Genomic DNA, 115132 nt, shown 5'->3' with positions numbered 1-115132 from the left:
AAGCCACATTCTTCTTTGAGTAGTGTCCCTATGGGTGCTCCACTTTAGGTGTCTGTGTGCCCCTGCACCTCTAATCAGAGATTTTTGGTAGCAGTGTCCCCTTGAGCCCCCGCATGTGCTCTCCCTCCTTCATGGACTGCCTGGAGGCTATTTAGCACTGGGGGGGACGGGACCCCTCTCTTTCTTCTTAACCGCCCTTGGCCTCTGACAGAAGGAGCAGTTGTCCCTTCCTTATCTGTTTCAGAGTAACAGCCGTGTTCGTCTGTATTCGCAAAAAGAAAAGGAGTACTTGTGGCACCTTAGAGACTAACAAATTTATCTGAGCATAAGCTTTCGTGAGCTACAGCTCACTTCATTGGATGCATACTGTGGAAAGTGTAGAAAGCATGAAACAATACGTCCTCCCTCCCCACTCTCCTGCTGGTGATATATGCCATCATGTGCCAGCAATGCCCCTCTGCCATGTACATTGGTCAAACTGGACAGTCTCTACGTAAAAGAATAAATGGACACAAATCAGATGTCAAGAATTATAACATTCATAAACCAGTCGGAGAACACTTCAATCTCTCTGGTCACGCTATTACAGACATGAAAGTTGCTATATTACAACAAAAAAAACTTCAAATCCAGACTCCAACGAGAAACTGTTGAATTGGAATTCATTTGCAAATTGATACAATTAACTTAGGCTTGAATAGAGACTAGGAGTGGCTAAGTCATTATGCAAGGTAACCTATTTCCCCTTGTTTTTCCTCCTCCCCCTCCCCCCTCCAGATGTTCTTGTTAAACCCTGGATTTGTGCTGGAAATGGCCCACCTTGATTATCATACATATTGTAAGGAGAGTGGTCACTTTAGATAAGCTATTACCAGCAGGAGAGTGGGGTGGAAGGAGGTATTTTTTTATGCTTTGTGTGTATAAAAAGATCTTCTACACTTTCCACACTATGCATCTGATGAAGTGAGCTGTAGCTCACAAAAGCTTATGCTCAAATAAATTTGTTTAGTCTCTAAAGTGCTACAAGTACTCCTTTTCTTTTAGCATAAGTAGTGTTTGTTTTGTTACCTTTGTTCTCCCTAAAAGTACTCAGGCTAGTGTTTTATTTTTTTATTTTATTCCTTTGGTTTAAAAAGAAAAGAGAAAAAGGGAAAGAACTTCACTTTCCTTCCCTGTCTGGGGGCATTTCCTCCCCACCAAGACATCTAGTAGACTCATAATTATTTTCTTTTTCAGTTTAAAAAAAAAAAAAAAAAAAGTAAAGAGGATGTTGTTCTACATATTCCTCCCTGCTAGAGGATGACACCCCCTGCCCAGGGGCTTGCTTGGCGCTCTCTGCTCCAAGCGGTGCCTCTCCTGCCAGGAGTCAGTTCCTGTAATGGCCAGACACTCACTGTGCCTGGGAGACCCTCACAGAGGTGCTTTACCTGCCACAGCTAAAACGGCTTGGCAGCCTCGCAGGAGCTGGGAGCTGAAGTTAAAACTCCTCCCTATGGAGAAAACACTTCAGTCTGCAGGGGATCATCGGGATCATCCCCGCAGCCTTCACTTCAAAAGGGGTCAAGTGGTGAAGATGAGGAGAGAGTGAGAGAGGGAAAAAAAAGCCACCAGCAGACTCCCCCTGGAAAGGCTCCTCCGAGCAACTGGCCGGCCAGAGGGGTGTTCCCCAGTGCGGCCATCTCAGCTCCGATCCCTGCAAGTAGCTGGCCAGCCAGTGGGACTCCTCAGAGCGGCCACCTGGGTAGGACAAAAGGAGCAGAGGAACCTCCTGCTGTGAGCTCAGCTGCCCGCACAGTTGGGCAGGGAAGCTCTGGAAGCTGAAACCTGAGAAGGGGCTTCCTGCTGTGAGCTCTGCCCTGCTCTGAGCTCTGCCCTCGGCACCGACAAGGGGCTTCTGTGAGCTCTGTGCTGCTCTGAGCTCTACTCTGGGCAACAACTGCACCGAGGAGAGGGCACAGTTACTGTACCATCTCTAAAAGAGCGGCACAGAGAAGCTCTGCTGTCAGCTCTGCTTCAGCACCCAGACACCAGAGGCTTCCACCCTCATGCTCTGAGGCAATGGTACCATCCCCTAAGGAGAGGGGACAATTACCATACCATCTCTAAAAGAAAAGGAGTACTTGTGGCACCTTAGAGACTAACCAATTTATTTGAGCATGAGCTTTCGTGAGCTACAGCTCACTTCATTGGATGCATACCGTGGAAACTGCAGCAGACTTTATATACACACAGAGAATATGAAACAATACCTCCTCCCACCCCACTGTCCTGCTGGTAATAGTTTATCTAAAGTGATCATCAGGTTGGGCCATTTCCAGCTGGAGGTATTGTTTCATATTCTCTGTGTGTATATAAAATCTGCTGCAGTTTCCACGGTATGCATCCGATGAAGTGAGCTGTAGCTCACGAAAGCTCATGCTCAAATAAATTGGTTAGTCTCTAAGGTGCCACAAGTACTCCTTTTCTTTTTGCGAATACAGACTAACACGGCTGTTACTCTGAAACCCATCTCTAAAAGAGCGGCACAGAGAAACCCTTTGGTACCCGGTGCAACAAAACTCCTATCTAGGAAGTGTTCTGCACCTTCCCAACCATTGATGCCGACTACAGACACTCTTTTGGGGTTCTGGATGAGCCCATGGTAACACAGGTGCTCTGACACTTTGGAGACCTGTGGCCTCAGTATCCAGGGAGAGACAATTACCATACCATCTCTAAAAAAAGTGGCACCAACAAATGTTTTGTACTGGGCAAAACTCTCATTTAGGGAGTGCTCTGCGCAACTATCGGTACTGACAACGTACCACGGACACTCCTGTGTGGTACCAAATGAACCCATGGTACTGCATGAGCTCTGGTACCCTGGAGACCTGATGATAGGGGAAGAACCACAATCCCCATTACTTGGTACCAGGACCCCTGTATCGAGCACATTCTGGCACCCAGAATCGCTCTTAGCACTGGGCTGTATGCTGCCAATACCCCAGTCAGCGGCACCCTTACCCACTGACGAATCTGACACAGGCCAGGAGGAGATCATTCCCTGGCCCCTCAAGGTGGCCCACCACCACACTACAAGGCTCATCCCCCAATTCCATCACGCCAACCGCCCGTGCCTGCCTTCCTGCCTCTCCCTCCCAAGGCCCTATTGTAACTCTTCAGGTATAAACACACACATGGCACAACTGTCTCCAGTGTCTCTCCGAGAGAGTCCACCAGATGGTTTGCTACAGCCTGGCACCTGAGCCAGGGCAGGAGAAAGCTTTTTCAGAACAGGAAAGAAGGGGGAAAAGAAAAAAAGAAAAAAAACACCTGAAGAGGAAGCTACCTCTTCAAAAACACTTCTCCTCATCGCTCCCAGATGAGACTGTGCTGCCCCACCCCTCATCACTAGGTGAAGATTTAAGAACTTTCTTCAAAGTAGCAGCCGTGTTAGTCTGTATTATCAAAAAGAAAAGGAGGACTTGTGGCACCTTAGAGACTAACCAATTTATTTGAGCATAAGCTTTCGTGAGCTACAGCTCACTTCATCGGATGCATACTGTGGAAAATACAGATGTTTACATACACACAAACCATGAAAAAATGGGTGTTTACCACTACAAAAGGTTTTCTCTCCCCCTACCCCACTCTCCTGCTGGTAATAGCTTATCTAAAGTGATCACTCTCCTTACAATGTATATGATAATCAAGGTGGGCCATTTCCAGCACAAATCCAGGGTTTAACAAGAACATCTGAGGAAGGGGGGTGGGGGGGTAGGAAAAAACAAGGGGAAATAGGTTACCTTGCAAGGGGCCACAGCAATGGTTCCCTCAACCCACCCAGCAATATTGTTAACCTATCCAACTGTACTCTTAGCCCAGCAGAAGCTGCTGTCCTATCTGGGGGCCTCTCCTTCTGCCCCTCCACCCCCACGAACATGATACAATTCTGTGGTGACCTAGAATCCTATTTTCGACATCTCCGACTCAAGGAATATTTCCAACATACCTCTGAACAATATACTAATCCACAGAGACCTTCCTACCAACACTACAAAAAGAAGGATTCTAGGTGGACTCCTCCTGAAGGTCGAGACAGCAGACTGGACTTTTACATAGAGTGCTTCCGCCAATGTGCACGGGCTGAAATTGTGGAAAAGCAGCATCACTTGCCCCACAACCTCAGCCGTGCAGAACACAATACCATCCACAGCCTCAGAAACAACTCTGACATCATAATCAAAAAGGCTGACAAAGGAGGTGCTATTGTCATCATGAATAGGTCGGAATATGAACAAGAGCTCGGCAGCTCTCCAACCCCACTTTCTACAAGCCATTACCCTCTGATCCCACTGAGAATTACCAAAAGAAACGACAGCATTTGCTCAAGAAACTCCCTGAAAAAGCACAAGATCAAATCCGCACAAACACACCCCTGGAAGCCCGACCTGGGATATTCAATCTACTACCCAAGATCCATAAACCTGGAAATCCTGGGCGCCCCATCATCTCAGGCATTGGCACCCTGACAGCAGGATTGTCTGGCTATGTAGACTCCCTCCTCAGGCCCTATGCTACCAGCACTCCCAGCTACCTTCGAGACACCACTGACTTCCTGAGGAAACTACAATCCATCGGTGACCTTCCTGATAACACCATCCTGGCCACTATGGATGTAGAAGCCCTCTACACCAACATTCCACACAAAGATGGACTACAAGCCATCAAGAACACTATCCCCGATAATGTCACGGCTAACCTGGTGGCTGAACTTTGTGACTTTGTCCTTACCCATAAATATTTTACATTTGGAGACAATGTATACCTTCAAATCAGCGGCACTACTCTGGGTACTCGCATGGCCCCACAGTATGCCAACATTTTTATGGCTGACTTAGAACAACGCTTCCTCAGCTCTTGTCCCCTAACGCCCCTACTCTACTTGCGCTATATTGATGACATCTTCATCATCTGGACCCATGGAAAAGAAGCCTTTGAGGAATTCCACCGTGATTTTAACAATTTCCATCCCACCATCAACCTCAGCCTGGTCCAGTCCACACAAGAGATCCACTTCCTGGACACTACAGTGCTAATAAACGATGGTCACATAAACACCACCCTATACCGGAAACCTACTGACCGCTATTCCTACCTACGTGCCTCCAGCTTTCACCCTGACCACACCATACGACCCATTGTCTACAGCCAAGCTCTGCGATACAACCGTATTTGCTCGAACCCTTCAGACAGAGACAAACACCTACAAGATCTCTATCAAGCATTCTTACAACTACAATACCCACCTGCGGAAGTGAAGAAACAGATTGATAGAGCCAGAAGAGTTCCCAGAAGTCACCTACTACAGGACAGACCTAACAAAGAAAATAACAGAACGCCATGAGCCGTCATCTTCAGCCCCCAACTAAAACCCCTCCAACGCATTATTAAGGATCTACAACCTATCCTGAAGGATGACCCAACACTCTCACAAATCTTGGGAGACAGGCCAGTCCTTGCCTACAGACAGCCCCCCAACCTGAAGCGAATACTCACCAGCAACCACATACCACGCAACAGAACCACTAACCCAGGAACCTATCCTTGCAACAAAGCCCGTTGCCAACTGTGCCCACATATCTATTCAGGAGACACCATCACAGGGCCTAATAACATCAGCCACACTATCAGAGGCTCATTCACCTGCACATCTACCAATGTGATGTATGCCATCATGTGCCAGCAGTGCCCCTCTGCCATGTACATTGATCAAACTGGACAGTCTCTACATAAAAGAATAAATGGACACAAATCAGATGTCAAGAATTATAACATTCATAAACCAGTCGGAGAACACTTCAGTCTCTCTGGTCACGCGATTACAGACATGAAAGTTGCAATATTACAACAGAAAAACTTCAAAACCAGACTCCAGCGAGAGACTGTTGAATTGGAATTCATTTGCAAATTGATACAATTAACTTAGGCTTGAATAGAGACTGGTAGTGGCTAAGTCATTATTCAAGGTAACCTATTTTCCCCTTGTTTTTTCCTCCCCCCCCCCTCCCCCAAGACATTCTTGTTAAACCCTGGATTTGTGCTGGAAATGGCCCACTTGATTATCATACACATTGTAAGGAGAGTGATCACTTTAGATAAGCTATTAACAACAGGAGAGTGGGTTTGTGTGTGTGAAAAAGGGGGGCGGGGAGAACACCTGGATTTGTGCTGGAAATGGCCCACCTTGATTATCATACACATTGTAAGGGAGTGATCACTTTAGATAAGCTATTACCAGCAGGAGAGTGGGGTAGGGGGAGAGAAAACCGTTTGTAGTGGTAAAACACCCATTTTTTCATGGTTTGTATGAATATAAACATCTTCTGTATTTTCCACAGTATGCATCCGATGAAGTGAGCTGTAGCTCACGAAAGCTTATGCTCAAATAAATTGGTTAGTCTCTAAGGTGCCACAAGTACTCCTTTTCTTTTTAAGAACTTTCTAGATCTTACCAAGAGGGTGGCAGACAAACTGCAGATTCCCTTGCAGGAGGTGGCAGATACACATCACAATTTGGTGGAAATTCTGCACACTACCTTCTCATCTAGAACTGCCCTCCCAATTAATGAGCTGATTCTACCAAAGTCATCTGGCAGAGCCAGCCTCCATCACACCAACCAAGTGTAAAGAAAAACAACCCTACATCGCTACTCAAAGAGGCAGACTTTGTTTTCAGCATCCACAACCCAACTCCATCATAGTGGATGTGGTTAATGCATGAAGCAAGCAACATGATGCCTAGTCAGCTCCATATGATCAGGCTTCACAAGATAGCGTATTCATCGACAACAATACTGTTTAGAGTCATAAATGACCAAACTGTCATGGCCAAAACAATTTTGTTAATCTTGGAAAACCCAGGATGTTTCTGAAACATTACTGGAAACACAAAAAGAACAGATTCAGACCATTCTTAGAGAAGGTCAGTTAATAACCAGACTGGTCGTAGAAACACCACTGGATGTAGCTGTTACAGCTGCCCACCCAGTCTCCATGACAGTGGTACTGAGGTGGATTTTTTTTTTTTGTTCACTACACTTCTCTAGATTGCCCAAAGAGCTACAGACTTCCAATTTGAAGGGCCAAACTCTTTGCAGAGAAGACAGATTTTCCTCCACATTCTGAAGGATTCTTGGACCACACTACACTCCTTAGGAATCTACACTGTGGAACAGAAGAGAAGATATACCTCTCAGCCACACCACAGATCACAATCTTCGCAATACTCACGATCTCTGTGCTGTTATGAGCCACAGTGTAAGAGGCCCAGGACTCAAAAGTGAGAACAGTCTGCACCCCAGTCCATGACCTCTTAAACTGCCTCTTATAAGCACTTTGAGCTGATCAGGAGCCTGAACAATGATACCTTACAGCATTGGCTGCCATCTATACACCTGTCACGCCACTCAGAAGTCACCTTACCTTATTTCTCAGCAGTTAGGACCAGCTCTAAAGCAAAGACATTGATTTCTAGCCCTGAACCTACAGGGTGCCTACTTCCATATCTCAATACAACTATCATACAGGAGATTTCCTACTGCTTACCTTTGGGCAGGATCATTATAGGTATAGACTGCTCCACACAGGGTATTCTCCAAGGTTCACTTCATTGTAGTGGCATACTAACCCCTGTACAGTGACTGGACTTTATCAGCACCAACCTGATGCAGTACAAGCGAGAGCGCTCCTCTCACTACCCACATTCACCACCCTGGGACACGTCTCCCTAATATGCTGGGGAGCTCACCTACACAACAAGGTTCAGGACAAATGGCCTTCCACAGAAATGACCTTCCATATCATTCTTTTGGGGCTAAGGGCTGTCAGGAGTGCCTGTGCACAAACTCTCTGCCTTTCATCAAAAACAACACACAAAGGTTATGATGGACTTAATGTGACCTGTATGTTTTGTATAAACTACCAAGGAGCTGCCCAATCTCCCTCCCTCTGCAAGACAGCATTCAAACTTTGGAATTGATGCACCCATCACAATGTGCTCATCTTAGCTGTTTGCCTACAAGGGATACAGAACAGGATATCCAACAGTCTCAGTTGGAATTTTCTCATGACAATGAGTGTATACTGAATTCAGAGGTGCTTCAGGATATAGCCACCCTTTGGGGAACCCGGCCTATGGATCTCTTCGCTACTTATCGGAACAAGAAAGGTCCTTGTTACTGCTCCAGGGCCGGCTTGGGGAAACATTTACTGGCAGTTGCCCTCCACTTCCCAGTGGACAGGGCCCACTTGTATGTCTTTTCCCAGTTTCCTACCCTATCCAAGATTCTGTTGAAAATTCAACAAAACAAAGCGAGAGTTATTGTGATTTCCCCTCTTGACAATGACAAGTCTGGCTCCCTTACCTGACGCAGATGGCAATATGCCCTCCTGTTCCTCTGACATCAGCCTATTCCTCACCATCTCTCTCAGAACAATGAGCTGACCCTTCACCCTAACTCATGGGTCCTCCGCCTTCAGGCTTGGATCTTTCTTTGTTCCAAGGCTTAGAAGCAGAATGCTCTGACAAGCTGAAACACATGTTGCAACACAACCCCAGGTTGACCACTCCACATACCGATCTGCAAAATGGAAACGACTCCAAGTTTGTACCATTCCACATGGACAGACCCAACCTCATCTTTCCTCCCTCTGATTTTGCGCTACATTTTACACACTCGCTTAGCTCCCTTAAGGTACATCTCTTGGTGAAAATGGCTTCCCACTCAGAGCTTGCTCATCCACTAATGCGTAGACTCTTTAAGGGCATTAGGACTCTCTTCCCGCATGTGACACTACCCTGGGACTTTAACCTAGTTCTCAGGGCTTGGACTAGCCCTCCCTCTGAGTCCAGGGCAACTTGTTCTCTCTTACACCTGTCCATGACAACAGCATTTCTAATTGCCATCACCTCAGCTAGGCACATAGGAGAAATAGCGGCCCTGCTGGCACACCCATCATTCATGGCCTTTGTCTTTAAATAAAAAAAAAAAAAAAAACCTATAAGGCCATATCCCAAGTTTCTCCCTACTTTTTCTGCAGTTTCTATATGTTTCCAACAGATGTTTCCAGTTTCCAACAGATCTATCTCACTGTTTTTTCCCAAAACCACATTGTGATAACTGGAAGACAATTGTGCATTGTGACAAAGCGGGACTATTCTTAATATTTCCTCTGAATATTGTGGAGGTGCCTCAGTTTCCCCTATGCAGTTCTTAAGTATCTAGGGGGTGGGATATGGGTGTATGATTGTTGCAGAGCCCTAGAGGGCAGGTGTGTACAGGGGTCTAGACACAGAGAATGGCTGACACCCTGTTTCCTGGCAACTGATGGCCTGGCCCTTCCCCCCTGCAAGGTGAGAGCTAAAGGGTTGGAGAACAAAGGAATCCGGTGTCCTCCTGGCCCGGGAAAAGGACAAAGCCTAGAGGAGGAGGGGCTGGAGAGAGTTTCAGTTTGGGGCTGGTGGGGGACGAGGAGTAGAGTGCAGCCGTGGTTGTCTGGCTCATTGCCCCCCAAAATGGACCCCGCTGAGAGGTCCTATTCTCTGCACCTACAAGCTCTGTGTTAGACCATGTTCCTGTCGTCTAATAAACCTTCTGTTTTACTAGCCGGCTGAGAGTCACGTCTGACTGCAGAGTTGAGGTGCAGGACCCTCTGGCTTCCCCAGGAGCCCGTCTGGGCGGACTTGCTGTGGGAAGCGCACGGAGGGGCAGAGGATGCTGAATGCTCCAAGGTCAGACCCAGGAGGGTGGAAGCCATGTGAGCTGTGTGTCCTGCAGATAGTCTGCTCACACAAAGGAGACTTCCCCAGAGTCCTGCCTGGCTTCGTAGGGAGCAGTTCCAGAGCATTGCCCAGGGACTCCGTGACATGCATATGCTAGATATTAGAAGGACATGAGCATTCTACTTGGACAGGACTAAGGACTTCAGGAAATCCCCTAAACTCTTCCTTTTGTCCACAGAAAGATCCAAAAGCTCTGTGATATCTCCTCAAAGACTATCCAAATGGGTCTCTAGTTGCATTAACCACTTAGCAAGGGTGCAACTTGCTCCCGTCCATACGCACTCCATGAGATCAGTTCCTACCTCAGTCACATTCCATAGGGGTATCCCAACTCCCCAAGCTATAGAGCAGTGGTTGGGGTCTCTGTTCATACTTTCGCAGAACATTATGCGATCACTGAAGATTTGGCCACTGACACCATCTTCGACTCCACAGTATTCTCTGTAGTAAAAGACTCCGCTCCGAAGTCCTAGCCTCGAGTGGTGGGTACTGCTCTGGCGTCACCTAAAGTGGAGCACCCCTAGGGACACTACTCAAAGAAGAAGAGGAAGTTACTCACCTTGTGCAGTAACGATGGTTCTTTAAGATGTGTCCCCCTATGGGTGCTCTACAATCCGCCTTCCTCCCCTCTACTTTGAAGTTCTCTATAGGGCTCTGTGGTAGAGAAGGAAGCGAAGGGAGTTCGCCCATGCAGTGCTAAATAGCCTCGAGGGAGGGAGAGCACATGCGTGGGCTCAAGGGGACACTGCTACCAAAAACTTCCGCTTAGAGGTGCAGGGGTACACAGACACCTAAAGTGGAGCACCCAGAGGGACACACATTTCGAAGAACCAGCGTTACTGCACAAGGTGAATAACTTCCTCTTACCAGGTTTTAACTGCTGTTTTAACCCCAGTGTTTGCAAGGTAGACACAGTTGGAGTGCTGGCTGCATGCTGCACAGCCCAGCAAGGAGGGGCTTTGCAGCCACAGGCTTGTCCAGTAGAGCTGCTCTGTGTGACTCAGCTGCTCTGTATGGGGTGTACCATCCCTAGTCAGAGCAAGAGGAGTGAGAGGTCCTAGAGTGATGCAGGAGTGCGGAGCTCAGCCATGCCTGCAGCAGCTTTGATGCATCTAAGGGGACTTCATTAGTCGAGTTCAGGACAGCACCATAGGGGGTGTTTAGTCAGGAAGCCACTTAGCCATATGGCCCTGGAGCTGGGGTCTGCTTCCAAAGCTGGTAGAGCCCAAGCTGCAGAAGAGCAAAGATGATGTTGGGTAAGCTTCCCCCTAGGGGGGGCAGAGCAAGCACTTACCACCCGCAAATTATTCTCAAGGGGCCCTGAACGCATAGGTGCTGGAGACAAGGGAGGAGGGGCCCTGCCCTCCCACTTTTGAAAACCTGCACTTCACACCCTGATTCCTTAACACGCCTGGGAGGGGGAGTGTACTGTGACCAGGTGCCAGGACCTGCTCTGTGACAGGCCATGTACCATGGCGGTGGTTGTTCCTCAGCACCAGGTACCAGCCGGGGAAGCTGGATAGACCCATCAACTGAGGGCCTTGGCTGGCCAGCAGGGAGCTTAAGGGGAGTGCCTAGGGTGGTGCGAGGGCCCCCAAAATGCCCATCTCCCCCCACTAATAGGACCCACAATGCTCCCTGCTCCACAGCCCAGGAAGCAGTGCAAGCGTAATGAGCCTGCATGCCCGGGAGCTGTGTGCTAGCAGCTCAGGGGAATGAACCAGCCTGGCCTGTGGCTGGAGCAGGGCCTCAGGCTGGGTTTCCCTGGGGCAGTGCTGTGACAAGAAGCGCCGTGTTTCCCCTCTAGGTGGGACACTTTGCTCTGAGTCGGCTCCCCATTGAGAGCCCCCCAGCTGCAGGTTCTGTCGCTGCAGCCCCAGCTCTCTAGCACATCAGCCAGCAGCACAAGAGGAAGCGAGGCCTTAGCCATAGGGGCAAAGCATTCTCTCCTGACGGAAGCTGGCTCTGGAGCCAACCTCCAGAGGGAAGCGGGTGACTCCAGTCTCGGCACCTTGGGGAATACCAAGGTCTCCATCTTCGATAGAGCCTTGGCAGCACTAACCAGAGGTTTCACCCCTCACCCAACACAGGCTGACCCCACCCACTCCAGCTCCAGCTTCCAGTAAGCCCACACAGGCCTTCCCTGTTGTCGCTCTATATTCCAGGAAGGTGCTCAGATCCTGTGGCCGGTGAGGCAGATCCTAAGGTAGATGGGCTTCTGCAGGGACCAGAGGGAGCAGCAGCAGCGGAAACTCTGAAAACAGCACTGGCTCGGCACAGTATTAGGCTCCCATAACCCAGCTCACCTGGGCAGTCCCCTCTTCCAGCCAGCCCACACCAGTAAACCCACTTCCCCTCATTGCAGCAGCTCCATGGGCTTGGACAGCCATGCACAGGGGCTGAGGGCTAAGTAGGAATGTGGACCTGTAAGGAGGGGGTGGAAGGGACAGGTGGGAGCCACACTCCAGAGTGTGGTTTGTTGGACCCTGACACTTCTTTCTGTGGTATGGCCAAGGTCGCATCCCCTCTGCCATGCACCCAAGGCCTGGCCCAGTGCAAACAGCATGGACAGAGCCTGCTGCCTTTCTGCCCTGGCTGGGACTGTCCCCTCTGTGGCCCCACAGAAAGCATCTCTCTGAGATGCCTGCACAGAATCTGTCAGCCACTCACGCCAGTGCCTGCTCCCCATGGGAGCCCAGACTGGATTTGCTCCAGCTCCCTTCTCCCATTAATGCTCTTGGTGACATTCATGCCCTTCTTACGGAGGTTACCTTCTCTGGCCCCCTTGCTGCCCTGGTCTGTTTCTGCTCCCCCCTCGCAATCGCCCCTGCTCCCAGAACACCCTTCCTTTTTCCTCCTTCCCCTATAGCCCCTCGCTCAACTCTCAAATCACCTCTGAGCCCCTGCCTCCCTCAAGGTGCTCTGGCTGCCTGTGTTGCTCACATGCTGCTACCCTTCGCAATAGCCTTTGCTGGACAGTGTGGGTGGGTGCAGGAGGGGGGAAGAGAGGCAAGTGGCTTAATGGCCCTGGCTCCCAGCAGCAAAGAGAGCAGGAGTGGGGCGGGCAGGAGTGGGGCTGACAGGATCCAGTGCTACTGCACTGAACAGAAAAATACTTGATGTGGGCTCTCCTGTGCTGGCAGTCAGGTATGAATGGGCATTCTGCCCCTGCAGCTGGCCAGGCGCTGCTACGGATACATCTCAGAGAGTTGGCAGCTGGGCACTAGGTTGCTTCAGATCCAGCATCCAAACAACCCCTGGAGATCAAGCTGGGCAGTAGCTGTAGAGTTCTCACTGGTAGAGTCCCACAGGGCTCTCTCATCTGCCCCAGCCACATTAGCATCTCCCTGCAACCTCAGTGGGGCCCATGAGATGTCATGGCCCCTACTACAGCAGCATAGACGCCTCCCAGAACTAGTCAGAGTCATCCTGGGATAGGTGGAGATATTAGTGATGGGAAGAGAGGATCTGCCCTCTAATCACACCCTAGGGGCACACCTGGGCACATTCCTGCTTCAAGAGGACAGGGTCCCTGCAGCATGTGCAGGGCGTAGCTCAGAGTTCTGGCCCCTGGCTCTGACTTGTTTCATGTGCTCACCGTACAGTGGCTGGAGCTCTGCTTTAGCCCTGGGTTTTGTGCTGCTGTGTGCAGAGATTCTCTGTGGTGAAGGGGCCTGGTGCATTGTGCACATTCTGCCCTCTCACTCACTGTGCATGCTGAGTCCCCCACCCCTCTGTTTTGCACACTCAGTCCCCCTCACTCAGTTTGCAGCTTAAGGGCACTAGATCTTAGGCATGATGACAGCTGCAGCTGGGTGACTAGAGCTTCTTCCCCATCGCACTCTCCTTCCCTCACTGTGGATCACAGTCATCCGGCTCACCTGGTATTTGCATGTCTGCAGCGCTTGCCATTGGCGAGGGGAGCCGGAGGCGGGCCCCGGGGACACGCCCGGCTCGCTGACTCACTTGCACAAGCCCAAGTTGTACTTCTCCTTTTTGAATGTCACCACTTCCCCATCCTGCTCAAACAGGATTACTCAGGGAAGCCCTCGCTTCCTGCACAGCTTCTGGGGCTCCAGGGACCGTGCACGGGAGCATGGCCGCGCGCCCTCAGGTACATGGCTGGGAGACAGAGCTAGGGGGGGCGGGATTTGCTCTGCTGAGACCTTGCTGGTTGTGAAGCGTGCTTTGGGGGCAGGTGCTGAGGTGGGGATGGGTTGGGAGTATGGGTAGCCAGCAGGGCTTTCTTGGGGCATTTGGCCATGTATAGCAAAGGTGGCTGGGATCCTTTGCTCATGTGCCCTGCCTGGGGCAGAGCCTTCTATTAACCAGGAAGTGACACAACCCGCCCTGCAGCCTCTGGCACTCAGAACATTAGCATGTGGGTCCTCGCCCATCTCCAGCCCTGAGAAAATCCACCTCGGAGCAGGCCACCTCCCCCCAGGACAGCCACACACCTGGGTTCATTGTCCTAGTCTCACTCCCTACACCCAGGGGTATGGGCATGCTCGCTCCTCACCCCCCAGGCACCTGCCAGCCTTGCTCCCCCACCCCTACGCTCACCTGCACTCCCCACCACGCATGCTGCAGCCTCACTCACTGGCCTGTATGTTCACAGGGACACGCCTTGGCTGGAGCACCCAGCCTGCCCCTCCTGTGGGTTAATGTTTGATAATACGTTGAGTCAGTCACTGTAATCAGCACCCCAGATGGGAGGGCCGTTCACCTTGGACTTCGGGGTTGGGGAGTGCCTTCCCCGTGCAGTGAGCCATCTCTGGAGCGGGGCAGAGGATAAACGAGTCTGGCCTCAGCCTGCCTCAGCCTCTCCTTGTGCAGTTTTATGGGAGCCGAGTGCCGTGTTGCTGCCCCTCTGAGCTCAGGAGGGGCTGTGTGCACTCCGTTGTTTGGACCCAGCAGGGCTTGGGCTGGGGCTGCCTGGGCAGGGCCCTGCTGTTGCTGTCTAAGGGAGTGGCTTGTTTGCAGCTGTTCTTGGCATTGCTAGGGTCACTTGTTTGTTCAAGGGGTTGCTGAGCACCTTCCCAGCGAACAGGGTCAGAGCCTTCACTGACCAAGGCACAGCAGCCCAGCTCACTAGCAGCTGTTCCGGTCCAGGGCACTGGACGCAACTGATTTCAGAGCTGAGTCTGGGGCTGCACCAGGCCTAGCTTTGAGCCCAGCCTGGAGCTCGTGAGCAGCTGGGAGGGTAGAAGCCGTCACTCAAGGGCAGAGTGGCTGTGGCTCCCAAGCCTTCTTAGTCTGGACGGGAGTACCAACAGCAGTTCTGCTGCACACCAGCCTTTTCCTCCATCTGTTAGCAAGAGGGGCTCCCTGCAGCCAGCCCCTGGAAAGGCCTGGACATAACAAAGGCAGGTACCTCCTAGTAATGGCCTCCAGGCAGTATCAGCATCCTGTAGCCAGCCCCCTACAGCAGCTAGCATAGAGTGGTCAGTTTGGATGAGCTATTACCAGCAGGAGAGTGAGTTTGTGTGTGTGGTTTTTGGGAGGGGGGTGAGGGGGTGAGAGAACCTGGATTTGTGCAGGAAATGGCCCAACTTTATTATCATGCACATTGTGTAAAGAGTTGTCACTTTGGATGGGCTATCACCAGCAGGAGAGTGAATTTGTGTGGGGGGGGTGGAGGGTGAGAAAACCTGGATTTGTGCTGGAAATGGCCCACCTGATGATCACTTTAGATAAGCTATTACCAGCTGGACAGTGGGGTGGGAGGAGGTATTTTTTCATTTTCTCTGTGTATATATAAAGTCTGCTGCAGTTTCCACAGCATGCATCCGATGAAGTGAGCTGTAGCTCACGAAAGCTCATGCTCAAATAAATTGGTTAGTCTCTAAGGTGCCACAAGTACTCCTTTTCTTTTTGCGAATACAGACTAACACGGCTGTTACTCTGAAAAAAATCACACATTGCTGTGGTTTGAGCAGTAAGCTACCCACCACTCCCGCATCTCCCCAGCCCTCCCTGTTATTTCAGCAGCACTTCCCAGTGCTTGGTCCAGCCTCTCTCGTAGGCCTTGTTCTTCCAATCTCCTCCCTGCTCCCCTAGTGCTGACCTTCTGCTCGCCTGGACTGGGGCAGGGCAAGAGCCTTTGCTGCAGCTCCTGTCATGCAGAGCATCCTTCCTCCCCCTGCTGGCCTCACCCACTCTCTATCCCTGCCCGCAACTTTGTCAGCACAGCCTGCCTCCCTCCTTCCACCTCACAGCTTCATAGAATCATAGAATATCAGGGTTGGAAGGGACCCCAGAAGGTCATCTAGTCCAACCCCCTGCTCGAAGCAGGACCAATTCCCAGTTAAATCATCCCAGCCAGGGCTTTGTCAAGCCTGACCTTAAAAACCTCTAAGGAAGGAGATTCTACCACCTCCCTAGGTAACGCATTCCAGTGTTTCACCACCCTCTTAGTGAAAAAGTTTTTCCTAATATCCAATCTAAACCTCCCCCACTGCAACTTGAGACCATTACTCCTCGTTCTGTCATCTGCTACCATTGAGAACAGTCTAGAGCCATCCTCTTTGGAACCCCCTTTCAGGTAGTTGAAAGCAGCTATCAAATCCCCCCTCATTCTTTTCTTCTGCAGGCTAAACAATCCCAGCTCCCTCAGCCTCTCCTCATAACTCATGTGTTCCAGTCCCCTAATCATTTTTGTTGCCCTTTGCTGGACTCTCTCCAATTTATCCACATCCTTCTTGAAGTGTGGGGCCCAAAACTGGACACAGTACTCCAGATGAGGCCTCACCAATGTCGAATAGAGGGGGACGATCACGTCCCTCGATCTGCTCGCTATGCCCCTACTTATACATCCCAAAATGCCATTGGCCTTCTTGGCAACAAGGGCACACTGCTGACTCATATCCAGCTTCTCGTCCACTGTCACCCCTAGGTCCTTTTCCGCAGAACTGCTGCCTAGCCATTCGGTCCCTAGTCTGTAGCTGTGCATTGGGTTCTTCCATCCTAAGTGCAGGACCCTGCACTTATCCTTATTGAACCTCATCAGATTTCTTTTGGCCCAATCCTCCAATTTGTCTAGGTCCTTCTGTATCCTATCCCTGCCCTCCAGCGTATCTACCACTCCTCCCAGTTTAGTATCATCCGCAAATTTGCTGAGAGTGCAATCCACACCATCCTCCAGATCATTTATGAAGATATTGAACAAAACCGGCCCCAGGACCGACCCTTGGGGCACTCCACTTGATACCGGCTGCCAACTAGACATGGAGCCATTGATCACTACCCGTTGAGCCCGACAATCTAGCCAGCTTTCTACCCACCTTATAGTGCATTCATCCAGCCCATACTTCCTCCTGCTAGCTTTGGGCCTGAGGCTGTTTCTGTGGGACACTTCCCCCACTGGGGTGTTCCCAAAGGCCAGGGACTGCGGGCATGAAAGGCTGGCTGCACCAAGGGGTTCCTGACAGCAGCCTACTGCTGCCAGCACTGATAGCAGCCCTAGCATAGATGGCTCCCCTCCACCGCCGTTAACGCTGTGTCCTGTGCAGCCTCCCATCCCCCCACCACGATTAACACTCTGCCCCGTTCAGCTCCCCACTCCCATGGCATTATATAGTGGCATTATGGTATTTTCTGTCTTATTATCTATCTCTTTCCTAATGATTCCCAACATTCTGTTTGCTTTTTTGAGTGCCGCTGTACAGTGGGCGGATGTTTTCAGAGAACTACTCACAATGACTCCAGGATCTCTTTCTTGAGTGGTAACAGCTAATTGAGACCCCATCATTTTAGATGTATAGTTGGGATTGTGTTTTCCAATGGGCATTACTTTGCATTTATCAACATTGAATTTCACCTGCCATTTGGTTGCCCAGTCACCCGGCTCTGTGAGATCCTTTTGTAGCTCTTCACAGTCTGCTTTAGACTGAACTATCCCAGTGCTGTCCTGCTGGGGGCGGCTGATTCCCAGCACCTGCCTGTTGGGCTCATTTCTAAACAGGGCTGGCTGTTCCCCAGCCCGCTCCTTCACTCTCACTCTGTGACCCTCTCTCCAGGGGCAGGCGCTGTCTGTGCGGTCTCCACATTCCCCGCAGAGCACAATGGGAACACCCTCCCAGCCAGGCCCAGCATGCTCTTCACGCTCCTCATCCTTGGGCGCAGTCTCAGCCACCAATGTCTGCTAACACACAGCAAATGCATGAGGTATCCCCATCACAGTCGCAGGGTCACCACTATCATGCTTCCTCCACTCCCCTAACGCTGGCTGTGGAGGGCAGAACACAGGGCCAGTCCCTGCCCACTCCTCGCCATCCGTCCAGGAGCTGGGCTCCGAACTCCTGGCTCTAGGATGGAGACATCGGCTTGGCTCTGCTGTTTGGAATCACTCCTTTTCCTGGGTGGTTGAGTCCAGCCCATGTGAGGCGGTGCTGAATGCGTGATCAATTCCTCCTTCGTTAGCACTGTCTGTCTGACATCCCACAGCTGTGACATGAGGCTCAAAAGGTCCTGCAGCAGCAAATTCCCAGCTAAACACTGCTCCAAGCCCCGATGCAGCAGCTAAGGGGAGGAGTGGGAGGAGCCCTCGCTTGTTCTGCTCCGCAAAGTAGCTGAGTGCTCATTGCCCTGGGTCTCAGAGCAGCCCCTGAAGGTATAGCAGTATGTTGTGTCCACAGTACCATATCGAGTGCACAGCTACTCCAAATCCTCCGCCAAACGTAGCCACCAGCATCAGTGTCTTGGCTGAGCTTGCTCACTTTGCCTGCATGGGGCAGGGTCTTTCTCACAGCCCAGCTCCGCGGTTTGCTGTGGCCCTTGGCACAGACCACAATATGCCGTTGCTCCCCTCTGTGCACGGAGCTTTGCGGCTGGTATGGCCTAAGCTGTCCATGAGCCACCCACATCAGCTGCCAGTCTAGGCACTCAGCTCTTATGGCAGGGGCCCAGTTCCCAGGTTCACTCCAGCAGCACAAAGCAGCTGGAACACCTGCAGGTCCAGCCCACTCAGGACTTCTCCTGTGTTGTACATGAGGTGGCTGCACCTGTCCACACACACTCACCCACCATCACTATAACTTGGCCTCAAGAGGAGCCAGTCTCTGCTGTTAGGTTGGCCTGCAGCTCCCTGGAGATCTGAGAGTCTGTTACTCTGAGAGCATCTCCATTCTAGGCTGTCTCAGAAGCCACTCTGTTGTGGGAACACAGTATCCCTTAGAATGAGGCTCCCAGGCCTAGCAGCCTTTCCATGGAGAGGGGTCCCAGCTCCTAGCCATGCACCTCTGCCCAAACCCAGCCCTCCTTCCTAGGGGGTCAGAGGTTGTCTTGGGAACAAGCACCGCCCTTAACAATAGCACCACCCTTTTATCTAACCCAGGCCAAGCCAGGAGTAGAGCCAGGCCAGGATCTCTAGAAAGGTTACACAGACTCTCTCGCCCCCTAGCTAGACACACATGGACTCTCTGCCCCTCCCCGCACCAATGCAAACGCCTCCCGTCCTGGGTCAGTCCAAGCTGGGTGCTTCTGGGTGGGCTGAGCTCAGGATGGTGGATCGGTTACCTGCCCTCAGCTCCAGGATGAGAGTTTATGAAAGTCCCCATTTGCCAGCCACTCCCTCCCTGCCCTTGCTCAGGGCGCCAGCCTCTTTCCCTCCTGTTCCTGTGTCTCCTCTTTCAACCCTTCCCCATCCCGCCCAGTCTGCTCCTCAGCGCCACCCCCAACAGGTCAGAGTTAATTCTGCGGGGTTGACTGGCACTGCCCTCACTGCCAATCAGGTTTGTGCAAAGTAGCAGGGAGGGGGGGAAAGAGGGAGGGCAAGGAGCTCCACACAGCGCTGATGTTAAATGCCACCAGGAGGCGCTCTCTCACTCAAATGCACTGGGCAGCTGGAGCAGTGACAGGTCAGAAGCAATGGAAGGCAATGCCTCCTGCACGTCCCTGAAGTGAGCTGGGAATCTCCATGTGCAGCCCCATAGCCAGTCCTTCTTCCAGCTCCTTGGCTGCCCAAGCCACCTTTGGGCTGTCTGTGTTCTTGGGCAGCCAGGGCTTGCTCAGCCTCCGAGCAGCTCTACTTTGTGCTCAGTCTGGCCTGCAGTCCCTGGGGGTAGAAGGGGGGCAGTGTGGAGACCAGCTGCCAGTCACACGCTCACTGAGGAATCCCTTATGCCTGGGCTCTCCTGAGTGGGAGGACGAGACCTGCTACCTTTAAGGCTCTGCTACCTGTTACGGTGCCAGAGCAGGCAGGAGCTTTAGAATAGCGGGATATCAGTCTCACTGAATAGTCTCTTGTGAAACCCACCCCTTGTAATTCTTCTGGAACCCTAACTGAAATTCTGTTAATCAGTGGTGTCTAGGCCCTCTGCCCCCTGGATGTTCTCTGGGGTGTGTAAGAGAGTCACAGAGCACATGCCCAGACTGCTTGCATGCAGTGCATTTACTAACACCTTGACATGCCCCTGCCCCATACAGCCATGCACCAGCCTTCAGACACTCTCACACCTGCCACCGCGGCAGCCGCATGTACCCCTCCATCTGTCTGCTGTGAAACTTGCTGCCTCTGGGGGTACAGCCAGGAAGGCGAAGCCCCCAAGGTGAAGCCTGAGAGCAATAGAAATAGCTGAGCTAATGGTTTTCAGCAACAGCAGTGCACACAGCTCTGTGTTTAAGGGGAAATGCCTCCCTCTGTGGGGCTCACAGCCCAGATGTCGCAGCATTGTGCTAGGCCAGAAAGTCCCAAGGCAGAAGAGCTCAGCACCCGTGGGCAGCCAAGCTGAGCTCTTGTGAAAGTCTGGCTCCAAGTGACCATAAAGAGAAATGAAACTGACCGTGCTCCTCTTCTGCCACAAAATGCAAACCCGAAACCAGCCCCATTGGCGGGGAAGAACATGTAGCTGCCTGCCCTTCTGTAAATAGCATAGCTAGAACTGTGCTTAGAGCAAGGTCCTTCTGACAGCACTCCCCTGTCCCTTAGAGCCGGTCCTCCTCTACCCTTATGCTGTCATTCACATCTGGGCTAAGATAACCACATTTTCCAGATCAAAAACAGGGACACTTTTGTGGCAACCTTAAGAATCCCCACAACCTTCACCTCAGCATCTTTCCTGCCAAAGGTGAGCTGCTCTGCAGGGCCCCGGCATTGGGTAATATAAACACATAGCATGGGCAGGAACATGCAATGGTTTTCTTAAAGTCCCAGCTCCTGGGTTCAGGTGAAACTAAGAATCTCAGCTTGCATTAGAAAGTCAGTTTCTAGTCCTGGTGGTTGCAGAGAAAAGCTGGAAACTGGGACCCAAGAGTAGCCTGAAGGCTCACATACCAGAAGGCAAAGAGAAATACCCAACATTTGTTATTTTAAAGACAGGTTCATGAGTTTTTGGGGCCTGATTCTTGATGTTTGATCACTTGGGATTGGCGACACAGCACAGAGTACACAGGATATATTAACCTCTACCCCCAACTTCTCCTTGAAGAGAACCACACATGGCAGATGCCAGTCATGGGATGCAATGCATTCTTGGCTGGTGCTCAGAGGTATGGAGTGTCTGTACTGAATAGAACAGAGCAGAGCCCCTCAGTTCCCAAGGTTTGTCTACGCTAGCCTTTTCTACCTCTGGTTAAGCAATTGCCAGTTAAGTTGAGGCAGGTAAAGACTAGTTAAAGTTGTTAAAGACTAGTGTGGGCACTCTGCTGATGTCTGTGTGTTTCCCCAGGGCTCAGTCCTGGGACTGGAGACTTGATTCTTCCTTCTGAAATCTAAGAAATCAAGTGCAAAGAATTGTGTTAAGGCAATATATATATATATATATATATATATATATATATATACTTGAAGCTTTAAAAAGAGCCAGTTTTCCATTGCTGGAAGCAAAATTGAGTGTGAGAGGAAAAACATTTTCTATTAACTTTTTTATTCAATTTTTTAAAAATATATTATATATAAAAACAAACATAAACTATACATAAACGTCTCATAATATATTAACCATTCACTAACTAACCTTAACTATATTTGAAACAGTTAATTATATCAATTATTTGTATTGCACACGCACAAAATTTGTTTATAAAAATCCAGCTAATAAAGAAAAATGATTACATTAAGATAAAAAATAGAAGCAACATTCAGAGGCGGGAGATAGAGCTGAGGAAGTGGGCAGGGAGAAAGGTGAAGCAGGAGGGGTGGCAAGCATTTAATAGGGTCATTCAGATACTTCCAGGAAAGCATCCCATGTCTCTGAGAAATTTTCTTGGATATTTCTCTGACGGTATATGATGATTTCCATGGTGGCCCAGTTTAGGCCTATGATCGAGTCCTCAAGTTGGTTGCTTTTTGGATTTATATTTTTGTTGTACAAGTCCTATAGCAATTTTTAGCCAGAGTTTTTCAGATTTATTCAGTTTCCCATTAACATCCATCAGATTTAAAATGACAAGTTTAGCTTATAAAGCAATTTTATTTGATAGGAAAAAATTAACTGCAATTAATTTCTGCCCAAAACATATGGATGCAGGCGCATTCCCAGAACATATGGGTTACGTTAGCACCTGCTGAACCAGTGCCAATATTTGGTGGCTCAGAGGCACCTGTTTTGAACAGTCAGAGATGGATGCAATGCAGCCTCCATATGATTTTCCGCTGGATTAATCTTAAACAGAGATCCAAGAAATAGGTCAGAGCATTGACTAAAATTTGTTTCCATTGATTAGGAAAGAACAATTGGCCTCGTTTCTCCTCCCATTTCTTTTTTAGGGAATCTGTGTTTAATTCAGTTTTGCTGGCCAAGTGTATACATAGTGTTACCATAGGACTTGGCAATATGGACAATATTTGGAGAAATGAAAGCAGTTCAGGTGACTTAGGGGTAGCTTAGGGATGGGGGCCAAACAAATGGGAGATTGCATGGATGTATTGCCATTCCATTTTAGTCTCTAGATTGAACTTTCCATTAATATTGTCGAAGGGAGGGAGGTATCATTTTCTATAAATTGGCTGATGGTCAAAATCCCTTTCCTAATCCAAATTGGCCGAATGATGGGGTTGCCTTTTAGACAGAGTTCTGAGTTACCTCCGATAGAGGCCTTGGTGTGTAGAAGGGGGTGATCTTTAACTTCAGCAGACATTGTACGCCAGGTGTTTCTGGCTGCTGTAATCTGGTTGGTATTAGTTGCTCTTTAGGGAATCGGTCATAATCCTAGTGCAGTGCACTGGAAAGGGGTTAAGGTGTGATCAATTCTACTTCCAGCTGAAGCCAGTCGGGGGCTCCGCAGCATGAGGGAATGAGGTGCTGCGCTGCTTGGATAAGAATTATTGCCTGACGGTGAAGTGTAACATTGGGAAATCTGAACCCACCTGTACTGACAGGGAGCTATAATCTGTGTAAGGAAATTCTGGGCTTGTTGCCAGCACCCACAAAGAAGGGCATGGACCTGGTGTTCATTTTGGTAAATTAAAAGGGAGGAATATGGCTAGGGAGGGAGGTCAGAATCTCAATGATCCTGAGCAGGTTCAGGATGTTGGTTTGTCCCCAAAGGGGGAGAGGCAGTGCCTGCCACCTGCTGAAATCATTTGCTAACTGCATGATTAATGGGGCTAGATTAACCTGGAGTATGTTTTTAATTTCCTTAGGGAACAGATGCCAAGATGCTGTTGCCACCTAAATGTCCCTATAGGAGACCCATTTCCAACTAAATCCAATGAGATCTTCATTGTTTTCAATTTATCTCAAGTGATCTGGTAGCCAGAGAATTTGCCAAAGTTATCTATCGTTTTTAGGATATTTGGAATAGATTGATCCAGATGTCGTCTGCATATAGAAGGATTTTTGTCTCCTGAGACCCTGATTTGATCCCTTGGCATTCCCTAATTAGTACTGCAAGTGATTCTAATGCTAAATTGAAAAGGAGGGGAAGAGGGGGAATCCATATCTGGTTCCCTGAAACAGATCAAAGGGCAGGGGGTGCTATTTGTTTGGGTACAAGAGTTGGGTTTATCCAGGAAAATAAAGAATTTCCCCAACCCAAATTTATCCAGGGTAAGCAACAGGTATTGCCACTTCACCCTGTCAAAGGCTTTCTGTCCATGGAGTGAAATGATTGGGTGGGAATTTCTAGAATGCCAGTGGAAAGCCATTAGGGTGACCAGACAGCAAATGTGAAAAATCGGGAGAGGGGCTGGGGGGTATAGGAGCCTATATAAGAAAAAGACCCAAAAATCAGGACTGTCCCTATAAAATCAGGACATCTGGTCACCCTAAATGCCATACGTTAATCAATTGACGTTTGTTACCTAAACCAGGCCTTTTAAAAATAAACCCCACTTGATTGGGGTGAACCACATCATTCATTACTTGTTCAAGTCTCTTGGCCAATATTTGTGAAAGCATTTTTGTATGGATACTGATTAGAGAGATGGATCTGTAGCTATTACACTTTCCCACATCCTTACTCGGTTTAAGTAGTGCTAATTAGGGCTTCCCGCACAGAAGGCAGCACCATATCTTTCTTTTTAGGCATCTTTGTCCATATATAATAGCTTAGGAGCCAGCATTTCTTTGAGACTTTGATAGAATTCTGTCAGTAGGCCACAAGGGCTGAGGGTCTTGCTCAGACTCATTTCCTCCATGGCCTTAATTATTTCCTCTGATTGCAAGGGAGAGTCTAGTCTGGCCTACTCCTCTTCTGAGGTTTGTGGGAGAATAACAGTTTTAACACAAGTATTCAGTTCTTCTGGGTCAGGTGGTGAATCATTATAGTAAATGGTAGAATTTCAAAAACTGATCACTGAGCTTTTTTTGATTAGTCGTAATCTGCCCTGGTGCTGATTTTGAGTCATACTATTCATGATCTTTGACCTCTCACTTGTAATCTGTATGTGAGAAAGCTCCCTGCTCTCGCCCCGGACTCCCACTAGGTTTGTGTGTGTCTAACAAGAGCAAAATCAGCCCGAAGTCGACCAATTGCCTTGCTGCCGAAGCTGAATTGTTTAAGATTCCCTTGGGTGGGGCAGTTTGCACATTCTAAATCCAGAGCTTGATTTGTTTGGTTAGCCTGGCTAGCCCTCTTCCTATCAGCTGAGTAGGCAGTGGTCCTGCCCCTAATAAAAGCTGTTAGTGGGTGTGACAATCCAAGCTAACGAGTGGGTGTGTCACCCCTGCCCTCTAACCTGGAGTGCCATTTACCATGCCTTGCTGTTGCAACCTCCAGCCTGGACTCCTCACAAACAGTATCCAGCAGTAAGTCACTCCCAGCCATGTCTCTGTGTGTGCGGCAGCCAGACAGCCACACCTTGGCTCTTATCAGCCAGGGTTATGCTGCAGGGTGACTCCAACACATCCCCAGTCCCAGATCTTCTCCCCATAAATGTATGTCCTGTACTGCCCAGTCCTCTCCTGGACAGTACAAATATGATAAGTCCATTATTCCTTTAAGGGAATAATATGCACACAACTTGTTACCCAAATGGAGTTACCCAGACACTTCAGCTTGAACACACTGGATTAGACAAAACAGTAAAACAAATTTATTAACGACAAAGAGAGAGATTTCAAGTGAGTACAAGTGATGAGACGTAAAAGCCAGAAATAAATCTATGATATGCCTATAAATCCACAGTACGCCCACATCTTGACTACTGTGTACAGTTGTGATCACCCCATCTCATAAACGATATATTGGAATTGGAAAAGGTTCAGAAAAAGGCAACAAAAATTATTAGGGGTCTGGAACGGCTTCCTTATGAGGAGAGATTAATAAAACTGGGACTTTTCAGCTTGGAAAAGAGACGACTAAGGGGGGATATGATTGAGGTCTATAAAATCATGACTGGTCTGGAGAAAGTAAATAAGGTCTGGAGAAAGTAAATAAGGAAGTGTTATTTACTCCTTCTCATAACACAAGAACTAGGGGTCACCAAATGAAATTAATAGGCAGCAGGTTTAAAACAAATAAAAGGAAGTATTTCTTCACACAACGCACAGTCAACCTGTGGAACTCTTTGCCAGAGGATGTTGTGAAAGCCAAGACTATAACAGGGTTCAAAAAAGAACTAGATAAATTCATGGAGAATAGGTCCATCAACGGCTATTAGCCAGGATGGGCAGGGATGGTGGAGGGATAAGCTGGGAATGAGCAACAGGGGATGGATCACTTGATGATTACCTGTTCTGTTCATTGCCTCTCGGACACCTGGCATTGGCCACTGTCGGAAGACAGGATACTGGGCTAGATGGACCTTTGGTCTGACCCAGTATGGCTGTCTTATGTACTTAAATGGTTACAAGAAAAATAAAGATAAAACACTTACTGGTGCCTAACTTAACAAACTACATGAGATTCAAAGCAAAGGTTTCTCACCACTTGCTTTCAGCAGTCTTACTGACCAAACTCTGTAGGTCAGGACCCTTCCCCCAGAGTCCAACAGCTGCTTCCTCTGTCTCTTCAGGTGCAGTGAATGCAATAGGTGGGGAGAGAAAGAGGGGTGCCTTGGGGTGTTTGTCCCTCCTTTCTATAGTTTCAGTCCCCCTCTTGAAAAAACATTTCCAGATGAGATCCAGGAGACAAAGTATCTATGTGGAAGGATGTTCCCTGCTGTTTCTCCTTCACCTGTTTGAGCTGCCTTTGTCTTCCCTTCTTGCTCGATGACTCTGCTTACTGCATAAATACAAATTAAGGCAAGCACACCTTCCTTTCTTTAGGGCAGACCTGTTTACCAACTTGTGTTTGGGCAGGGCTGTGGGGTTTGGAACGTGTGTTAATAACATCATGCAGGGGAATCTTATAACTTCGCCCACAATGTTGCCATACACGTTTTACCACGACAATACATCCAGCAAATTATGAGTTTTCAAATGATACCTTATAAAGCATACTTTGTACTAAGATTATTACAGTAGTGTGGAGAATGTGAATACAGGGATGTGTTCCATCACACACAAATGTTTATCTTTCAAAAGAAAGGAGTTCAGTCTCCATCTTTTACAAGGCCAATTTGTCTTGGGAGGGGAAAAATTTAGTATCACTGGTGCATGATCAGAGATTGTGATAGACTTGATTTCATTATTAAGTACTGAGTCCACCAGATTCATAGAAATCAGGAAGAAATCTATTAATGAATATGTAGAATGTAGGAAGGAAAACCAGTAAAAGCCTTTGTTGCAGGGTTCAGCAATTGTTATACATTTTTAAACCCTAATTCTTGCATAATGTATCTTGTATTTTTCTACAATGGGATTGTGTATGCTAGAGTCGGCCTCACTTGTCTAAAAAATGGTCCAACATCTCATTAAAGCTCCTGCTGTGATGAGTGATTCTAGAGGGATATTAATTAATTTGGCAAAAACTTGTTTAAAAAAATTTGGATCCTCTTTATTGGGTCCTTCTATATTAATCAGAGTATACACAGAGTCAGAGATCTTAGCTCTCATCAGCAAAAATCTGCCGCCTTCTTCTTTATTTACATGTAGAATTTGTACAGTGAGTCTTTTGTGAAACAATATTGCCACACCTTTGGCTGCAGAGGAGAAACTGTTACACACTGCTACCCACATCCACCCACTCCTAAATTTCTCTGCCTCCAAGTCATTAAAGTGAGTTTCTTGGAGGATGATAATATCTGCTTTCAGTGTCTTTAGGTGGGTGATAATTCTTTTTCTTTTTATTAGGTGATTCACCCCTTAGTTGGTCCAGGAAACACAATTTATAATATTAGCCATAAGGAGTGTTTAGGCCAAATATTTCTTTCTCAGGTGCCTGAATTGTGTCCTTGCTTGGGCCATTGTTAGCTCCATGTCTAGGCATGGTGCATCTGGGTTCCCTCTCTCCATTCCAGGGACATGAGGGAGAGGGGGAAAGGGTGAGGTAGGGAAGACCAGGAAAGGTAAAAGATTAGGTATGATGTGGGAAACAGATAGGAAAAAAAAACAAAGTGGTCAAAACTGACCAAGGATCACTTTAAAATACATGATTCATATAAAAATGTAAATAGGACCTAAGTCCAAGAGGTTTACCAAGGTTGGCCTTGTCACTCAAATGTGAGGAAAAAAATTAGACAAAACAATGTGAATTATAATTAGGAATTGTATAAAACAATTTTTTAGATGCCCAAAAAATCACAATTCTGCAATCCATATAAAGCCTCTTCCATTCAAAAAAGTGAGAAGAAAATAAGAAAGAAAGTGAAAGCAACAATAACAAAATACAAATAAAATACAACAATTGTATTTTAATTTGGAAAAATGAGGACTCTGATAGCAATGAGTACAAATCAGTAGTTAGGAAATGCAGACAATTGACAAAGAAAGCCAAAGGAATCAGTGAAAAATCTACAACCAGTGGGTTGAAGGACAATAAGAAAGAATCCATCAGGAACAAAAGAATCCTAAGAAATGCTATAGAGCTGTTACTGGACAAGGCCATTACAATTGTCACTAATGGTGCAGAAAAGGCAGAAGAGTTCAATAAATAGTTCTGTCTATAGAAAGAAGCAAGATGATGTACACCTTACAGTGACAATGAAATACTTTCCATTCCAATTGCAACTAGGCAGGATGTTAAACAGCAATTACTGAACTTAAAACAGTTTTAAATCTGCAGGATCCAACTGACGCTCAAGAGTTTTAAAAGAATTGGCAAAGGAGCATCTGGGACATCGATAGTGATATTTAATAATTCTTGGAATATTGGTAAGTGCCAGTGGACTGGAAAAAAGTTAATGTCATGCCTGTATGTAAACAGGGTAAATGGGATGACCTGGGTAACTACAGATGAGTTAGCCTGACATTGATCCTGATCCATAAGTATCTAAATATGGAGGAGATCTCTAAGTGCAGAGGACTCTTTAATGTAGCAGACAAAGGCAGAATAAGATCCAGTGGCGGGAAACTGAAGGTAGTCAGATTCAGACTAGAATGGGGCATTAAATGTTTAACAATAAGGGTAATCAACCACTGGATGTGGTAGATCTTCCATCACTTGAAGTCTTGTCATCAAGCCTGAGTGTCTCTTTCTGAAAGCTCTGCTCTAGTTCAACCCAAAGTGAGGGGCTGGTTGCAGGAATCCCTGGGTGTACTTAGAATCATAGAAGGTTAGGGTTGGAAGGGACCTCAGGAGGTCATCTAGTCCAATCCCCGGCTTGAAGCAGGACCAATCCCCAATTTTTGCCCCAGATCCCTAAATGGCCCCCTCAAGGATTGAACTCACAACCCTGGGTTTAGCAGGCCAATGCTCAAACCACTGAACTATCCCTCCCCCCTACTACTTCTCTAGCCTGTGATAGACAAGTCCAACTAGATGATCGTAATGGGCCCTTCTGGCCTTAAAATCTCTAGGTGAATTCCTGACCTTTTGGAAGTCCATGGGGGGTTTCCATTGACTTCAATGAGGCCAGGATCTCACACTATGAGATTTAAGGCTGTACAACTGGGTGCTCAGAAATCAGGAAATAGCAAAGTTAAGGTTGAACACACAACCTTACTCTGTGTACGCAGTATAGTACAGTCTGTAATTACAGGGGCACAGATTATTTTAGATGCATGCTTTTCCATTGCCTTAGATGCACATCTCATTTGTCTCAGGTATGGACGGCAGCAAAGTTAATTTGGGACTGGGCAATGTATGATCTGAGATGGGAGGTTTATCCCGGGCTGGGGAGGGGCTTTGACCCCCCCCCCCCCCAGGCTGGAAGAGCTGTCCCCAATGCAGGGAGGATTCTTGGGGTGAGAAGGTGCCCCATGCAGAGGTATCACTGCTGTGTTAGCAGCAGCAAACATCCAGGACTCAGTGGATGGAAGAGCCACGTTTCTATGAGAAACAGCCATGTGTTGCCCCCCCGCTGCCCGCCCATCTACCGCTGATAATCTGTAAAGTTACCACAGCCCTGTGCATGCTGCATGTTCTGGGAGTGAGATCTGCTGGGAGTTCTCCTAGCTGAGAGACAGTCTGGCCCCCCCAAATGGAGATTTCATGTGCACAGGCCCTCCTCTCCCACACAAGAAGTGGAGCTCGCATGGCGTATGCTGTGCAGGAGGAAAGGGCTGTGGCTGAGCTTCTTTCTGAGCCTCTTCCTGCCGGGTTTGCACAGCCCTGTCTGAAGGCTCCCTGACAGGAACACAGCGTAAGGAGTTTGCTGTCGCATTTGTGGTCAGCCGGGCAGACGTCCCGCAGCTGAGGCGTAGCTGAGTGCTGTGAGCTGGAGGCCTGGCACAGAATTTCACACATGGTCATGCCCTCCGCAGCCAGAAGCAATGGTTTGGCTTGGTGCCTGGATGCCTTGGGACTGCACTCAAACAGCTGCACAGCCCCTGGGACCCCCTCTGCAGCAGCGATGTAAAGTCCTGTCAGGCACTTTGCATCCTGCCCCCCAAGGACGAGTTCAGTCCCACGGGTGGTCAGGGCAAACCCCCAGAATCACAGAAATTAGAGCTGGAAAAGCCCTTGTCTAGGGAGACATCCAGCACATTCTCCAGTGGCCATGGCAGCATTGCTCTTCACGATACATTTTCTGGTATCTCTTGTGCTCTTTTAAACCCAGCCATGGAGCTTCCAGCCCTTCCCTCCATTAATGCATGTTCCTGACATGAGAAATGGGCTGAGGCACTGATCTTCTGCATATCACAATGGTACATGTGGGGTTGTCTTGAAGGAGCTGCAGAGGACAATAGTCAGAGCATAAGCTTCACAGGATGGGAGAATAGCCCCCTGCACCAGCCTAGGTCCCTGAAGCAGGCCCCTGAATGGCTTACCTCAAGGTGAAAGGCTCTTACCCCATCTCTGAGCTGCCCCTGAGCCAGACTGAATTGAACTGGCCCTGTGGAGGTGAAAGGCCCAGCCCTCATCTCTTGTAGCACCCACTCCGCACAAAATATGTTTTAAATGCTTGATCCTAAACAAATGCAACTTGTTACCATCCACCTGGGAGAAAAGTAACCCGAGACCCAGCTATTCAGCAGGGCAGAAAAGGGGGGAACAGGGGTGGCAGGAGAGATGGACACAAATCCATGGTGTGAGTGTGGGCACCCAGGTAGATCACTGTGGTTCTAGGCTGCATGCTGAACACAGAGACCGCCTACCGTGGAGCAGGGTGGCCAGAGTCCCAGCTGGGGTGTCACTGCTCCTCTCAGAACCAGAACCGATCCAGGCAAATTAGTGGGAGTGCAAGGGTGACAAACTCCTAGTTTCGCTGATCTGTGCAGAGAGACTAACCGAATTCAGCCTGGCTATCCAAAGGCATCAATGCGGAGAAGGAAGCAATACAAGGCAGTAGTGTTTCTAATGGACCCATCACTGCAGTAAGTAGGTGCCAGAGTTAGGAGCAAGGAGTTGAAATCAAGAAAATGAACATGCCGCTGAATCTCAGGAGAGGCTTCCTGCTTGGGAGAGTGGGATGGAGGCCACACTGTTTTGGCTTTTTAAAACTGGAAACTATTCAGAGAGAAATACTGTCAGTTAGGCAGGACAATCTATTTCCCTCAGAAAAAAATGCAACGCAACCCAAAGAGTCTATCTAGGAAACCATTAGCTTGTTGAAGTTAAAGTTCCTATATCAACCTTAACTCTGCCCCTCATCCCAACCATCAAAGAGCTAGGTATTCTGATGACATGATGCTCATTCACACAAAAGAATTGTCATTCCTGTGGTGTGGCTTAGCCACATCTTTGTTACAGCAGTGTCCCAAAGCAGTGCTCACTGAGAATTTTTTCAGTTTGATTCTCTGATGGAAAAGACTCTTTGGAACACTTTGGCTAAAGACATGGCGGGGAACAGCTGCAATTCCCTCTCCTGGTCTCACGCCACTGTTCTGCCACCAAGGCTAGATTCACAAAAGGATTTAGGGGCCTAATTGCTATGTTAGGTACCTAAGTCCAAAATTTAGATCCTCACAACCCCTTCTCAGCTGCTGATTTGCTCTAAAGGTGTGTAAATTCCCATGGCACCTACATTTCTGCTGGTGGCATGCACAAAGCTACCTAAATTCTGCTGCCACTGAGCTGCCCAGTGTCTAAGCCCTGGTGGGATCCTCAAACTAGAGGTTTCTCCGCCTAGTTTGCTTGCAAGGCCCCAGCCAGTAGCATGCATAGAGGCTTCCTTGGAGCACACCCACAGAATCAGCCCCTGCACCAAGCCCCTCTGGTGGCCATGTTGGGATGTGAGAGACCCACATTCAAATTCCCAGTCTGCCTGAGTCAGAGTGGGGACAGGAACTTAGGTCACCTATCTCCCAGGTGAGCCCCCTGCCAATGGGGCATTCGGGGGCAGGTCTCTCCCTGTTGAAGCTGTTCCATGGGGTATAGGACAGAGCAAGTGTCACTCCTGTGTTTCTAACCCCACCCATGAGCTCTGATTAGCACAGCTCCCAAGGAGTGGGTCATGCAGAACTGCTGCCCCCTACTGGCGGCTTTCTAAAGAACATCAGGAAATGGCACTGAGCGGGCTGAGGAATGGCCCTGCTCTAGAAATGAGCTGCAGCCAAGTGCTGCACATGGGTTACGTGAGGTTTGGAAGAGGTGACAGTTTTCACATGGATGGAACCAGTGTCTCCAGAAGTGCTGAGCGAGGCCCCTGCAGGTTCAGTGCAGTTTGTACCCAGCCATTCTGGGTACAGCTGTTCCCAGAAAGAGATGCTGCCATTTTTTAAGCTCTAGAACTCAAAACCCAGTGAATGGCTGCTTTCCCAAGGGACCCCAGTAGCTGCAGGCCCTGAAGGGCCCCAGGAGACCCGGCGAGAGCGGGCTTAGCATGGAAGTGTGGTAGAACCTGACCTGTGCAGTCCCTGCTCCCTGCTCTGGGCCCAGAGAGCTTTGACTTCTATTAAATGGAGCCAAATGCTAAGCTTGGGCCCTACCAGCACTGCTGAGGCCTGGCTGGCTGGCCCTGCCGCTGTCTCTTGAGTCTGCTTGTTGGGTGCCCTGGCAATTTGTGCTGCACGGGGCAGTGCCAGGTTGCCCTAAACACTCCTACAGGACAGACTTGGGGACTGCACTTACATTTCCAAAAGGAGAGGAGCCCTGCAATGCCAACTTCCACTGCACAGTGTCAGCTCTCCTCCCAGGCTCCTCTCAGCCATAGTGGTGGAGCTGTGGGGCACAGATCTCGCAAGGAAAAGTGAGCAGGAAAATCAGAAATTTATTAAAAATAGAGAAGAGTACCAATGGGCAGTGGCATGTGCAGGGGGCTCAGGGCGTGTGCAGGAGGCTCAAAGTGCATGCACTACGAGGGCTGAGCAGGGGGCTCGGGGCACATGCACCATGAGGGCTGAGCAGGGGGCTCGGGTCGCGTGCACCACGAGGGCTCTGCAAGGAGCAGTAGTGGTGTTTTTGTGTAATGCTGATGTATAATGTGCAACAGGTGTGTGTGCAAGAGACTCCTAAGAGAAGCATGCGGGCGCCATAGGGGGTGAGTGCTCCAGACAGCTGGGCCTGGGGCTCTTTAAGCTTTGTGACTTTCCCAAGGGGACAAAGCTCAGCATGTCACAGCTGAAGGCCTCTGGAAGGAGTATGCTGTGAGTGCTGGCTTACCTGCTTTCACAGGTGTGCTTGGTGTCATGTATCAGATGTTTCAGAGTAACAGCCGTGTTAGTCTGTATTCGCAAAAAGAAAAGGAGGACTTGTGGCACCTGAGAGACTAACCAATTTATTTGAGCATAAGCTTTCGTGAGCTACACTTCCAATGAAGTGAGCTGTAGCTCACGAAAGCTTATGCTCAAATAAATTGGTTAGTCTCTCAGGTGCCACAAGTCCTCCTTTTCTTTTTGTATCAGATGTTGACTGATTACAGACATTCCACCCCAGAGAGAGAAATAAAGACGTGTTCTCTTTAAGAAACTTGAATGGACTGTTTACTCTGGCTGTTCTCTGCTCAGATAACGTGTATGACAGACAGCACCACAATTAAGCATTCCATTCCATCTCTCCCTTTAAGTTCTACATCCCCACCAAAATTTACACTCTCTCGCTGGCTTTGAAGTTCAGGAGGTATCAGTCTAAGTGTCTCTGAATTGTACGGGTTTTCTAATGACAAGACCTGAACGAATAACAACTTGGTCCCTTGTCTGTCCATTAGTTGTAATGACTGGCTCTGGTCGATTTGGAATCTTTGAGTCTTCTTTTTCTTGTTCTGTACCCGCCATCGGTAGCTTTCGCTCTGTTGATGGTTCTTTCTGAGGAACAAACTGTAGATGTCAATGGTTTCTGTTGAACTCTTCGCTGTTGGTCTCAATCACACATAATTTGAGTGATTAGTTTTCTTTATAACAGCTGTACTTGTCCATCCTTTTTCTCCTTCTAGTTTGACATGAACATGGTCACCAGGTTCTAGACTTGGCAGGTCTCTGAGTGACGTGTTGTAAAAGTGTTCAGAAACTCTTGTGCCCTTTTAGCTGATGTGGCTACTCTCTTCATGTCTGGGCACTTTGCAGATAGGTCTTTTTCCGAAGTCAGAGCAGTAGTTCTGAGTTGTCTCCTCATTAGGAGTTGTGCTGGACTATATCCAGTAGCTGGTATCAGAAGAGCAAGGAATGGATCATCCTGCAGTAGGATTTTCTTGGCTGTCTGTACAGCTCTCTCAGCCTCTCCATTCACTTGTGGGTAATGTGGGCTGCTAGTAATACAATCAAAATGACATTTCATTTGGAATGACAAATTCTGCTGCAGTGAATTGTACTCCACTGACTGTCACTAGTTGTTCTGGAATACTGAAGTGAGTAAAAGTGCACTTCAGTTTTTTGATACCATTGCAACATGTTTTGTATTTCATGTACATTATTTCTATCTGGAAAAATAGTCACTCTATTGTTCAGGATTGTCTCCTAAAGTTATTTGTACTGGATCTAATTTCAATATCATCTACTATTGAAGCACTCCGTTGAGTTCTTCATCCTGGTTGTCATGCTGTGGCTGAGAAGGTTGCTGGTCTTTGATCCTTTGATCACATGCACTCTGAATATAAAGCTTTTATCTTGTAAGTTGTTTCTGTGGTGAACTGGCCTGTGCAGTTCAGAATATCTCCAGGGCTAGTCAGAGCTGTGTCAGGTGACTTCAGCTTTGGGAGGGGTTGAAGGTGATTGGAAGTCCCTTCTGAGATGACTGTGACGTGCACTCCTGAGTCAATTTTAAAGTCAATAGTCTTGCCATGAATATTTAGTTTCACTCTCCAGGTAGACTGTGTGTCATCACACATGATAGAGCCCAGGAACAATATCTCCTTGATTGGCTGTAATATGAATCAACTCCCTGACTGCCTTAGTATGGGGAACACTGCAAAATGTCCATATTTTATGCATTTATGACATTTTGCACCTTTGGCTGGACATACATCTCTTGGGCTATGAATTTTCCCACACTTTGTATATTTAGTCTGAAAGGCTTTGTAGTTAGCCTGGAATTTCTCTCTCCTTGCCTCAGGGCTTTTATGATGATGACTTCTAGCACTCATGCTGCTCGTGTTTGCTGCTTCTAAGCTAGTTTCTAGTTTGTCTAGTTTGTTAAGTTTGTTTTGCTGCCACAATTTCATAGTTTGCTTTGCTATTTGAATAGCTGTGTGTAGGGTTATGTCTGGTTTTCATTATAGCTGCTGTGACCGACTATAATCTGTAAGGCCAATAACCAATCTATCTTTAATATTTTCATATTTTACAGGCCCCAAATAAGTTTTCAGCCAATGCATGTGAAGCTCTGATAAAAGATTCAACAGATTCCCCAGTTGTGGAATTCTGTGGTGAAAACGTGCCCTTTTATAACCCACATTTCTCTGAGGTGCAAGGTGTGCATCAAACATAGCCAGAACACTTTCCCAGTCATCTTTGTGACTGTCTTCGGTAAAGGTAAATGCTCTGCCATCTCTCCCATAACATACATTGCAGAAAAAAGGAGTACTTGTGGCACCTTAGAGACTAACAAAGTATACCTGGATGTCTCCAGTGTTCTTGTGGAGTTTGGTTGCAATGTGAAATCTTGCAAAATGCTGCTTCCAGTCTGTCCACTGTGAAGGTCTGTCAAAGGTGAAGTTCCCTGAAGTTGAAGTTCTCTGGCATGTTGGTGAGAGCGACCCTGCAACCTTTCTTGCTGCTTTTCTTCTGTTTCTGTTCTCTGGCACTGGCTAGACTGCCTTTACCTTTGTTGCATGTCATGTATCAGATAGTGACTGGTTACAGAGTTTCCACCCCAGAGGGATACTTGAAGATGTACCCTCTTTAAGAAACTTTAATGCACTGCCAGCTAGGGCGGTTCTGTGCTCAGATAAGGTATACGATACACTCTCAGGTGTCCAAGTAGTCTGGGGGACACTGATTTTATTTGGCTAATCAGGACTTCTGCTAATCAAGAGAGCAGGAGCCACGCAGCCATAGGGTGGCCTTTCCTGCAGTCCTGGCTAGGAGTCTCTGCTCTACCCTGCTCATTCACTCCTGTGACAGCAGGACTGCAGAGGACTCCCTCCGTGCAGGGCCAGTGGCACCCGATCCCTGCCAGTACAAGGTGAAAGGGGGAGGTTGTGCTTCTGGTGGGGCAGAGGAAAGACCCCCGGCCAGGACTCTGCTCTGCCCACCAGAACTGCAGCCTTCCCTGCACCTTGTGCTTGCAGTGATCGGGTGTCACCCATCCTGCAGCAGCTCAGGAAATCCCTTCAGCTCTGCTGTCACACAGCTGTGCTCACTCACTCCCATAACAGTGGGGCTGCAGAGGGCTCCTTGTGTTGCTGGAGGAGCCATTCAGCAGCAGGGTGGCCTCCCCCCGGCTGGGGGCTTGTCTTTCTCCTCCTCCTTGCAGTCCTGACTGGGGTCTCTGCTCTGTTACCTGAACCTCTGCATTAGCCAAATCCCTTCCTTGCTCCCTCCCACTCCCCATGAAATGCATGCTGCAGAGGGCATGTATAGTGTGTCTCCCTTCCTTGCCCCCCCATGAGATCCACACTTCAGATAGGGTTGCCAACTTTCTAATTGCACAAAACTGAACACCCTTGCCCTGTCCCCTGCCCTGCCCCTTCCCCAAGGCCCTGCCCCTTCTGAGGCCCTGCCACCACTAAACTCCAGCCCCCCTCCCTTCATCGCTCACTCTCTCCCACCCTTACTCACTTTCACTGGGCTGGGGCAGGGGATTGGAGTGCAGGAGGGGGTGAGGGCTCCAGCTGGGGCTGCGGGCTCTGGGGTGGGGCCAGAAATGAGGGGTTCAGGGTGCAGGAGCGGGTGAGGGCTCTGGGCTGGGGCTGGGTATGAAGGGTTGGGGGTGCAGGAGTGGGCTCTGGGCTGGGACAGGGGGTTGGAGTGCAGGAGGGGGTGTGGGGTGCAGGGTCCAGGAGGGACTTTGGGTGGAGGAGGGGGCTCAAGGATGGGGTAGGGGGTTGGGCTGCAGGGAGCGGTGCAGGGTGTGGGCTCTGGAAGGGAGTTAGGGTGTGGGAGGGGGTTCTGACCTGGGGCAGGGGGTTGGGGTGCGGACGGCGCTTACCTCAGGCAGCTCCCAGTTGGTGGTGCAGTGGGGCTAAGGCAGGATCCCTGCCTGCCCTGGCTCCGCACTGCTCCCAGAAGTGGCCAGCATGTCTTGCCCCTAAGTGGAGGAGCGGCTTCCCATTGGTGTGGGGCAGCACGTAGAGCTTCCCTATTTGCCCCTGCGCCTAGGGGCTGGACATGACAGCCATTTCTGGGAGCCGCACAGAGCCAGGGCATGCAGGGTGCCTGCTTCAGCCCCACTGCACCGTCAACCAGACTTTTAGCAGCTTGGTCAGCAGTGTTGACCGGAGCCGCTAGGGTCTCTTTTCGACCGGGCGTTCCAATTGAAAACCAGACACCTGGCAACCTTAGCTGCAGAGGGTACGCTTTGCATGTCTCCCTTCCTTGCACCTCCCCCTAGAGTTGCCAACTTTCTAATCACACAAAACCAAACACTCCTGCCCCGCCCCTGCCCCAAGGCCCTGACCTTGACCCGCCCCTTCTCTGAGTCCCTGCGCCCTATCACTCCATCCCCCTCCCTCCATCACTCACTCTCCCCCACCCTCGCTCACTTTCACCAGGCTGGGGCAGGGGGTTGGGGTGCGGGAGGGGGGTGAGGGCTCTGGCTAGGGGTGAAGGCTCTGAGGTGGGGCTGGGGATGAGGGAATTGGTGTGCAGGAGGGGGCTGGAGCAGGGGTTGGGGTGCGGGAGAGGATTCGGTGTGTGGGGTCCAAGTGGCACTTACTGCGTCTCCCGTGAAGCAGTCACCAGGTCCCTGCAGCCCCTAGAAGCATGGGTGGCCAGGGAGCCTCCATGCACTGCCCCTGCCCCAAGGCCTGAGTCCACAGCTCCCATTGGCTGGGAACCGGGACCAATGGGAGCTGCGACAGTGGTCAAGGAGGCTCCGTGCGCTGCCCTCGCACCTGCAGGCGCCGCCCCTGCAGCTCCCATTGGCCGACCATGTGTCTAGGGGCTACAGGGAACTAACTGGCAGCCGCCTCCGGGAGCCACGTGGAGCTAGGGCAGGCTTAGCCCCGGCCCCCTGCTGTGCTGCCAACTGGACTTTTAATGACCCAGTCAGCGGTGCCCACTAGAGCCACCAGGGTCCCTTTTTGACCGGGCATTCCAGTTGAAAACCGGACACCTGGCAACCCTCCCCTCGCCATGCTGCAAAGGGTGCGTATCGCTGTCTCGCATGTTGCCGGACAGAAGGGATTCCAGATAATGCAAAGGTCCTAATAAGAGGGGTTCAGATACACGGCACTGTACCATATCATGCACGGCGCTACCTAGTGGCTAACCATTCTAACAGTTCAACTTTCCATTCCACGCGAAGCTCAGTGCCCGGCCCTCAGATGCAGTGGCTGCTTTGTAGCTGGCATGGTTGTGCTGATGTGTGAAGCCTCAGCACTTGGCAGAGTTGCACAAAACTGCTTTTTTCTTCTCTATGGAGTCTGGACGTGTTTTGCCATTTGTCCTGCTGTGTTGCGTTTGTCAGGGATTCGTCCCAGAGCTGCAGCAGGGGGTAGGGTCTGCCCCCAGTCGCCTCCCTTTGCATGAGATGGTTGCTAGATCAGCTGTCCCCTCCAGCTTTGAGCTGTCTCGGCAGGAGGCTGCAGGGTGACATGTTTGCTGGATTTTGGTTTCAGTTTCCTATTGAATCTATTTTGAGGCTGACGTTTCTATTTGTGCCTGGGAGCAGAGAGTGCAAACATGCAAATGCAGAACACAAAGCACTGTGCTCAGCCACTGCAGTCTGGGCAGCCTTTCCTAGCACGACCCCCACTTGCTCACTGCAGGCCTGCCGGCAATGCAACAGCACACAACCTCAACTGCATGGAACTAGGGTGACCAGACAGCAAGTGTGAAAAATTGGGACGGGGGTGGAGGGCAATAGGAACTTATATAAGAAAAAGACCCAAAAATCGTACTGTCCCTATAAAATCAGGACATCTGGTCACCCTACATGGAACAGACATGGGAATAGCTGCACTTAGGAACAAGGCTCCCTGCTCTCATTGCCAAGAGATACTAATACCTTGCTCTGACAGCCCTTTTCAACTGCAGATCTCAAAACGATTTAGAAAGCAGGTCAGCATCCTTATCCCCATTTTACAGATGGGGAAACTGAGGCACAGAGGGGTGCAGGAACATGCCCAAGATCACCTAGCAGGCCAGTGGTAGAGCTGGGACTAGAACTCAGCTGTCCCGTGTACTCGTTCAGTGCCCTATCCACTAGGCCACACTGCCTCCCTTGTGTTATAGCATGGCACCAGCTGGGCTGTTACTAAGGCTGAGCATGGCTTCCTGTTTAAAGGTGGGCTCTACGTGCTCTAAAATCCACATGCTGATTTGGATTGGCTTGAAATTTGTTATGCCTCATGGTGGGGGCAGATTAAGATCCACCTTTGGGTTTATTTGAACAAGAGGTTCCTGTGTTATATTCCCCCCCAAAACCAGCATTTTACAAAATCATCTTGTTCTTCTACCATTTTTTGCGCACCCCCGGGGCTCAAAAAAGGGCTTGGCTCTTCCCCAAATTGAGCTCGGTCACAAGGATTTCTCTCTGCTTGGACATGACACCCACTGCCCGCTTGGGGAAGTGATAGAGAAAGGCAGTCAGTGTAAAGTTTGTACCCTGCATTGCCGAACTACTGCACCTACAAGTGAAAAGCACTTGTGCAGTGAGACGGGCTCTGCTGGAACCAGAACATTGGCAGGTGGTGTGTTGCCACAGTACTGGGTACCTCATGGCGACATGCTGTGGGCATTGAACTGAGCCCTGGCCTTGGCAGCTCTCAGGGAACGTGTGTGGGGCACCTTGCTCTATGCCTACACTCTGCAGGGAGCCTGTGGGGAGCCTGGCCCCGAGATGAAAATGTCTGGTTTAAGAATGCAGAATGCACTGCAATTCCTCTGCTGACTCTGCTTTAACTTCAGCAGAGTGACAAGGAAATTAGCATTGATTAATAGAGGGAAGACGAACGACTCTAGTAAGCAGTTAGGGTAAAGAAATCATGTTTCCTGAATATTGGGATTGGTTTGTGATGCACTGCCCCCTGCATGAGCTGCTCAGAACACGTTCCAATTCTTATCACCCTGTTTGGTGCAGAGCTGGGGAATATCGGGGGTCAGAGCAGTGAGGAGAATGTGGGAGGTTGGGAAAGAGGCCTGGAGACTGCGGGGAGGGGGAGGCCTGGGGAGTGCAGGGGCGGGGAGCATGCGGGGCTGTGGGGCCTGGGCAGTGCGGGGTCAGGGAGTGTGTCGGGGAGGTGGAGGCCTGGGGATGGTGGGGCGGGGGAGGCCTGGGAATTGCAGCGTGGGGGGAGGGAGGCCTGGGGAGGGGTGCCAACCCTCCAGACTTGGCCTGGAGTCTCCCGGAATCGGCCTCCATCTCCTGGTGACTACAGAAAGCAATCCAGGAGATTTTAGTAGGATATTTTAAGAAAATGACATTACATCATGTTCGGGGGAAAAATCTCCTGGAATAGCTTCAGTCAGAGTTGGCAATCCTAGGCGTGGGAATTGCAGGGTTGGGGAGCATGTGGGGCCTCAGGAGTGTGGGGGTACGGGGTGGGGGAGGCCTGGAGAATATAGGGGCAGGGAGCAAGCAGGGGAGTGGGGCCTGGGGACTGTGGCGTGGGGAGCCCTTGGGGGGCCGATGAGCTGCTCCCTCTGGCTGGCTCCCGCACAGTAGAGCAGTAACATCTCTTTCTCTCTCTGGCAGGCCCTGGCCTGTGGAGACATTGCTCAGCATGCAGCGGTAGCCGAGGGGATCCCTCATCCAGATCCCTGGGCTGGGCCAGTTGTGCGGAGCAGCCTTTCCCTGCCATCCCTATGAAGCTGCGGACAGCTGCAGTCCTGTCACACCGGCTCCCGCAGGGCAAAGGCACCACAGCTCCCTCCATCTCTCCTGCCAGTGCCTGTCTCTGATGCTGGGCCATGTCACTAGCTGCCCACCCCACTGATCTGGGATTTGAATTTGCCAGCAGCAGCTTGGAGGAGATACACCAGGTAGGGTCTAGGGACAGATGCACGCACTCCACTCCCATTCCTACCCTGTCTGCAGTGGGGACCAGCCTCACCGGTGTGTCTGTCTGGGGGCAGGAGGATACTATGAAATGTGCAGGGGGGGCAGTCCTAAATCCCTGCCAGGGGAGGTCGTGTGATCAAACCATAACCCCGCTGGTGCTGTTAGCAGGGGAAGGGCTGCAAATGGGGGCAAGGGTTCCCCCTTGAGAGTCCAGTGGGAATCAGCCAGCTGAGTTTGACTCTGAGCTTGATGCTTTGGTGCTCTGGGGCTGAGCCCTATGGCAGGATCTTGCCTTAGTACCAGGGGGCAGTGTTTGGCAGGGAATGGGCATTTGCACAATGACTTGTCCCCGCTGGAGTTCTAAGCATCCCAGAGCCCTTTCTGTTGGCTCAGGGGAGCATTTATTTTTCTCCCGACGAGCCTTGTGTGCAGGAGTGAGAAAATCTAAGACAGAAGAATGGCTCCAACTAAATACAGGGAGGCTTGAGGAAAGAATTAAAGAAGAGTTCAGTGTGAACAAGCTAGCAGTAAAAGAACTGTTCTACAGCAAGACTATGCAGCATGACAAAAACGAGGAAGTTGATAGATCAGCCAGAAGAGACAGGACACTGGATGGCTACCAAAGCGAGAGAAGATGAGGAATTGTATAAGAGAGGGGATTCCTAATACCCGAACAACTGTTCTCACAGTTCTCAAACTGTTGTCGTGTTGTGAAGCCCGAGATGATATGATTTTAACCACAGAGGAAGGACCGAGTGTTTCATGTCCAGGCTGTGCTCAGTCAGCCAGAACCACTAACACACATTGCGAGTTGTGAGGAAACAGTGGACTTACCCATCTCATTAGGAGTAATTGCTTTTGAGAAAACAAGTAAGACCATAAGTCAGCTGAAGAGAGTTAAAACCCCAAGCTGTGGTAAGATGCACAGTGAAATGTTAAGTGCTGGAAAGGAAGTCATGGTGAATTACGTGTGCAGGCTGTGTAGCATGGGCTGGGGAAAGGAGACCTGCCCTAAAGACTGGAGAAGAGGTGTCACCTGTAAAAATCCCTAAAACGGGGACCCAGCCTTTTTGTGTTACGTGGAGTGGGATGACACGTCTCCCTGTACCTGGGAAAGTGTTTTGCACACTCATTTTGAATAGGATGAAAATTGCCGTTTACAAAGTACCCAGGAATGAACAGGCTGGATTTTGATCCGAAAGGTTGTGTTCAGATCAGGTTTTCACCGCCAGGGAAGCTTAGAATACCAGCAGAAGAAGGTTTTTACTTCATTGATTTCACAAATCATTCGACAGTTTCCATAGAAAAGCCCTCTGGAAGATCCCAAGACACTATGGAATTCCAGCAAAAATTGCAAATGGATAAAAGCTTTGTATGACGAGTCTGCATGGTGGAGACAAGGAACAGTTTAAAATTGTTATTGATGTAAGGCAAGGCTGTGTACTTTCCCCACTTCTCTTCTGCATTGTCTTAGACTTTGTAATGAGATGAGTGACGGAGAGATGGGAGATAAACTGTGGGTCCTAGAGTTTGCAGATGACGTAGTCATATGGATACCAACGTGGATGGAATGCAAAGAGTCTTTATGAGCATAAATGTAAAAGCTGCCAATCAGTATTCGTGTCAGTATGCAGGAGACCAAGATTATGGGGATAGCAGAGAATGCTGTCAATATTGACACATGTATGACTGATGGAGAAGAGTATGAAAGAGTTGATGACTTTGGTTAACTTTTAAGTACAATGTCTGCTAATGGCCAGCCCATTAAAGGAGTGAAGGCAAGAACTGGCAAAGCCAGAGAATCATTTTCTCATTTTTTAAACATCTGGAAGAGTAGGAAGACACATTTACACAGTGATGGCAATGCTATTAGGGAGACAAGATGTGAGAGGTCATATCCTTTATTGGACCAACTTCTGTTGGTGAGAGAGCCAAGCTTGTCTCTCTGATATACTGACACAGCTAGGCAGGTGTAAGCCATACGGGCTAAGCAGGCAATCGGGTGTCGCCCTGTTACAGCAAAGACCCAGCTATGGTATATGGAGAGGAGACTGGGGAAGCAGGCCAGGCACTCCTGGGGGCTGACAGCTGCTGCAGGGCTGAAGCCAAGGGGCTGGGAGGTGCAGACCGACTCAGACTGAGCTAGGAGTAGCAGGAGGGAGCAGTGCACTCTCCATCAGTGGTTGGCTGCAACTCAGCAGCCCCTGTTCCAGGAGGCTTCTTTAGGAGACACAGTGCTGCCCTCCAGTGGCATGTACCTGCATCTCCCTTGCTCTGGCCACTTTCTGCTCTCATCTGTGGTGTAGCCAGCCAGCCTGCGAGGCCCTTACTCTGCATTCAGAGCAGCGCTACTGGGTGCCAGAGCGGGCCCTGTGCCTGCATCTCTGCAAAGGGTCAGGACTGCTCTCGCAGTGACCCGACAGCAGCGAGTCATGCAGCAGCCAATCCAACCACTGGCACTCTGGAATTTGTCCCCCTTGGGGCATTGCTAGGAGTGTGTGGGGCGCCTTACTGTGGGGTGGGGCAGCCACAATGGCTACACTGGCCAGCCATGCACGCAGAGGTGGGGGTGGGGGGTTCTGTGCAGCCAGGCAGCAGAGCCGCTGAGGGATGGGAGCTGTGCAGGGGCTTGGGATTCCTTGTCCCTCCTTCCAACCTAGAGAATGACTGTCTGTTGCATGGGGTGCAATGCATTTCAGGGAGAGAGCCTGCCCCTGGAGAGGTGTGTTTGGAATGTATGGGTGTCTACCTCAAAGCAAAACCCTGGAACCCCCATATTCACCACCGTCATGTAACTGTGATCTGTTTTGTACAAAGCATGCCATATAAAATATCCTAGGAAAGGTCATGCTCTGCTGAAACTCGTTGTTCTGTCCAAATATCTGTCATTAGTGTGTATGAAGCTATGAGATTTTGCTGTACGGTTGTTACTGAAATATGTTGTAAGTTTGCTAGTGACATACAAAGGACCCCTTTCCAGGAGGGTGCTCAACTACCATTAATCAGCAGGGGAGTGTAATCAAGGGATTTACAGTTCAAAGAGGGCTGCCTAAACACCACACAATGGGACTGCTCAACTCTATATCTCAGTTGCACAAGACCACACCCTGGGGAATTGCCCAGCCCAGTGACTCAGCAAAGCCCACCAGGACATGTCTGCGCAAGTGTCTTCTAGGCACACGGACTGAGGATATAAAATAGGGAACAGCAGCAGCATGCCTTGACCTTTCTCCTCCCCTACCTACGCTGGAAGCAACAGGAACGCTGAGAAGACAAAATCTTTAACTGAGGGGACTGGTCTAGGCTTAAGGGAGGCCTGTGTATTAAGAACTGTAACATCCAGTGGGATGAGAAAATTGCTTGATCCAAATACTGCCTAGTGTAATAAGGTTTAAGATTTAGATTGTGCACTTATCTTTTATTTTCATTGGTAACTATCTCTGACCCCTTATGCCTACCACTTATAATCACTTAAAATCTATCTTTCTGTAGTTAATAAATCTGGTTTATAGAATCATAGACTCATAGAATCATAGAATATCAGGGTTGGAAGGGACCTCAGGAGGTCATCTAGTCCAACTCCCTGCTCAAAGCAGGACCAATCCCCAACTAAATCATCCCAGCCAGGGCTTTGTCAAGCCTGACCTTAAAAACTTCTAAGGAAGGAGATTCCACCACCTCCCTAGGTAACGCATTCCAGTGTTTCACCACCCTCTTAGTGAAAAAGTTTTTCCTAATATCCAACCTAAACCTCCCCCACTTCAACTTGAGACCATTACTCCTTGTTCTGTCATCTGCTACCACTGAGAACAGTCTAGATTCATCCTCTTTGGAACCCCCTTTCAGGTAGTTGAAAGCAGCTATCAGATCCCCCCTCATTCTTCTCTTCCGCAGACTAAACAATCACAGTTCCCTCAACCTCTCCTCATAAGTCATGTGTTCCAGTCCCCTAATCATTTTTGTTGTCCTCCGCTGGACGCTTTCTAATTTTTTCACATCCTTGTAGTGTGGGGCCCAAAACTGGACACAGTACTCCAGATGAGGCCTCACCAATGTCGAATAGAGTGGAACGATCACATCCCTCGATCTGCTGGCAATGCCCCTACTTATACATCCCAAAATGCCATTGGCCTTCTTGGCAACAGGGGCACACTGTTGGCTCATATCCAGCTTCTCATCCACTGTAACCCCTAGGTCCTTTTCTGCAGAACTGCTGCCTAGCCATTTGGTCCCTAGTCTATAGCGGTGCATGGGATTCTTCCGTCCTAAGTGCAGGACTCTGCACTTGTCCTTGTTGAACCTCATCAGATTTCTTTTGGCCCAATCCTCTAATTTGTCTAGGTCCCTCTGTATCCTATCCCTACCCTCCAACGTATCTACCTCTCCTCCCAGTTTAGTGTCATCTGCAAAGTTTCTGAGGGTGCAATCCACACCATCCTCCACATCATTTATGAAGATATTGAACAAAACCGGCCCAAGGACCGACCCTTGGGGCACTCCACTTGATACTGGCTGCCAACTAGACATGGAGCCATTGATCACTACCCGTTGAGCCTGACAATCTAGCCAACTTTCTGTCCACCTTATAGTCCATTCATCCTTCCCATACTTCTTTAACTTGCTGGCAAGAATACTGTGGGAGACCGTGTCAAAAGTTTTGCTAAAGTCAAGGAACAACACGTCCACTGGTTTCCCCTCATCCACAGAGCCAGTTATGTCGTCATAGAAGGCAATTAGATTAGTCAGGCATGACTTGCCCTTGGTGAATCCATGCTGACTGTTCCTGATCACTTTCCTGTCCTCTAAGTGCTTCAGAATTGATTCCTTGAGGACCTGCTCCATGATTTTTCCAGGGACTGAGGTTAGGCTGACTGGCTTGTAGTTCCCAGGATCCTCCTCCTTCCCTTTTTTAAAGATGGGCACTACATTAGCCTTTTTCCAGTCGTCCGGGACGTCCCCCGATCGCCGAGTTTTCAAAGATAATGGCCAATGGCTCTGCAATCACATCCGCCAACTCCTTTAGCACTCTTGGATGCAGCACATCCGGCCCCATGGACTTGTGCTCATCCAGCTTTTCTAAATAGTCCCGAACCACTTCTTTCCCCACAGAAGGGTAGTCACCTCCTCCCCATGCTGTGCTGCCCAGTGCAGTAGTGTGGGAGCTGACCTTGTTCATGAAGACAAGAGGCAAAAAAAGCATTGAGTACATTAGCTTTTTCCACATCCTCTGTCACTAGATTTGCTCCCCTCATTCAGTAAGGGGCCCACACTTTCCTTGACTTTCTTCTTGTTGCTAACATACCTGAAGAAACCCTTCTTGTTACTCCTAACATCTCTTGCTAGCTGCAACTCTAGGTGTGATTTGGCCTTCCTGATTTCTCTCCTGCATGCCCGAGCAATATATTTATACTCTTCCCTGGTCATTTGTCCAATCTTCCACTTCTTATAAGCTTCTTTTTTGTGTTTAAGATCAGCAAGGATTTCACTGTTAAGCCAAGCTGGTCGCCTGCCATATTTACTATTCTTTCTACACATCGGGATGGTTTGTCCCTGTAACCTCAATAAGGTTCTTTAAAATACAGCCAGCTCTCCTGGACTCCTTTCTTCCCTGTGTCAGGATCCTGAAATTTTATCTAAAACAATTTGGTTTGGTTGAAGTGCTTGGGAAATCTCAGCTCAGGCTACAAAGGCTGGTGCATGACCTTTCCATGCTGAGGGAGGGGTAGACCGGGTAATAAATTTACACTGGTCAAGCTTCTGACCAGGGCAAGAAGGTACAGCTCTGGGGTGCAAGCATGGGAAGCTGGGGGAAATTGGCCAGTGCCTTTCTCTGTGTGATTCGTGAGTGGCTCAGGGAGCATTCATGCAATCCAGCTGGGTGTGGGGCTCCCCCTGCTGTTGTGCTGAGTGATAACAGCGTCTGGAGGGGTTTGCTGCTTGTCACTAGCAAAGCATTTGGAGAGACAGCCCAGGCCAGAGAGTTTAGGGGGCACAGCGGTCCCACAGTTCCAGGTTGCACCTGAGGCATCCCATCACAATGGCTGGGCCTGAGATCTCTGGGGGTGTGTGCTAAGCATGCTGGGGGATAGTCTCAAGCTGCACTGTGTATGATGTATGTCTGTTCCCCTGCAGCTTGATGACCCACTGGCCTTTCCTGCCCCACTGGAGGAGCAGCTTCCCTGCACAGACCTGCTGTGTGTGTATTCGGGGCTGGAACTGGATGAGGTGCCCAGTGGCATCATGGCAGATGGGCTGCTGGACAAGCCCGAGCCGCAGGTTGTTGGGGACAGTGTCACAGTGCCAGGTGGGTCATACGGGGGCAAAGGGGGAAGAGGGTGTTTCATCCATTGCAGATCCCCTAAGACTCCAAAAGCCAGGCCTTTGCTGAGACCCAGCAGAGCTGAGCTCAGGGCTCTCCCCTGGTGTGCAGAGCCAGTCTAGCTCCAGCCCTGCATATGATGATGCAGCTAGCAAGCCGCATGTTTATGCACCACCATCTCCACTGGCAGGGGCAGTGACATGGCTCCAGCCTTGATGGGGTCAAGGAAACCTTGTGCAGCACTGCCTGCCAGAGTCTGCATGGAGCCTGCACCGAGAGGGGGAACGGCCCCATCATCCCTACCGAAACAATAGGTGCTGCTGGGGGCTGGGCTCTTTGAAAAGCCTGGCAGAAGGTGGGTGCCCCAGGTTGGTTCCGTTCCCCCTGAAGTTGGGGGGGCTGGACTGACACAGGCTGTTACTCTGCAGGTGACGCTGAGCAGCCGTTACCCCCCATTGCAGCTGGCGAGGGCCTGCTCTGGGTGGAGTCACCCAACAACATCTTGGATGAGAAGCGCCTGCGTGAGTCGCCTTTCCTGGGCAGTGGCCCTCCCCTCTTAGGTTGTGGGAGGGACAGGGCTGGGAGCCTTCCCCTCTCACAGGGCAGGCAAGAGCCCTTCCCATCTCATGGGGAGGAGGAACTGGCCCCACCCCCTCACAGGCAGTACAAGGGCCCGTGCCCTCTCACAGAGTGGTGGCTGGGGGCCTTCCCCCACTCACGGGGGAGCATCAGGGCAAGGTGGCTCTCCCCTCCTGTGGGCGGGGTAGGAGGGTTGGAGGTGCTCACACCTAGATAGGGTCTATTTGCAGGTTAGAGGCCTTCTTTCAGGGTGGCTGCATCTTGGTGGGCGGGGGAGTCGCTGGCATGGCCCAGTCTAAGTGAGGGTCCTAGGGGCGTGATGCTGATCTGGTGCCCCATGTTTAGCCAGGCTTCCCTCCCATTGTATCCCTTGTAGTTGGTGGCACGGGGGCTTCCCTGGACAGAGGGGCCTGCCCCCTGGGTCTGGGGGAAGCCAGCGGCCTGCTCAGGTCTGAGGATGAGGAGAATCCCCTGCCTGGGTCCACCAGGAAGCAAACAGGGAAGCAGCCCAGGAGGAAAGGTAACCTGGGTCCCCTAAATCCTGTGCACGCTATGCCCTCCTCTCCCGGCAGGGCTCCTGGGGCCTGTGACATGTCCTGTTCTGTTGGCGGGGAGCGCCTGGCGCAGAGCCAGCCTCCTCGTTGGCACGCACATGCCGCATCCCCGTGAGTCCCAGCTACCAGCCCTAACCCTGCCCCAGGGCCCTGCCCAACCTGCCCGGGACATCCCACCTCCATCGCCATTCCCTGCACTGCAGCTCCCCACACACTGGCCAAACCAGCTGTCCTCCTGCCTCTCCGCCACTATGGACCAGAGACATCATTATCTTGTATCCTCCCCGCCCCTGCCCCATGACCAGTGCTGGCCCCGCCCCCAGCTCCTAGCCCACCTCCCCTGCCCAGTACCGTGCACCAGGGTGTGGAGACAACATCACCCCCACTAGCTGCTCTGGTCTGAGCCTGTCTCCATCACCATTGTGTGACTCTTGAGACCCAACCCTACAGTGTTGGCCGGTCACCCCCCTCTCACCCAGCACTGATACACTGGAGGCGAGTGTGGTGCTGTGCAGGACTGTGATGGGAAGACAGCAACCCCGCAGTAGTGATCGCATGCTGTCCTGATCTTGAACAGCGGCAGTCTTACCCCAGCGGACGATGGCTACGTTTCAGTGGGGAGGGCAGTGATTCTGGGCTGTGTACACAGCACCGTCCCAGTGTGTCCATGGAGAGACAGACAGACACTGTGTCCACAGCCTGACCTGTCAGAGGGAAGCTGCTCTCTGAAGTGAATCCAGGGGAGGTGCAGTGCCCAGGCCCCACTCAGAGGATGCTGCAGGAGTAGGAGGTCCAGCGCCTGCTGTGAGAATAGCTGGTGGCCTAGGGGAGGCCCATGGAGAGGCAGGTTGGGTGGTAGGAGGGTTGAGGCTGTGCTCTTCCTTTCTCCTGTCTTCCTCTTGCAGGTCGCAAGCCGAAGTCCCCCCGCTGCCTTTCCCCCATCACCACCCCAGGCTTTCCAATCTGCAGGAAGACCAAGGACGGCAAAGGTAGTGAGCAGCGTGGAGGGGGGACAGGCTGGGAGATGTCAGGTTGGACAGGGCCACAGCAAACGGCTCCTGTAGCTTGGCAGGGAGCAGACGAGTTTGGCTGAGCGCCTGATGGGGCAAATCATCAGCCAGCGGCTGCTGAGCGAATGGGAGACACTTCGTGCCTGGCTGAGCCCCCTGGCCAGTCTGACTCAGGGCAGGGAGCCCTGCCCACATGCCCATCCCACCACTAGCCTGGCAGCTGCAGCAGAGTGCCCTCCCTCATCCCCTAGGGATTCCTGTGGGGCAGCTCTCTGGCCTGTGGAGTGCAGGGGACAGACTAGCTGATCACAATGGGCCCTTCTCACCTTGGGCTCTGAATGTAGCCCAGGCAGCTCCCCCAGCCCCGGCAGAGTCCCCTTTCCCCTGACAGCAGGACAAAGGGATAGCTTTGGGGGGCAGACATAGCTCAGTGGTTTGAGCATTGGCCTGCTAAACCCAGGGTTGTGAGTTCAATCCTTGAGGGGGCCATTTAGGGATCTGGGGCAAAAATTGGGGATTGGCCCTGCTTTGAGCAGGGGGTTGGACTAGATGACCTCCTGAGGTCCCTTCCAACCCTGATATTCTATGATTCTATGACAAACTGCGCGCAGCAGGATGGCAGCCTGGGAAAGCTCTAGCCTCCAGCCCATGTGGGGAGGCCTAGTGGGACAGGAGCAGTCCAGTGTTGCTGTGGATAATGGTGACTCGCTCTCTGCCAGGGGCTGCTGGGTGAACTTTCTGGCTCCTGCTAATGTCCCTAGATCAGTCCAGGCTCCCTGGGCCAGGAGGCAGCATCCGTACTGCACAGAGTTGCAGGGTTCAGAGTGGAGAAAATGAGTGGTTGTACTTCCCCAGGCTCTGCCCTCTGCCCAGGCCGGGACGAGATGCCACCCGCAGGCGATGACGTTCTGTGCAGCTGTATCCAGGCCTCTCCTCCTCCTCTTTGGTGCTTGGACACCAACAGTGCTGATACTGAGAGGATTTCCCAGCAGTTCCCCTGCACTCGCCTACAGCTCTGAGCTGCTTAGCTGGTCTTGACAGATGCATCCCTCCTGTCTGTGCCTTACATGCGGTGACGGTTTCCTTGCAGCCAGGAGGGTTAGAGCCCATTGTGAAGGAGAGCTGAGACTCTGCAACACGTCAGCTGGGAGTGGCCCGCACCCGCAGTGCACTGATTAACAGCTCTCCACTCTGCCTGGGCTGTGGACCTAGGGCTTACATTCGCTACTGCTGCAGAGGGAGGGCACTCGGGCTAGCAATGGGGTGGCGCATGGGGCAATGGGCTGGCTCACGGGGGCTCAGTAGGGCCCTGACTCCTTGCCCTTAGAACAACAAGGGCTGCACTGGGCTCCTCAGCACAGGGGGCAGTTCAGAGGAGAGGAGGGTCTGGGATGCCCCTTCCCAGGGCTGTGCACTGCCTGCCCCTCACGCCCACCATTCCCTGCCCTCCCCCCCAGGTAACGCCCTCTACCTGTGGGAGTTCCTGCTGGCACTGCTCCAGGACAGGAACACCTGCCCCAAGTACATCAAATGGACCCAGCGAGACAGGGGCATCTTCAAGCTGGTGGACTCCAAGGCAGTGTCCAGGCTGTGGGGAAAGCAAAAGAACAAACCCAGCATGAACTATGAAACCATGGGCCGGGCACTGCGGTAGGGTCCTCCAGCTGGGGGGGTGGGGGTTGCAGGGATGGTGGCAGGAGCGGAGCGGTGTGGGGGGCTACAGTGGGGGGTGGAGAGCTGTGTCGGAGGGTGCAGCACTGATGGGGTAAGGGGGGTTCTGCAGGGGCCAGGGCGTGGAGCTGAGGTGGGGATGCAGGGGAGCGGTGGGGGGGGTTACAGTGCTGGGGTGAGCCCCATGGGAGGGTGCAGAGCTGATTGGATAAGGGGGGGCTGTGCAGGGGCCAGGGTGTGGAGCCGGAGTGGGGATGCAGGAGAGCAATGGGGGGTCGGTTTTGTCTCTGGAGGAGGCGGGGGGGGGGGGAGGTTGTGGCACTGGGGGATGGGGAGATCCCAGTCCCATGCTGCATTGGTGACATCCCCAGGTACTATTACCAGCGTGGCATTCTGGCCAAGGTGGAAGGGCAGCGGCTGGTATATCAGTTCAAGGAGATGCCCAAGGACCTGGTGGTGATTGAGGATGAGGGGGAAACAGTGGGCACTGTGAACCCCAGAGCCAGCCGCTCGGCCCCCAGGCCCTCTTCCAGGACTGCCCCCCTCCAGAGTGCCCTGTTCCCCACTCGCAGCAAGAGGGAGACTGCACCAGTGACCCAGCCTCGGGAGCCCACAGCTGCACCGTGTCCTGCCCCCAAGGTGCAGCGGGGGGCCAGCATGCCACCCGCCCATGCCGTGGGGTAAGTGCCTGGAGGAAGGGCACGTTCTGCAACATGCAGGGCTGAGGAATGCCAGCCATGCCCCAGCCCCTCTCCCCCAGCACAGGCTTGGGGGGGGGCTGCATGGACTCTGGCCACACAATGTCTCGCCCACCATTGCATTGACACTGCCTTGAGTGGAGTGGACCAACCTCCAGGCCAGGGCTGGGCCTGGCCCGGGGGGAGGAGGTGTTTGCCCCAGGGCAGCCCCTCACAGTGGCAGCTTGTCTTCAGCAGGGCAAAGGTGCCATGGCCACTGCAGGCAGGACCCTCCAACTCTCCTGAGAGCAGCGTTGGGCAAGGGGAGTTGGGATCCAGCCAGGGCCACAGGCTCTGCCCAGCCTCTGTGCCAAACCTGGGCACAGGACCATGGCTGCCATCATGCACCCAGGCAGCGGTACCCTCCATGGCCAAGCTACCAGCTCTCTGGAGAAGTTGGCTGGACCCAGAACAAGGGGTGCAGGGCAGGCAGGTTGTGGAAAGAGGGCCGGTGATGAGTCCAGATGATGGGGCTGGAGGAGGCCAATGGTGTTGAGGGGCTCAGCGGCTCGGGAACAGGGTGACAGGGAGCCCAGCTGGTGGGACATTGCAGGGGCATGGGAGCCAAAGGGGGGATCTGGCGAGGCATGGCAGGAGAGCTGTGCTGCAGGGCAGGAAGGGGAGGTGGTAGGAGGCCCGATGGGGCGGCACAGTGAGAGGCAGTTGCAGGGGACCCGAGGCTGAGTGAGCCACGGCAGGGCAGCGGGGTTATGGTGCATGGGTGACAATCAATGCCAACATTTCAGTGTCAGCAGAGGCAGGCAGCACAGAGCCTTGGGCACACAGGCTCCAGCTGGGGGGTCACAAGCACTGGGGCTCGTGCCCCAGCTGTCAGCGGAGGGGTGATATGGGGTGCGGTGGGGGCCTGGATGGGGAGGGAGGTGGATTTCCCATCCCCCACCTACAGTGGTTGGTGGGGCCCAGTCTGCACATTCACTCCAGCATGTGACCGTTTTCCTTTCTCCTTCCCCAGCTCCCCGCTCCTGCCCGGTCGCTTGGGGCTGGGGTCCCTGACTCTCCAGCCCATCCCACTCATCACAATGCTGGCCCTGGGAAATGCTGCCAGTTCTCCTTTTGCAAGCAGCACCCCTGCTCCGGACAGGATCCCGCTCCAGCCTGGGTTCCCCATGAATGGGTTCCCCCAGCCACTGCCAGGCCCGGGCAGCAATATCCCAGCAGCAGGCCCCCTCCTGCCTGCTGCCACCCAGCACTCCTTGTCTAGTCTGCTCCAGCCAATAGCTCTGACTGGCCAGCCAGGCACTGTTGTTGCCACCATCATTGGGACAATGGAGGCCAACGGCAGCTGCCTGGCGATGCTGGATCACCCACTCCCAAGCCTGCTTTCCAGTGATCCTACCACGCTCGCCGGTGTGCCGAAGACACAGGCATCCCAGCAGGAGAGCCTGCCCGACCATGCAAAGGTCCAGGAGCTCCAGGCACTAGCTCTAAGCAGCTCCCAGGATGGCAAAGCAACAGCAGCCCTGCCAGCAGGAGGCACTGACAGCTGCACCCAACTCAGCCACCCAAAGGTGGGCTTGACACCTGTGGTGGAACTGGAATTAGCCATCAGCTCGGAGGCGGCGTTCCCTGGTGAGCGGATGGCTCAGCTCCTGACAACGCCCAGCTCTGCCCCAGGCCCTGCAGCTCTGCTGTCTCTAGGCAGTGGTGACATCAAGGAGGAATGCTGGGATGTGGTGTGAAGTGCGCAGATGCACCCTCGGCTCCAAAGGATGCTGGGAAAGCCTAGTTCCCTGGACTGACAGTATCCAACTCAGAGCTGGGGACTGCTGGGGCCAGGAACGCTGGGAGAGGGGAGCCTCACAGGCTGCATGCCCTTTGCTTCTTGCCCTCACCCATTAAAGAGACATTTTACACCAGACTCTGGTGGTGGGCTGTGGCAGGGCAGTGGCAGCACCTGGCTGTGCCACTCCTCATCTTATCCAGGAGTTGCCATCTGCAGAGACGCTAGGCCCCAATATGCAGTGTTCTGGCTTGAGCCAAGGGGCTGAGCTAGCGGCTGGGCCTGGCCCCGAGTACAGCTGCTGGAATGAGAGCTGCTCCCCATTATCCAGGAGGGAGGGAATTCAGCTGGGCCCCTGCACTAGGGCTGCTGCAGGGAGCCAGAGGTGCTGCTTGCACTGCTCTAAGTGCAGGGCTCCTGGGACCTCTTCTGGCCCTAACTTGTGTCCTGGGTGCCATGGCCTGTGGGCCTTGCCAGGGCGGGAGGCTGGCAAAAAGGGATGCCCTAGGCCACCTCTTATGCCCCAACACCCCCTAGCATACTGAGCTGGGGGGGGCCTCGCCTGCAATGGGGTGTCCCTGCAATGCTGGCTTTATGGGCCCTTTATGACAGTGGTCACAGAGCAGTGCTGAATAGCAGCAGCCCTTCAGGAGCCTGGTGGTGTCCACCAAGCCCAATGATCAGGGAACTAGAATAGAGCAGCCCCATGTGTAACCTGGGCCATGGAGCGAGAGCAGCAAGCCAGGGCCTGGCCTCTGTGCCAGTCAGGGGCCCATGCCTGGGCACCTACTGCCTCTGGCCCAGAAGGCATTGCAAGGGGCCCAGAGAGCCAGGGCAGAGCAGGTTCAGGCTCCCACGCACACTAGCTTCATGGTGTTTCACATTCACATGCCCTATTCCCCTGCCCTGAGACCTCCCCCCCACTCCCAGACTGCTAGTGCCCTCCCCCAGCCCTGAGCATCCCCACCACACTCCCAACCAAGGGGCATTTAACCCTTCCATTACCCATAGCATGTGGGCTGCAGGTCCACCGATCATGCGGCAGGGGTAGGCCTGCCTGCCTAGCATTGTTCAGAGCCCAGGTGCCATGCAACATGGCAAACTGGCTTTGGAAGAGCATCATCCACCCCCCTCCCCCCACACTGTACATGCACTGCCCCCCCACACAAACCACAGAGTGACACTTGCCCCCTCCATGGGAGTGGCTGTGCTGGTGTATTCTGCTCCCAGCAGCTCGGTCCATTGCACTAGGGCCTGGCATCCAGCCTGCACTCTGTCCACATAGCACCAGTGGTGCCCTCACAAACAGGCAGCCATAGAAGCTGGGCTTAGCTCAACTACGAGCACTTGTGCTTTCTCTGAGTGGTGCTTGCCATGGGGTGCTAAGGCCCCACCTGCCAGCTTCTTCATGGCCTCTTGAGGGGAGGGCATGGGCAGTATGCACATATCCCTTCCCTCTTCTGTGGGGAAGGACTGCCCCCCGACTCCTCCAGGGAACATACATCCCCCCAGCTGCCCCTGCTGCACTGGAAGTGTCAGGCTTGCTTTCCAAGCTTGCTGGGGGTGGGGCTGTAGCACGGCCCTATGGACCTTTCCTTCAAGGTGCAGCTAGGAGACTACATGCAATGCCCCAGCACCAGGCTCTCTGCTTACAGCATCTCAAGGAGCTGCTAGGAGTGGTACAGCAGCATGGCCTTATCTCCCTGACTCCCACACAACATCATCATCTACACCTGGGAAAAGGGTATGTTTGTGACACTCCCTGAGCAGCCTGCTCCACCCACTGAGCCCTCCCACATGAATACACAGGCTGGGGCAGGAGAAAAGGCCCATCACACCAGTTTCATTCCATTGCCCCTGCTCTCCACCACAGCCTAGGCTCAGTTCTTTCCCCTGCCACCACTGTTCATTAGGCCCTGGAGAGCAGACATGCCTGGGCCAAGGTCCTGGGGCTGGAGGTCTATACCTGGGCCTTCAAACCCTTGGTGGAAGTTCTTTCTTATGCTACTCACTACTGCTGCCCTGGCCTGTGAGCAGGTGCCCAGCAGCTTCTGTACACGTGTGCTGAGGTGGTTACAAAAATTGAGAGGCCAGGCCTAGGCTCCAAGGCCAGTACTACTCTCCTTGGGAATAACAGCTCCTCCATGGAACTGGGCTGAAGCACAGCTGAAGATTTAAAACGCTGAGTGAGCGAGAACCCAGCCTTGCCTTTTTGTGTCATCTTACTGTACACAGCTGCTGTAGCCATAAGCATAGGTGGCCCTCTGCTTGCACTAAAGCAGTTCAGGCTACAGGGCCAGAGTGGTAGAGAGAGCACCCTGCTTTCAGTTGCCTCAGCTGATCCCCAGCCTGGCAGATACAAGGCTCTAGGAGAGCACACTGGAGGAGGATGCTACCCTCAGGCAAGCAAGGGTGCAGGACTGGGTTCTCACTCAGCAGTAACAAGAGGCTGTAGCAGTGGATCTCACAGTGCAGACAGCAGAGAACTCCCAGAGCCCAAGGGGCAGGGTCATTTCTCTCTCTCCACCCCGCCAGCACAGGCGTTCTCATCCCAAGAACAGTGCTTTCCCCCGCCACTCCCCCCCACGGGTAACGGAACACTACACACACAGCGAGAGAAGAGGCAGGAGGCAGAGGGCCTGATGCAGGTTTTTCTGTACATAAGTGTTTTTTGACACCACAGCCGGTTGTTTATAATAAAACAGAAATCAGAAAGAGCAGCCAGAATACACACCCAAAGGCAATAACCCTCAGCTTAAAAAAGGAGCTGTCTGGTCCCAGGGAGGGGGAGGCAGACAAGTGGTGGTCGGGGGAGGCTACAACTGCCCCGGCTGGGACGAAACACAACACAAAGAAAAAACCACCCAACACTCCCACTGCAGGGCAGGACAGGGGAGAGCTAGGAAACAGATTGTCCAGTCCTCAGCATCCTTGTTAGCACCTGTACAATAAAACTGTACCATCTACACAGCGGTGCAGCCCTGCTCTCTGCTCCTGCCAGGGGCAGGCACTTGCCCCCTCAGGCCAGCGCTCTGCAGTAGAACTGCTCCTCTGAACAGAAGAAAGGGGCACAGGCAGCGGAGGAGAAAGGGGCCTGTCTGCATGCAGATGCTGCGTCAAGGAGGACGGCCCTCCAGCAGCAGCAGGAGCCCATGAGGATGGGAGGCAGCTGGAGTCTCTGCCTGCGGCTTTAGAGCGGCTCTTGGACTGCAGCTGCCTCTCCAAAGTGGCCCAGAAGAATCCAGAAACAAGCGATGTAAGTGAAATGCATGAGAGCCAGGCGAGCACCTGGGGGAGACTGAACCCTGAGCTGGAGAACACCTCTCAGCTGGCCTTGCTTTTGGAAAGGAAACAGCCCCAAGAGAAGCTGGTGAGGGAGGGGGCTGCCCACAGGCCCTAAAATTTAACCTGGGGACTGTTGTGAGAGCTGGTCCCTTGCTGCTAGGCCGCAGCAGTTCGGTCACTGGACAGCTAGCTACTCATGGGAGAGCAGTGTCCTCTGGGCGCATCCTGGGAGAGGGGCCAGAGGAAGCCCTCTTCACCACAGCCTGGGACTCAAATAATCACAGTGATACAGACTCAGCAGAAACAAAAGAAACATTACAAATTAAATACTAATTAAATAAATACTATGGAAGACATTGCGGGGAGGGCAGCTTTTGAGAGAGAGGCGCAGTTCTATGGGGCGGGGCGGGGCAGGGCAGAAGCACCCACTGTCCCTCACTTCAGAGCCCATGGTCCTACAGCCAGGAGGCCCAGCTAAGGTAGCCCAGTGGGGCAGGTCCAAGCTTTCCGGCTGAGCTAGAAGGGGACCTGCAGAGAGCTGCAGCTGCTGCTGCTCATTAGAAAGGGACCCTGGGAAGTCCTTGGAGACAAGTGGAGTCTCTCCCCAGTCGGAGTTCAGGGGCTGCAAGGAGAGAGCAAAACAGCCAAAGACTCCAGGCCCCGCTGCTGGCATTGAAAAGGCTGCTTCCCATCAGTCCATATTATTGCCTCATGACGCAGTCCGATGCGGGGAGAGCTCCAGCCCCCGTCAGCTGCTCCAGGCCTGGAACTCCACTGCTGAGCCCAGGAGCTGCAGTAGCTCTGGCTCGTAACGCACCAGCTCCACAGTCTCTGCAAGGCCCTGGGGGCGTGGCTCGGGGCTCTCTGGCACCTCCTCCTGGGCCAGCAACTGGCTCGAGGACACCTGACGCTGGAACTCCGCCTTGGGCAGGGTAGCAATTTCAAAGTGCGGGAAGCGAGCCTGGAATATGCGGGAGGAAAGCTTCAGCCTCTTGAGAACGTCAGAGAAGAGAAACCAATTGCAGGGCCTGTGAGAGCAGTGAGAGAGGCACAGATTAGTGAGGAGGGACCGATTCTACATCCTCCCCCACCAGCACAACAGGAAACAGCCCAGCCACACAGATCCAGCATAAGGTGGGCTATTAGTTGGTGTCTGCTAATCACATGAAAATTGGCTCCTCTGCACCTATCTAGGACAGAAAGGGAAAAAAGCCGCATAACAAGGGATTTTAATTTGAACAACATATACTGGAGGTCTCATGCTGTCAGGACTAAAATGTCCTTGTAATTTCTAATGTTATAGACAACAATTTCCTACCTCAAAAAGCACTGCAGCTAACACTGGGGAATGCTATGACAGACCTAGACAGAGAGGACCTGATCACTGAACTAAAATGAATGGTAATTTAGGTACAAGTGATCAGGACTTGATCACATTTATAACATGCACGTAGAATAAAGTCCAAATCAGTGCTATATGTAGCTGGTGCTTCAAAAAGGGCCAAGCTCACAAAGCTGAAAACAATTATGAGCCAAATCTGCTGAGAGGAAGAATTTATTCAGAAAAATGTGATTGATCATTAGGAATTGTTTAAGAAAGCTCCTAAAAAAAAAAAAAAAAATCAACCATCAAGGAAGAAGGCAGTATTGGTTTAAAAAACAACTTAGAAGTGAAAGCAGCTATAAAATTTTTTAAAAAACATCTATAATAAATAGAAGACAGGGGAAGCTGATAGTAACAAATACAAATCAGAAGCTAGGAATTGCAGAAAATTGATAAGGGAAGCAAAGACACAAGGAGAAATCTACAGCCAGTAGAGTTAAGGAAATTGAGAAGGAGTTTTAAAAGTATAACAGGAACAAAAAGAATTCTAACAACGGTATGGGTCCATTAACTAGATGGAAATGGAATTATCAATAATAATGAAGAAAATGCAGAAGCGTTCAATAAATATGTCTGTTCTGTATTTGGCAAAAAACAGATGACAAACATATCATATGATTACACTCTTTCCATTCTGTTTAACATTCTCGCTGGAGGATGTTAAACAGCATCTACTTAAGTTAGACATTTGTAACTCAGTAGGTCTGGATAACTTGCATCCAAGAGTTTTAAAAGAGCTGACTGAGGAGCTCACTGGATTGTTAATGTTAATTTTCAATAAGTCTTGGAACACCAAGGAAGTTCCAGAAGACTGGAAGAAAACTAACATTGTGCCAATATTTTAAAAGGGTAAATGGGATGATTCGGCTAATTACAGGCTTGTCAGTCTGACACTAATCCCCATATGATGGAGTGGCTAATATGGGACTTGATTAATAAAGAATTAAAGGAGGATAATATAATTAATGCATTCAACATGGGTTTGTGGAAAATAGATCCTGTCAAACTAACTTTTTTTTTTCCTGACAAAATTACAAGTTTGGTAGATAAACGTAATACTGCTGATACTTAGATTTCTGTAAGGCATTTGACTTGCTACAGCATGACATTTTGATTAAAAACTAGAAAGATTAAAATTAACATGGCACACATTAAATGGATTAAAAACTGGCAGATACATGTCAAAATGTAATAGTGAACAGGGAATCATCAAGCGGGATGTGTTTCTAGTGGTGTCCTGCAGGGATCAGTTCTTTACCCCATGATATTTCACATTTTTATTAATGACCTGAAATAAACCAAAATCATCACTGATAAAGTTTGCAGATGACACAAAAATTGGGGGAGAGGTAAATTATTAACACAACAGAAAGAGAGATCTGGATCGCTTGGTAATCTGTGTGCAAGGAAACAACATGTATTTTAACATGTCTAAATGTAAATGCATACACCTACGAACAAGGAATGTAGGACATACTTCTAGGATAGGGTCTCCATCTTGCAGAGCAGTGACTCTGAAAAAGATTTGGGGGAGGTGGAGGATAATCTGCTGAACATGAGCTTCCAATGCGACTCTGTGGCCAAAAGAGCTAATGCGATTCTGGGATGCATAAACAGGGGAATCTCAAATAGGAGTACAGAGGTTATTCTACTTTGTATTTGCCACTGATGTGACTTCTACCAGAATCCTGCGACAAGTTCTAGTGACCACAATTCAAGAGAGATGTTGATAAATTGGAGAGGGTTCAGAGAAGAGCCATGAGAATGATTAAAGGATTAGAAAGCATGCCTCTGAGTGACAGACTCAAGGAGCTCAATCTATTTATCTTAACAAAAAGAAGGTTAAGGAGTGACTTGATTATAGTCTATAAATACCTACATGGGGAACAAATATTTAATAGTAAGCTCTTCAATCTAGCAGCGATAACACAATCCAATGGCTGGAAGTTGAAGCTCTATAAATTCAGACTGGAAATAAGGTGTACATTTTTAACAAAGAGGGTAATTAACCATTGGAACAACTTACCAAGAGCTGTTGTGGATTCTCCATGAAGGACCATTTTTAAATCCAGACTGGATGTTTTTCTAGAAGATCTGCTCTAGGAATTATTTGGGGGCAGTTCTACGGCCTATAGCATACAGTACATCAGACTAGATGATCACAATGGTCCTTTCTGGCCTTAGAATCGATGAGGCTAGGGCCTCCCCTCCAAAGCCACATTGAACAACCCATCCCCCACAATGCCAGGGATCAAGAATTCAGGCCTGCCCTTGACTCTGTCTTGTCCTGGGAGTTGGAGCCCATTACAGAAGGAAGAAGCCATTGGCCAGACTGGCTAGTGAAACTGACACCTTGCTGGGCAAGTGCACTTCATGGCCTAATCTCCACTGGAGCACTCACATGCTGGGCCCCTGTGCTCCCCTCAGGCTTGAACTGGTTGCCTCCTGTTCCAGCCCAACTCACGGAGTCAAGGAAGGGGAGGAGCAGTTACCGCCTCTCCCCCCCACCATGCACACCTTTTGAATGCCCCCAATTGTCCCCTGCTCATCCTCACACTCCCTCTTCCTGAGATAAATGCCCAAGACTTTCCCACTCTGGAAGTTCAGTCACTCCATGCCCTGCATGATCGCAGGGCTTGACATCCCTCCAGACCTCTCTCCCCACAAAGGAACAAGTCTTCCTGCACACCCCCAGGTCCTCAAGCCCCATGTGGAATGACCCTGAGTGACTGGCTTTCATGCACCTGGGACCTGCTGCTTTTGAGTTCTCCCTGCAAAGTAACAGCAGCAGCATGATACCTTAAACAGGCACCACGGCAGCTTCTCTCCCTGCACAGGCTCACCCAAGCCGATTGGCTAGTGTGGGCTGGACCAGGAAGATGCATCTCACAACAAGCTCTGCAAGTCAGCCACCTCAGATGCTCGTGACCAAGTTGCACAGCAGTGCTCCCTGCCCCCAGCTCCAAGGGCAGATCTAGGACTGTCAGCAAGAGTGTGATGCTGATCTCAGTAACTGATGTGGTCCCTACAGATGCCACATCCCAAACTAGGCAGTGCTTTCAGGATTAAAGCCAACAGCTGCTTTAAAGGGACAGCCCGCTAGGAAAGCGCAGCTCGGTTTGAGCATTTGGTCCCTGCAGAGTTACCTGCAATCTCCCAGATTCCTATAACACACAGGATTTCCAGTCAGTCTCTCTCTGCATTGGTTCCCTTTGTTTGTTTGTTCGTTCGTTCACTGAGGCTCCTTGGGAACCCATGAGTAGCCAGGGGCCCCATGGCTATGACAGTGAATCTCTCTGGCAAGGGATGGCTGTACCACAGTAGCAGTGGAGCAACCTTAAGCCTCATCAATTCCTCATGGTACTTTCCCCTTCTAACCACTCTGAGGGTGGCGAGCCAGCCAGGTCCCTCTGAAGCAGGCACTGCCTGAAGTGGATGAGGAGATATGGAGCAGTGTCATGGAAGCCTCAAATAGCTCACGAACCCCTGAAGGTAAATGCTGAGCTGAAAGGATCCCCCATGAGAAGGACCTCTGATGGATATTAAATTGCCCAACATGGCCCCTAAAACCTTGTAGAAGGGTGCAGAGCCTTCTACCAACTACCATCTCCTCCTGCTGGACCCTCAGGGGCAGATAAGTAGCAGAGCATGATCAATGAAAGACTGCCAACTGCAGCAGCCCGGACATGTGATGTGTCTGCACAGCCAGAAGATCACTGACCCTGACCCGGTCCTGTCTGTGAACTATTCCCAGGCCAGAAACTAGAATGATAGGGATCCAGGCCTGGAGGACTCCAGATTAATCCAGAGCTGTCTTGTCAAAGTCATAGAGTGTAAGGCCAGAAAGGATCACCTAGTCTGACTTCCTGTATATAACAAGCCACCAACACCACCCAGCACTCACACACTGAACCCAACAACTGAGATGAGACCAAAGTATCTCAGTCCACAGGAGACTAGACTGTTATGTGCTACAGGTAGAGAACAAGGCACACTGTATCTGAGGCCCCTGCTATGGCAGGGAGATGATTAAGTGAGAGATACCCAGATAATCCAGGCAAGTGACCCGCACCCACACACACTGCAGAGGAAGGCAAAACCCCCCAAAGTCACTGCCAATCTGACCTTGTGGAAAACTCCTTCTCAGCCACCTATGGCAATCAGCTAGACCAGGGGTAAGCAAACTTTTTGGCCTGAGGGCCACATCAGGGTGCAAAATGGTACAGAGGGCCAGGTAGGGAAGGCTGTGCCCCCGCAAACAGCCTAGCCTCGGCCCCCTATCTGCTCCCCATCCAACCCCCACTGCTCCTTGTCCCCTGACCACTCCCTCCCAGGGTCCCCTGCCCCAAACTGCCCCCCGGGACCCACCCCCATCCAACGCCCCCTGCTCCCTGTCCCCTGACTGACCGCCAGCCCCTATTCACCCCCCTGCCGACAGGCCCCCCAGGACTCCCACGCCCTATCTAACCCCCCCGACCGCCCCAGAACCTCCGCCCCATCCAACCGTCCTCTACTCCCTGTCCCCTGACTGCCCCCCAGTATCCCCCACCCCTAACCGCTCCCTGTCCCCTGACTGACCCCTGAGACTCCGTACCAAACCCCCGCACTGCCGCTCGTGTGTCGCCGCCACCCCCTTACCATGCCACTCAAAGTGGCAGGAGCATGCAGTTCTGCTGCCCACACGGCAGCGTGGCTGGGGGGGAGGGGGGGATAGAAGGGGAGGGACTGGGGACTAGCTTCCCCGGCTAGGAGCTCAGGGCCAGGCAGGAGGGTCTCGCGAGCCAGATGTCGCCCGCAGGCCATAGTTTGCCCACCTCTGAGCTAGACCCTGAGCATGTGAGCAAGAACCATCCAGCCAAGCACCTGGGAGAGAGAGAATGCTCAGTGCCACCTCAGAGCACTGGCCCACCCCATCCTATGTCCCATCTCCAGCCGAGGCCATCCCTGATGTTTTAGAGGAAAGAGATTTTAAAAAAAGATAGAATACATGGGCGGGGAAGAGGGAGAATCCCTTCCTGACCCTTGCAGATGGCGGTCTGAAGCCCTGAAGCATGAACTTTTAGAAACATAAAATAATCTAGAAGAGACCCTCCGCCCCCGGGGCTACCAAGCCCATCCCCCACTATCAAAAGCAACCCCATCATACAATCAGACTCAGAAATTTTGTCCCACTCTCTCTCAAAACTGATTAAGTTGTTTGCCTTCACAACTTGTACTAGAAGGCTGTTCCTGAACCTCACTACTCGGATGGTTAGAAACCTACTTCTAACTTCCAGCCCAAAATTTGTTCATGGCCAGTTTATACTCATTTGTTCTTGTGCCAACAGCATCCTTTATCTCAAAGAGCTCTTCTCCATCCCTGGTATTTACCTTCCTGATGTATTTACAGAGAGCAAACAGATCCCCTTTCAGTCTTCTCAGGGCTAAGCTAAATAAGCCAAGCTCTTCCCATCTCCTCTTGTAAGATAGGCCCTCCATTCTCCTGGTCTTTTCTGCACCTGTTCCAGTCATGGGTGACTGGAATTGTACACAGAATTTCAATGGCATTAATACTTCCCAGCCTCCACTAGAAATGCCTTGCCTGATACATCCTAGGATCACATTTACCTTTTTTACAGCTGCATCACATTGGTGGCTCATAGTCATCCTGACGACCCAGTCATCCAAGTCTCTCTCCATCTCTGCCCTTTCCAACTGATGAACCCCAGCTTGTAGCAGAAATTCTTATTATTAGACCCTAAGTGCATTGAACTTCATCCCATTTCTGTCACTCCAGTCTTCAAGTTTATTCAGATCTTCTTGTATAATGTTCTGATCGTCCTCTGTACTGATGATGCCTCCCACCTTTGTATCATTGGCAAACTACATTAGCACACTCCTGCTTTTTGTGCCAAGCTCGTTAATAAAAACATTGACTAAGACGGTCCCAAGGCCAATCCATGAGGCACTCCACTAGTAACCTCCATCCTGTCCGATAATTCACCTTTCACAACAACCTGTTGCCTTCTTCCATTTAGTCAGTTCCTTATCCACCTTACAATGCTTGTACTGATCCCCATTCTCCATAATTTATTTAATAATTTCCCATGTGGTACTGTGCCAAATGATTTACTGAAGCACAAGTATATTAGATCTGCTGCACTTCCCTTCTCTAAAAGAATCAGTTATTGTCTCAAAGAAGGAAGTCAGGTTACCCTGGCATGATCTACCTTTGGTAAACCTATGTTGCATCACATCCAACTCTACCATTTAACTCCATGAATGTAATTATCCTTTCCTTCACAATTTGTTCTAAAGCCTTGCAAGACTAACGAGTATGTTATTGCCCAGTTCACTTTCCCCTGTTTCTTAAATAGAGGTACATTGTGAGCTATTCTCCAGTCATATGGTACTACCCCTGAATAGACTAGTGAGGTCATTAATGTCTAGTGATGGCTTCTTGAGTGAGGGCCTGGTCTCATTACCATCAAACTCACTTTAATTGCAAGAAGGCGCTAGCAGCTGGTCTAACAAAGTGTTCCAGCTAGGTATTAGCAGTTGGTGCTATTTGGAAACTGTCTGCCAGTTGCTTTGAGAGAAGACAGTTACAGCACTGCTTTGTGATAGTGGTCTCTAACACTGCATTGGAACTCAAACAGGACAAAAGCAAGCCTGCAATCAGCATATGAGTGAAGATCTGGTGGTCTCATGGCCTGCCAGATGTAGCAATAAATGTACACATGCTTGGGATGCTGGAAAATCCAGCTATCAGCAGTAGTCCAGCTCTGGTGATGGCAAGAGAACACTTGGCACTTCTGTCATTCCCAGGCACAGGCTTCAGTAACTTACACTTATGGGGAGTACACAAAAATCCTGAGAAATTCCATCAACTGCACTGTGTTGGGTGAAGGTCCAAGTTGCACTCAAACACTCTGAAGTCAGGGAAGGCCAAAGTTCGCACTGAGCCCACCTCAGTCACTGCTCAGCTTTCAAGGCTGTCAGAACAGCTGTATGATGTACTATTTTTTCAATAATGCAGTATGTGCATGTCTTTAAGCCTCTATCATAATGCCTTATTACATGAGGGCTGGCATCCTCTGACTTCTGGCTGCTAACTGTCTAGCCTTAATGAGCCCTGTGTTTTCTGATGGAATTTCCTAGGTCTATAAAAAGGAAGAAAGGATGCTCCCATGAACCTTGCGAAATCCACTGTGGGAGCTCATTCTCCTGCAGCCCTTAAGAACTATCCTTACAAGATAGGCCGGGACCGAGGAGGCCCAGTTCTCCTCTTGTTCCAAAGAGGAAAGTCAGTCTGGAATTCACTGGGTTCCTCCTCAGTAAACCTACTCCAGGTGGTATTTTGAAGCTGCACAGGGACATATCCAGGAAGGTCTCAGGCCCAGTCTTTGGTACAAGTTGCTGGCCTAACACACAGACTTGATTTGAGGTGGGGAAATCAGTGGCAGCTAGAAGGAAGGCCAAACCAGGCACCATTCAGCTTCTATCTTATTTTGAAATAAAGCATCCAATGCAGAAGTCTTCCTGAACTGTGGTCTCTGTCAGATATAGGGTTATGTGCATAAAAACTGTGTGTCAAATTATTTGCAGCACATAATGACCTATGTGCATACCACAACATGTGGTGAAAAGACTTCAATGTAAGCTCTTTGGGACTTGTCATGTTGTGTTCTTGTGTAACAGCTAGCACATAAGGGCAGTCTCTGGGCAAGAGCAAACAATGTTGATGCCAAAAACTTCACCAGCTGAATTGTACTGGTTGCTCCTTCACAGCTGCCAGAGACCTCCCTCCTCCAAATGTAGTGTGATGTCCAAGTGCCACATTCACAACAGCTGCGGTCCTCCACAGCGAAGTATAGTCATACATTGCATATACAAACAATACATGTACTGGGCTGTACTGTGTCCATGTGGATCTGAGAAACTCTGCCTGGACTGGACAAGCAGGGTGGGAATGCGGACCAGGTACCAAAGGAAAGCTGGGGTGGTGCCCCTCCCAGTTTTTGTTATGATGCATCAAGAAAAGCTGAAGTGTCCATTGCCGCCCACCGGAGTTTTTATTTCTACTTCATTTTAAGCATGAGAAATTCAGATCCTGTCTAGACTGATGGGCTGAAGAACTAGTGCAATGGTGAAATCACAAGAGTCAAGAGAGTAAAAGCTGAGCAATTAAGGGAAAGGAGTTTTTACATCTTGTAACAAGGATTGTACTATAACTAAATCAGTTTAGAAACTGGTTTAGTTTAACTGGTGCCAAGCCCCTCATGTGGGCACTAAGCTAAAGTCACTTTCAGGCCTCTCAAATCTATTTCAGAGCATCTATACTTGGGGGCTGCACCACTCAACTATGTCAGGGCCTAACTAATTTAATTAAACAGTACAATGTGTGTGTGTAAAGAAGGCTTAAGGCAAAAAACTAGTGAAAAAACCTTCACGTTCCAGCCCTTCCTTTATAAGTCAAAGAAACAAAAACAATGCAGCAGGATAAACCCAATTTTTTAAACACTCTTTTGCATGGTCACTGCCAGTTAAAGCATGCAAGAAAAACGAGGGGCGATTGTTATGAAGATCTGCATTGTTTTATTTTGGCATCACGACTGGGTGAAGCTCAGAATATGGCAGTCTGAGGAAATACCACCACTTATTTCCACCTCCACTCTGTCCTCTGCAAACTGGCACTGGACACATTTCCCTGTCAAAATTACTTACACTGGAGCCTTTCAGTTTTTGCAATTGAAAGTTAAACACTAAACACTGCCACTTGAAATGTCTGTCTGCTATAACAGTAACCCACTTAGTGATGAGCAATGCTAAGGGCTTTTGAGTTTCTGGCTATCAATCCTATCCATGAGCACATGTCCATTTAGACAGTAGGAATATGTAAATGGGGAAACATTCACATTTTTCCAGTAAGCAGGGACCGAAAGAGGAGTGATCATTTTTATGTTGCCTTTTTGTTTGTTTGTTTTTTTGCAGTTTAAGCAAAATATTATAGTCCTATCAATAGCAGTCATGAAGAGTTTGAAAGAAAAGTCCTTTTCACATCAAAAGCTAAGGTTTGCAAGTCAAGGTGCATGCCATGAACTCAGTCAGGAAAATCCACCTATTGACACATCACCGTACTCCAGAATCTCAGCTGAAGAATATTTCTAAGAGTGCATTTATGCTAGAACATAAAAACGGCCATACTTGGTCTGACCAATGCTCCATAGAACCAAATATCCTATCCCTGACAGTGGCTAATGCCAGATGCTTCAGAGGAAATGAACAGAACAGGACAACTGAGTGATCCACCACCTGTTGTCCAGTCCCACCTTCTAGCAGTTGGAGGTTTAGAGACACCCGGAGCATGGGGTTGGGTTCGTAACTATCCGGCTAATAGGCATTGATGGACCTATCCTCTATGAACTCATCTAATTCTTTTTGAAACCAGTTATAGGTTTGGCCTTCACAACATCCCATGGCAATGAGTTCCACAGGTTAACTATGCATTACATTTTAATCCTGCTGCTTATTCATTTCATTGGGTGAGCCCTAGATTCTTGTGTGATGTGAAGAGGTAAATAAACACTCTTATTCACTTTCTCCATAGCATTCATGATTGTATAGACCTTTATCAAATCCCCCTCACCCCAGTCATCTCTTTTCCAAGCTGAACAATTCCAGTCTTTTTATTCTCTCCACCTATGGAAGCTGTTCCATACCCCAATCATTTTTGTTGCCTTCTCTATATCTTTTCCAATTCTAATGTGTCTTTTTTGAGATGGGGCAACCACATCTGCATGCAATATTCAAGATGTGGGTGTACGATAGCCTTATATAGTGGCATTATGATATTTTCTGTTTTATTATCTAAACCTTTCCTAATAGTTCCTGACCCCGTTAGCTTTTCTGACTGCCGCTGCACATTGAGCAGATGTTTTCAGAGAACTACCCACAGTGACTCTTTCTTGAGTGGTAACAGCTAATTTGGACCCCATCATTTTATATGTATAGTTGGGATTGTGTTTTCCAATATGCATTACTTTGCACTTATCAACATTGAACTTCATCTGCCATTTTGTTTCCCAGTCACCCAGTTTTCTGAGACTCCCATGTAACTCTTCACTCTCAACTTTGGTCTTAACTATCTTGAGTAATTTTGTATTGTCTGCAAATTTTGACACCTCACTGTTCACCTCCTTTGTACAGATCATTTCTGAATACATTGAGCAGCACAGGTCCCAGTACAGATCCTTGAGGGAGCCTGCTACTTCCATTTCTCCATTGTGAAAACTGACCATTTATTCCTACCCTTTGTTTCCTATCTTTTAAGCAGTTACTGATCCAGGAGAAAGAAAAGGAGTACTTGTGACACCTTAGAGACTACCAAATTTATTAGAGCATAAGCTTTTGTGAGCTACAGCTCACTTCTAGTCTCTAAGGTGCCACAGGTACTCCTTTTCTTTTTGCGGATACAGACTAACACGGCTGCTACTCTGAAACCTGATCCAGGAGAGAATCTTCCCTTTTATTCCATGATTGCTTAGTTTGTTTAAGAGCCTTTGGTGAGGGACCTTGTCAAAGACTTTCTGAAAGTCCAAGGGCACTGTATCCATTGGATCATACTTGTCCACATGCTTGTTGACTTCCTCAAAGAATTTTAATAGATTAGTGAGGCGTGACTTCCCTTTCCAAAAGCCTTGTTGACTCTTCCCCAGCATCTCGTGTTCATCTATGGGTTTGATCATTCTGTTCCTTACTATAGTTTCAACCACTTTTACAGGCTAGTAAGACTACCTTTAGTACCAGGCATTGCCAGGATTGCCTCTGGATCCTTTTTTAAAAAATCAGCATTGCATTAGTTACCCTCCTGTCATCTGGCACAAAGGCTGATTTAAGCCATAAATTACATACCATAGCTAGTAGTTCTGCGATTTCGTATTTGAGTTCTTTCACAACTCTTGGATGAATACCATCTGGTCCTGGTGACTTATTTCTGTTTATCAGTTTGTTCCAAAACCTCCTCTACTGACACCTCAATCTGGGACAGTTCCTTAGATTTATCACCTAAAAAGAATGTTTCATGCGTAGGGGTCTCCCGCATATCCTCTTCAGTGAAGACCGATGCAAAGAATTCATTTAGCTTCTGAACAACAACCTTGTCTTCCTTGAGTGCTCTTTTAGCACCCCGACCATCCAGCGGCCCCACTGTTTGGCAGGTTTCCTCCTTTTGATGTACTTAATTTATTTATTGCTATGAGTTTGTGTGTCCTTAGCTGGTTGCTCTTTGAAGTCTTTCTTGGCCTGCTTTATTATACTTTTACACTTGATTGCAAGAGTTTATGCTCCTTTCCATTTTCTTCAGTTGGATCTGACTTCCAGTTTTTAAAGGATGTCTTTTTGCCTCTAACTGCCTCTTTTACTCTGCTGTTTAGCCATGGAAGCTGGAGGTGCAATACCCAGCTTGTGTAGATGAATATGCACTAGCTCTTATTGGGGTAGTGAGTTAAAAACAGCAGAGTAGCCACGGTGGCAGGGGCAGCTGCTCAGGCTAGCACCCCAGAGTACAATCCCATACATCCTACGTACGTATTCAGGTGGTTAGCCTAAGCTGCTAGAGCTATACTGTTAGCACGTTTATCTACCCAAGCTGGGAACTACACTTCCAGCTGTAGCATGGATGTACACTTAGCAGTTGGAATGGTTCGTTCATCTGAAGGGGAAATTAGCACTGAAGCCCAACATAATGGTAGTGTTCATATTAACTCACTTACTACTGATCGTTTTAACTGCAAAAAACAGTTACTTACTTTCTCGTAACTGTTGTTCTTCGAGATGTGTTGTTCACATCCATTCCACATTAGGTGTGCGTGCGCTGCGTGCACGAGCATCAGAAACTTTTTCCCTTAGCGGCTCCCGTTGGGCTGGCGGGGTCCCCCGAGTGGCACCACTGTCCCGTGCATATATACCCCTGCCGGCCCGACCCCCTCCAGTTCCTTCTTGCTGGCGACTCCGACAGAGGGGTAGGAGGGTGGGTGGTGGAATGGAAGTGAACAACACATCTCGAAGAACAACAGTTATGAGAAAGTGCTTGTTCACATCCATTCCACATTAGGTGAATTACAAGCTTATTTCTGGAGGAGGGTAGGAGTCACGGAACAACTGCTTGGAGGACCGCTCTGCCAACTGCTGCATCCTCTCTGGCCTGCTGGTTGACTGCATAGTGGGTCATGAAGGTGTGCACCGAGGACCAGGTGGCTGGTCTACAGATCTCCTGGATCGGGACCTGTGACAGGAACGCCATGGAAGTCGCCTGCGCCCTGGTCGAGTGGGCTGTGATCATCGGGGCCAGAACACCTGCGAGCTCATAGCATGCCCGGATGCAGCAAGATGAAATCCGCTGCGCCGACACTAGGAGGCCTTTTATTAGGGGACGTGATCGTTCCCCTCTATTCGACATTGGTGAGGCCTCATCTGGAGTACTGTGTCCAGTTTTGGGCCCCACACTTCAAGAAGGATGTGGATAAATTGGAGAGAGTCCAGCGAAGGGCAACAAAAATGATTAGGGGTCTGGAACACATGAGTTATGAGGAGAGGCTGAGGGAGCTGGGATTGTTTAGCCTGCAGAAGAGAAGAATGAGGGGGGATTTGATAGCTGCTTTCAACTACCTGAAAGGGGGTTCCAAAGAGGATGGCTCTAGACTGTTCTCAATGGTAGCAGATGACAGAACGAGGAGTAATGGTCTCAAGTTGAAGTGGGGGAGGTTTAGATTGGATATTAGGAAAAACTTTTTCACTAAGAGGGTGGTGGAACACTGGAATGCGTTACCTAGGGAGGTGGTAGAATCTCCTTCCTTAGAAGTTTTTAAGGTCAGGCTTGACAAAGCCCTGGCTGGGATGATTTAACTGGGAATTGGTCCTGCTTCGAGCAGGGGGTTGGACTAGATGACCTTCTGGGGTCCCTTCCAACCCTGATATTCTATGATTCTATGATTCTATCCTCTTGGCTACAGCCACAAATAGCTACGTGGATTTGCGAAAGGGCTTGGAGAGCTCCAAATAGAACGCCAGCGCTCAACGCACATCCAGGGCTCCAGGCCCGGCAGCTGCAATGCGGCCTCCATCAACAGTTGCTTTAGGCAAAAGTCTCTTTCTTTCCTTGTCCTTGACTTAAACGCCTTGCAAATCTTACACCTTTCAGTTTGATGTCCGTCTCCCAGGCTACGTAGACACGAGTCGTGGAATGTCACTAACTGGCATAGGTTTGTGGCACGTGGTGCAAGCCTTGAAGCCGTGGGCCCGGGGCAGGTGCTGGAGGCCTCCAAGCACCTAATGATTTAAGTGTCCACAGTCTGTATGTGGACTAACTGATAACAGCTACTCTAAAGGCTAAGGGACTGCTCTTCTATGGGGTGGGGGGGAGGTTGTTCCAACGCCGCCATGGACGGTAAGAAGGAACTGGAGGGGGTCAGGCCGGCACGGGAATACATGCACGATGCAGTGGCGCCACTCGGGGGGCCCGCCGGGAGCCGCTAAAGGAAAAAGTTTCCAACGCTCGTGCATGCAGCGCGCGCACACCTAATGTGGAATGGATGTGAACAAGCACTCGAAGAAGAACTGTACTTATCCTACAGTTTGAAGCAATCTCCCGGGTGCCAAGTGGCCCAACTGTCCTCTCCTCAGCTGCCCCTGCATACGTATAGGGTGCAGCTACATGGTGTCAACACAAAAAATCCGTGGCATATTGAAAAGAATCCATGGCCCACGCAGGAGAATTCAGGTTCAGTTTGCCATGACAGATGCCTTGATTCTAAGAGAAGCATAGTTTCAGCCATAACTAGGGAGCCTTGACTGAGCCCTGTGTTAACACTTTTTGTGTTCAGAGTGCTTTACATACATCAGCTAAGCCTCAACCCCTCACCCACACAGTGAAGTGGGCACTGGCCCCATTTCACAGATGGAGAAAACAAAGATGAATACTCAAAATTACAGCTGCGCAAAATTTTTCAGAGAAATAGATTTGCCAAAAGCCTCAGTTTTGGTAGTCTCAAAACTCTCCCTGAATTTGACACAAATTCATTAAATAGTTTTGGCCAGAAATACTTTTCAGGTTAGATTCACAAACCGGTAAGTGTGGGTCTGTCCTCACCATGACCTGACATTTGTTTTTGATTTTTCAGGGTTGCCAACGAACTGAAACCCCCCACTTAATTGCCCCACTCAACTCAAGGCTCTGTTTACGCTAGGATGCTTCCCCCCATTGCTACAACTGGCACAGCTCAACTTGTGGGGGTGCTAGTGTAGACAGGGCATGGGGGTGTTTAAGTACTGTGTCGCTTAGACTTGAGCAGAGTCAGATGACATACATGATGATTAAAAAACCCAGCAGCAGAGGCGAGTCTACACAAGCTGCTGCTGTTACTGCCACTCTTGGAGCTGAACAGAAGCAAGTGCAGCTATGGAGGGAAAAACGAAGACAGGTTTCCTAGTGTATGAAGAGCTCAGGTTCCTGAGTATGGCAAGCCAAGAGTAACTAATTCCTAGCAGAATGCATCTACCACTGCCATACTGTCCCACAGGGATATCCCTGCAGGTCTTCAACTGGCAATGTGCTTATGCCAGAAAGATTAAAGATTGATAGGCCTTGTGATTTTATCCTAGCTAATGTAACTGTAGATGTCACTCATATACATGCATTTACTCTAGCTATGAAATGTATCCATCTGTTTGCCTCAATGTCCTGCAGCAAAGAGTTCATCAGGGAACTCATATTGCATCCTAAGTAGTTCTTAAAAGCACTTCACTTCGAAAAAGATTATTTCTTAAGTATTTTGAAATGACATGTCTTTTAATCCAGTGACTCCTGTGCTTGTTTTATGGAAAAGGGTAAATAAGAATAACTTTAAATTTGTAAATGTATCCCAAAAGATCTCCACCCAATTCTTTACAACACTGAAACACACCCACCTCTGGGGCAGGAAGTCAGAGCTGTAAAAGTGTTCAGCAATACTAAACAAGAGTTTAGGACAGGAAGTTCACAAACAAATGAACTACTGAAACTGTTGCTCTCATCTGCATTTTTCATTCTTTTATAGGCCTCTGTCTGAGCTCCTTCCTAAACCACATAGCCTGGGGCGTTTTATTCTCTTCTTGAATGGAATTCCCCCCATGTCTCACAACTCTGCTCTTGTCTGGACCTTTCACACCTCTGTGCTATTCTCCACCCAAAAGTTCAGGATTACTGACCTCTTATTTTTGTCTTTTTATTTGGGGTTTGTAAGGCTTGCGTCCTCCCTTCCATTCCTGAATGGAACAATGGTCCATATTCTATGTTTTTATGAGACAACTCTGTGCAGTGGGTAGTGCACCAAAATGGGAACCAAGAGACTTGAGTACTATTCCTGACTCTGTTACTGACTTGTTGTGTAACCTTGGGGAACTTGCAACCTCTCCATGCCGCCACCGCCCAACTATCACATAATGATAATGTTTGCAGTGGTGCTAAAGCTGTGTTGGTCCCAGGATATGAGCGACAAGGTGGGTGAGGTAATATCCGTTAATGGACCAACTTCTGTTGGAGAGAGAGAGAGAGAGAGAGAGAGAGAGAGAGAGAGAGAGAGAGAGAAGCTTTTGAGCTACACAAAGCTCTTCTTCTTCTGACCTGAGGAAGAGCTTTGTGTAAGTTCAAAAGCTTGTCTCTCTCACCAACAGAAGTTGGTCAGATCAGGATAATGACATTTCGCCCATCTTGGCAAAGTGCTTTGAGACCTACCAATAGAATATGCAAGGTACGTGCAAAGCATTAACATTCTCTATTGGGATGCTACAGAGCCTGTTACCTTGGTGAGCAACCGCCGAAGGCTCTCGAAAGCGCTCAAGCAGGCATCATCTGTTGCTCAGTATAGAGACAGCCCATGTACTCTGCATATTGCTCTTCCCCCTTCTGAGGGCAGCCTGGGGCCTACTTCCACTCTCAGCTAACCCTGAGGACTCATGTTCTCTGTTCCTGCTTCCACTTCTCAATACGTTCACTGGTTGCCCAAATTGGTCCCAAATTTGCTCTGCCCAGGATTTGCTATGCAAAGAGGAAGTAACACTCACCCACGTGAGACCGACACCTGGAGGTTATAGCAAGGAAGCAGGGGCTTGTCTGAGAACTCAAACATGAAGCTGTCTGATTCTTGCTCCTCTTCCTCCTGATCAGAGCTTCCTGGAGGGTTGAGCAGAAGGTCGCACCCAATCCCATCCTTCCCCTCTGAAACAAGCAAAATTAGGTGTTGGCATCTCCCATACTTTCACTCTTGCGGTGCACAGTGTTTCCCTAGGAACTGGGGAGGAGATGGAGGGAGGGACAGAAACTGTTCTTGCACCAAGAGTGAAGCTCAGAGTCCCTGGGCAGGAATCTGGGCTTGGTATCTTACTGCATATTTCTGCTCCCAGCCCACTCGGGACACTATAGGTGGTGTTCCAGGTCTCCAAAGAAGGGGTTTCACCTGCTAGATTGTGATCTGTGTCACAAAGGTACCATCAGAGAAATGAAACCTGCACTGCTGGCTGCAAACGCTGCTGGAGGAATCCCCGTACACAGCTGCCCACTGCCCTGAACAGCCACTGCTAGAAGCCAGGCTTCAATCGGACATATTTTTACTTTAGTGCCCATGTATGTGCATCACAAGCCACCAGATCAATCTGACATGACTGAGAAGCCAGTCTAGGTGAAGTACAGGGTACATGTGGCTCACAACTGCAGGTCAGGATTGAGGGTTACTAGCAAAGGGGCATGTGGAGGAAATTGGCACGTCTGCCCAAACTGCCCAGCTCTACCCAGTGCCACTAACGTCTCACCTGCACGAGTACAAAATACCACAACAAATTCAGAAACAAAACCCAGTCGAGGCTCACACTTCCCATCCACCCCAGCAACTCCCACTGGAAGGGCTCAGCCCCAGGGATTGTCCAGCAATTCCCTGCCCTGCTCTGAATCAAATGGCAGACTTGGGAGTACCAGCTGAGTCCCTCCTAGGGCTCCTGCTCTCGTCCCTCCCTGCAATGCTGACTCAGGACTGTTCAATCGATAACATCTTTCCTGAGCCCATGCCCTCCAGCCGCTAATAGACCAGTGCCACCAGATTCTGCCTAAGCCTCTGGCCCAATCCCATGGCTCAAGCTGGAGCACTGCAGTGGGCTGTGTGCACCAGACAGCTAGTTACTCAGCAGGTCAAGTTGTGGTGGTGACTCTGTCCTGTGGCTCATGAAAAGCTGGGAAAAGTTACTGTCCTTACAGTAACTGTGACTCTTTGGGACGTTTTACCTCCACAGATCCCATTCTGGGCCCTATGCACATGAGATATAGCTCTTTTTGCCAGCAGTATTTGTTGGGGCCACTCATGCCCCTGCATGTCCTCAAGCCCCTCACCTGAGGACATAAAGGGCTCAGTGGCCCCAACCTCCACTCTGTTCTTTCACCAATACAGAAATCCCAAGGCAAAGAGACTCCACAGTCAGGGGAAGGGAGCGTGGATGGTGGGATCTGTGTAGACAAAGGATCCCAAAGAAATCCAGTTACTGTAAGGTAAGTAACCATTCTTTCTTCTTTGAGTATTTGCCCACACTGATCCCACTTTAGGTGTCTGGCAGATGGGTGCCAGGAGTCCTATTTGAATAAGATCTGTAAGAATGCCCTGCCAAACTGTGTATCAGATCTAAAGGCTGACACTAAAGAATAGCCGCTTATAAAGGAACGTATGGAGATCCAAGGAGCTGCTCTACAGATTTTGAGTACAGAGATGTCTCTTAAAGGGGCTGAGGAGGTTGCCTGAACTCTTTATTCAGTTCACTAGAAATTCTAATACAGTTTGACATCCATTTTGAGAGTGTGTGTGTGTCAGAACAGCCAGTCCTCTGGACTTAATCACCAGAAGACAAATTGCCTGGGTGTTCTGTGCAATGGTTTTGTCTTCTTGAGGTAATATAAGATAGCACTTAAAACTCTGAAGCATCTGCAGGGGATGAGTGAGGTCTTGGAAAGAACACTCGTAAGAGAATAAACTGATTAAAGTGAAAGACCGAGAACATTTGAGGCAGAAATTTAGACTGAGAATGGGGAGTAACTGTCCGTATGGAAGGTGGTCCTACCATCAGAGCTTGGATTGTCTCGGTTTGCAAGTAGAGCACCAATCTAAGAATGCTGTCGTAATAGACAAAACACAAAGAACAGAACGATGTAGGTTGAAACGGAGGCTCTGAGATAGGGGGACTGCATGTATGTTTAAGGGGGAAGGGGGGAATCCTTAACAGACAGAACAGCCCCTACCAAAATTTGGTTACTGGAGAACCAGGGGGAGGGGGAGCGGGGGAAATGCATCCCTGTAGTATTGGAGATATTGCTGCTAAGTGAACTTAACAGAACTTCTGGAGAATCCTGAAAGCTTCAATGACAGACAGGTAATCTAGGAGGAGAGGAACAGACACACCCACAGGAGAAAAGTTAGGGTGGAAAGCCCATACTGAAAACGTTTCCATTTGGCCCCATAAGCCTTGAAGGATTTTGGCTCTGAATGAGAATGTTCTGTACCTCTGCTGAGCAACATCTATCTTCAGGACATTGGATCTGGGTTTAGAATCAGATCTCAGTTCTGGGATATGATGTTTAGAGTGACTGGTAGCTTGAATTGCGGTTGAATCAATAGATGTACCATATTTGAGTACAAAAATTGTCATGCCCATGCCAGGGCTATTAAGATGGCTTGAGCCCTGTCTAGTTTTATTTCCGTAAGAACACTGTGGATCAGAGGGATCGCGGGAAAAACCCTTAGAGCAGATTCCTGTCCCAATGAATCAGAAATGCATCTGAGAGGGAGCCCGGACTTCTTCCTCCCCTGGAGCAAAGCATGGGACATTTGTTGTTTAGACTGGTTGGAAACAGATCTATGGTGGGAAGGGCCCACTTCTGAAAAGTTCTCAATAAAACTGAGTTTTTGAGGGAACATTCATAGGAAAAGAGCATTTTCTACTGAGAACATCCATTGCATTATTTTAGAATTCAGATAAGAGTAAGGCTATGAGATGGACATGAATCAGAGATAGAAATGCTCTGCAAACTGGACAAGCTGCCTCAAGTTCTAGTATGTTTATGTGTAGTTAGGATTCTGTAGGTGGACCATAAATCTTGGGTTAGCAGATGAGTTAGCTGTGCTCTCCCCAGTCCTGTTTGGGGACATCTGTCACCAGACTGTCTGTGGGACTTCGAGATGCAAACATCAATCCCTAACAGCCATTCTGGGGAATTCTACGAGATTAGTGATGAAAACATGCTCTCACAAGAGGGGTCCCTGAAAAAGGATGGTTTGGAGGGCGGGGAGTAGGCACAGATTGGAATTGTATATCATAGCCCTTCTGGATGACTCTGAGACCCAGCAGTCTAGTAATTGCAGCCAATGCATCAGAGAGGCAAATGTCAAATGGAGGGAAGAAATGCTCGATTTGGTTCAGGCATTCAACTGTGGCATCAAACTTGCTGCCTCGGGCCTGATGTGTTGTGAGATACTACAGCAGAACCCCTTTGCTTCTGATAATAAGGCCTCTTCTTAAAGGTTTCTGATGGTCCCCGCTGTTAAAAATAAGAGGAAGGAGGCATCTATCTCACTTGGTGCTGTGGTTTGAATGGTTTCCTCCTTTGGGCTGGGGTGTAAAGGTCTAGGGAATGAAGCATCAGTTTGGTATCTTTCAATGCGTGCAATGCTTCATGTGCTTTAGAATTAAAGAGGCCATGAGCATCAAAGGGTAAATCCTTTATTGGGCTGTCTGGAGCCCAGACACTGTACACATGGTGTCTGCAGCTACCATTGAACTTGTGGCAGTGTTGGAGGCATCAAATGCAGCTTGAAGAACCACTGTTGCAAGGACCCACTAAATACAGGAACTTAAATTCAACCCTAGAATCCTGTGGAACTTTACACAAGAACTGGCAGACGCTCCCTCTGGAGACAATCATACTTGGGGTAGCAAAACCTGGCATTTTGCAATACTGGCTTGAAGGCTAAGCAAGGAATAGACCTTCCTCTCAAATAGGTCCAACTTCTTTGGTTCTTTGTCTCTAAGAGTAAATCTTGGCTGACTGTGCATAGGCAGCAGCCAATGAACCTGAAACCAGGTGAGTATAAAGTTCTCAGAGCCTTTACTTGGAAAATGAAAGCAACAGCCTGCTCTTTTGGAGGTAGCTGAGATGGAGGCCAGGGTCTGCCATTCTTTGATCGAGAATGCCTCCATTAATGGGTATCGCCAAACAGCCCTCATAAACAGTGTGCAATAGAATCAAACATTCTATGTGACTGTTCTTGCACCACCTGCTAGGAATTTTTAAGGTGTCAGCGATCCTCTTCAGAAGGTTCTGCAAGGCCTTTAAGTCCTTGACAGTGGAAGGCACCTAAGGATTAATAACTTCATAAGGAAATGAAGAAATAGCTAATGGAACCAAAGTGTCATCATAGCAATCCATGTTGTCATCCTCTTGGATGCCTTGGGAATTCTCAGGAATTCTTGAACCAGGTGTTGAGAAGCACTTTGTGGGGTGGATGAGATGGTTGTGATACAGATAAATATCCTAAGGTGGATCTAACTAGAGGAGCTTTAGAAGAATATGGAGTGAACGGAGCTGTGGGCTCCAAGGAGGACATATGGCCAGGATTGCATCCCATATGGATATGGCATGTGGGTCCAAGAGGGAGGGATCCAACAATTCTGAGATCTTCCTGAACTGTCTTGTATGATGAGAAGAAGAACAACATCTTGAAACCCTTTTCTCAGGGACCCCTTCACAAGTTGACTGAGGAGAAAAGGAGGCAGTGCTAGGCAATGGACTTCTGTTATAGATTGAAAATGATGATGAGGCAGAAGAATACACTCTTCTGAAAGAGGTGCTGATCTTTGTGGAGTTGAGGAAAATTGTGGAGAACCTGATACTATGTGATGCCATATTGAAACTGAAACCGAAGATATTGGGTGCAGTGAAATCTTCATTATTGGGACTCTTGGCTCCAGTATCAATGAGAGATTTATTGACAAGGGAGAAACATCAAGTAGAGGATATACCAGCTCAGGTCTCCAGATATGCCTAAAACAGCTGACTTCAAGATCTGCGATACTGATTGCATAGATACTGGAGCAGAAATGGTCACCAATGCTGGTCTTTCGTCACTGCACAGTGCTGGAACAACTTGAGTGACACAGAAGATGACACCCAAGATAGACGAAGTGGTGGTAGCTGATGTGGAATGGTGCTGAATTGGTACCATAGTTGTTGTAGCCAGCAGATCAGGATTTAGAAGACCGAGCCTGCACTGAGTCAGATGAGGGCTATGTTTTCACTCCGTTTTTAAACTAGTATTGGGGATGGTGATAAGTGCCAGGACAGTTTCAGAGAAGCTTTTTTTCCCTGTCATGGGCAGCAGGAGCCAGACTCACCTGAAGGGATCTGTGCTGGAGTATCAGCAGCCTTTGACAAATACCCGGTCTTTTTGAACACAAAGAGACTTGAGATCTGGGAGCAACCTCACAAATAGCTGAAGCACTGATTTAATGCGGTCATGGAGTGGTAGGGGCTCCTTTCTGCCAAAGGATCTCTGAATCAGACCCTCCCTTCATGGAGTAATCTAACAAAAATAATTTTAAATGTGCATCTCTAGCCTTTGGAATTTGTGCCAAAAAAGATACAAAAATTGAACACTAGACATTTAAAATACCCATCATTTAAAAGAATGACTGCCTTGCAGGCTGGGCATGACTTAAAGCCTAGAGACTTAGCCTCTGCAATACCTTGGAAGACTCTCTGAAGGAATAAAAAGGTTTTCTCTTCTTTATTTTGCCAATGGACTACCAAGACATTAACTATAAAAACATCATCTGCACTTAGAGTAACAAAGAAGTTATAGCTACAGGGTAGTGAAACACACTGAGGCAGTTCTACCTTGCTGCCACGGGCAGCAGGAAGGGAGTGAGTGGTGGCTGGAGCCCCTTGTCCTTTATGCCTTTGGAGGAGGAGCTCAAGAGCATGCGGGGTACCTGCATAGCTCCAACTAACACTGGGCAAAAGAAGCTAACCTCATGCTCGTACGGTACGTGTGACCCTCGATTGGGATCCGTATGGACAAATATTTGAAGAAAAAGTCCCTTTCAGGAACTAGTAAATTCTTGAGCCAGTGAATGGTGTGAAACTATAGCAGATCACATGCCAGTGAGGGCTCCCTGATGATTTTCTCCTTCTATACATGGGTTGGGAGGGAGGCCCACAGGTTAAGCAAGTCCCAGCCTGTGTGACCCTTGTCCAGTCCGCATCCAGCGGCCACACCATGCTCTGTCCTGCAGGGGGAGATAGAATCAGCTGAACTCACCCAGTACAGAGCTGCTGTAGAAATCCCATGCTGTTCGGGGGTCCCCATCAGCACGCCCTTGCAGATCCGAGAGGTAATCTGCAAGAGGAAAGCAAGGCAGGGAGGCACCCATAGAGCAGCTATACAACATTCTCATCAACATTCTCTTGGGGGAAGCTGCAGAGAGCTGAAGTGACTCACTCCCCCCCGCAGCCCAAGGCAATGGTAGACAAGGGACCACACTCCATGAGGAACATGCCCCCCAACCTCCAAAAGGGTGACCAGGGACTGCAAACAGGAGAAAAAGTGTGTGTGGGGGGAGAACAAATCTAGAACCCACTAGAGTTCAGGTTATAGCTATTTGAAAGGGGTGGTTCCCAACACACACACTTAAGAATTTATTTAAGTCTAGAAGAGTACAGGGGCACAACTTTCCAAAACTACAGGAATACAAAAGGTACCTATCAACTTGAATCTAGTGAGGAATAAAAAGGAGCTAAATACAGTTTCAGGCAACACCTGTGTCAACCCGTTACAGTTACTTTTTTTAACTGTTTCTCTCTGCTTTGCTTCTGTGCAAGACCCACAACAACAAGAAAATAGCAACACTAATTCCACACAAACGGCACAGGAAGCAAACAGACATTTTACTCTAAGCGTGCAGTCACAGTGACCTGAAGCATTACTGCTAACAATGGCAGGTAAACATGCTTCAAAGGGAGTAATTTTAGAATTGAGAACATCACTTCTCAGCTGCAAAAGTGCGTGTTAATGGAGCGCTGAGGTTGCATAGTAAAGGCAGGAATTGCCAGTTAGGTTTGAACACATATCAGCCCTGCCCTGAATTAGGATACTACCTTTAGTTACATGATCACAGGTTCTTGCAGATGGTTGTGCATCTATGATTGGAGAAGCATTCATGTCCTATATTGTAGTATTTGAGAAACAGTATAGACTGGACTGGGGAGCAATGTGCACCGGGGCAGACGTACGTTTATTCAATCTGCCTTCACTCTGGCATCTACTGATGACTGAGTGTCTAACTATGGCCCCTTAAATACAAAACTGCACGGCAGTATTCAACACTACAGCTTGTAAAGCATTTGGGTTCTTTTGGGGTGGAAGGTACTCCGTATAAACATCAGTAATTACCATGCCCCACTTACCACTCAGGAAGTGCTTCATCACTTCACTGCTGGCCAGTTTCATGGCTGTCTGCCCTGAGTAAGTGGCGAGTGTGGGGTCAGCCCCATACGAGAGCAGAAGCCACATGGTCTCCAGGTTGTCATTCACCACTGCATCATGGACAGGCCTGGCAAGGGACAAGAGCGTTACCAGAGAAAAAGGAGGTCTGTGCAGTCCACAGAGCAAACAAACAATCTGCTTCTTGCTAGGTGGCTATACTGCCAAAGGATGGCTAATGATGCTGCCTGAAAGACTCCCAGACCCACAGCCCTGCTGTCTCACTAGCTTCCACCCCAAATTCTCTGGGCTAGTAGTACTGGGAGCTGGCTTGCCTCGTGCCATCCTGTGCACTGCAGTTCACATTGGCACCGTGCTCTAGCAGAATGTGCAGGATGTCAATCCAGCCTCGTGCGCAGGCTTCGTGCAGAGCTGTGTAGCCGGCATTGTCACGGTGGTTCACCTCACTGCTCTTTTTCTGCAGGCAGTAGAGTACGACGTCCTGGAGGAATGACACCACCAGAGGCCCAGTTACACAAACCACAAGAGAGGGGCATGGCTCCCGAGGTACTCAGCAGCAAACCCCAGCAGAAGGATGTGGGGTAAAAGCTGTTCTTGGCCCAGCACTCACCTTGTAGCCAAGCCTTGCCGCTCGCTGAAGGAGAGTCTCCCCAGCGTTCTTGTTCACAATCAGCCGCCGAGCCTCAGGAGGGATATGTTGGGTCACGGGCAATTCAGGGGAGTTTCCTGGGCTGGCCCGCCGTGACTTGCAGAGCGGCCACAGCTCCTGGGGCTTCTTCACAGAGCGTGGCTTGGGCTGATTCCAGTGCCCTTTCACCTGGAAAATACAGATGGAGGAAGCTTCTCAGCGTAGCTGGACGAGGCTGGGTCCACATATCCCCTCCCCTCTACACATGCTGGGTTGATGATCCCCCTTCCCTAGGCCTGAATCATACCTTCCCCTCTTCACAGATCCCTGCCAGATGTTTTGTTTTACATTTGCGTTTTCCTGATGGTTTCTCCAGTGCTTCCTGGATGGAGGAGTTGTCCGGGTGATCCAGGAGAAAACCATTTCGGAAGTCTGGGCGCCCTTGGGACTTCCGGGGCGATGGGGAAAGCCTGCTCCTCAATCGCAGCTCTGAGCCTTTGCCTTGGGTACATTCCTTCTGCTTCCGGTACCTGAAATCTAAGGAGAGACAGGGTCCACAGGATGCAGAGACAAAGACTATGGGGCCCAGACTTCCCTCTGTGGGTCAAGAGCAGTCAGCCCCTGCAGCACTTCGTTGGCCACACCTGACAGCTTGGGCCCAGGTCCAACTTAACTCTAGTGGGTTCTAGAGTTGTTCTCCACCAAAGCCACGGTTACTCTGCCTAGAAGCAGAGTACAGAAGAATACCGGTATATGGAGATGAACACAGCACACTGAAAATGAAAGTGCATCAGTGGGATGCATGATGACAGAAGGCCTTACTGGTCTGACCCTATGCAGGTCTCTAAGCTGAGCATGTGTGGAGCTGGTTATACACTCACTTGGATATGCCTTCTCTCCAGACAACGCGTGCCTGTTATTCTGCACTGTGACTGTACCCAGGAGAACAGAGTCTGATTTTTCATCTTGTTGGCATGTTCTCCAGTGGTTTAATAAAGGCATTAACAAAACCAGTATCCTTTAGCCTTATTGCCACGGGTGTGATCTATTAGGATCTTGAAAGCTAAGTAGTGCTGGTGAGAGACAACTAAGGGGAAAAATAGGGAATCTTCCTACCCTCGGATGGCAACTGCTATTCCACTTCCTGCCAAACCATGCCCTGCACTGCTGTCTGTGCTGCCTTTTCAGTGATTTTTCTTATTTCTTCCTCTTAAGAGCAATATTAAGGCTCTGATTTTACATGCACAGAAGTAGGAACATTCTGAGCTAAGGTTCTCAATGGAAATATGGACTGTTCCCTCCTACTATGTAATACAGGGTTGCTTGTTACAGTGAGGGCACAATTATAAGTGGAAGATATTAAAGTACGTGATGAGGAAATAAAGCCCTTGTGTGAAAAGAAGGTGAGAATAAAACCCCTGTGCACAGAGCAATGCACAGGCATTTGCAGTGCTGGCCCTTTTCCAGTGGGTAGAGATTAGCAATTGCTTTAAAGTGGGCTGCAGGGGAACATAGTTCTCTGCAGGCAACATAGGAACACTGCCTGAGAAGACCACTATCTGCTTGACTGGGTTAAAGGCTAAGCCTGAGGAGAGTGAGTGCAGGGCAAGAGAGTCACTCTGGATAAGTCACTTTGCTTCTCCACCTCTGCTCCATGGAGACAAGGCCACCTGCCTCCCAGGGAAATGCATGCACATGACAGTTATGTAAGGGCAACATGGGTGCAGTTCATAACTATAACTCCATAGGTAACACTTTGTCCTCCTACTTTGCAAAGAGATGATGGCTCCTTCACAGTGAAGGTTGCAACCAGCTTCCCCCACCAGCCTTATGTGAGTGGCCCCCAGCCCTTCCATCAATAACTTTGCTTGGAAACATTGGTTTGGCCCAAGTTGCCAAGCAAAGGAGAAGTTTTCTGAAGAAAACTGGTCAAACTGCTCTCGAGTTAGCACTCATCCATTCAGAAGGTGGTCTGGCTGTAGGCTACATGACTTTCCCAGGCAGCTCCACAGGGCTCCCTCCATCACAAGTCATTAGTAGCTCCTGCAGTCCCTCAAGGGCCATGGTAGTTCTTTTTCCCCTGCCCCAACCCCAGGTTTACACCCCTGGATATTCCAGCTGTGTCTTCGCACTGTGCCTCATTCCCAGGAGAAGGTGGCTGGCTCACTCTCAAATTCACCATGCAGCTGCTGATAAAGAAGAGGGTCAAGAGTGGGAGCACTCCAAAGAGGCACTCCCCTCTGGTACAATCACAGCAGCATTCTCCTGCCTGATACTAGCAGCCCCACAACGGGCACATATAAGCAAAGCCAGAAGGTTACCAGCAGAGCAATGTACAAACAAGCCAGGCTGTTCCGCAGCTCCAGAAGCTGACAAAATTCACTGATTTCCAAAAGCTTCACAAACACCTCCACAGCACGGAAAGGAGGAGCTGGCCTGCAAAGCAGCAGATATCTCAAAATGCCCAGAAAAGAATCAGGGGAGGAGGGGCAAGCAGCTACCTAGACTCAGGAGGATCTGGGTCACTGGTTGAGCCACAGGTAGGAAGCTCAGAAGATGGTGAATGGAGACCTGGGGCCTGGAACAGGAGGAGATGGGAGGGGAACAACTGCAGCTTTCTATTATAGCTCTGTATGTGCACTGTGGGAAAGGATTCACACCACAGATCCAGGCACTTTGCCTGGCTCTGTCACACCCCTGGCTTCCAAGTCACCCTCTCTCCTAGGCTCCTGCTGGACAAAGCTTCCCCTGCATAAGACTTAGAGCTTACTTGTGTATAAAGCATTAGCTGTATGTGTAAAAGCCAGTCTGAATTGTAGTGGCCTCAGTTCCCCCTATACCTGTCAGGCAGGCACTACCCTTGGATGCCTCTCCCTAGGGTCCACACTTACCCAGCACAATTATACTGGGCCTCCTCCTTCCCTGCGCCCAGCCCAGCTTATGACTGTGGCGTGAGGTCAGCACCCAATTAACACTGCCACATAATTTGGGGTTCCCTGCCCCATCATTTACAGTAATTATCCTGTAAAGGACAGGTGGCCCATTGCAGTGGCAGCACAATGGAGGGAATGGTCCCTGAACAGCAGTACATGCAGCACTTGGCCCATAGGACTTGGAGCTGATGGTCTGGTTCTATGCCAGAACTCTAAGAGCAGTTCTGGAACAAGAGGCTGGCCTGGAGGAGATCTTGCAGAATAGCCAGCTGGACCAAAGACCCCTCCCCTCTGCTAGTGCCGGTACCTGCTTTCGATTTCCGCCTCCTATGGGAGTAGCAGCTCATATGTTCCTCCTCTTCCCGCTCAGTCAAGTACTCCCCAGTCTGGTATTTCCGGCTCTTCTGCCGTCTCCTCTTCTTCCTCTTGACATGGCTGTCATTGTCCTCCTCATTTGGGTCCCAAAGCTGCCTTGGTGCCTCCACTCTCCAGGGCAGCTCCCGGGCCCTCCTCAGGTGGCAGCTGCCCTTTTCTGACTGAGACCTGTCTCTGGCCCTGCGGCTGTGATAGTGGGACATTCTGTGGGATTTCCTCAGCCTGCGGCGTTTCAAGGTCGTCTCCTCCTCCTGCTCCTCCTCCAGCAGCGGTAAGATCTCCTGGCCAGTCACTTCGCACTCTCCTCTCACACTAGCAGAGGAGCCGCCAACACTTCCTGCAGAGAGGACCACACAAGGTGTGTCCAGTGACTAGAGACCTCTAGACACAAGCAGAGCCAAAAGTGCCCACAAGAACACTCCCAGTTAGGAAACTGGGGACAGGACAGCCCCTCCTTAGCACCCCACAAGACCTTCCTGCCCCCAAAACTGATTGGGTTATGTGGGCAGGGACATGATCCCGCTCTCCCCACCCCCAACTCCCTACTGAGCCTGTCACGAGACCAAGTGCTCTGCTCCCATCTGCCAGGCACAGGGCCTGTAGTGCCTAGTGGACAGGACATCTCAGACTCAGCCATACGGGCTAGCTGAATCTCCCCGGCAAAGGCTGGCCTCCAGGGTCTGCTGAGATCACCAACCTGACTGACTGCGTGTCCGGCTGCTCAGCACCACTGGGATGAAGTCACGGAAATTGTTCTTGGGTTTCTTCTCAAGGTAACCTGGGAAGAGAGGAGAACCCTGAGGACTAACGCCACCGAAAAGCTAATGGGGAATCCAGGAGCTGACAGAAGACTGCTGGCCTGGGAATGACAACACACTACATTATACCGGACCCCTACATGGGATTCTAACCTGCTGTATGTAGTGTCCAGCTCCACAGCCTACAGGAACTCAGCTCCAGGAAAACTGGTAGCCAGATCTTCTGGCAGGCAAGGGAGCAGAGTGCCAAGACAATGCTACAGTTTGGGTTTGCAAGGGAAGAACACTATTCAGAATTTGTAACAGTACCTTCCTCATGGCTGTCCCCACGATGCCCTGGAGATTGGAGCTCTGTCTTTGCTGGCCTCCTGCGCTTGCGCTTTACCCTGAGGCTATTGTGCTCATTCATGGATCCTGGGCTCACCCGGCTTTCTCGTTTGCTGATCTCATGCAGGTCCCCATGATGCTTTCGCCACTGCAAACACAGGACAGATACAGATTTCAGTCCAAGCTTTAATACAAGCATCATGCTGGGACAGCGGGAAGGGAAGGACCCCAGAATAGTGTCCCCCACTGCCAGCTGTATCAATACCGGTCAGTCCTGACCCACAGCCCTCCCAGCTACTCAGCTCCGCCAATGCCCCTCAATCCCAACCCGCAGACTCTGATATTCCAGTCATAAATCCAATGCCAGGCAATACTGAGATGCCTGGAATGAAAAAGCCCCTAGTGAGGTTCCCCAAACTGATCTCTGCACCCAGCTGCCATTCCCTTTTGCTGCCCAAATGACAGATTCCTCTTCTTCCCTACACTGCTGTCCCCTCCCCCCTTACTTTGGTTTTGACCCCCAATATTATTCTAGGAAGTACAGAGTCCCAGCACTAGAACTATCTGTGCCTGCCTCCCTCTGTGGGGCTGGTGACCCTCTTCAGTGGCTCCTCACCCACCTTCCATCCATGCAAGCTCCGGCTGCCCGACTTGCTTGGGGCCTCCTCTCCAGCTCTGGCTCTGCACTTCAGCCTCTTGTGGGCCTGTTTGGCCCGCCCATCGTGTTGCCGTTTGGATTTGCAGCATAAACTGCCCTCTTGTTTGATTTGGGCTGCTCCCTTGAGTTTGGTCTCAGGAAAGCCGTTGGGGGCTACCCCAGCTTGCAGACAAGCCCCAGAGGCAAATGGCACATCACATTCCACTCGCTCCTTCTTGACTCTGCACAGGTCCACCTGGTGCATACACTGGGGGGCCTCTGAGGCCGGCTGCTCCTGGGCCGCCTCATATCCCAGCTCCTTGCGTTGACTCTCCACAGGTGCAGCTGGTAGCTCAGAGGCTGTTTGTAGGCTTTGCTGACTGACTACAGGCAGGTCATGTGACAGATAGGCAGCTAACACTTGGTTTTTAGGTTTTGAGTCCCCTAACAGCTTGAGGCTACAGCTCCCCTGGGGAGCCTCAGTCTGTACAACACTGTCTCTAGCAGAGTCAGCCCCTGGCTCATCACACCCTTGGCTCCTGGAAGGGCTTTCTGCCTTCCCCTTTCCGCCCCTTGCATCCACAGTATTGGCCTGAAGAGATGGAGCTACAACCATGGGGACTGGATTGATGGGCTCCTCACAGAACTTGGGCAAGACCCTGCAGTTTTTGGCTTTGGACATGGCTTCCCATTCCAGAGACGGAAGCCTTGGCAGTCCCTCTGGGGCCTTGGGGGCTGCCATGCCAGACTCTACAGGCTGCATGCTGGGAAACACAGGGAACTCACCTGCACCAGATGGCTTGGAGGAGCCACTCTGATTCAGGGGCAGCTGTCCGGTTGTGGAGATACCAATTGAAAGCAGAGGGGTCTGGTGATAGGGAGACCACCCAACGGGCAGAAGCTGGGGACTGGATGGTTTCCCATTAACTGGGCATCGGGGGTAAATGCTTCCCTGACCAGGATTCCAGAGAGAGAGTTCTTTGGATTGGCACAAAGGCGCCCCTGGGGCAACTCTGCCATAGAGGAACCGCTTAGCTGGGTCCTGCTGACCCTCCACACTAGCCTGGCTGCCTTTTTTCCCAGAGGGTGGCCCAACATTTCGGGGATCTCCCTGATCAATGATGGAAATGGGCTCCTGTTTGGGGAGGTGCTGTGGGTCCCTGGTGAAGCTAATGCTGGAGTCTTTGCTAAGCAGTAGTGAGGCAGGCACTGGGTTGGCCACGCCCACATAGGTGCCTGGAATGGTGCTAATCAGTGCAGTTGAGTTTTTCATCCAGGAGCCCTGCTCACCATTGCGCAGGAAGTCAGGAAAAATTACTAAGGGGGGAGTGGTGCCCAGGCATGAGGTGACGCTGCTGCCTGCACTCTGGGCTGCACGCTGGGACTTGGACAGGACCGTAGTGAGTGCTGCCTTGCCACTGGTGTGCACTGGTGTTAGGATGGGCATGGGGGGTGTCTTGCGTTGGCTTGGTGGAGGCAGCTTCTGGCGGTTGGATTTAGAGGACAGATCAAGAGGCATCTCGCTACATTCTGGGAAGGAGACCATCTCACGCTCCAGCTGTGGGGGAGACTTCAGGGGAGAAAGCGAAGTGGTGGCCCCTTGAGCAACCTGCTCCTGAGCACCAGAGGCCCTGGTGTGTAGGCCAGTACCTGGTGGGGGAGCTTCACTCCCACATGACGCTGTCAGGGAAGGCTGGCTGGGTGAAAGTGAAGAGCCCTCCATGGGTGGGGAAGGGCCATCAACAGCTGCAGCAGCTTGTGTGCTGTTCCCACCTGAAGGTGAAGGGCAACTCAGCTGGTTCACCTCCACAGACACCACTTTGGAATCCGAAGGCAAGGGCCTGGCTACGGAGAAGGTACAGGGAAACGAGCGCAGCTCAGGGGGCGCAATAATGCCTGGCGGGCCATGCTCCTGCAGGTAGGAGGGATGAACTGGGAGAGCAAGGGAGGAGGGGACCCCAATGGGGCTCGGAAGAGCAGCCACACTGAGTGGCTGCCCACAGCTGGAGGGTGGGATGTACACAAGGGGCTGGCTTGGGGCCAGAACTGCCCCGGACTGAAAGGAGAGGGGCATTTTTTGCATAGCTGGGGCTTGAGATGTGGAAAAACACACTCTATTCAAGGTGAAGGTGGCTGGGGTTGATGCAAGGGTGTTGCAGCTGGAAGCAACCACAGGCAGAGTTTCCTCCACCGGCACTCCTGCCTCTTGTGTTTCAGCATTCAGGGTGCCCTTCTCTTTCCCAGCATGTTCACTGTCTGGAGCGTTGGGGCAGGCAGGAGAAGCATCAGCCTGTTTGTCACTGTGAAGCTCTGCAGGCATCCAGGCACTGTCAGTGCTGCTGGTCTCAGGCTCCACAGCTCCTGGGACTGTGGGCTCCAGCTCTCTGCCATCTCCTTGGTTTGCCAGAGCGCCCAGCACATTATCTTCTATCACTGCTTTCCCAGCACACTCTGGTTTCGGGTAGGGTTTGGGTAGCTGCTCTTCCAGCTTGGGCCCAAGTTTTTCCTCCACGCTGTTATTTGCGTCCAGCCCCTGGGCATTGCTGCCACCACTGACTGCTGTGAGCTCCACCTGCAATGAGAAAGGGAGAAGGGACTCCCTGGAAGCTAAGCCAGCATTTCCCAATGGGAAGGGCTGTTCCCTCTCTCTGCTAGGTCTTTATGGGACAGAAAGAAGCCCACAGGAAAGGGGAGCAGTGCTGCTTCCAGGCCCTGCACTCTTGCTTTCGACAGTCTCTGGCCCTGCACACCATGCTGTCATAGAGCACTCATCACTTGGGCCCAGGTCAGGGTTAGACTCCCATGCATGGCCCCTTCCATTGCAGTCCTTGGCTCCTCAGCCCAGCCACTCTGTACAAGGAGCTCACCTTGGAAAGGCTGCTGCTGACGCAAAATTCCTGGGACCCCAAGTGCTGGGAGCTGCTCTTGTTAGACTCCTCATCAGATAGCGGGGCTCTCCTATGACAGAGATGAGACAAGACAATGGAGGCACAATGAACCCCAGAGGCACTCTCCTAGCCCACCGTTAGCTCCGTGCTGCACACAGGGAGTCAGAAGGGGCTTGCTGGCCATAGGGGAGTGGGGACTCCTCCCCTAGAGTCCAAATCCCTGCCTCTCCAGGCTCGCCCCTGTGCTGCTTTCCAAGCTCCCAAATTCAGCACAGCAGGCACACTTTGGGGAGCCAGCCAGCGCCTCAGGTGCACAGGCAGTGGGGGCCCAGGGATCCCTCTAAAGCCAGGTCCCGGGAAACAGCCACCAGGTAATTTTTAGGCTTCTGCCCCTTTAAGAAGGAGATGGAAAGCACTGGCCTAAAAGTTCCACGGCAGTTGGGAAGTGACAGTTGGCAAATAAAGTGGCAGAGTGGGGGATGGGGAGACCCACAAAATGACCATCACCCAAAGGGCAGGGAGCTGCCCCACCCCCCCATACCAACCCCTCTAGTGTTCCCGACAAACTCCTGCCTGCCAGTCCTGCCTCCCACCACCCCACAGGTGCTCCATCCCCCCCACAAACTGGCAGTCCCACCTTCCCCCAATGCCCCCCTAGAACTCCCCTCCCCACTTGCAGTCCCATCATCCCTCAACTCCCCCTCCTGACCGCAGTCCCTCCCTCCCCCAGCCCTGCCCCATACAATCCCCCCAGGCCCAGTCCTGCCTGCCCCATACTCATTCGGAGTTCTCACCCTCCCACAGCCTCCTCATGTTCTTGTCCTGTCTTCCCCCATTTGCACATTCTAGGTCTGCCCACCCCACAACCCCCCCCCAATCTGCAACCCCCACCTTCCAATCCTGCCCTCCCCACCAGACTCACATTCCTATCCCACCCACCCTCCCAGTCTCTCTCACACACCCACACATTACATCTGTTGTTCATTCCCCACCCACCAGGCATACTACTCCCTGATTCCTCTCCCGCCCCCCCACCCCCACATCTTCCAGCCACACACTAACCAGTAACCCTGGTTTTGGTCCAAAACCAAGTCCTCCCCACCCCAGGTAATTTTAATTCCACACCTACCCAGTATTCCAGTCTTATCTCCCCTACACTCCTCCGAGAACCATCTATACTTCTCACCTATCATTTCTCTTCCCATCCCTAGGGCACTAGTGTCATTCATGTCTCCACCTCATAGACCCTTCAGATAGCTGCGGAGTCCTGTCACTGCTCCAGGAGCCTGAGCACATTCAGCTCTATCACTCCCCTCCAGCCTCAAAGCAGGTGGGACCTGGAGTGTGTGATTGGAGCTTTAACCCCTTATCCTCCGCAAGACAGAAAGAGGGCAGTTCACTGCTTCAAACAAAGGAGTTCCCCAGGTGAAAAGTGAATTCAGAGTAAGGACCGTGACCAGCTCCAAGGAAAGGAGATGGGGGGAGGCCAATGACAACAACTGTGCACATGATATGGTCACACTGGAGAGATGGAAACAAACAATACTTCTGCCTAAGTCAACATCTGAACCAGGAGCTATACCCATGGGAGACAGCATTGTGCCCAGGACAGGGTTCAATATCCTAGGAGGGTTTGAGGCCCCACCCTAATGTTTTCTGTCTGCTGACACAACAGCCTGTGAGAGTTAAGTACAGGGGAAGCTAGTGGGGGCAGAACAAACACTGTGATGCTGGGGGTCTTTTCTTTTCTCCCCTTGTCTGCTACTACAGGGATTAAGCAATGCAAACCTCCAACCCCATCACTCCAGTATCCAGTACTGGTACTCCACTCTCTTGGCCACCCAAAGGTTGCCCTCGAAGGGACACATCTGCTGCAGCTGTACCCTGAATAATGACCTTCAGGTTTAAACATCTTGGTATTGGCCCATTACACCTTTTCAGATGCCCTCAGTATCATGACCCCACACCAGCTTCCCCACCTCATGGTACAGCTATGTTACAAATGCAATGCTGGTTTTCCCCACAGCTGCACTACTTCCTTTGTGTTATGGCAAAAGCACAGCACCTCGCATAGCCCCCTGCACCCTTTCCACCAGACATCATCTTTGCTGTTATTCTTTACAAACATAATTTGACATGGATTTCTTAAACCTGGATTTCCCGAGTTACTCAGGCCGCAAAAGGCTTAAGAGGATTGTTATTAATAAGGGGAGATCAGGTTTCTGCAATAGGCAGCAGCAAGATCCAACGGCAGCTGAGAGGTGATGGGATGGGGGGCGGCTGGAATCGCAAGAGAACGGCCCTTAGAACTAACACCTGAGATAGGCTTTTAGTAGTTTGTAACCCAGGAAAACATAGCTCAGATGCAGAATCAGGTTCCTGCTTCTTGCCCAGTTTGCTAGCCAGGGCGATGGAGACAGGAGGGTGGAACATGCCCAAGGTCAGTCAGGTAGGATTTGTAGCCAGGCCACATATTCTACCCAGCAAGCATGTGTGTTCTGTTACTGCCACAGAGCTGGGCACGGATGGAACTCCCCAGGACCTCAGGTCTAAGCTGGCCCCGCCAGTGTCCTCCTGTGAGACATCTAAATTGCATTAACTGTGAGGCTGGGGACTTTTGAAAACGTGCAAGAGAGGTATCGACAGTGTCTATGTATCGACCCTTGTGCCTCCCCCTCCTCTGAAGGCCATGAAGCTGGAGCCTTGGTATGACAGGAAAGGCAGAGTTAAGGGGACTTTTTCGACCCTGCCCCCACTGAAATGCTGAGAGGAGCCAAAAACCTCATGGCCTTTACCCCGTCCGCAACTATTGTCCCGTGGGATCTCTGCCAAAAAGCAGCACATGCCTTGAGCCACGGTAGGCTCTAGAGGAGTTGGATGGGATCAGTGAAAGAGCAGGGGTGTTAGGGAGCTGAGACCTTGGCCAGGCAGGCATCTCCGTGACAACAAGCTGGATAACTGGCACAGAGAGCTGCCTATGCACTGTGCAGCAGAGCTGGGAGCCCCGCTCTGGCTCCACCTCCTGCTCCTACGCCAATCCTGGTCCCCTCGGAGACAGAGGCAGGGACGTGGCAAGGGCAGCAGGTGGAGCTAGAGTGCAGTTCCTGGCCCTGCAACAGCCCAGGAAGCTTCAACAGTCAGGCCCAGGCGAGGGACTGAGCTAGTCAGTGAAGCCAAGCAGCTCCGGCATCCTAGGGCTCCAACAGGTGAGGGCAGCCTGCCTGCCAGAGGGGCATGTCCTACATACCCCCTTGTTCTACATAACCCCTCTCCCCCTAGGGGAGACCACCATCCCATTCAAGCTCCCCCAACGCCATTCCCTCTGCCTTGGAGGAGAAGCGATTCCCTTCCCCCAGGGCAGCACCTGTCTCAGAAGGCTCAGCAGATCAGCACACCCAGGCTGGTGATGCACAGGTTAATGGCTGGCTGGGAGCCCAGGCAAGGAGCTGAGCTGGCCACTCAGCTTCTGAGACAGCCTCAGGGCAAGCACCCCCTCTTGTTCCTGCCACTGTCTCAAAAGCCAAACTAGCAGCTTGCTCTTCCAAAAGCTAATGGAGATACAAACTACATTGTTTGTCACACTGCTGGGGAGGGGAGGTGGAAGTACAATGACTCTGGTGCAGGCAAAGGGGGCCACAGAGTCAGCCCCAGAGACTGAACTCTTCTCCTTAGCCCCAGAGCACATACAACCTGGGCACTGGAGTAACAAGCTGCACCCACACTGCTCACTGCCAGCATTCCTCAGCCTGGCCTTAGGGAAGCCACTTCTTGGTACAGAGAGAGCTTAGGTTCCATGGGCCCTTAGCCTCTGCGCTGAGAGACAGCCAGGAAGGGAGCCAGCTGGGACAATGTGATGTGAAACCTCCGTGATGTGAAACCTGGTCCAGGAAGGAAATGGAATGAGCGTTCCCCCAAATGATTATCCCCACCCACACCCTTTACGTAGGGGCCAACAACTGGTTAAAAAAAAACAAAAAAACTGAATGGTGGGTTGTTGGTTATGATCAACCTGGTTTGTCTGTCTTGATTTAATCTTGTATTTGGGCTGTTTGGTATTTCTGTTAAGGTACTAGACCCCTCAGTGCTCAGGTGCCTGAAACACTGAAATTTATTAGGATCAAGTAGTAGGCCTGCATAGCCTTTATGAAGGGGTAACTAAGCTGAGAGGCCGTACATTACATGCCAAAATCTCCCTTACCCCACTGTTCTCCTGCTTGTCTGTTACAGCAGTTATCAGCATCCCTAATGCCTGAGACCCTACCATCCCAAATGAAGGACAGTGTGCACCAAACATGGCTCATTTTAGTCAATATAACATGACTTTTCAGACCCTCCTAGAGCATTTCCCACAGCTGAAAAAGCTCCACTGCATCCTGACACCAGGGAGGCCAACAGCTGGCCAGTTCTGAGGACAACACCTGAGAACTGCAGGATTAGATAGGCGCTAATGCTGTGGGTTTGGAGGAGACTGCCAGGGCAAGGAAATGGGACAGATCAGGACTCCTGCAAGGAGCAGGTCCTGCCCTAGACTGTGGTGTTCATGCAATTCACCTATCTAATTATCTAATCCAGTGGCTCTCAACCTTTCCAGACTACTGTACCCCTTTCAGGATTCCGATTTGTCTTGTGTACCCCAAGTTTCACCTCACAAACAACTTGCTTACAAAATTAGACATAAAAATACAAGTGTCACAACACACTATTAATGAAAAATTGCTGACTTTCGCATTTTGTCTGTTTGAAATTTTAGTTTGTACTGACTTAGCTAGTGCTTTTTATGTAGCCTGTTGTTAAACTAGGCAAATATCTATATGAGTTGATGTACCCCTTTAAAACTTCTGCCTACCCCTAGGGATACACATACCCCTGGCTGAGTACCACTGATCTAATCTGCACTGCCCAAGCAAACGTACTGGAAACACTTCTCAGTTCCATAGCCTGTACTGTCCATGTAGCCCTCTTCCCAGGTCCCAACCTGTCAGGCTGAATGGCAGTCAGTTGAGAGCACAAATCTAACAAAGTCAAAGAGCAAAGGTACAGTGTGTAGCAACAACGCCATGAGCAGCCTTAACACTGGGGTAGCAAGGCCACAAGCAGCACCCTGGCTCCATACAGCTGGTGGCTCTTGCCCAGAAAGCAGAGAGCCTCCAATATCATTCCCCTGCAAGCATCAGACCCTTTATTTTCCTTGGGCATGGAACACAAGGACCATAAAGGAGGCTTGACTGCTTAATGCATCCTTGTCCTACCCCTGTGCTCCTTATGAGCTCAGCTCTGTAACAGATAATAGGCTTGCACTGGCCCCAAAGAGAGCCACTAAACAGGATTGAGTATGCTTTCTGCTTCTAGCCTCTCCGATTCCCTGACCCAAGCTCCCTGCTTAAAGTCTTTCCCCTAACAAGCTACCCACGCACCTCACCTCTCCTCGTTGAGGCCACACATGCAAATCCGCTCTGCACTGGTCCAGTTATGCACCCCACTGTAGAGAGGTGCTGTAGAGATCATGACAGCTGCTCACCACCAACCAGGACCTGCTGGGGCTCACGGGGCCACTCCGCCTGCAAAGACAAAACACAAAGACAAAAGCCTGCATTAAGTTCCATTCCTTGGAGTTCTCCAACAAAGTTGTGAGTCTGTGGTACAGTTCAGAGAGGTCATCTGCAAGCCAGACCACTGAGAAAAGGAGCGGGCAACACCTCCTCCTTACTTGCCAACTGCAGGTTCCTTTCCAAGCAACTGGGGTACATAGTTTGAGCAGCTACAAGTATGTTTGCAAAAAGCCCTCAGGAGAGGGGTACACTCAGGGCAGGGACAATACACAAGGCTTACACTCATGCTAGGATTTTTCACCAAACCCATTCAATCTGTAGTAGGACTTGGCCTCCCCCAAAAGCACTCTGTGCAGACACCTCTACATCCCCCTGTACCCTTTTGTACTTCCTCAAGAAGGTCTCCCAGACACAGCAGGCAGGCAGAAGGCAGCTTTACCCAAGACAACGGACTTATAAAACCACAGAATTGTCCAATCTTTTATATTTCTTTATCAGTCAACACTAACCAGCTCAGGAGACAATTGTACAGAGAGGAAGATGACTGTTCAGGCAATCAAGTGCCTAGGGTACACCTGCATGGAACGAACTCTGAGTATGTGTGGGGCACTGCTTGACAAACTTTGCAGGGCTTTCACTGCTAGAATTCCCCTTTACTATTGTTAGGAAGTGACAGGCATTCTAAAGGGTTAGAGACAGAAAGTAGAGCAGAACCCTGAGATTTGAGAGTCATAGAATCATAGAATATCAGGGTTGGAAGGGACCTCAGGAGATCATCTAGTCCAACACCCTGCTCAAAGCAGGACCAATCCCCAATTTTTGCCCCAGGTCCCTGAATGGCCCCCTCAAGGATTGAACTCACAATCCTGGGTTTAGCAGGCCGATGCTCAAATCACTCTCAAGATACCTGCCTCTGTGATGGAATTTTTCGGGGGAAGACATGCCTGCCATTGCAGTAGTGTTGTCTCATTGAGCACTTTAAGAGCAGGGCTGCTACTTGAGTCCCATCGCTCAGGAGAATGAATTGAGCTAAAAACTAGTAGAGCAATGAGGGAAGGGAAGGATCTGAAGTGCATGGCCAGCAGGAGCAGGCTAGGTTAGACTGGGCAAGAGAGATTAAGGAGGCAAATTGTCAGACAGGTTCCTGTATCAGAGATGTTACATACATGAAGCAAAAGAGGTACAAATGGGCAGCATCCTTGGGGGAGCAGAAAGGAAATCTAAAGACAGCATGTGATCCAAAGTCTTATATAGTTTTTTCTTTCATGACATTAGGGTGACCAGATGTCCCGATTTTATAGGGACAGCCCCAATATTTGGGGCTTTGTCTTATATAGGTGCCTATTACCCCCCACCTTCTGTCCCGATTTTTCATACTTGCTGTCTGGTCAGCCTACATGACATATCAGAAGAACATACGCTCTTGGTAGGACAAGGAATAGTCTGTAGTATCAGTCCACACTGGAATCAGTTGTATAGGGATAAGAAGACTGAAGGTTTGAGGAATCAGACAGAAAGCTAAAAAGCTGAAGGTGCTCATTCAGTGTCAGGTATGAACACACCTGGTACACAGAGGCACAGTCTAGGTCAGTGGGGTGTTTCTGGGACTCTTTTGAGAAGAGACAAGGGACATAGAAGCAGGAGGAACCAGAGAAATACCAGTGTACTGGCTGAGAGGACAGAGTGAGCCACAGATGAGGGAAAGAGTTTAGCTGAGCAGGCAGAGACTGCAGAGAAGAGAAGCTACCCAGAAGTCAGAAAATGAGAAGAGAAACTAGCAGCCAAAATAAACACACCTGGAAAGGGAAGAAATACTAAGTAATGAAATGGGTACCTGGGCAGAGTGAGAGACCCCCGAAAACTGGGTTGTACCCGGAAAGAATGAAAGGTGGCTTGGGGTGGGAAGAGATGGAGTCTTGCAATGGTTGGAGAGAAATGAAAGAACCCAAAGGAAATAGGGGAACAATCAATCTGCGGGGTGTCACCATCCTGGGCTGAACTGAAAAAAGGGAAAGGGAAAGCATATGACAGTGAGGGTACAATGGCAGCATAGACTTTTTAGGAGCGCTCCAAGAGAATCTTGTATGGGAGTGGGGAGAGAGAGACATGTACCACTGTGCTAAACAGAATGGAAACTTGTGGAGAGACTGAACTAGGAAACCTCTAGGAAAGCACTGATGGGGCAGAACCATTGTGGCTTGCAATTAAAGAGAGAAGGTTGATAGCAAGATTTCACAAGCAGTTACAACAAACATTTTTGAGTGCATGAGGAAGAAGAGATCAATGATGAAACCTGCAGGGCCTCTAGGAGAAAGTTAGGAAGATGTAGTGACAGAATAGACATTGTTAAATGAATTCTTGATTTCTGTTATCCAAGGAGGATGCAAGATAAATGCCAAAGGCAGACATTTCCCAGGGAATGAAGAAGAAATAGGGAGGGAAATTAGAATCCCAACCAAGAGAAGGGATCAAGGCATTCAAATGTAGAGACAAAATAAAACACCTGACTCAGGTGGTTTCAAACCCCAATTCCAGAGGAAGCAACAAAAGAATCAGAGGACCCTCAAGAAGGTGGACTGGAAGCAGGAGGTGCCAGGTGCAGAGATAAATCTATCTGAGAAACGTAGGGCGGAGCCACCAGCCCCTTCGACACTACTGAGCTATTCTGGAATAACTCTGTAGACATACTCTAACTTAGGTTTATATCCTAGAGAAGACCAGGCAGTTGTATTTTTAACATGAGTTATCAGTTCAAGTTTATGACTGTACAGGGGCCTAGGGTTTAACTCAACCTGTTAACTCCTGTTAAACCAACTGCCTTGTCTTATTAGGATTGCAACTCAAGTCAGCCAACTTGAGTTAAGAACACACTTTTTTTTTTTTAATAGGGAAAACAAGCCCTTAGTGAACTCCCCCTTCTTCCAACCACTTGCCTATGAGAGGACACAGCTGCACTAAGGCCTGGTCCACATACAGTTTTTGTACCAATTTAACTCTGTTGGTTGGGGGCATGATTTTCTACCAAAGCAGCTACATTGGTACAGCCCCCAGTGTGGATGCAATTTTACCAGTATAAAGTTGCCTTCTACTAGTATAGCATATTCCCATTCCCTTATGGAAATAAGCTATGCCAGTATAAGCACCCACATTAGGAATCTGTACTGCTTTAATTATACTAGTATAGTTTTTACACACTTTACTGGTTCTACTTATACTGGTATACACACATCCATGTATCAACAAGGTCTGAGATTTTTAGGGAATTCTCTGACCACTGCTATTGTACCAATCTGAACACTAATGTAAAGCAGCTGCCAGCAGTTTACCAGAGTTTCATCCAAGCCTTGTTCAGAGCAAGTACCAGATGGCAGGGTGGTAAAAACACTGACAGACAGTCTACACTAGCTTTCCCACCATTTCTATCACCAGGGGATCTGCACAAAGGATTGTCTCCACTGGGGATTTGCCCAGTGGCCAGCCAGTAGTACAGGTGCACTAGTGCCATGCCTAATGCAGACAGGCAAAGCCCCTGGGAGCCAAGATTTGCACCATTACAGCACATCCTGGTTACGTAAGGGTAAGCTCCACCAGTGCCAATAGTGGCTCTGCTCGTCTGCACTAGGATGCATCTACACCAGTGATTGTGCCTGGTGCAAATGTTAGAAAAGCAGAGGGCAATGATGTTCACTTCAGTGCCTAACTTGGACCATTTCAATGCTAACACTATTTAACAGAGCAGCCTGAGAAAAACACACAGCTGGAGTTCAGGCACTTGAAGAACACTGTAAACCCTGCCTGCCTGCCTGCCGTCCCTCCTTTTCCCCCTCTGATGGGCTCTCAGCCACTGCTTTCTCTAAAGTGAGACACTCTAGAAGTCTGCCTTGACTGGAAGGAGACTGGGAATCATCAACCTTGAAATTTTCCTTTTTGATTTCCCAGCCTGTAGCAAGAATTTCTGAGGATGAGCACATGGATACTTTCTTTTTTTAAGGTGTTCTGCAACTCATTTGGCCAGGGGGCACTGTGGAATGCTAAGAAGGGTTGCACTTTGACCCTGGAAACACAAGATAGCTGAGACTGGATATTGCAAATAAAATTTATGACCAAAATGTACAATACATTAAAAAGGGGTTACAAAACCTAAGCCCAATATGATATTTCTATTATATTTTTAAACTCCAGTGGAAACCACTGTTTTGAACAAATCAATGATCATCTATATTGGATGCAACCCAGATGCTTCTCCTGAGAACCTGAGTGGGCGTGACTATAAAAAAAAAAGTTAAACTGACTGATTTTTAGCGAAGCTTACAGAAATGCCAAAGGGAAACAAATTGCATCACCAGTAATAATCACATTTACTTTTTAAAAATTTCAGTTTAACTATCTTTGATACCATTAGTAACACAGGCAAAGAATTATGTTTGTTTACCATATGTGATCTTTGAGGTGACAGAGTGCCTTTGAAGTCCAAAATAAGCACAAATTGAAAGAGTTTCCAGAATTGTCCGAACACATGGCTTCAGCTCCACCCACATTTCATACAAACCATTTAAACTAAACTGTTTGCAACAGAACTATAAAAACCCCTCGCAGGGGTCATACATGGGTCTTGAATCCAACTGGAAAAAAGGTTTTAAAAATGTAATACTGAATGCAAACCATATCATGTTACTTACCTTAAAGAGTTTGGAAACCATAGCAGTGATAAAGTCATACCAATCTCTAGCCAAATTCAGTCCTGGATAAGCCAGGCTACATCTACCCTAGTCTTCAGTAGTAACTGTTCATGTTGCATTTGGCCTGCAGAGCAGATGATAATCTGGATCTAAACTTGGGTCTTCCATTCTGTTGCATAGTATGACCACTGGCTACAGCTGTGCTGAGCTTGTGTGCATGAATCTACCTGTGCCAGTTTAAAGACACACTAACCCTGATTTAAGTCACTGCAGTGACCAGCATAATACACAGAAACGTTAAATTAAGAAAAAAAAATACATCCCTATTTGAACTAGGAAAGTTTCCTGAAAATTTAGCAGTGTTTAAAAAGTACATCCTCCCTACTGGCTAAAGCTATAGCTAGTACCTAAGTCACTGACTGCAGCCTAACAAAAAAGCCTGTCCCTGTGGAAGGCTATCACAGCAGATTCTTAAGGTGGTTTAAAAAAGGGGGGAGGGAGGGGAATCCACCAAAAGGTGGAAAATCTTTGCAAAATCTCTGACATCGGAAGAAAATCACACATTGTACACAATCTTACAATCTTTTTAGTTTTCCTTGCCCAGGACATATGATACTATCCCAAAGCATGCTTCCCCACCCCCAGTTCCGTCCTACCCCCTCAAAGTCCTCCATTAATTTATTCCTTTAAGGCTTTGTCTACACTAGATTCAGTTTTCTCAAATTTCTCAGAGCTGCTCTTTGCAGAGATAGTTGACATGTTGGTAAAAGTACTGGCAAAGGATCTATACTGATGGCAGCAATAGTGGGAAATATTAGGGCAAAAAAGCGAATGTAGATACAACCTAAGGCCTCAAATCTGCAGAGGGATTCACATGGGCAAATCCTCCCCCCACCGACGTACAGAGCCACAAGTATAGATTCCCTTGCAAGATCAGGACCCAAAAGACTATCCCAATACTTCCCATCTTGGTACGACCCCATAAAAGTCTATCTTGGTGCTCTCTCAAATCCACCATAAAAAATCAAAGTTAAATGAAAGGAATCAATGTCTTCCCCAATGAGCCTAGCTGTACAAAAGGCAGCTCTTCCCCTGAATTTGATTATGTCACAATTTTCATCTTGAATGCAGTGTACAAGAATGGGCCATAACATCTGGGAGCCCTCTCCAGCAATTCCTCACTCCAAAACATTATTAATCACACCAGGAGCAAAGTGAAAGTAATGTTGAGTGGCAACGTGGACTAGGACACTGCAGTAGGAATCAGGACTCCTGAGTTCTGTTCCTAATCCTACCACTGACCTGCTGTGTGACCTTGGGCAAGTCCCCTTCCCTCTCTGTGCCTACTTCCCCTTTACCTTTTGTCTGTCTAGTCTACTTAGATTGTAAGCTCTTTGGGGCAGAAACTGACGCTGAGGCCTGGACTACACACAAGAGTTTTACTGGCATAGATATGTTGGCTGGTAGTGTGCGGGGCAGGGGGAAATCACATCCCTAACCAATGTATCTATGCCAGCAAAAGCTCCAGTTGCAGATAGTTACACTGGCAAAAAGTCCTTTTACAAGTATAGCTTATTTAGACTGGGGAACTGGTATAAGCGATATCACCTAAAGAACTCCAATGCAGACAAGGTCTTACTATACATTTGTACAGTGCCTAGCACAATCCTGATTAGGATCTTTATACACTACTGTAATACCAATAAATATATGCACTTAGTGTTACTCTCCCTTGCCCAGGCCCCTCTTTGGGGTCTTGCCTGGAATGGTCCTCAATTCTGATATTGAGGCTCCTAGATGAATGGGTACTGTCCTCTTTCAACAGCTGGCTCCTGAAGCTAGGTCAGGGAGAACGGATGATACCTGGGCACTGTTGTTCTCCCCACGTAGATGGCCACTAATCTGATGCTACTTCCTACAGCACCAACCTCCACAGAAGGAAACCCTAAAAAAAAAAAAAAAATCACAAAGTGCTAGCAGGAGACCAAACTCTGCCAACTAAGGGCCACCAGAGCAACATGCCAGGACCCCAAGGGCAACACCTAATTGGCAAAATATGGAGCTGACTCCTCTCTTTTATCTTTACTAGTGAGGTTCTGCCAACCTAGAGGGATTACAGAATCCACTGGGGAGCAAGATGAAGCACTACAGGCTGGGACCTCGAGTCTCTGCTGGGCACCCCCTATGCTAGAGATTAGGTCGCTAGGGGCCATGCTGCGAAACTCCAGGAGCCACGCTATCCAGTCCCGTTGTCTAAGGAGCGAGGGGCCAGGTCCGGGTCTCAGCTGTGTAGCCCGTAGAACAACGTGCACATGCACAGAAGAGTCGGGAGCAAAGCACGGAAGATTCCCTCCCCCCCCCCGCCACAAGAAGGGGCCCCTCAGGTCGAGGGGATGCACTCCGGGAGTTGGGGGTCCGTCCTCCGGCTAGATCTGGGAGCGGCAGGTGATGGGGCGCGAAGCGAGGAAGGAGCGGCGGCTACACGCGGAGCCCGTCCCAGGTACGTGCAGAGGAGGCAGCAGCAGCTCCCCGCCGGGATCCCTCCGTGCCCAGCGACGCTGGCTCCAGGCTCGCTGCGCCTCCGCTGTCACAGCCTTCGCGATCCCCGTCCCCACCCTCCCCCGCTCCGGGATTCGCTGCCCTCCTCCCCGTCCCACTCCGGACGCTGCTCCCCCTCCCTGCCAGCCCGAGCCCCAGCCGCCAGCAGCGCCCGCTGCCCGGAGGGGGTCCCGGGGCCGGTCTCCATGGAGACCCAGCCGGAGGCGATGGGTCGGGCCGCCCGCTCGGCCGCCCGCTCGGTCCGGCTCCCCGGTGGTGGGTGCGGGGCGAACGGGCCCGGGGTGCCCGGGCAGCAGGGGCCGGGTGTCCGGAGCGGGGCGGCGGGGACGGGGACGGGAGGGGCACGCACCTGTTCCCGAGCTGGGCGGGCCGCGGCGCTGCGGGCCGAGCCGGGCCCCTGCCCGAGGCTGCGGGTCGGACACTGGGCGCTGCGAGCGAGGGTTCGGCGGCGGAGACACTGGCAGCGGCAGCCGGAGTGTGAGGGCGAGAGGGAGCTGCCGCAGGGCCTGACGGGAAGTGTAGTCCAGCCGCCCGCCGCCCCCGCGCCCTCTCGGAATGGGCCAAGCCCTGGGGACTACAACTCCCAGGGTGCGCCGCGCCTAGCCCTGCCCGCACGGCTGGGGTGGGGGGGGTCGGGTGTGCAGAGCCAGCCGAGTCCGGAGAGGGAGCGAGTGGGAGGGGGCTCCGCACCCAGCAGCGCAGCGCCGCGCAGCCAGGGGAGGGGGCTCCACGCCCGGGGAGGGGCCGGGCCTCCGAGCGCTGCATCCCGGGTCGGGGGGCCGGGCTCCACACCCGGGGCCGGGTCGGGGGGCTCCACACCCGGGGCGGGGAACCGCGCTTCACACTCGAGGGGGGCGGGTAGGCGCCCCACGCCCGGGGAGCGGGCTTTACCCGGCGGGGCGGGCTAGACTGGACGGGCGCTGCCCAAGGGAGGGGGCGGGGTGCACAGCCACGGGGGCGCCGCACACCGGGCTCGGGGGCCACGGCCGGCCGGGCTGACAGGAACTTCTCCTCGCGCTGCCCGGAGCCAGGCGCCCACAGTCGGAGGCGGAGCCTGCGCCCCGGGAGGGCAGGCACGGTCCCTCCGGCCCGGGAACGCAGGAGAAGTCTCCGGCCCCCCGGGCAGCTCGCCGCCTCGCCTGTGTGGCGGGGATGCGCGGCCAGGCGCCCCCAGCCGGCCGGGCTTGACCCGAGCGCCCCGCCCGGAGACGGGGTAGCGGCGTGTGGGCGGCTCACTTGCCTGGGGAGACGCGGCACCGACCCGCCTGCCCCGCCGTGCCGCGAACCGGCCGGTGCCGCCTGACCCGCCGGGTTCGGCCCGGCGCACCCTGGCTGCGGAGCGCAAGTTCCTCAGCAGCCGACGCCGCGCCCCCGCCCCGGGGCACCGAGCTCGCAGGCCGAGCCGAGGGCAACGCCCGGCCCTTCTCAGCACCCTGGGCAGCCCGGCCCCCGCGCCGCGCCACGCCAGCGCCTCCCCCGCCGCCTCCCTCCACCAGGGAAGTGGGGACCTCGCTCCCGGTCCCCCGCAGGGCCCTGTCCTCCGCACCTAGGGCTCTGCACCGAACAGCCCCGTTCTCTCTGCCCCACCACCGCAGGGCCTTGTCCCCTCTGCTCCCTCCACCCAGCGCTCTGCGTCCCCTCAGCACAGCCCTGTCCTCTCTGCACCCGCATCTGCACAGGGCCCTGCTCCTTCTGTCTTCCAGCCCACCCTCAGGCTCTTCCCCGTCCCCTCTGCCCCATACCCTTGCGTAGCCTTATCCCTTCCGCTCCCCCCCCCCCCGCCACTGCAGGCCTTCTACCCCAAGGCTTTGCCCCTTCACTGCACAGCCCTGTCCCCTCTGCCCCCTGCACCCAGGGCTCTGCCTCTGCATGGCAAAGCCCCATTTCCTGTGTCCCCCACCAGTGCAGGGCCCTGTCCCCTCTGCCCCCCACCACTGGGCCTTGTCCCCTCTGCTCCCCCACAGGGCTCTGCCCTGCATCGCGCAGCCCTGCTCCTCTGACCCCCACCAATACAGCGCTCTGTCCCCTCACTCACACACACCTGGGCTCCGCCCGTGCACTGCACAGCCCTGTTTCCTCTGCCCTCCCACCCCAGGGCTTTGCTCCCCCCACTGCTCAGCCCTGTCCCTCTGACACCCACTGCACAGGGCCCCATTCCCTCTGCCCTCTCCCACCTCAGGGCTCTGCCCCTGCTCCACAGGGCCTTGTTCCCTCTGCCCCCACTATCACAATACAGCTCTTCCCTTCTGTTCCCCACTCCAGGGCTCTGCTCTCACTACTGCTTAGCCCTCCACTGCCATGGTAGGGCCCTGTACCCTTTGGCCCTGTACCGCACAGCCCTGTTCCCCACCACCACACAGCCCCATCCCCTCTCCAGGGCTCTGCCCCTGCGCTGCACAGCCCCGTCCCCTCTGCCCCCACCACCACACAGCCCTGTCCCCTCTGCCCCCCCCCCACTGCACAGCCCTGTCCCCTCTGCCTCTCCATCCACCACACAACCCTGTCCCTTCTGTCCCCCCACTGCCACCATAGGGCTCTGCCCCCTACCACTAGCACAGGGTTGTGGCCCCTCTGCCCCCCCCCCAAGGCTCTGCCCTTGCACTGCACAGGCACAGCCCTATTCCCTCTGCCCCCCACCACCACAGGACTCTGTTCATCCCACAGTATGGCTCTGCTCTGCACAACCTTGTCCTGTCTGCCGTCCCCCCCACCACAGAGCCCTGTCCCCTCTGTCACCCCCCACTCTCTGCAGGGCCCTTTTCCCTTCCACCCTTCTTGTAGACCCTGTCCCCTCTGCCCTGGGCCTTCACACCCCTCCAGTGCCCTGTGCCTTCTCCCTCCCTCTAGCACCCTGTCTCCTCTGCCCTTCCCCCTAGTGCCCTTCCTCCTTCTCACAGCGCCCTGTTCCTTGTACTCTGAGCTACCTCCCCCACCTACTTCCACCAGAGACCTGTCCCTTCTCCCCCATGAGCTGGACCCTGGGCCCTTTCACCCCACCATGCAGTACATTGTCCCTTCTGCCCAGATCCCCCAACCTCTTTTCCTCTTTCTGCTCTGGAACCTTCTCTTCCCCATGTTGTTCTGAGTATACTGTCCCTCCTGCCTTGGGCCCTTTTCCCCTCCAGTGCCCTAGGGCCATGTCCCTTCATTTCTCCCCACACTCTGTCCCCTTTTTTGCCCTGGACTGGAACCCTCCCTTGTCTCTTCTGCCCTGGCCCCTCCCCTGATGCTAGGAGCTGCGCCCCCTAGCATACTATTCCCTATACCCTAAGGCCATGTGCCCTTTCCCCCTCCCCCCATGTTCTGTCTCCTCTGCCTCAGGGCCACGAGTCTCTCCTCAAACCAATCTACCTCATCTCAGCAGCTATGGGTCCTTGGCACCCCCCTCTGCACCACAGCAGGGCTATTATCTCTTCCCCAGCAGCTGTTGTCCTCCATCATAGAGCCCTCTAGCCCAGGGCCCTAAGCCCCTCTCCTTGTGCCCTGTCTCTCCTGCTGCAGTGACATGAGACTCCCCCCCACCTTGCGCAGATCCACTCCACTTGGGAGCTATGAGCCAGTGGGCTCATAGCCATCTGCCCTCTGCTTTGGAGCTGCGGTGCTGCACGAACCCCTCTCTGACCCCAAGCCATAGGCCTTCCCCTCCACTCAGGCTGTGGACCTTTCTCTGGGTATCCCTCTCACTTTTCCTTACTCTTCTCTGTGGCCGTAAGTGCTACCCTAGTGTCCCATCGCCTCTGCTCTGAGGCCATAAGTCTCTCTGTGACAGGCCCTGACATGCTCTTCCCCCAGGTGCCCCATCTCCTTTGCCCTGGCAGCTGTAGGCTCCGTCTGTATCTGTGTAGTGCCCCATCCCTTCCACCCCAGGACTATGGGCCTTTCCTCTGTGATGCCCAGTCCCCTACATCTTGGGGATTCAGGTCCTTCCTCTGCTCTGGAAAGTCTGCTCCTCTCTCTAACATCCCCTTTTGCAGAGTTCTCTGCCCCTTGACTGTTTTTTCTCCAGAATGACTACATCTGTTGTCTTCACTGATCTGCATCATACAGCCGGGGTGAGGTAAGGGGCTGTTTCATTGAAGAGCTCCTGTAGCCTGGATAGTAACTTCCTTCTCTGCAGCTGCATGGTGGTAGAGGACCAAAGAAGCTGCAGAGAGCAGCCCATTTCCTATTGCACAGAGGAACTGGGGGAGACATCCACCAAAGGAGAACTGTGGGGAGGGGGCAGGCAGAGACTGCCTTGCTCCAGAGAGCAGTGGGATGAGGAGGGGGAGAGACAAGAGTCCTGTGTTCTTCTGATGGGATCCCCATATTATCTCTAAGGGGAAATGAATTTTGCCAGTTAGTTGCTGCCCTCAGGTTCCTGGCATGTTGCCAGGTGACCCTTAAAGTTGGTAGAGTTTGGTCTTTTGCTAGTAATTTCTGTGATTTCTAGGGCTTCCTTCTCGGCAGTCGAGCATCTTAACCACTCAGCTACCACACTGAAAGGCCGCCTCCCATTCACCCAGCAATAAAATGGGTGCCTAACCCATCTGACTGGGGCAGTCAAAGGCAGTTGGACATGATGCTGGCCATATCCCTCCGTTGTGTACCACTGGCTACAAACATGTCTTTACCATGTCAGCCCGATGAGCTATTGGCTTGGAAGAACTTTGAACTTTTGACTTCTGTGGAGGTAGGTGCTGTAGGAAGTAGAGTCAGATTAGTGGTCATCTGCCTGGGGAGAACAGCAACGCCCGAATCACCTCAGTTCCAACCAATGTTGCTGCAGGAGCCAACTGTTGAAAGAGGCTGGTGCCCATTCATCTAGGAGCCTTCCCATAAGAACTGAGGACAGTTCCAGGCCAGGCTTCCTGGAGTCCACACCTTTGGGGAAAATTATTTTTCATACTCATTGGTGTTACAGTGCTGTCTAAAGATCACAGTCCAGACTGAGATAGGCACTATACAAATGTGCAGTGACTGTGCCCCAAAGAGCTTACAATCTAAATAGCCCAGACAGACAAAGGGTGAGGAGGAAGCAGGCCCAGAGAGGGGAAGGGACTTGTCCAGTCTCACAGCCATTCAGTGGCAGAAATGGGTGTCTTGACTTCGGGAGTCTTGACTCCTAGTCCATTGTTATCTGGACCATGCTGTCCTCAGTGAAGGCAGGCCTCTTCTCCTAGGTCAAAATGACCAAAGATTCAGCACTAAGGTCCCTGGGCCTGTGACAGGGAGAGGGGGCTGAACTACTATGTAGAATAATAAAATGTACATAGGGTGCCTTGAGAAAGCAATGTTGGTTCTGTGGGGAGCCTGTTACTTTGCTTCTGATTTGATTAATAGTATTTTGGGGTGAGAGCCCCCAGATGTTGTGTTCAGTCATGTCACATGCTTCTGATTCAAGGCATAAAACACTGCCTAACACAGGGGATTAATAGGAAGTTTCCTCGATGGGCAATTTATTCTATAATTGTCCATTTCTGGGTTTTCTTATCCCTTCCTCTGAAGCAGCTGCTGGGGAGACAAAATTGAGCTCGATAGAGCCATGGTCTGACAATTCCTGGGTTCTTATGAATGCAACGTCTGGTTCTGGGACTCTGTCCTGGGTTTCAAACCCCTCCATGGGGCTGGCCTTTCCTACCTGGGAGATTGACTCTCCTTCTGAACTGTGATCCCCAAGATAGCCTTTGGGGCTGGGGAATTGAGTGTAGGAGACAGAACTTTCAGGAGCTGGGCCTATACTATCATGTGGTCTGCTCAACTGCTTTCTCTTTCCCTAGCCTGCCCCACTGCTTTTGCTGTCTCATGGCCTGTCTCACCCCTCTAGTGTCCCTTGGATTGCCCCAATCCCTCTGCCAGTCTGCAGCCCACCACCTCCCCTATGTTATCTTTGTATCACATCAATCAGAGTGTGGATTTAACAATTATATGCTTTTTATTCAAACATTACATAACACAGAAACCAGAAGATGCAGACTGCCTCTCTCTGATCTGCCCCTTGCAGTCAAGAGCCCCATCTTCTAAAATGGAGGAGGATCTTTGGTTTCACCCCACGTCATTGCACGAAAGCTGTTCTACACATCCTCCCCTTCTCCAAAATTAAAATGTTTGTGAAGCTCTGGATGTGTGAGCTACAGGTCTCCCATCACAGCCTTCCCTTTGAAGTAGTACTGTGTCTAGTCCATCTTTTGCAGTCTCTGTAGACTTTTTTGTAGGGCAGGAAATGTCAAATATTGCAGTGTGGCCATGTTCTTGTTCATGTTCAGCTGCCCTTTTCCATTCCAACCCGGGAGCAGTTCTTTCATATCTTTAGTTTTAGCAGACAAATTTTCTATGAATTTTCCCAAGAAAGTCATACCTAAGATCCTCCATAAATCCTTTCTTTCTGAAACTGTATTTCACTGTAGGCTGGGCCATGTGTGTTCAAAGATGTTTGCTGCAAGTCTGGCTCTCTGACTGCTTTGGAGAATTCTTTACTGGTCACTATTGCTCCTCTGGAAGCAACTTCTGCAAGGCTCGATCGAACCTGTTCCCAGCTGTCTGGTGGAGGAGTTTTAGTTCCTCAGGGTCCAGGTGCCTCTGGAGCCATAGGCGCCAACTCCATGGGTACTCCGGGGCTGGAGCACCCACGGGGAAAAATTGCACCCCCCGCCCCACCCCAGCTCGCCTCCATCTCCTCCCCTGAGCACGCCACTGGGTCCTGCTTCTCCCCCCTCCCTCCCAGTGCTTGTGCCACAAAACAGCTGTTTTGCGTGGCAAGCCTGGGAGGGAGGGGGTAGGAGGAGGGGCTGGGGTGGGGATTTGGGGAGGGATCCAATAGGGGCAGAGTTGGGGCGGAGCACGAGCACCCACTGGCACTGACAAAAGTTGGCGCCTGTGTCCGGAGCAGCGGGACTGCATTCCGGATGTTGCTCCTGCTTTCTGTCTCCCTGGGTGAGAAGGGGGGAAGTGTATTTCTTGGAAAAGGCTTCGTGCCAAGAAGCTGCTTCCGACTTCTGTGTGTCTCCTTTCGGTTGAAATTCAGACATTCACTTGGTCTCATTTGTGGATTCAGTGGCACTTAGCTCACTGGACTCTGGGCAGCCACTCTCCCAGTTCTGTTTAGTTTGCAGTGGCATGCACTTCCCTGTTTACCAGCACCTGTGACCGTTAGTGTAGGGAATCATCACTGGCACTATCACTGGACGCCTTAGCTGCATTGCCTGGCAAAATGGTTGTATTTGTGGCAATTCTGCACCTTTTCCTTAATGCCAATGTTTATGCCTATTCACTTCCACATCTCCCAGAGGAGCCCCAAGCCCACGAGAGCCCCAAGACCCCCCCCCCAGCCATGCAGCCGGAGGGGCCCTGAGCCAACTGAAGCCCCGAGACACCCCCCCCTCGGCCAGAGGAGCCCCGAAACCTCCACCCCTCAGCCAGAGGAGCCCCGAGCTGGCCTAATCCTGAGACACCTCCGCCACCTGCCCGGAGGAGCCCCCAACCAGCCGAAGCCCCGAGCTTCCCTGCCCAGGCCAGCTGCAGCCTCCCCTCCCCAAAAGCGTGTCTCTCTCTTCTCCAAAAGAAGCTTTTGCTATGCCCCATGCAGGTTCCTGGGTGGCTGAGGAGGTGGTAGCACATACTGCCTCCTCAGCTGCCCCAGAACCTGCATGGGACATAATAAATTGAAAACTTCCCCACCAAAAACCCTGCAACTGAGGGTCTGGTGGCCACAGCAGCACCAGGGAAGGCTGAGCCTCCCCTGGCCTATACCAGCTGCCCATGGTTGCTAGGCAACTGAGCCAGGAGGCAGCTTAGTTCTAACATCCCTCCACTGAAGGACTCTGTTTTCAGTTGCTTATAACTTTGCCAAACTTTAGTTTTACATGCTGGGCGTCTGCCTCAAGGTGAATTGTTTTGGAAAGTTTCAACCAGAATGGTTCAGCCATTTCCAAGAATGAAGTTAAGGAAATGGAGCCAGAGAATGGTTCTGGCTATTGTCACCACATTCGGAAGCCACCTGGACTCTGGCCAGAGGAAGTGGGTGGATTGCTTGGCTAGAGAGCATGGGGCAGCCCACCCTGTGTGTTCTGTGCTCCAGGAGGTGAAGGCCTCCTTGCTTCCTGCTTCTCTCAAGTGGGCTCTGTGGGAGGGTGCTCCCTGGCCCTCTGGAACTCATCATTGGGCCCCTGCCCTATAAGCCTCCCCAACCACACCCCGCCCCATAAGCCTCCCCAACCACACCCCGCCCCATGCTATCTGAGCAGATGGAACTACTTCCAGCCAATCTGCCTCCAAACCATACCTAGGGAACGTCTGGACACAGTTGTGCTTCACACCTTCCATTGCCTCACTCATGTCCCATGTGCTCTAAGGGGGAGGGCCTTTAATTATGGAGGGAGGGGCATGTCCCCAGGATGTCAAATACCCATACCTGTTGGCACCTGTGGAGGGTGGGGAAGCCTGGTGGGTCAGTCTGTGCTCCACTCTAGTTCCACAGCCTGCCAGAGATATTAGTTGGCAGCTCCACGGAGCCAGGAACACAGGCATGTGGGTGGAGATGGAACTGCTGGTTGTAGTGGAGCCCTCGGAGATAGCAGAGGAAGGCATGCAGCATGCTCCATGCCCAGGCTATGTGCATAGAAGGCATGTATTATTTGAAGTAGTGGGGTCAGGGATGTGCCAAATGAACAAACAGCAGCAGGAATGGGTCAAAGGTTGAAAGTCAGGGATGCAGTGGGGGATATTGAGTGAAGAACCCTGACAGCACCCACTGTTCCTCAGAGGGGTCTAGAGGCTCAGTGGATGAAGCCTGGAGGAATCCTGTCTGGAGGCGTGATCATAGGAGGGAATGGAAATAGGCCCCACAGTTACAGAGCACCTACCCACACAGCTTCCTTCTCCTGGAATGGTGGATGGCCATCTTGACCAGCCCCAGGAGGAAGTTGATGAGGCAGTCTCACAGCTTTGTAGGGGCATGGATGGGGTTCTCATTGATCAGGAGGTGCAGGGAAAAGTGCAGCCAGAATATCAGTAAGAGAGAACCTTACTGGGGCTGCAACCTGATGCCCCCTACATAGATGTGTGCAAGGATCTCCCTCTCTCCGCTAAAGGGACAAGTGCCAGGGAAATCATGAACTGCATCAGGTGACATGCCCATGCTTACGGTCCCATGGAGCAATCACCAACTAATGCCCCTTGTGGGCCAATTGAACCAGAGTTCTTTGCCCTCCTTTGGTGGCAACCCCACTTGCTGTTGGGGTCAGCCATGGGGATGAGGAAGTGGATGGTGTGAAGCATGAGTACAGATGGATGTTCTTTAGGTGCAATTTGGAGGTGGCTTGGCTGGATGTCATGCAGCCAGCTCAGGTGGCATGTTGGGTGGGCAGCTGGAGAGGCTTGCAGGGCAAGGTTCCGATGGCAAATTCTGGAGGGCAAAGGATGCAGATGGGTGGGAAGCTTCCTGCCTCAGGATCCAATCAAGAGGCAAAGCTGCCCCCACCTCCTGGAGCACATAACGGGACACGCAGGATGGACAACCCTATATGTTGGCCAAGCACCATGGGGTTCACCCAGGCCCTCTGGCCATAGTCCAGGAGGTTTCAGATTCTGGTGGCACCAGCCAGGACCATCCTCCAGTGCACCAAGGGAGACTCCAGCACCTGCACACAGAGATGGCAGTTGTGTAGCAGTGGTTCCATTAGGAGGTCTTCCGCCTTGGTGGCCAATATGGACCTAGTCACAGGATCTAGCTTCCAGGTCCTGAGGGCATCCTGATAAATGACCAGCAGCTCAGAGAGCTCTCAGGGTGTTACACATGAGACATCTCCCCTACCAAATTCGTGGTCCATTTTGGTCAATTTAACAGCCATAGGATTTTAAAAATTGTAAATGTAATTACTTCAGCTATTTACTTCTGAAATTTCACGGTGTTGTAATTATAGAAGTCCTGACCCAAACAGGAGTTGTGGGGGGTCATGCGGTTATTGTAGGGGGAGTCACAGTACTGTTACCCTTACTTCTGCACTGCTGCTGATGGTGATGCTGCCTCCAGAGCTGGGCAGCTGGAGGGCAATAGCTGCGGGCTGGGAGCCCAGCTCTGAAGGCAGAGTCACCACCTACGGCAGCACAGAAGTAAGGTGGCATGGTATGGTATTGCCACCCATACTTCTGCATTGCTGCTGGCGGTGCTGCCTTCAGAGCTGGGCACCTGGCCACTAGCTGCAGCTTTCCGGTCACCCAACTCTGAAGGCAGCGCAGAAATAAGGGTGGCAATACCACAACTTCCTTTTGGGTCAGGACCTCCAATTTGAGAAATACTGGTCTCCCCCCTGAAATCTATATAGTATAGAGTAAAAGCACACAAAAGACCAGATTTCATGGTCTGTGATGCGTTTTTCATGGCCGCGAATTTGGTAGGGCCCTACTCGTGGAAAAAGAAGAGCTGACAGCTGTATTGGAGAACGTGGAGGAAGGTGTGCCAGCACACTCCATGCTGGACTACATGCATGGAAGGCGCATACCTATTGTGGTTACCTGGAGATGGTGGGCTTAAGCCTGCCCAATACTAAAGGCCCTCCGCCTCAACTGAGGGGGAGGAACCATTGAATCCAAGCCCCAAGTAAATACCGTGGACAACAAATGGGAAAAAAAAAGGGTGGGGGGGTGGTAGGAGTGAAGATAAAAGGGGGGAAAAAAGATCAGGGAACTAGAAAGGGACACTGAGCTGAAAACCCCCAACTCCTCAAAAGGTGTCTAAGGAATCACTGGACACTGCCAAGAAGAACTCTTCCCAGAGGCATGACTTCACGAGGGAACAGAAATAGGCCCCACAGTTGCAAAGCACCCACCCATCCAACTTCCTCCTCCTGGAGTGATGGATGGCCAAAACTTGGTCAGCGCCAGGAGGAGGTTGATGAGGAAGTCTTGCAATTTTGTGGGGTCATAGATGGCGTGTCCATAAATCAGGGTATGCAGGGAGAATTGCAGCCAGAACTTCACTAAGACCTCCTAAAGGAGCCAGAAAAGGGGCTGCTACGTGATGCATCCCACATAGATATGTGTAAGGGTCTCCCTCTCGCTGCAAAAAGGACAGCTGTCAGGGGAGTTCCTGAACTGTGCTGGGTACACACCAATGATCATATTAAAAATGTACTGTTTGTTGTCTCTATTTACTGAACCTAAGAATAGAGACAACAGAAACACAAATAAGGTGCTTTGCACATTCTTGTCTTTTTTCTTTTGTTTTTTTGCCTTTTTTTTAAAAAAAAGAGTTGCTAGAGAGTAAGTCTGTTGTGAAAAGTGTATTAACAAACATATAAATATCACTTTTCACAGCAGACTTACTCAGTCCGGCAAACCTGGGGACAAATTAAGCCCTGGATGGGGAGATGGGTATGGAGGCAGTGGGGGCCAGTGGCAGCGGGGCACTGGGGGAAGCACCCGGGCCCAAACCCACTACCACACGGCCAGGGAATGGAACCTGAAGCCCCACAGCTGGAGCCTGCCACCCACAACCCAAGGTCTGAAGGTGACCCCACTGACCCCAGGAAGGTGAGGAACTCACTGGCTGCCTGCTCTTCCAGCTTGTGTCTCTCCAGAGGGGGGCAGGGTCCAACCACTACTGATTGCCTCAGAGGAGGGGCCAATGCTTTGCAACATCCCCACCCTCCTAAATCTTCGCCCAGAGGCTGTGGCCACAAGAAAAAACCCCTGGTGGCCGCATTTGAGAAACACTGGATTAAACTGTAATAAGTCACCAGGACCAAATGGGAACTGCATTCCCATAAGG

At 50.7% G+C, this 115132-nt stretch overlaps 2 protein-coding genes across 8 annotated transcripts; one reads left to right on the top strand and one right to left on the bottom strand.

The window, feature by feature from the left end:
• Positions 1–13833: 13833 nt before the first annotated feature.
• On the top strand, positions 13834–53973 carry ELF4 (E74 like ETS transcription factor 4). Of its 6 annotated transcripts, none has more exons than XM_073360641.2 (10): positions 13834–13937; positions 28370–28458; positions 40919–41205; positions 47357–47528; positions 47972–48064; positions 48499–48642; positions 49582–49665; positions 51144–51336; positions 51729–52037; positions 53068–53973. In XM_073360641.2, the coding sequence occupies exons 3-10, from the start codon at positions 41134–41136 to the stop codon at positions 53792–53794; spliced, it is 1794 nt and encodes a 597-aa protein (XP_073216742.2). In that variant the 5' UTR covers positions 13834–13937; positions 28370–28458; positions 40919–41133; the 3' UTR covers positions 53795–53973. The 6 variants fall into 6 exon arrangements, with proteins under 6 accessions (XP_073216742.2, XP_073216743.2, XP_073216744.2 ...); XM_073360642.2 differs by having other exon boundaries at positions 28356–28458; XM_073360643.2 differs by lacking the exon at positions 28370–28458.
• Positions 53974–56446: 2473 nt separating this feature from the next.
• BCORL1 (BCL6 corepressor like 1) lies at positions 56447–103902 on the bottom strand. Of its 2 annotated transcripts, XM_073360640.2 has the most exons (15): positions 103736–103902; positions 102691–102772; positions 96019–96157; positions 90579–90669; positions 87695–90283; positions 87057–87222; positions 86687–86767; positions 85922–86326; positions 82989–83218; positions 82664–82870; positions 82368–82534; positions 82017–82162; positions 80872–80949; positions 74585–74738; positions 56447–58148 (listed from the first exon to the last, which is right to left on the bottom strand). In XM_073360640.2, exons 3-15 carry the CDS (start codon positions 96102–96104, stop codon positions 57869–57871), a joined length of 4680 nt encoding a protein of 1559 aa, XP_073216741.2. In that variant the 5' UTR covers positions 96105–96157; positions 102691–102772; positions 103736–103902; the 3' UTR covers positions 56447–57868. The 2 variants fall into 2 exon arrangements, with proteins under 2 accessions (XP_073216741.2, XP_073216740.2); XM_073360639.2 differs by lacking the exon at positions 102691–102772.
• Positions 103903–115132: the final 11230 nt, after the last annotated feature.

The sequence above is a fragment of the Lepidochelys kempii genome, chromosome 9 (genome assembly GCF_965140285.1).
Source record: "Lepidochelys kempii isolate rLepKem1 chromosome 9, rLepKem1.hap1, whole genome shotgun sequence".
Taxonomy (NCBI): Eukaryota; Metazoa; Chordata; order Testudines; family Cheloniidae; genus Lepidochelys; species Lepidochelys kempii.
This window is presented reverse-complemented; position numbering and strand designations above follow the sequence as displayed.

What these genes read in the sequence shown, in the direction of transcription:
- BCORL1 (XM_073360640.2), bottom strand. Translation starts at nt 96,104, where the DNA reads ATGATCTCTACAGCACCTCTCTACAGTGGGGTGCATAACTGGACCAGT. An exon ending in CCGGACACGCAGTCAGTCAG is followed by an intron (nt 86,327 to 86,686) that starts GTTGGTGATCTC and finishes TCCTCTCTGCAG; the next exon opens with GAAGTGTTGGCGGCTCCTCT. An exon ending in CTACAGCAGCTCTGTACTGG is followed by an intron (nt 74,739 to 80,871) that starts GTGAGTTCAGCT and finishes TGCTTGTTTCAG; the next exon opens with AGGGGAAGGATGGGATTGGG.
- ELF4 (XM_073360643.2), top strand. Translation starts at nt 41,134, where the DNA reads ATGTCACTAGCTGCCCACCCCACTGATCTGGGATTTGAATTTGCCAGC. An exon ending in GGACAGTGTCACAGTGCCAG is followed by an intron (nt 47,529 to 47,971) that starts GTGGGTCATACG and finishes GTTACTCTGCAG; the next exon opens with GTGACGCTGAGCAGCCGTTA. An exon ending in GAAGACCAAGGACGGCAAAG is followed by an intron (nt 49,666 to 51,143) that starts GTAGTGAGCAGC and finishes CCTCCCCCCCAG; the next exon opens with GTAACGCCCTCTACCTGTGG.